Genomic DNA, 144,179 nt, shown 5'->3' on the forward strand with positions numbered 1-144,179 from the left:
TAGCTGGTTCTCTACTACACACCTCTAGCTGGTTCTCTACTACACACCTGTAGCTGGTTCTCTACTACACACCTCTAGCTGGTTCTCTACTACACACCTCTAGCTGGTTCTCTACTACACACCTCTAGCTGGTTCTCTACTACACACCTGTAGCTGGTTCTCTACTACACACCTGTAGCTGGTTCTCTACTACACACCTCTAGCTGGTTCTCTACTACACACCTCTAGCTGGTTCTCTACTACACACCTAGCTGGTTCTCTACTACACACCTGTAGCTGGTTCTCTACTACACACCTGTAGCTGGTTCTCTACTACACACCTCTAGCTGGTTCTCTACTACACACCTGTACACAGCTGGTTCTCTCTACTACTATACACACCTGGTTCTCTACTACATACCCGAAGCTGGTTCTCTACTACACACCTCTAGCTGGTTCTCTAGTACACACCTCTAGCTGGTTCTCTACTACACACCTGTAGCTGGTTCTCTACTACATACCTGAAGCTGGTTCTCTACTACACACCTCTAGCTGGTTCTCTAGTACACACCTCTAGCTGGTTCTCTACTACACACCTCTAGCTGGTTCTCTACTACACACCTCTAGCTGGTTCTACACACCTCTAGCTGGTTCTCTACACACCTGTAGCTGGTTCTCTACTACACACCTACACACCTAGCTGGTTCTCTACTACACACCTCTAGCTGGTTCTCTACTACACACACCTCTAGCTGGTTCTCTACTACACACCTGTAGCTGGTTCTCTACTACACACCTGTAGCTGGTTCTCCTACACACCTAGCTGGTTCTCTACTACACACCTCTAGCTGGTTCTCTACTACACACCTGTAGCTGGTTCTCTACTACACACCTGTAGCTGGTTCTCTACTACACACCCTGGTAGCTGGTTTCTCTACTACACACCTCTAGCTGGTTCTCTACTACACACCTGTAGCTGGTTCTCTACTACACACCTGTAGCTGGTTCTCTACTACACACCTGTAGCTGGTTCTCTACTACACACCTCTAGCTGGTTCTCTACTACACACCTGTAGCTGGTTCTCTACTACACACCTGTATCTGGTTCTCTACTACACACCTCTAGCTGGTTCTCTACTACACACCTCTAGCTGGTTCTCTACTACACACCTGTAGCTGGTTCTCTACTACACACCTGTAGCTGGTTCTCTACTACACACCTGTACCTGGTTCTCTACTACACACCTCTAGCTGGTTCTCTACTACACACCTGTAGCTGGTTCTCTACTACATACCCGAAGCTGGTTCTCTACTACACACCTCTAGCTGGTTCTCTAGTACACACCTCTAGCTGGTTCTCTACTACACACCTGTAGTTGGTTCTCTACTACATACCTGAAGCTGGTTCTCTACTACACACCTCTAGCTGGTTCTCTAGTACACACCTGTAGCTGGTTCTCTACTACACACCTCTAGCTGGTTCTCTACTACACACCTCTAGCTGGTTCTCTACTACACACCACCTACACACCTAGCTGGTTCTCTACTACACACCTGTAGCTGGTTCTCTACTACACACCTCTAGCTGGTTCTCTACACACACCTACACACCTAGCTGGTTCTCTACTACACACCTGTAGCTGGTTCTCTACTACACACCTAGCTGGTTCTCTACTACACACCTGGTAGCTGGTTCTCTACTACACACCTCTAGCTGGTTCTCTACTACACACCTCTAGCTGGTTCTCTACTACACACCTGTAGCTGGTTTCTCTACACACCTAGCTGGTTCTCATACCTGAAGCTGGTTCTCTACTACACACCTCTAGCTGGTTCTCTAGTACACACCTCTAGCTGGTTCTCTACTACACACCTGTAGCTGGTTCTCTACTACACACCTCTAGCTGGTTCTCTACTACACACCTCTAGCTGGTTCTCTACTACACACCTCCAGCTGGTTCTCTACTACACACCTGTAGCTGGTTCTCTACTACACACCTCTAGCTGGTTCTCTACTACACACCTCTAGCTGCTTCTCTACTACACACCTCTAGCTGCTTCTCTACTACACACCTCTAGCTGGTTCTCTACTACACACCTACACACCTAGCTGGTTCTCTACCTCTAGCTGGTTCTCTACACCACTAGCTGTTCTAGCTGCACCTCTAGCTGGTTCTCTACTACACACCACTAGCTGTTCTTGCATATTCAGTTTTTTCCTGTTCTCTGCAATGTTCTTCAAACAAGGTGAGTAGCAGCTCTGCTTTAGTTTCATTCTAGTCAACTCAGAAATGCAATATACAACATGAATTTAAAAACAACACAATATATACATTAAAAGGGCCATTAACATTCCATGTCCAATTCCTGGTTGGTCATAATGGCCAGTCAAGCTTAGATCACGGATCAAGACTAAGGGCTCAATTCAATCCGTATTGCGAAAGATACACATTGAAATTTAAAGGCAATGTTCCTGCATTCACAGAGACTGCATTCACTATAAACGCTGCATATGTCGGCTCAAACAAAAATTACCTTTACATTTGAATGCAGACCTTCCGTGATACTTCTGCAATATGGATTGAATACAGCCCTTAATTGGGACCTGATACATGGTTTTGTCTGTCCGAAAGGTGCGGGAACAACCATTCAACTGGAGAACCAACAAAATCCAGCCTCTCAGCTGTGGTTGTAATTCTCCCTGGTGTTCGGCATCGCGTTGGGACCTTCCAGTTCGATGACCTGCTCCTTGGTGTCATTACAGTCTCTGCCTCTTGCGGAGCTCCAGGATCTGGGGTATGTGGGCTCCAAGACGGGGGACCCCTTGGCGCCTCTTGACCCCAGCGGGGCTGCCCACGTCGAACTGCGCTCCTCGGAAGAGCTGGGCCTGACGTTGACACAGCCCCAAGCGGCTCAGCAGAATCAGGACGTCCCCGTGGAAGGCTCGTGTCAGGATACCGTACAGGAAGGGGTTGGCACATGAGTTCAACGGGTAAAATAGCACCAGCAGCACCTGGAAGAGATGGAGAGATAAAAAGATGAGTCAATAAATGAGGATGATGATGAGCAGATTTATTAAATGTAAATGTATTAAGTTGATGATGAAGATGAGGATGAATGATGAGATGATGATGATAATGAGAGAATGGATAGATGATGATGATGGATGACATTGATCAGAGGATGATGGTAAAGAGAGAATGGATGATGTAAAGTGGCTGTTCCACTGGATGTCATAAGGTGAAAGCACCAATTTGTAAGTCGCTCTGGATAAGAGCGTCTGCTAAATGACTTAAATGTAAATGTAAATGATGAGAGGATGGATGGATGATGATGAGAGGATGGATGATGATGATGATAGGATGAATAAATGGATAAAAAGAGGAGTGATGTGGAGGACCTTGGAGTCGGTGACGGTGATGAGTGGGTGGTGCAGCACAGCAGACAGGCCATAGAAGGATATGGGTGCCAGACACAGGAAATTGGTGAAGATAAGCACGGCCATGCGTTTGGCCATGCTGGCGTCCCCTCTGCTCGACGGGTGCTGTGGGTTGTGCACCATGCAGTAGATGTGTACGTAGCACACGCTCACCAACACGAATGCGAGCACGTTCAGCATTAGCAGGGTGACCACGTAGACCATGGCCGCGGTTGAGTCTGTGTCCATGGGCAAGCAGATGCTAACCCTCTGGTAGCTGCTAACGCCAGCTAGCGGTAGCACGGCTAACACCAGGCAGAGCAGCCATCCGGCTAGCATTAGCACAACTATGTGGCGTAGTCGCACTTTCCTCTCGGGCCTCATGGCGAAGGTGATGGCGTGCCAGCGCTGGAGAGTAATGGCGGTCAGCGTGTAGACCGACAGCTCGCTGGCGAACACTGTGAGCACCCCAGCCAGTTGGCATCCGGCACCAGTCTGCCAGTCAATGGCGTAGTGGTGGTACTGGGAGCGCGTGTAGAGGTCCACAGACGCGATGAGCAAGAGGTACACACCCATGAAGAGATCTGCCATGGCCAGGTTGCACAGGAGGAAGCGGGTGATGGTCAATTTGTAGTGGCTGGTCAGCAGGATGAACAGGAACAAGAGGTTAGCCAGAACGGCTAGCAAGCTAACCAGCCAAACAGACACCCGCAGGAAGCCCAGGCTCATCACGTCCTCACAGGGGTTGAAGGCATCGGGCAGAGGGGTGCAGGGGACCCCCTGGTCCTCCCTGTCGTCATCGCACAGGGTATAGTCAAAGCCTTCGTCTGGGCCCTCCGTAGGGAACACTATGTAGAAGCACTCACCGGAGGGGGGACAGCTGTAGTTATCGTAGTAGTACTGGTAGTCATAGGGGCTGCTGCTGGTGGGATGGAGGTGTTGGGGGTCTCGGGGGAGGGGCTGCTTCTGGTGGGATGATGGTGCTGGGGGTCTCGGTGGGAGAGGTTGCTGCTGGTGGGATGGAGGTGTTGGGGGTCTCGGGGGAGGGGCTGCTTCTGGTGGGATGATGGTGCTGGGGGTCTCGGGGGAGAGGTTGCTGCTGGTGGGATGGAGGTGTTGGGGGTCTCGCGGGGAGGGGCTGCTTCTGGTGGGATGATGGTGCTGGTGGTCTCGGGGGAGAGGTTGCTGCTGGTGGGATGGAGGTGTTGGGGTTCTCGGGGAGAGGCTGCTTCTGGTGGGATGATGGTCCTGGTGGTCTCGGGGGGAGAGGTTGCTGCTGGTGGGATGGAGGTGTTGGGGGTCTCGGGGGGAGGGGCTGCTTCTGGTGGGATGATGGTGCTGGTGGTCTCGGGGGGAGAGGTTGCTGCTGGTGGGATGGAGGTGTTGGGGGTCTCGGGGGGAGAGGTTGCTGCTGGTGGGATGGAGGTGTTGGGGGTCTCGGGGGGAAGGGTTGCTGCTGGTGGGATGAGCGTGTTTGGGGTGCGGCCCCTCGTAGGCCTCAGAGGGGGTTCCAGAGGGCCTAGTTGATTGTTGTCGTCTTGTAGAGCTGGTCAGGTTGCAAATGACGGACTCCACGTGTCTAGAAGATTAAATATCTACATGAGCATGGTCCAATACAATGAGGGAAATAAGTATAGAATTGTTCCACCTCAAAAAGCACAAGAAGGAAGTTTCCGACACCCATCATCTCAGATTGTTCTGAAATTGTTTCTGTGGTTAGAAACAGATAAGATTAACATTCCTGAAACCTTATTTTGTTGAAAGATTATTTGAAGTCTGAGAAATTAAGCGTACTCAATATGGTACCCAACATTGGATTTGGACCAATTTGTACCTTTTGTCCACTAGATGCCACTGCTCTTGCTTTTACTACCACACTCTTTCATCCATTTCTCTGGTCTCTTGTGTTTATTAAATGGATCACACATTTTTTTCCAACTTTGGGAAGATAACCAATGTCTTTTGCTCATGATGAAGACAAATTGTGTGCTCATTCTCAGAAGTGGCGCCGCCATGAAAGCAACTCAGTTTGTACATCTCTTAGCAACCAAAAGCTTTAACAACTCCTCTTGATTAGTCCAACAATGACAGCTCTCTGAGAGGGCTTTTCCTATGGTGCAATTATCACATGAGGACCTTTGCTACAAGCCCAAAAATGTGATGCTAGTAACTAAAATGTTGTGAGAACCCTACTAAATTAATACAGTTACACAGCAGTCTCTAAATGTTGTTTTATTAGTGACATTTAACCTTAAACTCAACCCGATACCATTATCAGCAGCAACACACTATACAGCATTTAGGGCTTTAACCATTGAAGACCCTCAGAGACCATAAGATTTGTGGTGGAAAATTACAAAACTACATGAAGAATTGTCTCTTGTTAAACAGTACCAGTCAAAGGTTTGGACACACCTACTCATTCAAGAGTTTCTTAATTTGTACTATTTTCTACACTATATAATTATAGTGAAGACATCAACAGTATGAAATAAGGCATATGGAATCATGTAGTAACCAAAAAAGTGTTAAACAAATCAGAATATATTTTAGATTCTTCAAGGTAGCCACCCTTTGCCTTGATGACAGCTTTGCACACTTTTCTCTCAACACGAGAGCCACCAAATCTGTCAGGAAATGAGCTGGCAACGAAAGGGATGCTGGTATCAAATCCTAGCTGTCATTGTTTACTGTTGTTCCCTTGAGCAAGGCACTTAACCCCCCACAACAAAACTGCCTGAGTGCCCAGTGGGGCAGCTCCCTGCACCTCTCCAATAACCAGTGTACATTTGATGTTGGAAGTTTACATACACTTAGGTTGGAGTCAGTAAAACTCATTTTTCAACCACTCCTCAAATTTCTTGTTAACAAACCAGTTTTAGCAAATTGGTTAGGACATCTAATTTGTGCATGACACATTTAATTATTCCAACAATTGTTTACAGACAGACTTTATCACTTATAATTCACTGTATCACAATTCCAGTGCGTCAGAAGTTTACATACACTAAGTTGACTGTGCCTCTAAACAGTTTGGAAAAATCATGAAAATGAAATCATGGCTTTAGAAGCTTCTGATAGGCTAATAGGCTAATTGACATAAATTGAGTCAATTGGAGGTGTACCTGTGGACGTATTACCTTCAAACTCAGTGGCTCTTCGCTTGACATCATGGGAAAATCAAAAGAAATCAGCCAAGACCTCAGAAAGTCTGGTTCATTCTTGGGAGCAATTTCCAAACACCTGAAGGTACCACGTTCATCTATACAAACAATAGTATGAATGTATAAACACCATGGGACCATGCAGCCGTCATACCGCTCAGGAAGGAGACGCGTTCTGTCTCTGAGAGATGAACATACTTTGGTGCAAAAAGTGCAAATCAATCTCAGAACAACAGCAAAGAACCTTGTGAAGATGCTGGAGGAAACAGGTACAAAAGTATCTATATCCACAGTAAAACGAGTCCTATATCGACATAACCTGAACGGCCGCTCAGCAAGGAAGAAGCCACTGCTCCAAAACCGCAATAAAGAAGCCAGACTACGGTTTGAAACTGCACATGGGGACAAAGATCGTCCTTATTTCAGAAATGTCCTCTGGTCTGATGAAAAAGAAATAGAACTGTTTGGCCATAAAGATCATCGTTATGTTTGGAGGAAAAAGGGAGAGGCTTGCATGCCGAAGAACACCATCCGAACCGTGAAGCCCAGGGGTGGCAGCATCATGTTGTGGGGGTGCTTTGCTGCAGGAGGGACTGATGCACTTCACAAAATAGATGTCTTCATGAAGACAGAAAATTATGTGGATATATTGAAGCAACATCTCAAGACATCAGCCAGGAAGTTAAAGCTTGGTCGCAAATTAGTCTTCCAAATGGACAATGACCCCAAGCATACTTCCAAAGTTGTGGCAAAATGGCTTAAGGGCAACAATGTCAAGGTATTGGAGTGACCATCACAAAGCCCTAACCTCAATCCTATTGAAGATTTGTGGGCAGAACTGAAAAAGTGTGTGCGAGCAAGGAGGCCTAAAAACCTGACTCAGTTACACCAGCTCTGTCAGGAGGAATGGGCCAAAATTCACCCAACTTATTGTGGGAAGCTTGTGGAAGGCTACCCCAAATGTTTGAACCAAGTTAAACAATTTAAAGGCAATGCTATCAAATACTAATTGAGTGTATGTAAACTTCTAACCCACTGGGAATGTGATGAAAGAAATAAAAGCTGAAATAAATCATTCCCTCTACTATTACTCTGACAGGTCACATTCTAAAAAAAAAAAAGTGGTGATCCTAACTGAACTAAGACAGGGAATTTTTACTAGGACTAAATGTCAGGAATTGTGAAAACTGATTTTAAATGTATCTGGCTAAAGTGTATGTAAACCTCTTGACTTCAACTGTATAATCGAATACTAGAGATTTGATGAAGTAAGGATGGATCTAAATGATTAATAATGTACTAACTTGCGCACCCAGACATAGAAGTACGTCGGGTGGAAAAATAATAAATACACATTTTCTGAGTTCGTCCCCTTTATGGATCATTTGATAAGAGATAAGGTTAACGCGTGTTACGAATCCCTTTTGGCCCGACAGTCTAGGGGGGATGGTAACGAGACTCGTAACATAACTCATGCAAATTATAATAGTGAAAAAGTACGAGTGAGAATGAAATAAGCACAGACAACTAAATTACCGTCAAACAAATACCAAAACAAAACCAATACTCACAGGTGGGGACAAAGTGACATGTAGTAGTGAAAACCAAACAAGAGATCTACAGACAGATGGCATTGACAGAGAGATCTACAGACAGATGGCATTGACAGAGAGATCTACAGACAGGTGGCATTGACAGAGAGATCTACAGACAGATGGCATTGACAGAGAGATCTACAGACAGGTGGCATTGACAGAGAGATCTACAGACAGATGGCATTGACAGAGAGATCTACAGACAGATGGCATTGACAGAGAGATCTACAGACAGATGGCATTGACAGAGAGATCTACAGACAGATGGCATTGACAGAGATCTACAGACAGATGTGGCATTGACAGATCTAGAGATCTGACAGAGAGATCTACAGACAGATGGCATTGACAGAGAGAGATCTACAGACAGATGGCATTGACATTGAGAGATCTACAGACAGGTGGCATTGACAGAGAGATCTACAGACAGATGGCATTGCAGAGAGATCTGACAGAGAGATCTACAGACAGACAGATGGCATTGACAGATCTACAGACAGATCATTGACAGAGAGATCACAGACAGATGGCATTGACAAGAGATCTACAGACAGATGGCATTGACAAGAGATCTACAGACAGATGGCATTGACAGAGAGATCTACAGACAGATGGCAGAGAGATTGACAGAGATCTACAGACAGATGGCATTGACAGAGAGATCTACAGACAGATGGCATTGACAGAGAGATCTACAGACAGATGGCATTGACAGAGAGATCTACAGACAGATGGCATTGACAGAGAGATCTACAGACAGATGGCATTGACAGAGAGATCTACAGACAGATGGCATTGACAGAGAGATCTACAGACAGATGGCATTGACGAGAGATCTACAGACAGATGGCATTGACAGGAGATAAACAGACAGATGGCATTGACAGAGAGATCTACAGACAGATGACATTGACAGAGAGATCTACAGACAGATGGCATTGACAGAGAGATGTACAGACAGATGGCATTGACAGAGAGATGTACAGACAGATGGCATTGACAGAGAGATGTACAGACAGATGGCATTGACAGAGAGATGTACAGACAGATGGCATTGACAGAGAGATGTACAGACAGATGGCATTGACAGAGAGATCTACAGACAGATGGCATTGACAGAGAGATCTACAGACAGATGGCATTGACAAGAGATCTACAGACAGATGGCATTGACAGAGAGATCTACAGACAGATGGCATTGACAGGAGATCTACAGACAGATGGCATTGACAGAGAGATCTACAGACAGATGGCATTGACAGGAGATCTACAGACAGGTGGCATTGACAGAGAGATCTACAGACAGATGGCATTGACAGAGAGATCTACAGACAGATGACATTGACAGAGAGATCTACAGACAGATGGCATTGACAGAGAGATCAACAGACAGATGGCATTGACAGAGAGATTGAGCTCTAGAGCAAACAACAGACAGGTTTTTTTTAAACCAAGGGTAATGGAAACGGGGAGGTGTGTCTTCTGATTAGCGACTGATTTACGACTGATTGGGGAATGATGATTGCCACCTGTGAGGAGGGGATAATGAGAGAAAAGAAATACACACACACACAGGATACACACATAGAATACCTGTATCCGTAACAACGCGTTGTATGACTGTCTAAATGCTTATGGGATTATTTTCCGTCCAGGTATTACATTTAGAAAAAACTGCCCTTAAATTCTAAAGAAAATATTATCTGCTTTTATTACAAGGCGCCAGATCTGGATTTGAGTCAATGGATGTTGATTTAATTTGTTTGACTGCAAATCTATTCCTTTTGCGCATGTGAGAATCTCTGCAGATAAACGCTTGGACCTTTAATTGATTAAAACATCTTGAAACTAGGGGGCAGTATTTAGATTTTTGGATGAAAAACGTACCCAAAATGAAACTGCCTATTTCTCATGCCCAGAATCTAGAACATGCATATAATTGTCAGATTAGGATAGAAAACACTCTAAAGTTTCCAAAACGGTCTAAATATTGTCTGTGAGTATAACAGAACTGATATTGCAGGCGAAAACCTGAGGAAAATCAAACCAGGAAGTGGCTTCTATTTTGAAAGCTCCATGTTCCATAGCCTGCCTTCGCTCCATTTAAAGGGATATCAACCAGATTCCTTTTTCCTATGGCTTCCTCAAGCTGTGGACAGTCTTTAGACATAGTTTCAGGCTTTTATTTTGAAAAATGAGCGAGAAAGAACCCATCCCGTCAGTGGATTGCTGGGTGCCAGCAGAGTTTTTCATGCGCAACAGCCATTTTCTTTCTCTCGCCTATGGAAGAAGTTACATTCCGGTTGACATATTATCGATGATATATTGTAAAAACAACCTGAGGATTGATTATAAAAAACATTTGACATCTTTCGAAGCACTTTACAGATACTATTTGGAATTTTCGTCTGCGATGTCGTGACCGCTTGTTACAGGAATTATATTCCTCTATGTTTTAATACCCAATTAAAATGAAACACTCTGTCAATTCATAAGAATTTGTAAGACTCTTATTTGTATAAAATGGACAGAGACCAGTCTTAAAAATCAACCAGCAGCATTTATTCTCGAGAGTACTGCCCATGATACATTTTACCACAGGTTATAAACTGAAAATGACGTCATTATTTTTCGTACTAGCCCGTCTCATCTCCGCTCCAGTACAATGGCTGTATGGTTCTCAAGCCTTCCCACATCGTCTCTCCCTACTAAGATAATTTACGATCAGAGCCAAGGTCTGCCTGTGTAGATAAGCATTCTAGCCAGTCTAGCGATAAGTTAATTCATTTCTACCAAGGAACAGACAGTCATTGTTCTAATTCTTGATTATATTTACACACATTATATTCAGTACTAGGATTAAAAAGAAAATTCATACATATGCAGTAACATAATAGTATTCTGATTAGTCAGTCCTGATTGAAATGTATACATAATTAGTCTTATTGATAAAAAATTCCCTTAACACCACTTGAGCCTGTGGATTTAACGCGCCAAACAAATGGAGGTATTTTGGATATAAAAATAATCTTTATGGAACAAAAGGAGTGCAAACATCGGAAGATCATCAAAGGTAAGCAATTTAATTGATTGTTTTTCTGACTTCCGTGACCAATCTACTTGGCTGCTAGCTGTTTGTAATATTTTGTCTACTGAGAGAGATGTTCTTACATAAACGCTTGTTATGCTTTCGCTGAAAAGCTTTATTGAAATCTGACACGCCAGGTGGATTAACAACAAACTAAACTGTGTTTTGCTATATTGCACTTGTGATTTCATGAAAATTAAATATTTTTTGTAATTTAATTTGAATTTGGCGCTCTGCAATTCAGCGCCAAAGGGATAGGTTCACCAAGAGGTTTTAAGGCTATTTGTCTGGGAATTGTGTCGTTACAATGTACCTGACGTTACGACTACAGACAATTGTAAATTGGGTTATTTGCGGGATTACTTCATCATTTCAATAGCATTGGGTCTATGGTACTTACTACAATCTGGGTTAAAGATTTTAGTTCAACTACTGTTATGTTTTGCTTGGACAGATGCGGCCACCAGTGTTTGATTTAAGATATAAACTGAACGTTTTAAAAACTTGCTGAGTTCAAATTGAAAGATGAATTTATTCAACATAAATAGAGAGGTGATTTCGATGTAATACGTTGTCTGTTGGCTAAATGGTCTGCTGGAATAACATATTGAGAATGGATTCGTATTTACATAACTGAAACAAAAAAGAGACTAACTAAATCTAGTGAATTCTAATAATAGCGGAGAGGTATTTGCGATTGAGCTGTGTCCACTGAAATGTTTTTATTTTTATTTTGATGAATTGACTGATGGATTGACTGATGGATTGACTGGTGGATTGACTGATGGATTGACTGATGGATTGACTGGTGGATTGACTGGTGGATTGACTGGTGGATTGACTGGTGGATTGACTGGTGGATTGACTGGTGGATTGACTGATGGATTGACTGATGGATTGACTGATGGACTATTTTACAGATTTGGCGCATTACATGTTCTTTTTAAAGTCTTGGACATTTCATAAGTGTGAATTAGTGGTTAGTGATACAAATATAGTCATATTGATAAGGAGGATTGATGTAAACTTAACGAGTGTTGACAGTATGTTAATGGTGATATGTTATTAGTGTTTTTTTATAGCGCTCTAATGATGCGATATTTTAGTCATTTGAAAAGGTGAGGTTTCAATACAAGGTTGAATGATGAGTAGAGGGATTGAGCCTTGAGATTGTAAAAAAGATTAGCTGTGGTTGACAGCGAGCAGGCAGTGGGACGTTTGAACTAGAGTATAAGAAACATTCTTTGACGTTTGCTGACTATTGTTGCTTGGTTTTATAGCTTAGGTAACACCAGTGATTTTGAGCAGGAAGTTAATGTAATCTAACATTATAATCTGTTTCCATTACGTGAAACAATATTCTGTCATTAGGTTGGATTAACTTTGAGTTTATTTGTATTTTTACAGGGACAGTGCACATTAATCACAGTTGTGTGAGTCTGATGGCAGGGTATTCCAGACATGGGAACTTCTCACAGAGAAAGCATATTGACCAAAGGTGCTTTTACAGTCACCTCTCATGGCAGACCTTGTGGACCTGCTCCCCATAGGTTTGGGCTTTCTGTTTAGCAAAACTACTGAGTGGAGGGGGAGACAGGCCATTTAGGATCTTGAATACAAGATATTTGTCAGTGTACTTTCCAACTCAAGACTTCATGCTTTCTGAGAATCTAACAGTGATGATGGCTACAGAGCTTCCTATCAAGCACTTTGAGAGCCTGTTTGCAGACAGACTGAATGGGTTTTAATGTTGTACCACAAGCTTGGACCCAACTCGTCAAGCAGTATGTTAAGTAAGGGAGTATCATAGATTTGAAGTACAGTTTTACTACCTCTGTAGTAAAACAATTTCGTATGTATTAGAAATTATTAGAAACATTTTTCACCTGCTTTTTAAAACAGAGGTTGGAATCAAGTATGATGCCAAGGTACTTAAAATCGGATAATACCTGGAGCTTCTCCCCTGACAAATAGACATCTGGTATCAGTTGTCCTCTTTGTGAGGAACATGCAAACTGTTTTTTTACATTGAGATGCTAACATGAGTCCCTGAGAGCAACTTTAGAACCTGGACCATTACAGTAGTTAGTTATTGTGCAGCTTGTTGTTTGCTCTTTGCATACACATATATCACTGTATCATCTGCATACATTTGAACTTCAGACCCAGTACAGACAGAAGGCAGATCATTAATGTACAGGCTGAACAGTTCATTTTGACTATTACGCTGATGAGACAGCACCAACTTTTTGAAGGTTCTAGATTTGTTAAACAACTGGTTTATATTTTTACTAAATTAATGAAGCAGATTAAAATGATTAGATTACTGGAAAGGGGTTACGGGTGTGTTTAATGTTTATTTTAGGTGCCGATTTCACTTAATGAAACACTGTAGTTTCTGATGTGTTTTGAGTAGGATACTTCCTTCAGGGACTGATGGAAGTCCCCTACACTATGTATGTTAAGGAAGACATAGGCGAGCACGTCTCAAACAACTTTTTATTAAATGCCAGGGATAAAATATCACTGATTCCTTACACTGAGAAATTGACTATATTTGCGACAGAAAAAAAAAAGTATTACATTTAGTAATGGATATTTTTATATGGTTATGGGAAAGAGAGACCAGTCATATGATATGGGAGTGAATTGTTAGACTCGGTGGAGAGATAGCACGTGTCTAAGGATAGCATACGCTAAATTAAGAGCACATAAACATTGGTTAGATTAAAACAAACTATTAATGATTTGAGGGAATACAGTGGATTTATCATTATTGTCAGGTTTTGTTGAAACTTTTGGGTTGCTGAATCGGTGTAGCATAGTGAATGCTAACGAAATGTTTCGTCTTTTTTTTTCACGGGAAGATGGGAGTTTCATTGTCTCTCTTTGAAATGTTTCCCGTGGCTATGGTCTTAGAGAGGGCAGTAAGTGAGACTGAGGCCGTAAACTACCAAATGAAATAAGGCCTGGACATTTTTGTGTGTTTTTACCTTAAGGTTTGCAAATACCCACACACACACAACACACTTGTTATGACTATTTGTTGGTGTTTTTAAAATACTATGTTTGATTTACTGTGTGTTCTATTTCCCTTGGGTTTAATGAGTTTCCATTAGTCTCAGTTCCAAGGTATCTTAAAGGGGCACACACGTGGAATTTTCTGAAGTTTTTATTTTCTGAGTTTTAATTCATTCTTTTCATGAATTCTTTTCATAAAGAAATGTACTGGATACCTGGGATACGAGATGTATGAAATGTATGAAATGTTTTTCTAATATAATAAGAAACACTTCTTTGAAGGGTTTGTATGACCTCTGACCTCTGTCCTGACTTTCCAGTGTTGTTTGATCACCCTCATTGGAAGGCCATTTGGATAATGAGTTGATGGTCATCTGTAATACTGATTTGAAGGTAATTTGTGATATTAATAATTATGATGAAGTTTATAGTTCTTAGCCATATTTGTGATTTGGACCAATGTGAAGAAGGAGAGGGCGTTGCCTTTTACTAAGGGTAGGCTGCCTTAAGTCTATTTTCCTATGACCGTATTGGTACAATTATTTTTCTTTATGGAGTTCTTAAGAGTAGTGATTTTAATTTGGTTTTGTTATTTTAAATTATGTTGTTTTATTTACTGACCAGTAGTAGTGTTTTTTTTTTTACACATTACTCACATGGGGAGTTATGTGTCAAAATGGGGAGGGAACTGTCCTCTGAGGTTTTGGATTGAAGTTTACACGCCATGAGTGATATTTTGGAGTGTATTGAGTGATATGTGAAGAAGTGTTTTTTTGTGTTGTTTGTTCTGTTCTGATACAAATCTCACCAGATTAGGTCTGCCGGATTGTTGGGATTTCTCCCGTTGGGTTATAGGTCTAACATCCTGATCCTGTGGCTCTGCGATGTAGTTGACAGTGTGATGGGGAGTATAAACCAATTTCAAAAAAGACATTTCAATAGAATGTGTTGTTATTCCCTTTGACACATGTTTAGACATTGGTATTAATAATAATTGGTAAATGTAATAATTTATCATATAGTTAATGCTTGTCTGGATTTCCTGAATCAAAATGTAACTGAACTGAACAGTTGTTCTGATCTGTCCTCTCGAGGTTATCATGAGCGGTGACGTCAGTCGGTGTGTTAATGCATGGAAGAGAAAATTGGACCGAAGAGTGTGTGTGGCTCAAAAGAAAACCCTCTAAGTGGCTGAAGAAACGCGTCAAAGGTGTTCAATATGACCCTGTCCACTTCTACCAAGAGACCTGAGTCCTGAACCAGCAACCAGTGGAAAGCATCCGATCGGAGCTATCAACTGCTTTTCTCTCATGTCTTTTCTCAGGAGTGTGACAGAAGTCCACATGGAGTGAGCATGGGGAGAAATCTGTTCCAAACGTCTCTTAAGTTGCTGGTATACTGGTTGACAAATGGACAAGACATAATGGGTGGTGGCGGCCCAGGTGAGACATTGAAATTGGGACATTATCATGGCCATCCACTTTGAACAGTAAAGCTGTCAGAAGAAGACAATGAAGACGCCAGAAGATTGAGTACCTGAAGGGGAGATAGGTTGATTGTAGAGGTCTACACACTACATACAATTATAGTCATTTAGATCAAGAATGCGTTAAGATACTGATCTGTATTATATAATCGTGATAGGAAATGTAATAGTAGAATTATAGGATAATTACACTGGATGTTAATATAAATGTACATTCTGCCAATGTTGATGTGTGTTAATTTGAGGGGTTTTGAGTTTGAGTGATAGGACCAATTTGAATCACTGAGCAATGTCATTCTAAATTTTGGTTGACTAATTAATTGGGTTTTGATTATGATTTGGAAACTGAAGGATTTTTCAAACTGAAGGATTGATTTGAGTTTAGTATCTTAATAACTATATGAGTGAAGCAATTAATGTATTATGATTTGATTGTTTTGAACTAAAGATGTTGACACTATTCTTAGCATCCCCTGGTGAATGGAGAGGGTGAACTCTGATCCCGGAGAGTGAAACTGATCCTAATCTATTTGATCTATAGGCATTGCCTTATGAATAGGGGAATCATGATGCTTATCTTGGGTCATGTTCATTAGGCACCAACGGAATACATTTGACTTAAACCAGGAGGCACAACCTGGACATGTCCAACAAGATATGCTAATCTTAGTTTCTGCTGATCCATTGGAGTGTGATAGATAACTAAGGCTTATTTAATTAAACTCCATTGTTGCATGCACTGCATTATGCATTAAACATGTGCTTTTCACTGTCTATGAAGATATAGCTTAGAATCTCATAAACTGTATGCATCTTTAGTTTTTCTTCGTGGGTTCGTGCAAGTGACTGTGTATCATAACCTCTCCAGACAAATTGGTAGAGTGCTTAGAATAAGTGTTGGAGGATGAAATGGGAGACAGTGCTAAGTTTCTTGGGAGGAAGCTGAGCCAGTGATACAACAGCTGGTCATGTGCAGGAACCCATGAGTTATTGCTTTTATGCTTCTTGGTTTATGTAGAATGTATGCATTTTCTACATGTGAATGAATGTTCTCAAATCTTGAAATGTTCTTTTAAGTTGAGAGGACTCTCAAAACGGGAAAAGTGAGCGCAAAATTGCAAGATTATGTTATAATACTTTTATTGCATCAAATGGTTGTTTTATTGCAACAGAATAAGGGGTTGTTAGAAAGCTCATCTCTGTGTGTGTTCTACTGAGGATGGGCCTCTGGGAGATCTACCACGTCTTTGAGGATACCGCATTCCGGTGCATGAGTGTGTTGTTCTATACGGTAATGTTTATGTTCTATATGGTAATCAGGGAGAGATGGCTCCAGTATGGAGTTGGGTGGGGGGTGACACTGGTCTCTACACAATGAGTTCTCATGTTTTTTACAGCAGATTCTGCTGTGAATTATAAGTATCTTTCATACAAATCTTAAGTGATCACCTCCAGGGATGATTACCGACCAGCTGGTTGAGTTCTCAGTGATCACCTCCAGGGATGATTACCGACCAGCTGGTTGAGTTCTCAGTGAACACCTCCAAGGATGATTACCGACCAGCTGGTTGAGTTCTCAGTGATCACCTCCAGGGATGATTACCGACCAGCTGGTTGAGTTCTCAGTGATCACCTCCAGGGATGATTACCGACCAGCTGGTTGAGTTCTCAGTGAACACCTCCAGGGATGATTACCGACCAGCTGGTTGAGTTCTCAGTGATCACCTCCAGGGGTGATTACCGACCAGCTGGTTGAGTTCTCAGTGAACACCTCCAGGGATGATTACCGACCAGCTGGTTGAGTTCTCAGTGATCACCTCCAGGGATGATTACCGACCAGCTGGTTGAGTTCTCAGTGAACACCTCCAGGGATGATTACCGACCAGCTGGTTGAGTTCTCAGTGAACACCTCCAGGGGTGATTACCGACCAGCTGGTTGAGTTCTCAGTGATCACCTCCAGGGATGATTACCGACCAGCTGGTTGAGTTCTCAGTGAACACCTCCAGGGATGATTACCGACCAGCTGGTTGAGTTCTCAGTGATCACCTCCAGGGATGATTACCGACCAGCTGGTTGAGTTCTCAGTGATCACCTCCAGGGGTGATTACCGACCAGCTGGTTGAGTTCTCAGTGAACACCTCCAGGGATGATTACCGACCAGCTGGTTGAGTTCTCAGTGATCACCTCCAGGGATGATTACCGACCAGCTGGTTGAGTTCTCAGTGAACACCTCCAGGGATGATTACCGACCAGCTGGTTGAGTTCTCAGTGAACACCTCCAGGGGTGATTACCGACCAGCTGGTTGAGTTCTCAGTGATCACCTCCAGGGACGATTACCGACCAGCTGGTTGAGTTCTCAGTGAACACCTCCAGGGGTGATTACCGACCAGCTGGTTGAGTTCTCAGTGATCACCTCCAGGGATGATTACCGACCAGCTGGTTGAGTTCTCAGTGATCACCTCCAGGGGTGATTACCGACCAGCTGGTTGAGTTCTCAGTGAACACCTCCAGGGATGATTACCGACCAGCTGGTTGAGTTCTCAGTGATCACCTCCAGGGATGATTACCGACCAGCTGGTTGAGTTCTCAGTGATCACCTCCAGGGGTGATTACCGACCAGCTCCATTACTGCACTAATTAAATAATACAGTTGAATTGTTTTGAAGAAATTTTAAAAGTCTATCTTTCTTGATTACAATAATTCCACCACAAATGACTCCTCATTCTTAATGTATAGGAAAAGAGGAGAGATATATGGATATGGAGAGGCTGGCTCTATAATAGTCTATTTTTATTTTTTTATTTTACCTTTATTTAACCAGGCAAGTCAGTTTTAAACAAATTCTTATTTTCAATGACGGCCTAGGAACAGTGAGTTAACTGGTCTAGGAACAGTGAGTTAACTGGTCTAGGAACAGTGAGTTAACAGCCTGTTCAGGGGCAGAACGACAGATTACAATGACGGCCTAGGAACAGTGAGTTAACTGCCTGTTCAGGGGCAGAACGACAGATTACAATGACGGCCTAGGAACAGTGAGTTAACTGCCTGTTCAGGGGCAGAACGACAGATTACAATGACGGCCTAGGAATAGTGAGTTAACTGCCTGTTCAGGGGCAGAACGACAGATTACAATGACGGCCTAGGAACAGTGAGTTAACTGCCTGTTCAGGGGCAGAACGACAGATTACAATGACGGCCTAGGAACAGTGAGTTAACTGCCTGTTCAGGGGCAGAACGACAGATTACAATGACGGCCTAGGAACAGTGAGTTAACTGCCTGTTCAGGGGCAGAACGACAGATTTCAATGACGGCCTAGGAACAGTGAGTTAACTGCCTGTTCAGGGGCAGAACGACAGATTTCAATGACGGCCTAGGAACAGTGAGTTAACTGCCTGTTCAGGGGCAGAACGACAGATTTGTACCTTTGTCAGCTCGGGGATTTGAATTTGCAACCTTCCGGTCACTAGTCCAATGCTCTAACCACTAAGCTACCCTGCTGCCCCAATGAGCTGGATACATGTTGCTTGATGACACATTCCGGCATAATGTAAGGCCAGGATAAATAATTCATCCACGGACACTGGGACTTAAATGTTTAATTAGAGCAGGGCTGCCCAACCCTTTTCCTGGAGAGCTACTGTCACCTAGTGTTGTTGTTCCAAACCTTATCTAGCACACCTGGTTCTAATGTTTAACTGGTTGATAAACTGAATCAGGTTAGTTGTTACTGACACTGGTTTGAAAATCTACAGGAGTACAGCTCAGCAGGAAATAGGGTTGGGCAATCCTGAATTAAACTAACAAAATGTGATATCCACACATCCACTGATTTCAAAGGTCAAATAATATGTATGGCAAAAATATAAAAGAGGACTTTTATACACTTTTTCACACATGCTCCCATGTGTATTTTACTAAAAACGTGTTTTGTAACGTTGTTTAAACCAACACTTGACAGCATCTGCAGATTGTAGTGTGTGAAGAGTTATTTTGTTCTCCCTATTCTGAGTACCCAATTCAGCATTCCCCCAACACACATACACACACACACACACACACACACACACACAGACATGTGCACATACACGTGTACACACATCGGTGAAAGAAGAGTGAAACAGGAGCGTGGGAAACCGGTCTGTTGTATAAAAGTTTTTTATTTCTTACCCTCGCCTCCTCTTCACTTTGCTCAGTCCACAGCAGTGACTGGGGTAGGTGAGCTCAGCACTCTGCAGATGCTGGAAGGCCCTCAGGGGGGGTAGTTTCTTGAGGGCCCAAGTGTTTTTAGCTTTCAGTTTCTGAACAGCCTCCAGACCCATTGTGGGTAAGGAGTTCACTCTTGATTCGGAAACGTCTCTGGGGGGGACAGAAGAGGGGAGCGGAATTCACTTTCTATTCTCAGACCCCAAAACAATGATGTGTTTTAGTTGTTTCCAGTTTGAATGTGAAATCTCCTGTGTTTTCCTGCACTTCATTTTTTTCATTTTTTTTTCTATTGTTTTACATTTGACCCCTTTTTGTTCCCCAATTGCATGACATCCAATTGGTAGTTACAGTCTTGTCCCATCGCTGCAACTCCCATTACGGACTTGGGAGAGGCGAAGGTCGAGAGCCTTGCATCCTCCGAAACATGACCCTGACAAGCCGCACTGCTTCTTGACACACTGCTCGCTTAACCCGGAAGCCAGCCGCACCAATTTGTTAGGAAGAAACACTGTACAACTGGCAACCGAAGTCAGCGTGCATGCGTCCGGCTGCCAAAAGGAGTCGCTAGAGCACAATGGGACAAGAACATCCCAGGCGGTCAAACCCTCCCCTAACCGAGACGACGCTGGGCCCGAATGTGTGACGCCTCATGGTTCTCCCTGTCGCGGCCGCCTGCAACACAGCCCGGGATTAAACCCGGATCTGTGGTGATAAGTGTGGCGATCCAGTGCCATAGACTGGGAGGCCACTTGGGAGTCTACTTCCTGCACTTTTGAATGGAAAACTTTTCAGACAAGGTTGAATAAAAAGGCTCCTGAAAGGGATTAGGGGACTTTGGCACAGTTGCATGGCTTGATGTCTTCCCAACATCTTTCCGATTTCTTAAAACCTCTATGGGATCAGTGTCCCCCCTGCGGGACGGTTGAGCTAACGTAGGCAAATGTGATTAGCATGAGGTTGTAAGTAACAAAACAAATTCCCAGGACATAGACATATCTGATATGGGCAGAAAGCATATATTCTTGTTAATCTAACAGCACTGTCCAATTTACAGTAGCTGTTACATTGAAAGAACACCATGATATTGTTTGAAGAGAGTGCACAATTATGAACTTGAAAATGTATTAATAAACCAATTAGGCATATTTGGGCAGTCTTGATACAACATTTTGAACAGATATGCAATGGTTCATTGGATCACTCTAAAACTTTGCACGTACACTGCTGCCATCTAGTGGTCAAAATAGACATTGTGCCTGGGCTGGAATAATACATTATTGCATTTCTCTTGCATTTCAAAGATGATGGTACCAGATCTAATCTGTTATATTCTCCTACATTAATTTCACATTTCCACAAACTTCAAAATATTTCCTTTCAAATGGTATCAAGAATATGCATATTCTTGCTTCAGGCCATTTTAGGCGAAAATTGAAAAAAAAATGGTCGGATCCTTAAGAGGTCAAGAGTAAAAGCCTTTCACTCACAGAAGAGTTGGCCCGCTGATCACGCCATAAAATGTCCTCTCATCCAACCGCACCAGATCCACATTCCTATAGAGGTAACTAAATAGAAAAGGTAGACAGAATGACAAAGAGAGGAGAAGAGTGTAGAATGGAAGAAAGGGTTATTAATGTAACGGAGAGAAGAACAGCTTCTGCTAAGCTAATACTGCTAAACTAATACTGCTAAGCTAATACTGCTAAACTAATACTGCTAAGCTAATACTGCTAAGCTAATACTGCTAAGCTAATACTGCTAGGTTAGCACACTGATGCCGGCTTCACAAAGACAGTGAGAGGAAGGTTGAGTAAACAGATGGGTGGCACTTTACTTAAAGCCTGGAGTTAAAATAATTTTTAACCCCTGCCATTATAATGCTTTATAACTCCTGCAGTTATAATGCTTTATAACACCTGCCGTTATAATGCTTTATAACCCCTGCCATGATAATGCTTTATAACTCCTGCAGTTATAATGCTTTATAACTCCTGCAGTTATAATGCTTTATAACCCCTGCCGTTATAATGCTTTATAACCCCTGCCATTATAATGCTTTATAACCTCTGCCATGATAATGCTTTATAACCCCTGCCATTATAATGCTTTATAACACCTGCCTTTGCACCAATAGTTTTATTTCTGCCAGTAAAATGTTTCGATCAGTAAAATACTCTTGTAGTAATACTCTTGTAGTGTAGGGGTCTTGTTTACAGACCCCCCCCTTCCGTAAATCACATTGTCACTACTCACTTCTTCACCATGCTAGCTGATGTGTGCTGAGCGTTCTGGCACAATAACAGTTGCCATGCATCACCCAGGTGGGTGCCACACATTGATGGTGGATGAGGTGAGATTCCCCGTTACTATTTTCAACAGTTGGTTGAAAGGCGCTATATACATCCATTAGTATTACTACTGTTACTACATACACTTCCTCCAGTCTGGTTCCATTGAAGGCGTAGGGTTGGATGTCTGTCAGACCGTTGCTGTTCAGCATCCTGCCAAACAACACAGCAGCTAATGGGGATCCATAATAAATACAAATACAGGTGTTTACTAGAGTTACAGCATCGTCTTTCATCTTCCTAGTTTCTTCTGTTACATACACAGCCATCTGGCCAGAGAGATAAAGTGTAGCTTGGTTGCACTGACCTGTTAAACCCTGACATGATGTTATAGTAATTCTCTGAGAGAACATTTGTGATACCACCTACTAGGACAGAGCTGTTGAGTTAGTATGTTAACGACCAGAGGAAATGGATCAGGCCAAGCTCCAATCATACACATAGTATGTACAGCAGAACTAGATTAAACAATCCACTGTTCACTTACAGGGTGATTTCATTCTCTGAGATCCCATTGAATGAGTTGGCAGGAATTTCTCTGATGAAGAGGTTATCCACAATTTCCCTGAGAGAGAGAGAGAGAGAGAGAGAGAGAGAATCAATGTCTGTTGGTGAATGTCTGTTCTGATTATTATCTACCAGCCCCAATGGCCAAACTTTATTGAGCTAGTAATGCTACATTGTTATTGATGCAATGGCTGGAAACATTGTTTTATATCGCTGGCTCAACTACAGATCATACTCTTTCACAAAGAGGAGAAATTCTATGGTGGAAGGTGAACAGAGGGAGGATAGAGCTTTGAATTAGAATAGTCGAATGGTCATCAACCTTCTCATGACGGGATAAATGTGGCGGCCGGTTAGCCTAGCTGCTAAGAGCGTTGGGCCAGTAAATGACAGGTCGTTGTCTCGAATCCCCAAGCCGACTAGGTAAAAAATCTCTCCTGTAAGTCGCTCTGGACAGGAACATCTGCTAAATGACTAAAGTCTAAATAAATGTCAGTAATTTTGGTCAACCATGGTTTTTTTCAAATGCACTCTGTTTGTCAGTTAGCTTGCCAAACAGTTTTAGGATCATAACATAACATAACATAACATAACATTTTGCATGTGGGAAAAGAGTAGGCTACCTTCGCTTCAATTAGCTCAAAGTATATGTTCTTATACAGATGTTTCTTTAATAAAACCTGTATAAACTATATTTATATTATATGACAGTATTAAGTTGGCAATAATTATATTATAACATTTCTGATACATCACTTTTATTCTCCTGCATAGTAAAATCAGGATTATGCCTCTACTGCCAATCATTCCAACTTGACCGGTTTGGATTTCTCCCTTACCAATATGAGGGTTTATGACACAGCCCCTCTAGTAATTTAATAGGATCTCTATGAGATAGAGATACTCCTGGGTCTCTGCACCACAGCTTTATTTTTACAGTACCTGTCTACAATTGGCTTAAGTGGCTGGAGTAGCAAGACATCAAGACATCGGGACTAGAGGTTGAAACAAAGGGAGTAAAAATAGAATTCCTGTCCCGTCTTGTCAAAAATAAACCAAGACTGTTCTCAGAGCAGACCTGGTTGTAGCTAGATACATTAAGTTGAAGTGGCGTCCTAGACAATTTTGGTATTTTAGCTAACCTTAACCATAATCCTTTTCTCAACCTTAACCTAATGATCCTAACCTGCTGTATGCTCATCAAAACCAGCAGACCTGCCCTGACAGCATTGTGAGTAACCATAGCAACGGCTCTGTTTGGTTGCTGTTCAGTTCTCACCAGACAGTAGGCTGCCCTGCATACACAGCTAATAGCAACTACATGACCAGATTTTGGCAATGAAGGCAGCCCTCTTCTAATTACTCAGAGTCAGATGAACTCATGATATGGCCTCGTGCAATTGTCTCCGAGTGTTTTTTGAAGGAACAATTAGGCTTGACCGGAAGCGTTGTTGGTACTAGGAAGAGCTAGCTACGCCGCTTCAGGGCGCTTGTCCCGCTCTCCGGTTGGTATTTAATTAAACCGCTGCCGCGTACTCGATTCCTTCATGCCAAAGAAAAACTCTAATACATTTTGTTAAAACATTACTCTTTCTCTTAAATTGCTTTAATGTTGGTGATGGGTCCTTGGCTGCAACAAGACGCTGCAACATTCACTGACGTAAATTAGTGACTGGTTATAAATTGAGTGAAGAGCGAGGGTGGGGGGAAATTACAATATATATATATATACATTTGTATTAAGCCCACTATATTAGGCCTACACAGTTAATTTGTTTCATGAAATGCTCTACACTCCCCATACAGTATTTCTACACTCCCCATACAGTATTTCTACACCGCCCATACATTATTTCTACACTCCCCATACAGTATTTCTACACTCCCCATACAGTATTTCTACACCGCCCATACAGTATTTCCACATCCCCCCATACAGTATTTCTACACCCCCCCATACAGTATTTCTACACCCCCCCATACAGTATTTCTACATCCCCCCACACAGTATTTCTACACCCGTCATACAGTATTTCTACACCCCCCCATACAGTATTTCTACACCCCCATACAGTATTTCAACATCCCCATACAGTATTTCTACACCCCCCATACAGTATTTCTACATCCCCCATACAGTATTTCTACACCCCCATACAGTATTTCTACATCCCCTCCATACAGTATTTCAACATCCCCATACAGTATTTCTACACCCCCCATACAGTATTTCTAGATCCCCCCATACAGTATTTCTACATCCCCATACAGTATTTCTACATCTCCCCATACAGTATTTCTACATCTCCCCATACAGTATTTCTACATCTCCCCCTCCTCAGTTAAAAACTATTCCTGTACTGCAGATTACTGTGGACTGTTGATCCTGCCATCTCCTGTCCCGATCTTGAATCTAAAAACTTCACACGGATGGGGACTATACCGTTAGGTGATGGGGACTATACTGTTAGGTGATGGGGACTATACTGTTAGGTGATGGGGACTATACCGTTAGGTGATGGGGACTGTACTGTTAGGTGATGGGGACCGTACTGTTAGGTGATGGGGATTATACTGTTAGGTGATGGGGACCGTACTGTTAGGTGATGGGGACCGTACTGTTAGGTGATGGGGACTGTACCGTTAGGTGATGGGGACCGTACTGTTAGGTGATGGGGACTATACCATTAGGTGATGGGGACTGTACTGTTAGGTGATGGGGACTGTACTGTTAGGTGATGAGGACTATACTGTTAGGTGATGGGGACCATACTGTTAGGTGATGAGGACCATACTGTTAGGTGATGAGGACCATACTGTTAGGTGATGAGGACCATACTGTTAGGTGATGAGGACCGTACTGTTAGGTGATGAGGACCATAGTGTTAGGTGATGAGGACTATACTGTTAGGTGATGAGGACTATACTGTTAGGTGATGAGGACCATACTGTTAGGTGATGGGGACTATACTGTTAGGTGATGAGGACTATACTGTTAGGTGATGAGGACTATACTGTTAGGTGATGGGGACCATACTGTTAGGTGATGGGGACCATACTGTTAGGTGATGAGAACCATACTGTTAGGTGATGAGGACCATACTGTTGGGTGATGGGGACTGTACTGTTAGGTGATGGGGACCATACTGTTAGGTGATGGGGACCATACTGTTAGGTGATGGGGACCATACTGTTAGGTAATGGGGACTGTACTGTTAGGTAATGGGGACTGTACTGTTAGGTGATGGGGACTGTACTGTTAGGTGATGGGGACTGTACTGTTAGGTGATGGGGACCATACTGTTAGGTGATGGGGACCATACTGTTAGGTGATGAGGACTATACTGTTAGGTGATGGGGACTATACCGTTAGGTGATGAGGACTATACTGTTAGGTGATGGGGACTATACCGTTAGGTGATGGGGACCATACTGTTAGGTGATGAGGACTATACTGTTAGGTGATGGGGACCATACTGTTAGGTGATGAGGACCATACTGTTAGGTGATGGGGACCATACTGTTAGGTGATGAGGACTATACTGTTAGGTGATGGGGACCATACTGTTAGGTGATGAGGACCATACTGTTAGGTAATGGGGACTGTACTGTTAGGTGATGGGGACTATACCGTTAGGTGATGGGGACCATACTGTTAGGTGATGAGGACTATACTGTTAGGTGATGGGGACCATACTGTTAGGTGATGAGGACTATACTGTTAGGTGATGGGGACCATACTGTTAGGTGATGAGGACCATACTGTTAGGTAATGGGGACTGTACTGTTAGGTGATGGGGACTATACCGTTAGGTGATGGGGACCATACTGTTAGGTGATGAGGACTATACTGTTAGGTGATGGGGACCATACTGTTAGGTGATGAGGGCCATACTGTTAGGTGATGAGGACTATACTGTTAGGTGATGGGGACCATACTGGCAGGTGATGAGGACCATACTGTTAGGTGATGAGGACTATATACTTTAATAACAAGATGATACCTTTTTATTCATAATTAATTCCCTATAAATAACCCTTTCATCTGATCCCCATCATTTGTCTCATCGCAGCACTCTATTTCTGTCTGTATGCGGTTCACACACACACACACACACACACACACACACACACACACACACACACACACACACACACACACACACACATTAAGGGAAAAAAGAGGGGCACAAAGGCTGGGCAATTAGATATCCATTATGGGTAATTTTTCTCAATGGAGAAGATTGTCTTGATATTTTTCTCTTTCATGTATTATGTTATCAAGGGGAGAACATTTGAAACATGGTGGTGGTGGTGATGGTAGTGATGGTGTTGATGGTGGTGGTGATGGTGGTGGTGATGATTGTGATGGTGGTCGTGGTGGTGGTGATGGTGGTGCTGTATATGGTGATGGTGGTATTGGGGGTGATGATGGTGGTGGTGGTAGTGGTTGTGATGGTGGAAATGATGGGGGTGGTGATGATGGTGGTGAAGGTGGTGATGATGGTATTGGTGGTGATGGTGGTGGTGGTGATGATGGTGGTGGGGATTATTGTATTGCTGGTGATGGTGGTGGTGGTAGTGGTTGTGATGGTGGAAATGATGGGAGTGGTGGGGTTAATTATGGGGCGGTGATGATGGTGGTGCTGGTGGTGGTGATGGTGATGGTATTGGTGGTAATGATGATGGTGGTGGTGATGGTATTGGTGGTGATGATGGTGGTGGTGATGGTGGTGGTGGTGAGGATGGTGGTGATGGTGATGGTGGTGATAATGGTGATGTTGGTGGTGGGGATGGTGATGATGGTGCTGGTGGTGGATGTGATGGGGCGGTGATGATAGTGGTGATGGTGGTGATGGTGGTGGTGATGGTGCTGCTGATGATGGTGGTGGTGGTGATGATGGTGGTGGTGATGGTATTGGTGGTGATGATGGTGGTGGTGGTGATGATGGTGGTGGTGGTGATGATGACGGTGGTGGTTGTGATTGTGGAAATGATGGGAGTGGTGATAATGGGGGTGGTGGTGGTGATGATGGTATTGGTGGTGACGATGGTGGTGGTTATTGTGGTGGTGTTGCAATTGGTGGTTATGATGGTAGTGGTTGTGATGAGGATGGTGGTGGTGGTGATGATGGTGATGTTGGTGGAAGGGTGGTGATGATGGTGCTGGTGGTGGTTGTGATGGGGATAATGATGTGAGTGGTGATGATGGGGTGGTGATGATGATGGTGGTGGTGATGGTGCTGCTGATGGTGGTGGTGGTGATGGTATTGGTGGTAATGATGATGGTGGTGGTGATGGTATTGGTGGTGATGATGGTAGTTTTGATGGTGGTGCTGGTGATGGTGGTAATGGTGGTGATGGTGATGGTGGTGATAATGGTGATGTTGGTGGTGGTGGTGGTTGTGATGGGGTTAATGATGGGGCGGTGATGATAGTGGTGATGGTGGTGGTGATGGTGCTGCTGATGATGGTGGTGGTGGTGATGATGGTGGTGGTGATGGTATTGGTGGTGATGATGGTGGTGGTGGTGATGATGATGGAGGTGGTTGTGATGGTGGAAATGATGGTGGTGTTGGTGATGATGATGGTGGTGATGGTGGTAGTGGTTGTGATGGTGGTGATGGTGGTGATGGTGGTAGTGGTTGTGATGGTGGTGATGGTATTGGTGATGGTATTGGTGGTGGTGATGGTGGTGGTGATGGTGGTGATGATGGTATTGCTGGTGATGATAGTGGTGGTGTTGATGATGACTGTGGTGGTGGTGGTGGAAATTATGGGACTGGTGATGATGGTGGTGTTTATGATGGTGGTGATGAGGGTGGTGATGATGGTATTGGTGGTGATGATGGTGGTGGTGATGGTGGTGATGATGCTGGTGGTTGTGATGATGGTATTGGTGGTGATGATGGTGGTGGTGATGGTGGTGATTTTGGTAGTGATGATGATGGTATTGGTGGTGAAGATGGTATTGGTAGTGATGGTGGTGATGATGATGGTAGTGGTTGTCATGGTGGTGATGGTGGTGGTGATGGTATGGTGAGGGCGCTGGTATTTGTATAATGGTGGTGGTGGTGGTTGTGATGGTGGAAATGAAGTGGTGGTGATGATGGTGGTGATGGTATTGATGGTGGTGACGGTGGGTGGTGATGGTGGTAGAGATGATGGTGATGGTGGTGGTGGTGGTTGTGATGGTGGAAATAATGAGAGTGGGGATGATGTGGGTGGGGGTGATGGTGGTGGTGATGGTGGTGGTGGAGATGGTGGTGTTGATGGTATTGGTGGTGATGGTTGTTGTGATGGTGGTGATGGTTGTTGTGATGGTGGTGATGGTGGAGATGATGGTGGTGGTTGTGATGGTGGAAATTATGGGAGTGGTGATGATGGGGGTGGTGATGATGGTGGTGATGGTTGTTGTGATGGTGGTGGTGGATATGATGGTGGTGGTTGTGATGGTGGTGATGGTATTGGTGGTGATGATGGTGGTGATGGTTGTTGTGATGGTGGTGATGGTGGATATGATGGTGGTGGTTGTGATGGTGGAAATTATGGGAGTGGTGATGATGGGGATGGCGATGATGGTATTGGTGATGATGGTGGTGGTTGTGATGTTGGAAATGTTGAGAGTGGTGATGATGGTGGTGGTGGTGGTGATGGTATTGGTGATGATGATGGTGGTTATGGTTGTTGTGATGATGATGGTGGTTATGGTTGTTGTGATGGTGGTGGTGATGGTATTGGTGGTGATGGTGGTGGTTGTGATGTTGGAAATGGTGGGAGTGGTGATGATGGGGGTGGTGATGATGGTGGTGGTGGTGATGGTGGTATTGGTGGTGGTGGTGATGGTATTGGTGGTGGTGATGGTATTGGTGGTGATGATGGTGGTGATGGTGATGGTATTTGTGGTGATGGTATGGTTGTGATGGTGGTGGTCATGGTATTGGTGGTGGTATTGGTGGTGGTGCTGGTAGTGGTGGTGGTGGTGGTGATGATAATTGGGGTGGTGGTGTGGGGGCGATATAATAGAAAAGCCCAGCCAGAAGGACCAACAAGCGGACACACTTACAAGATGAAGTCGTCCTGACTGGAACGGATCTGGCCCAGAGCAGGGAAGGAGAGCAGGCCGGTGTTGAAGATGCCCCTGCAGTGGAACAAATACTGCATCAGTCTCCATCAGGGCTAGGCTGACCATAGAGATACAATATTAACCCAGATGGTCGTGGTGTAGTCGCCTGTATGACAATTTCCATTCTAGGGTTTGATCTAGTGTTCTGTGAGTCAACCCTGCAGGTATGACCAACGTCTTGGAATGACACGGCAGGGTTTATTTACAAACCAGCACCATGCACACTTAACTCTGCTAATGACTTACCAACTGAGCTAATTGATCAACATCTGTGATTGGCTAAATTCCACCTAACTGGGCATGCAAGCTCAAGCTAATAACTTCACATTCATTATCTCCAGTACCATATACCCAGTTTCTCTTTGATAAAAAAAAGTGTTTTTCTACATTATGTACAAAAAAAAGAAGAAAAAAAGAAAGAGAAGCGATAAGACTGTGAAACAACTTGTTTTTTAAACACTCTCTTGCACTGACTATGCACACACACTGGTCTCTACCCATACACACACACACTGGTCTCTACCCATACACACACACACACACTGGTCTCTACCCATACACACACACACTGGTCTCTACCCATACACACACACACTGGTCTCTACCCATACACACACACACTGGTCTCTACCCATACACACACACACTGGTCTCTACCCATACACACGCACACTGGTCTCTACCCATACACACACACACTGGTCTGTACCCATACACACACACATTGGTCTCTACCCATACACACACACACTGGTCTCTATCCATACACACACACACACTGGTCTCTACCCATACACACACACACTGGTCTCTACCCATACACAGACACACTGGTCTCTATCCATACACACACACACTGGTCTCTACCCATACACACACACACTGGTCTCTATCCATACACACACACACTGGTCTCTACCCATACACACACACACTGGTCTCTACCCATACACACACACACTGGTCTCTACCCATACACACACACACTGGTCTCTACCCATACACACACACTGGTCTCTACCCATACACACACACACTGGTCTCTACCCATACACACACACACTGGTCTCTACCCATACACACACACACTGGTCTCTCTACACACACACACACTGGTCTCTACCCATACACACACACACTGGTCTCTACCCATACACACACACACTGGTCTCTACCCATACACACATACACTGGTCTCTACCCATACACACACACACTGGTCTCTACCCATACACACACACACTGGTCTCTGCACATACACACACACACTAGTCTCTACCCATACACACACACAATGGTCTCTACCCATACACACACACACTGGTCTCTACCCATACACACACACACTGGTCTCTACCCATACACACACACACTGGTCTCTACCCATACACACACACACTGGTCTCTACCCATACACACACACACTGGTCTCTGCCCATACACACACACACTGGTCTCTGCCCATACACACACACACTGGTCTCTACCCATACACACACACACTGGTCTCTACCCATACACACACACACTGGTCTCTACCCATACACACACACACTGGTCTCTGCCCATACACACACACACTGGTCTGTGCCCATACACACACACACTGGTCTCTACCCATACACACACACACTGGTCTCTGCCCATACACATACACACTAGTCTCTACCCATACACACACACACTGGTCTCTACCCATACACACACACACTGGTCTCTACCCATACACACACACACTGGTCTCTACCCATACACACACACACTGGTCTCTACCCATACACACACACACTGGTCTCTACCCATACACACACACACTGGTCTCTGTCCATACACACACACACTGGTCTCTACCCATACACACACACACTGGTCTCTACCCATACACACACACACTGGTCTCTACCCATACACACACACACTGGTCTCTAGCCATACACACACACACTGGTCTCTACCCACACAAACACACTGGTCTCTACCCACACACACACACTGGTCTCTACCCACACACACACACTGGTCTCTACCCACACACACACACTGGTCTCTACCCACACACACACACACTGGTCTCTACCCACACACACACACTGGTCTCTACCCACACACACACACTGGTCTCTACCCACACACACACACTGGTCTCTACCCACACACACACACACACTGGTCTCTACCCACACACACACACACACTGGTCTCTACCCACACACACACACTGGTCTCTACCCATACACACACACACACACACACACTGGTCTCTACCCATACACACACACACACACACACGCACACACACTGGTCTCTACCCATACACACACACACACACTGGTCTCTACCCACACACACACACTGGTCTCTACCTACACACACACACTGGTCTCTACCCACACACACACACACACACACACACACACACACTGGTCTCTACCTACACACACACACGCACTGGTCTCTACCTACACACACACACACACACACTGGTCTCTACCTACACACACACACACACACACACTGGTCTCTACCTACACACACACACACACACACACACACACACTGGTCTCTACCTACACACACACACACACACACACACACACACTGCTCTCTACCTACACACACACACACACACTGCTCTCTACCTACACACACACACACACACACACACACACTGGTCTCTACCCATACTTTAACACATGTTTACGCTTACACACACACACACACTGGTCTCTACCCATACTTTAACACATGCTTACGCTTACACACACACACACACACACACACACACACACACACACACACACACACACACACACACACACACACACACACTGGTCTCTACCCATACTTTCACACATGCTTACGCTTACACACACACTGGTCTCTACCCATACTTTCACACATGCTTATGTTTACACACACACTGGTCTCTACCCATACTTTCACACATGCTTACGCTTACACACACACACACACTGGTCTCTACCCATACTTTCACACATGCTTACGCTTACACACACACACACACACACACACACACACACACACACACACACACACACCACACACACTGGTCTCTACCCATACTTTAACACATGCTTACGCTTACACACACTGGTCTCTACCCATACTTTCACACATGCTTACGCTTACACACACACTGGTCTCTACCCATACTTTAACACATACTTACGCTTACACACACACACTCACACACACACTGGTCTCTACCCATACTTTCACACATGCTTACGCTTACACATACACACTCACACTGGTCTCTACCCATACTTTCACACATGCTTACACACACACACACACACACACACACACGCACTGGTCTCTACCCATACTTTCACACATGCTTACGCTTATGCTTACACACACACACACACACACACACACACACACACACACACACACACACACACACACACACACACACACACACACACACTGGTCTCTACCCACACTTTCACACACACTGGTCTCTACCTACACACACACACACACTGGTCTCTACCCATACTTACACACACACACACACACTGGTCTCTACCCATACTTACACACACACACACACACACACACTGGTCTCTACCCATACTTTCACACACACACACACACACTGGTCTCTACCCATACTTTCACACACACACACACACACTGGTCTCTACACACACACACACACACACACACTGGTCTCTACCTACACACACACACACACACACACTGGTCTCTACCTACACACACACACACACACTGGTCTCTACCTACACACACACACACACACTGGTCTCTACCTACACACACACACACACACACACTGGTCTCTACCTACACACACACACACTGGTCTCTACCTAAACACACACACACACACACACTGGTGTCTACCCATACTTTAACACATGCTTACGCTTACACACACACACACACTGGTCTCTACCTACACACACACACACTGGTCTCTACACACACACACACACACACACACTGGTCTCTACCTACACACACACACACACACACACTGGTCTCTACCTACACACACACACACACACTGGTCTCTACCTACACACACACACACACACTGGTCTCTACCTACACACACACACACACACACACTGGTCTCTACCTACACACACACACACTGGTCTCTACCTAAACACACACACACACACACACTGGTCTCTACTCATACTTTCACACATGCTTACGCTTACACACACACACACACACACACACTGGTCTCTACCCATACTTTCACACATGCTTACGTTTACACATACACTGGTCTCTACCCATACTTTCACACATGCTTACGCTTACACACACTGGTCTCTACCCATACTTTAACACATGCTTACACACACACACACACTGGTCTCTACCCATACTTTCACACATGCTTACGCTTACACACACACACTCACACACACACTGGTCTCTACCCATACTTTCACACATGCTTACGCTTACACACACACACTCACACACACACTGGTCTCTACCCATACTTTCACACATGCTTACGTTTACACACACACACTCACACACACACTCGTCTCTACCCATACTTTCACACATGCTTACGCTTACACACACACACTCACACACACACACACACACACACACACACACACACACTGGTCTCTACCCATACTTTCACACATGCTTACGCTTATGCTTACACACACACACACACACACACACACACACACACACACACACACACACACACACACACTGGTCTCTACCCATACTTTAACACATGCTTACGCTTACACACACACACACACTGGTCTCTACTCATACTTTCACACATGCTTACGCTTACACACACACACACACACACACACACACACACACACACACACACACACACACTGGTCTCTAGCCATACTTTCACACATGCTTACGTTTACACACACACTGGTCTCTACCCATACTTTCACACATGCTTACGCTTACACACACACTGGTCTCTACCCATACTTTAACACATGCTTACGCTTACACACACACACTCACACACACACTGGTCTCTACCCATACTTTCACACATGCTTACGCACACACACACACTCACACACACACTGGTCTCTACCCATACTTTCACACATGCTTACGTTTACACACACACACTCACACACACACTGGTCTCTACCCATACTTTCACACATGCTTACGCTTATGCTTACACACACACACACACACACACACACACACACACACACACACACACACACACACACTGGTCTCTACCCATACTGTCACACATGCTTACGCTTACACACACACACACACACACACACACACATGCATTCTGATGACAAACACAAACACTCACACATACAGTGGAGCAAAAAAGTATTTAGTCAGCGACCAATTGTGCTAGTTCTCCCACTTAAAAAGATGAGAGAGGCCTGTAATATTCACCATAGGTACACTTCAACTATGACAGACAAAATGAGATTTTTTTTCTCCAGAAAATCACATTGTAGGATTTTTTATGAATTTTATTTGCTAATTATGGTGGAAAATAAGTATTTGTCAATAACAAAAGTTTATCTCAATACTTTGTTATATTCCCTTTGTTGGCAATGACAGAGGTCAAACGTTTTCTGTAAGTCTTCACAAGGTTTTCACACACTGTTGCTGGTATTTTGGCCCATTCCTCCATGTAGATCTCCTCTAGAGCAGTGATGTTTTGGGGCTGTTGCTGGGCAACACAGACTTTCAACTCCCTCTAAAGATTTTCTATGGGGTTGAGATCTGGAGACTGGCTAGGCCACTCCAGGACCTTGAAATGATTCTCACGAAGCCACTCCTTCGTTGCCCGGGCGGTGTGTTTGGGATCATTGTCATGCTGAAAGACCCAGCCACGTTTCATCTTCAATGCCCTTGCTGATGGAAGGAGGTTTTCACTCAAAATCTCACGATACATGGCCCCATTCATTCTTTCCTTTACACGGATCATTCGTCCTGGTCCCTTTGCAGAAAAACAGCCCCAAAGCATGATGTTTCCACCCCCATGCTTCACAGTAGGTATGGTGTTCTTAGGATGCAACTCAGCATTCTTTGTCCTCCAAACACGCGAGTTGAGTTTTTACCAAAAAGTTATATTTTGGTTTCATCTGACCAAATGACATTCTCCCAATCTTCTTCTGGATCATCCAAATGCTCTCTAGCAAACTTCAGATGGGCCTGGACATGTACTGGTTTAAGCAGGGGGACACGTCTGGCACTGCAGGATTTGAGTCCCTGGCGGCGTAGTGTGTTACTGATGGTAGGCTTTGTTACTTTGGTCCCAGCTCTCTGAAGGTCATTCACTAGGTCCCCCCGTGTGGTTCTGGGATTTTTGCTCACCGTTCTTGTGATCATTTTGACCCCACGGGGTGAGATCTTGCGTGGAGCCCGAGATTGAGGGAGATTATCAGTGGTCTTGTATGTCTTCCATTTCCTAATAATTGCTCCCACAGTTGATTTCTTCAAACCAAGCTGCTTACCTATTGCAGATTCAGTCTTCCCAGCCTGGTGCAGGTCTACAATTTTGTTTCTGGTGTCCTTTGACAGCTCTTTGGTCTTGGCCATAGTGGAGTTTGGAGTGTGACTGTTTGAGTTTGTGGACAGGTGTCTTTTATACTGATAACAAGTTCAAACAGGTGCCATTAATACAGGTAACGAGTGGAGGACAGAGGACCCTCTTAAAGAAGAAATTACAGGTCTGTGAGAGCCAGAAATCTTGTTTGTTTGTAGGTGACCAAATACTTATTTTCCACCATAATTTGCAAATAAATTCATTAACAATCCTACAATGTGATTTTCTGGATTTTTTTTCTCATGTTGTCTGTCATAGTTGAAGTGTACCTATGATGAAAATTACAGGCCTCTCTCGTCTTTTTAAGTAAGAGAACTTGCACAATTGGTGACTGACTAAATACTTTTTTGCCCCACTGTATGGGACCAGGTAGCTCATTTGGTAGAGCATGGAGCATGGTGCACACATCACTGTAAGTTGCTCTGGATAAAAGGGTTCTGATAAATGATTAAATTAAATTATTATAAATTAGGTAGTCAAAGTGAAGCCCAAATCTAATGCATCTTCCTGTAAAAGGACAGGAGAATACCAACATGAACAAGACAACACTTCATCGATGAAAGGGCTCCTGGGAGACATACTCATTAAGTGACTGGACCATTGTTTCTTGTAGCCATTTCACAGTTCTCTGCTTCTTCCTTTTCTTGAACACATGTGGAAGGTTTTACTTGACTAATATGGTAGCACCTGAGGTTTTACTTGACTAATATGGTAGCACCTGAGGTTTTACTTAACTAATATGGTAGCACCTGAGTTTTACATTATTTGTGGGTAGCTGATAAACGGTTGGGTCTTTTTAAAAACCATCACATCATGGCTAGTATTTTTTTTTCTGAGTATCCAAATACAAATATGAATCGTTACAGTGTGAAGCGGTTTTTGATCTGCAGGGTTTATGCATGGGAGCATTCTTACCCCATTAAAAATTATGAACATAAAAAAGAAAAGAAAATGTGTGAATAAGGTCTGAAGCTATCATGACAGTTAATTGTTGCATCAAAATAGGTTTTTAGTCAACTTACCTGGTAAAATAAGGGTAAATAAATTAAATTAAATAATTTCCCCCACTTACAGGTACTTTAAGTTTGTTAGGTCCTTGAATGCCTCTGGGTCAATGTAAGACAGGCTCCTGATACCCCGTATCTCTCTGTGACACACATAAACACAAACACACACACAGACACAAAGACACACACACAGTAAATTAATGTAATGCGCACACACTTGAACAACAACCAACACCACAGCACACAGTCCAAAATGTCCATAATGTTACCATGTTCTATAATACCATGTTACCATGTTCTATAATACCATGTTACCATGTTCTATAATACCATGTTACCATGTTCTATAATACCATGTTACCATGTTCTATAATACCATGTTATATGTTCTATAATACCATGTTACCATGTTCTATAATACCATGTTACCATGTTCTATAATACCATGTTCTATAATACCATGTTACCATGTTCTATAATACCATGTTACCATGTTCTATAATACCATGTTACCATGTTCTATAATACCATGTTACCATGTTCTATGTTACCATGTTCTATAATACCTTGTTACCATGTTCTATAATACCATGTTACCATGTTCTATAATACCATGTTCTATAATACCATGTTACCATGTTCTATAATACCATGTTACCATGTTCTATAATAACATGTTACCATGTTCTATAATACCTTGTTACCATGTTCTATGTTACCATGTTCTATAATACCATGTTACCATGTTCTATAATACCATGTTACCATGTTCTATAATACCATGTTCTATAATACTAAGTTACCATGTTCTATAATACCATGTTACCATGTTCTATAATACCATGTTACCATGTTCTATAATACCATGTTCTATGTTCTATGTTACCATGTTACCATGTTCTATAATACCATGTTCTATTTTCTATAATACCATGTTCTATGTTACCATGTTACCATGTTCTATAATACCATGTTCTATGTTCTATAATACCATGTTACCATGTTCTATAATACCATGTTCTATGTTACCATGTTCTATAATACCATGTTATCATGTTCTATAATACCATGTTCTATAATACCATGTTACCATGTTCTATAATACCATGTTACCATGTTCCATGTTACCATGTTAACATGTTCTATAATACCATGTTACCATGTTCTATAATACAATGTTACCATGTTCTATAATACCATGTTACCATGTTCTATAATACCATGTTATATGTTCTATAATACCATGTTCTATAATACCATGTTACCATGCTCTATAATACAATGTTACCATGTTCTATAATACCATGTTATATGTTCTATAATACCATGTTCTATAATACTATGTTATATGTTCTATAATACCATGTTCTATAATACCATGTTACCATGTTCTATAATACCATGTTACCATGTTCTATGTTACCATGTTCTATGTTCTATGTTACCATGTTTCATGTTACCATGTTCTATGTTACCATGTTCTATATTACCATCTTCTATGTTACCATGTTCTATATTACCATCTTCTATGTTACCATGTTACCATGTTCTATATTACCATCTTCTATGTTACCATGCTCTATATTACCATCTTCTATGTTACCATGTTACCATGTTCTATATTACCATCTTCTATGTTACCATGTTACCATGTTCTATATTACCATCTTCTATGTTACCATGTTACCATGTTCTATATTACCATATTCTATGTTACCATGTTACCATGTTCTATGTTACCATGTTACAATGTTCTATGTTACCATGTTACCATGTTCCATGTTACCATGTTACCATGTTACAACGTTCTATGTTACCATGTTACCATGTTCTATGTTACCATGTTACCATGTTCTATGTTACCATGTTACCATGTTCTATGTTACCATGTTACCATGTTATATGTTACCATGTTACAAAGTTCTATGTTACCATGTTCTATGTTCTATGTTACCATGTTCTATGTTACCATCTTCTATGTTAACATGTTTCATGTTACCATGTTCTATGTTACCATGTTCTATGTTACCATGTTATATGTTAAATGTTACCATGTTCTATGTTACCATGTTCTATGTCACAGTGTTATATGTTCTATGTTACCATCTTCTATGTTCCATGTTCCCATGTTGCCATGTTGCCAGTGCCAAACACATTTCTACCATACTGGAATGCAATCATAATCACCCAGGAAGAGAAAAGATAGGGTTGGATCAGTAATCCTCGCCCCTGTTTTGGTAAAAATCTGAGGGATGGGGCTGGAGACATGTAAACACTCTCAAATTCATAGACAGAGCTACGGATACAGGGTTCCATGATATCCAAAGTATAGTTTTAACTATGTTTTGAGGCTACATAGTGTTTGTTTACATTTACTATGTTTACAAACATTAGAGTAAAACAAGCTTATATTTTGGGATCTGATGGGGTACAACAGCTGAACTAAGCTCATGAGACATTTATAAGTTATATTCATTAAGAATCAAAGGGTACATATCATTATCTTATAAGTCAAAAAGGATCTAGCAGCTGAATATTGCCTCTTGAGAAGACACATTTCAGCCGAATGTAGTCAGTTGTGCAACTGAGTAGGTATCCCCTTTCCCTTTCCTTAAGCCACAACCCAGAGTCTGTGCTTGTCTACCGTGGCTGTTTGGGAGACTGCAACCACAACAAAAACAGCATCTGTGCAGGGCCGGACTAACCAAATCTGGGGCCCCGTACTCTTTGTGGTAGAAATACAATTTTGCTGTTTTAAACCTAAATTCCAGCAATTCTACACATTTTGCCTTTGAGAGAAAAGTGTGCTCGTATTTCCTGTAGATTTACACATTTCGACGTGGCTTATGCCTTGTTCTTATGTTGTCTGAGTGACTCAAACAGTATAACAAAACCAGTGGATGTCACCTGGGGCCCCGGGGCATGTGCTCCGGTCGGTAATCCGGGCCCTGCCTCTGTGCCAGTCGTTGAGAATTCATGTAAATGCATGTTATTTTCCAATATTTTTATTCAGTCTCTCGTTTGGTCATGTAATTGATATTTCTCTAAACCTTTTAGGCTAAACGAAGATTCAGGCACCTCCTATTCCAATTCCAAACCACATGGTTGGTCTAAAACAGCCTCCAATTCCAAACCACATACCGTTGGGTTAAAACGCAAACTCTTAATGGTAGATTGGAGGCTCTGTATGCGCTGCAACCCTGAGCTGAGGTAGATAGATATATGAGATAAGAGAGAAAAGCGTTTCCGATGGAAAAAGAGGGACTGTGGCGGGGCCGCCTACCCTCTAGTACTTACATGTGGATAGCCTTGGGCAGCTTGTGAAAAGAATGTCTCTCCAGACTCCTCAGACTTTCATCATCTGATATGTAACTGATTGGGAAAATATAGAATGGAAATGTATAACTTTTTCACTGCAAGAACAGATTGGGTAGAAATACATAGTGTACAGTCCTGAGCTACATCTAAATCCCAGGCTGTTCCCCTGTAGGCCCTATGGAAGTGTATGGAAGTGAGATCATCAATGACGGGCTGTTCAGTTCTATGATATTATACTTTTACCACTACAGATATAACATAGTAGCATATGTTACAAACAAAAACCTACATGTGAGAGATGTTGATCAAGTTGGCGAAGGCATCCTGAGATATGGAGGTCAGTCTTGTCTCCACAAGCCACCTGTTGTGATAATACATGGATAATCCGTTGAATTTTTTTTATAGTGCTTTTCATTTCATTTGTGTTGTTCGTGTAATGGTATCCATTCTAGTTTTCACATCTCTATAATATCCATGCAACACATTATTATACCGCATTAGCTTTTTTTGTTTGTAATTTAGTTATCTGCAAAATACAAAGTAACTATTGCCTGACCTGTTACATCCATAGACATTATATAGTTAATAGAAACATATTTGGGGGCTATGGGGTGATGGTTACTGGTCAGTGTAGATCTGCAGAAAGAGAGAGGGATTGTTCTGTAGACATAGTATCCAATAGAAGCTGATTATTATTAGTAGTATTATTAGATTATACACATTTACAAGATGAGAATACCTACTTTATATGTTGGGTAATGATAAAAACAGACAGCTGTGTTAAACCCATGAGGTAAGAATCAATAGGTAAATATAAACAATTTAAATCACCAGTTGAACAGATTTCTTGAATCCCAGACTGTAGCTTAAAACTGAACCCCACTACTAGGTATTATTCGTCGTATGTCAATTAAGTGAACTTCTCTTTTGCTGAGTTATTCCTTTAAATCAGCATCACTTCGACTGACTGACCGGGCCGGTAAAAAGAAACAGTAGAAAGATACGGAAACGAGAGTACTTACAGCTCTTTAGTGCTGGGATGGAATGCAGGTAGGACGTCAATTTCGAAGCATGACACTGTTTTCGTACTGTCCCATTTGGTGCAGTCGCAAAAAGTTGGGCAAACGTCGATGTTATCAGTTGAATCGACCGGTGAAGCGATGAAAAGTATAAACATACTAATAATTAGATTCATTTTCAGATAGATTACTGAATCGATATCGTCGCTCATTATTTGGTGTTGCGTGAAGCCTATGAACGCATATTCGGCACATTAAAGTTTAATTTCCAATGTCAAGGTATATTACAGTTGTATTCGCCCGTATAGCATCTCATGTAGACATGTACTCCCAAGTTAAGTCGATGTCAAAATTGATAGAGATGCGGTACGGGGGCGTTCCGTTCATCTGAAACTTGCGTGCGTTGAACGTGGCTGAATCACAAGGCATGGGGTGGGGAGTTACTTTTACGTTGCATTCGGACTTTTCAGGATGTTTAAATTAATGCGTTGTACTGTAGGTTATTTATTGGGAATATACAGTTCCAATAATATTTTCATATTGGACAGATTGTAGGATCTGGGGCCAGGAGATTTGTAGATTCATACGAACCATCCATGGCCCGTTTCCCGATGGCGATGCATTGTACAAAATAACGGCCGTAGACGTCACACACGTTTCCCAAAACACCACGTAGGGCACTCGATACAAACGGAAATGTACCTGTGTCGTTACAAGAGCTGTCCAATGCTGACAATTATTCCAGAATAAAGGCTGCAGAGTAAGCTGGAGCCTGTTATGTATTTGTCTGTACTATATGTTTGCCACGTGTTATGTAATCTAAGTATTTTCTCCTGCTATTTTCTATGCGATGTTTGATTGATGTAAACTCTGAATTTCTTCAGTTTTTGTAAACTGTGTGCAAGAATGAATAAAAATCTAAATCGAAAATATCAACTATCAGCTATAACTAGAATATGATGACAACGGTTTTCGTAATTGCGCAACAAATCATTGTAGCCTAATGGCAGGCAGGAATTGAGCCCTATGTAGGACTACAGATATTATACAATTGAGTCATACTAAATGATTAAACATGAAGTAGCAAGTTGCTGTTTTGCCATGAAACCTAATATGTTGACCTTCAAGCTATTGGTTGGGCTACAGTGAAATGAGGGAGCTTTTAGATGATAGTAATATATAAGTCTAATAGACACAAATATTGAAGCAGCTCAGATGTAGCCTTATGACTCAGTAGCCTTATGACTTAATACTAGGTTGGTCTATCGATTGCACATACAATATATAGACAAACGTATGTGGACGTCCTATCAAATTAGTGGATTCGGCTATTTCAGCCACACCCGTTGCTGTCAGATGTATAAAATCGAGTACAGAGCCATGCAATCTCCATAGACAAACATTGGCAGTAGAATGGCCTTACTGAAGAGCTCAGTGAAAGGATGCCACCTTTCCAACAAGTCAGTTGGTCAAATTTCTGCCCTGCTAGAGCTGCTCTGGTCAACTGTAAGTGCTGTTATTGTGAAGTGGAAACGTCTAGGAACAACAACGCCTCAGCCACGAAATTGTAGGTCACACAAGTTAACGGAACGGGACCGCCGACTGCTCAAGAGCATAGGATTTGAAACTCGTCTGTCCTTGGTTGTAATACTAATTTCCGTGTTCCAAACTGTCTCTGAAAGCAATGTCAGAGCAAGAACTGTCCGTCGGGAGCTTCATGAAATGGGTTCCCGCATCGACTGGAATGGTGTAAAGCTAGCCACCATTGGACAATGGAGCAATGGAAACGCGTTCTCTGGAGTGAAGAATCCCGCTTCACCATCTGGCAGTCCAACTGACAAATCTGGGTTTGGCGGATGCCAGGAGAATGCCACCTGCCAGAATGTATAGTGCCAACTGTAAAGTTTGGTGGAGGAGGAATAATGGTCTGGGGCTGTTTTTCATGGTTTGGACTAGGCCCCTTAGATCCAGTGAAGGGGAATCTTAATGCTACAGCATACAATGACATTCTAGATGATTCTGTGCTTCTAACTTTGTGGCAACGGTTTGGAAAAGGCCCTTTCCTGTTTCAGCATGACAATTCCCCCGTGCACAATGCAAGGTCCGTACAGAAATGGTTTGTCGAGATCAATGTGGAAGAACTTGACTGGCCTGTCCAGCATCACATCAAGCACGTTTGGGATGAATTGGACCGCCGCCTGCGAGCCAGGCCTAATTGCCCAACATCAGTGCCCGACCTCACTACAGATCACATTCTGTTGTCTCTGCCTGGCCGGTTCCCCTCTCTCAAAGCTACAGATCACATTCTGTTATCTCTGCCTGGCCTGTTCCCCTCTCTCAAAGCTACAGATCACATTCTGTTGTCTCTGCCTGGCCGGTTCCCCTCTCTCAAAGCTACAGATCACATTATGTTGTCTCTGCCTGGCCGGTTCCCCTCTCTCAAAGCTACAGATCACATTCTGATCATGTTGTCACTGCCTGGCCAGTTCCCCTCTCTCAAAGCTACAGATCACATTCTGTTGTCTCTGCCTGGCCGGTTCCCCTCTCTCAAAGCTACAGATCACATTATGTTGTCTCTGCCTGGCCGGTTCCCCTCTCTCAAAGCTACAGATCACATTCTGATCATGTTGTCACTGCCTGGCCAGTTCCCCTCTCTCAAAGCTACAGATCACATTCTGTTATCTCTGCCTGGCCGGTTCCCCTCTCTCAAAGCTACAGATCACATTCTGTTGTCTCTGCCTGGCCGGTTCCCCTCTCTCAAAGCTACAGATCACATTCTGTTGTCTCTGCCTGGCCGGTTCCCCTCTCTCAAAGCTACAGATCACATTATGTTGTCTCTGCCTGGCCGGTTCCCCTCTCTCAAAGCTACAGATCACATTCTGATCATGTTGTCACTGCCTGGCCAGTTCCCCTCTATCAAAGCTACATATCACATTCTGTTGTCTCTGCCTGGCCAGTTCCCCTCTCTCAAAGCTACAGATCACATTCTGATCATGTTGTCACTGCCTGGCCAGTTCCCCTCTCTCAAAGCTACATATCACATTCTGTTGTCTCTGCCTGGCCAGTTCCCCTCTCTCAAAGCTACAGATCACATTCTGTTGTCTCTGCCTGGCCGGTTCCCCTCTCTCAAAGCCACAGATCACATTCTGTTGTCTCTGCCTGGCCGGTTCCCCTCTCTCAAAGCCACAGATCACATTATGTTGTCACTGCCTCGCCAGTTCCCCTCTCTCAAAGCTACAGATCACATTCTGATCATGTTTTCACTGCCTGGCCAGTTCCCCTATCTCCACTGGGATGCTCTGCCTCAAATCGTAATACAGGGTTTGGCTTACTGGTGCTTCTCCATGCCGTCCCTAGGAGGGGTGCGTCACCTGAGTGGGTTGAGTCACTGACGTGATCTTCCTGTCCGGGTTGGCTCCCCCCTTGGGTTGTGCTGTGGGGGAGATCTTTGTGGCCTATACTTGGCCTTGTCTCAGGGTAGTGAGTTGGGGTTTGAAGATATCCGTCTAGTGGTGTGGGGGCTGTGCTTTGGCAAAGTGGGTGGGGTTATATCCTGCCTGGTTGGCCCTGTCCGGGTGTATGGTCGGAACGTGCCACAGTGTCTCCCGACTCTTCCTGTCTCAGCCTCCAGTATTTATGCTGCAATAGTTTATGTGTCGGGGGGCTAGGGTCAGTCTGTTATATCTGGAGTATTTCTCCCGTCTTATCCCTGGTCCTGTTTGAATTTAAGTATGCTCTCTTTAACTCTTACTTTCTCGGAGGACCTGAGCACTAGGACAATGCCTCAGGACTACCTGGCTTGAGGACTCCTTGCTGTCCCCAGTCCACCTGGTCGTGCTGCTGCTCCAGATTCAACTGTTCTGCCTGTGGCTATGGAACCCAGATCTGTTCACTGGACCTGCTGTTTTCAACTCTATAGAGTCAGCAGGAGCGGTAGAGATACTCTGAATGATCGGCTAGGAAAAGCCAACTGACATTTACTCCTGAGGTGCTTCTACAACCACTGTGATTATTACTATTTTGACCTTACATTGATTCTACCCAGTAGAGTGAGAGGTAAGTCCATTCATTTACAAAGGTCAACCTCCACCTTTTGCAACAAACTGGCCAGATTGAGTTTATAGAGGTTGTTCAGATTACCATCCACCATTATGCCCAAATATGTGAAGCCCATAGGCGACCATCTGAAAGGAAACTTGTGCTTGATGGTATGATGGTCAAAGACAGACAACGGTAAGATTTCGCTTTTATCAAGATTGACCTTATATCCAGAGAAAGAACTATAACACTGTAGTAGGATCTGCAAGTGAGAGAGGGAGTGTTCTGGGTTTGTTAGAAATAAGATAAGGTCGTCCGCAAAGAGTGATAATTTATGGGTATGGGGGCCCACCTCAAAGCCATGTATGTCAGGGCACGTTCTAATAGCCTCAGCCAACGGTTCGATGGCGAGGGCAAAGAGGTGGGGGCTAATTGGGCAACCTTGTCTGTTCCCCCTATAAAGAGGGAAAGAGGAGGAAGTAATCCCATTGGTAGCAATCCTAGCTTTAGGAGATTTGTAGAGTGATTTTATCAAATTTACAAACACGGTACCTAAACCAAACTTTTCCAAGACGCGAAAGAGGTATGGCCATTCAACCCTATCAAAGGCCTTTTCAGCGTCGAGGGAGACTGCGACACCAGGTATTTTGTTTTTGTTAGCAAGGTGAATTATATCAAAGAACCTTCTGAGATTATTGGAGGACAATCTATTAATTATGAAGCCAGTCTGATCTGGGTTGACCAACAGGGGAAGACATGACTCCAGTCTCTTAGATAGCATCTTGGTGACCAGTTTACAATCTGTGTTAAGGAGAGAGATTGGTCTATAGGAGCGCACTTTAGTGGGTTTTCCCTTTCTTGTGGATTACAGTAATCACTGCTTGAGAGAAGGACTCTGGAAAGCAGTTGTCTTCTCTGGCTTTTTTAAGTACCTCCATAAGGTAGGGGACCAACAGCTGCCTAAATTCTTTATAGAACTCTGGAGGGAAGCCATCCTCCCCGGGAGATTTATTAGAAGGTAAGGATTTAATGGCCTCCAACAATTCAGGAACTGAGAAGTGTTCACTCAGGTGCTCGCTGTCTTCCCCTGACAGGCATGGGAGGTTGAGAGAGGAGAGAAAGGAGTCTATCTCTGATAGATCATCGCTTGATTGGGAAGTGTAGAGGTCTTCATAGTATTTCTTAAAAGTATTATTAATTTCAGTAGGGTCGAAAGATATCTCTTTAGTAAGAGTTTCTATGGCATTAATTGTCCTCTTACTTTCCTCTGCTTTCAGTTGCCATGCCAATACTTTGTGGGCTTTCTCTCCAAGCTCATAATAACGCTGTTTTGATTTAGTGATGGCCCTCTCAGCTTGATATGTGTTCAGAATATTATATTTAAGTTTTTTATTTACCAAAAGCCTGTATAGATCTTTAGTCGGGCCTCTTTGGTAGGTTTTCTCTAGCTCTGAGATTTCAGATTCAAGGGCACTCAGTTCCGCACCGTGTTTTTTCTTCAGCCCTTTAGTATAGGAAATAATCTGTTCCCTCAGATAGGCCTTCAATGTGTCCCAAAGAATGAAGCTGTCAGGAGCAGAGGGTTTGTTTGTCAAAGTAAAAATATTGATCTGCTCTTTGATGAATGCACATTTACATTTACATTACATTTAAGTCATTTAGCAGACGCTCTTATCCAGAGCGACTTACAAATTTCAGGTTGCTTTAGAAGTGTAGAATTTAGTCTCCATCTATATGCTCCATTTACCTTGGTAGGAATGGAGATTGATAATACCAGAGGAGAATGGTCACTAAGCAATCTGGGGAGATACTCGACATCTAACACTCTATGAAACAGTTGTGTCGAAAGTAAAAAGTGATCTATGCGTGTGTGTGTCTTGTGTGGGTGTGAATAAAAAGAGTAGTCCCTATCCTGTGGGTGCAACTGTCTCCAGATGTCTAGTAAATTGAGATCTTTCATGAATGACATGGTGAGCTTGCCGGCTTTGGTAAGAAGTGAGGGTTTATCAGAAGACCTATCAAGAACTGTATCTAAGCAAAAATTAAAATCTCCTCCAACCAGTAGCCATCCTGGTGGTGCTTGAGCAACCTGAAGGAAGACATTCTGAATAAACATATGGTCATCGAAGTTAGGAGCATAAATATTCAATAGGGTCCAAGACTCTGAAAACATATGCCCCTGCACCAAAACAAACCTGCCCGAGGGATCAGCGATGGTGTTGTTGACGCAGAAGGGGATGTGTCTACTTATCAAAATTGCAATTCCTCTTGCTTTGGAGTTAAACGAGGATGCAAAAACTTGTCCTACCCATTCCCTCTTCAATTTCTTGTGTTCACTGGCTGTGAAGATGTGTTTCTTGTAAAAACACAATGTCAGCCTTTAATTTCTTAAGGTATGTATAGACTCTTTTCCTTTTAATCGGACCTTTTACGTTGAATGTGACATATTTTAGTGGATTAAGCATAGGTTGGGTTTCAAATATGTAACTGAATAGAAATCTATCATATGCAGATAATTAGGAAATGTTTCAACTTTGGTTTGAGCACAAAAGTGACCTGTGTGTCTCTTTAGGAAGGAAACAATAAACATAGAAAAAAGGAAGAAAAAAAAGAAAAATCCCACCCACCACGATTGTCAGACTAGAACAACAATCCCAACAATCAAACATGAATACACTTGTAGAGATACGTTGTTGCTCGCTTTCCATCTTGCTCTTACTAGCTAAACCTTGGCGTAAACTAAAACCTGCAAGCTCTCTAAATTGAAAACAAACGTTGTGAATAGATATTTATGGCTGAATATTTACTGCCCACGGTAAGGGATGCTTGAGTCTCTTTTCGAAAGATTAACATAAATGAGGGGGAAAGCAGTGGGCCTAAACCCACTTATTGCTTCGCCCAGTGGATATGGACTAAACCAAAATATACTCTCCTGTAAATGTAATAGAACTCACCCCGGGAAGATACGGTTAGTTGAAAATGTACAAATCAATTAAAGTGACCGGGAGATACCAGCAGTTCAATCCGGATAAGAGAAAACAAACAAACTGCATTTTATCCCCCAGAGAGACCGTCCTGGCTCAGACGTTGCTCAGTTCTTTGAGAAAAGTGTGCACTTCTCCCGGTGTGTTGAAGAGATGGCTTCGGCCTTTGTACTGAACTTTCATCCGCGCAGGGTGGATGAGGTATCCGGTGATGTTCTTCTCCTTCAGTGCTTTGGCGGCAGGTCTGAACTGCTTGCGGCGTCTGGCGAGATCCGCGCTCATATCTGGGAAAAGGCTGACCCTCTTTCCATCGATGATGATGTCCCCTTTGGCTCTTGCGAGTTGCAGTATCTTCTCTCTGTCTTGGAAACGGAGGAACCTGATCAGGACGGCTCGTGGGGGCTCATCTGGACGGGTTTTCGGCGCTGATGTTCTGTGGGCGCGTTCGATTTCCAGCGGCTTGGTGAAGTTGATTATGCCTAGGACCTCCGGGATCCATTGAGTGAAGAAACGGACCGGGTCACGGCCCTCGTTGTCCTCTTTCAATCCCACCACACGGATATTACTACGTCTACTCTGGTTCTCCAGAGGCTCGCAAGAGGCTGCTGATAGCAACAGTCTGGAACTGTCGTCTGAGTTATGAGGGTTAATGCTAATCTTGCTAGCTGTAGCGTTATCGTTATCTTGGGAATCAACTACGTTTTGGTCGTCCTTCTTGCCTCTCGGTCGGGGGTCCATGGCTCTTTGGGAAGGTAAGTACTTGACAATTTATCAGCCGATGTTAGAATATTGTTTCAACGTTGTTATTTAGGTAAAAATAGAATCACTTTGAAGAGCTCGGTTTGTCAACGTCTGCTCAGCTCCGCGGCATCACGTGCTCGCCGATTTATTCACTTTTATTCTACAATGTAGAATATAGTAAAAATGAAGAAAGACCCAGGAATAAGTAGGTGTGTCCCAACTTTTGACTGGTACTGTATATATTTAAACAATCTTGGACATGGGACAAGAATAGAGGAACAATGACATTTACAACAACAATAAGCATTCCTAGTTGGTGTTCACAATCTCTGTCCAGAAGGTCCAGAAAGGGACCCACAATCTTGACAAATCTGCCGGAGGAGTTAATATACTGGAGGAGTTAGTCCTGAAGGAGTTAGGAGGTAGTGCTGGAGGAGTTAAACTGCTGGAGGAGTTAGGAGTTAGTGCTGGAGGAGTTAATCTGCTGGATGAGTTAGGAGTTAGTGCTGGAGGAGTTAATCTGCTGGATGAGTTAGTCCTGGAGGAGTTAGGAGTTGGTGCTGGAGGAGTTAATCTACTGGAGGAGTTAGTGATGGATGAGTTAGGAGTTAGTGCTGGAGGATTTAATCTGCTGTAGGAGTTAGTCCTGGAGGAGTTAGGAGTTAGTGCTGGAGAAGTTAATCTGCTGGAGGAGTTAGGCGTTAGTGCTGGAGGAGTTAATCTACTGGAGGAGTTAATCTACTGGAGTGGTTCATCTGCTGGAGGAGTTAGTCCTGGAGGAGTTAGGAGTTGGTGCTGGAGGAGTTAATCTACTGGAGGAGTTAGTGATGGATGAGTTAGGAGTTAGTGCTGGAGGATTTAATCTGCTGTAGGAGTTAGTCCTGGAGGAGTTAGGAGTTAGTGCTGGAGAAGTTAATCTGCTGGAGGAGTTAGGCGTTAGTGCTGGAGGAGTTAATCTACTGGAGGAGTTAATCTACTGGAGTGGTTCATCTGCTGGAGGAGTTAGTCCTGGAGGAGTTAGGAGTTAGGGCTGGAGGAGTTAGGAGTTAGTGCTGGAGGAGTTCATCTACTGGAGGAGTTAATCTACTGGAGGAGTTCATCTGCTGGATGAGGAGTTAGGGGCGGCAGGGTAGCCTAGTGGCTAGAGAGTTGGACTAGTAACCGGAAGGTTGCAAGTTCAAACCCCCGAGCTGACAAGGTACAAATCTGTCGTTCTGCCCCTGAACAGGCAGTTAACCCACTGTTCCCAGGCCGTCATTGAAAATAAGAATGTTCTTAACTGACTTACCTAGTTAAATAAAGGTCAAATTAAAACAAAAAGGGCTGGAGGAGTTAGGAGTTAGGAGTTAGGGCTGGAGGATTTAATCTGCTGGAGGAGTTAGTCCTGGTGGAGATAGGGCTGGTGGAGATAGGAGTTAGGAGTTAGGAGTTAGGGCTGGAGGATTTAATCTGCTGGAGGAGTTAGTCCTGGTGGAGATAGGGCTGGTGGAGATAGGAGTTAGGAGTTAGGGCTGGAGGATTTAATCTGCTGGAGGAGTTAGTCCTGGTGGAGATAGGGCTGGTGGAGATAGGGCTGGACAATTCCAGATAATTTTTTTCAGACACCTTTCAAAACATCAGAGCCTGTTGTTCCTCGTAGGACGATCTTAGAACAGACTCTGAACAGCCAAAAAGAGCAAGTTCTGGGTCAGGTTCAAATGGCCCTCTCATATATCTTTGAATTTCAATAAAAGATGTTCCTCTGAAAAATGATTCATTAGGGGGAGAGCCAAAACACTTCTGAGTTAATGAACCCTCTGAGGGTTTACATCTGTCACACAGTGGGGAGACCTTGGGGGTAAAGTGTATTTCATGTAGTTTTGGAGTGATGAAGTCTATGCATGTCTTTGTGTTCTATCAATTAATATATGTCATTGATGGAACAGGAGTGATTCTAGAGAGGGCTTCTCCCTATAGATCATCGGATATGTCTATATCTAACTATTTACCCCAGGTGCCCTTGAGAAGACCAGTAGAGGTCTCTTTGTAGTTGGAGAAAAAGGAGACAAACTGTGAGATGAGGTGTTTTGAGTTGGGAGAGTGCTGTAGAGATCATTAAACTATTGTTATACAGGGAGGGTATCAACATTTAGAATTTTCCCTTTGATATAGTGTCTGACTTCTAAATAATGGGAAAATGTGAATGGGAGAATTTGAATGTATTATTTAATTGGATGAATGGTGCTAATTGCTTAACTATGTATAAATCTTCAGTTGCGGCCAGTCCTTTCTCCCTCCATTCAACAAACACCCAGACCGAGATGGAACAAAATCATGTTTAAAGCATATCTGGGATTAAATCACATCTGGGATAAAAGCATATCGGGGATTAAAGCATATCGGGGATTAAATCACATCGGGGATTAAATCACATCGGGGATTAAAGCATATTGGGGATTAAAGCATATCGGGGATTAAAGCACATCTGGGATTAAAGAACATCTGGGATTAAAGCACATCTGGGATTAAAGCACATCTGGGATTAAAGCATATTGGTGATTAAAGCATATTGGGGATTAAAGCACATCGGGATTAAATCACTTCGGGGATTAAAGCATTTCTGGGATTTAAGTATATCTGGGATTAAATCACATCTGGGATTAAAGCATATCGGGGATTAAAGCATATTGGGGATTAAAGCATATCGGGGATTAAATCACATCGGGGATTAAATCACATCGGGGATTAAAGTATATCGGGGATTAAAGCATAGCGGGGATTAAAGCATATCTGGGATTAAAGCATATCTGGGATTAAAGCATATCGGGGATTAAAGCATATCGGGGATCGGGTATCAGGCACTTTATAAACATGCTTAATCTGGTTTAAAACACATATATTTTTAAATTATCCAAAGAAACTTGTTGCTCAGTTTCTTTAGGCACTGCTTTGGAGAAAAGCATGGTTGGAAGAGAGGAATTTGTTACAGACCTGACTTCCATATTTAGCCACAGGGGGGCAACCGTGTCCAATTTATCAAGGAAAGCCAGTTGCCAGTATGCTAATGCCCTGGCATTTGCCGTCCCCAGTAATAATGCCTAAAGATGGGTAGGCCTAAACCACCACTTTCCTTGGGCATTTGCTAGTGGGATTTACAAATACGATGGGTTTGAAGATTCTAGCATAGAAAAAGGAACCTGGGAAGATAAACCATTTTTATTATAATAATGCACCCCATCATAGAAAGAAAGAGGGAATACTCTCCAGTTCTCTATGTTTTGTTTTAACTCACTGTAGTTAAACTTGAAGATGAGCTTTGGATTTCTAGGTATTTTTAGTCCCAGGTAAGCACATCTTTAAATGTCATCCTCTCTAGCTCACTCTAAATGGTATCCTCTCTAGCTCACTCTAAATGTCATCCTCTCTAGCTCACTCTAAATGGTATCCTCTCTAGCTCACTCTAAATGGTATCCTCTCTAGCTCACTCTAAATGGTATCCTCTCTAGCTCACTCTAAATGTCATCCTCTCTAGCTCACTCTAAATGTCATCCTCTCTAGCTCACTCTAAATGGTATCCTCTCTAGCTCACTCTAAATGGTATCCTCTCTAGCTCACTCTAAATGGTATCCTCTCTAGCTCACTCTAAATGTCATCCTCTCTAGCTCACTCTAAATGTCATCCTCTCTAGCTCACTCTAAATTGTATCCTCTCTAGCTCACTCTAAATGGTATCCTCTCTAGCTCACTCTAAATGGTATCCTCTCTAGCTCACTCTAAATGTCATCCTCTCTAGCTCACTCTAAATGTCATCCTCTCTAGCTCACTCTAAATGGTATCCTCTCTAGCTCACTCTAAATGGTATCCTCTCTAGCTCACTCTAAATGGTATCCTCTCTAGATGTAATAGTATCTGAGATACACGTCATCACTTTTTCCCCAACTGATTGAATAGCCAGATAGTTTGCCAAATGAATTGATTAAGTCTAGTAGGCTAGGGACAGAGGCTACTGAGCCCGAGAGTTATAGAAGCACATCGTCTGCATATATGTTTCCTACTTTATGGCCTTGGATATGAGGATGATCCCTTATTTATATCTCCAGGGGATGAAGAACGACAGCAAAGAACAGAGGACTGGATAGCTCTGCCGGACAGATCTGTGTAGTTCAAGGGGACTGGATGTGTCGCTGATGGTCAGGATAGAGGATGTTGGACAGGCGTAGAGCATTTTGACCCAGGCGATAAATGAGTCGCCAAATCCAAACCAAGTGAGTGCTTCGAACATGTATGACCATTCTATTTGGTCAAACGCTTTTTTGACCATCTAGCGATGTAATAGCCACCTTGGATCTGTTCCCATGATTTGCATATAGAATGTTAAGCAGCCTGCCAGGGATAAACCCTGTCTGATCCGGATGAATAATGGCTGTTACATGTTTGTTCATCCTATTAGCAAGCACTTTGGGTATTCTTTTAGTATCGAAATTAAGCAATACTATTGGTCTATAATTTGCCGTATCTGTTACTTCTCTGCCTTTTTTATAACATAAAGCAAATATTGGCTTCACACAATGATTTCGGCAAAATATAATTTTCTGTTGAATCAGTGATCATCCCGAGTAAGAGCGGAGCGAGAGCTTCACTGAATGTTTTATAAAATCTGGATCCACAAGCTGTCTTTCTCCAATAGTTTGGGAATACCTTTACTGCTTCGGTCTGCACTTCGGTCTGCAGGTAGTATAACTTTTCATTACATTTCATTACATTTCATTATAGTACAACGGTTTGATTTGTCTAATCTTAGCAATTTCTTCTTAGCTAGCTACATAGCCGTCTATGTATCAAAGATAATTGCGTAATTATCGTATTTCGTCATCCTAACGTAGTCTACACTGCTATCTGCCCAGCAGCTAGCCAGCTAGCTAAAGCCCACCGTCTACATAGCTAGCTACATAGCCGTCTCTGTATCAAAGATAATTGTGTAGATAATTGTGTAGTCTAGAGCGATTTTCTAGGTTACCTAGCCAGCTATTGTCGTTCTTTTAACGCAACGTAACGTAATCAACACTGCTAGCTAGCCAGCTAGCCCCTGAATCAACAACGCAGCCACTGTCAGCTAGCCTACAAAGTCAACAACGCAGCCACTGCCAGCTAGCCTACTTCAGCAGTACTGTATCATTTTTAATCATTTTAGTCAATAAGAATAGCAGCACTGTAGAAACTATTACCCTCAACTGAACGACTTGATTAGTGTAGTATTAGCTAGCTACATAGTTGTCTTTGCTGTCTTCGTATCCAAGATAATTGTGTAGTTTAGAGTGTGTAGTTTTTAGAGTGATTATCTTAATTTACCGAGGTTAGCTAGCCAGCTATTTGTCGTCCTTAACGTAGGAGACACTGCTAGCTAGCCAACAGCTAGCCAACGTCTACCGATTAGAACTCAACAACCCGGTCGCATTCCGCCTCGCTCCACAGGTAGTATCACATTTTCATTTCATTTCATTACAGTACAACGGTTTGATTTGTTTGATCGTAGCTAGCTACATAGCTAGCTACATAGCAGTCTCTGTATCAAAGATAATTGTGTAGTCTAGAGCGATTTTCTAGGTTACCTAGCCAGCTATTGTCGTTCTTTTAAGCAAGCGTAACGTAATCAACACTGCTAGCTAGCCAGCTAGCCCCGAATCAACAACGCAGCCACTGCCAGCTAGCCTACAAAGTCAACAACGCAGCCACTGCCAGCTAGCCTACTTCAGCAGTACTGTATCATTTTTAATAATTTTAGTCAATAAGATTCTTGCTACGTAAGCTCAACTTTCTGAACATTCGAGACGTGTAGTCCACTTGTCATTCCAATCTCCTTTGCATTAGCGTAGCCTCTTCTGTAGCCTGTCAACTATGTGTCTGTCTATCCCTGTTCTCTCCTCTCTGCACAGACCATACAAACGCTCCACACCGCGTGGCCGCGGCCACCCTAATCTGGTGGTCCCAGCGCGCACGACCCACGTGGAGTTCCAGGTCTCCGGTAGCCTCTGGAACTGCCGATCTGCGGCCAACAAGGCAGAGTTCATCTCAGCCTATGCCTCCCTCCAGTCCCTCGACTTCTTGGCACTGACGGAAACATGGATCACCACAGATAACACTGCTACTCCTACTGCTCTCTCTTCGTCCGCCCACGTGTTCTCGCACACCCCGAGAGCTTCTGGGCAGCGGGGTGGTGGCACCGGGATCCTCATCTCTCCCAAGTGGTCATTCTCTCTTTCTAGCCTTACCCATCTGTCTATCGCCTCCTTTGAATTCCATGCTGTCACAGTTACCAGCCCTTTCAAGCTTAACATCCTTATCATTTATCGCCCTCCAGGTTCCCTCGGAGAGTTCATCAATGAGCTTGATGCCTTGATAAGCTCCTTTCCTGAGGACGGCTCACCTCTCACAGTTCTGGGCGACTTTAACCTCCCCACGTCTACCTTTGACTCATTCCTCTCTGCCTCCTTCTTTCCACTCCTCTCCTCTTTTGACCTCTCCTCTCACCTTCCCCCCTACTCACAAGGCAGGCAATACGCTCGACCTCATCTTTACTAGATGCTGTTCTTCCACTAACCTCATTGCAACTCCCCTCCAAGTCTCCGACCACTACCTTGTATCCTTTTCCCTCTCGCTCTCATCCAACACTTCCCACACTGTCCCTACTCGGATGGTATCGCGCCGTCCCAACCTTCGCTCTCTCTCCCCGCTACTCTCTCCTCTTCCATCCTATCATCTCTTCCCTCTGCTCAAACCTTCTCCAACCTATCTCCTGATTCTGCCTCCTCAACCCTCCTCTCCTCCCTTTCTGCATCCTTTGACTCTCTATGTCCCCTATCCTCCAGGCCGGCTCGGTCCTCCCCTCCCGCTCCGTGGCTCGACGACTCATTGCGAGCTCACAGAATAGGGCTCCGGGCAGCCGAGCGGAAATGGAGAAAAACTCGCCTCCCTGCGGACCTGGCATCCTTTCACTCCCTCCTCTCTACATTTTCCTCTTCTGTCGCTGCTGCTAAAGCCACTTTCTACCACTCTAAATTCCAAGCATCTGCCTCTAAACCTAGGAAGCTCTTTGCCACCTTCTCCTCCCTCCTGAATCCTCCTCCCCCTCCCCCCCCTCCTCCCTCTCTGCAGATGACTTCGTCAACCATTTTGAAAAGAAGGTCGACGACATCCGATCCTCGTTTGCTAAGTCAAACGACACCGCTGGTTCTGCTCACACTGCCATACCCTGTGCTCTGACCTCTTTCTCCCCTCTCTCTCCAGATGAAATCTCGCGTCTTGTGACGGCCGGCCGCCCAAAAACCTACACTCGATCCCTCCGATGTCAACAACTGCAGACCAGTATCCCTTCTTTCTTTTCTCTCCAAAACCCTTGAACGTGCCGTCCTTGGCCAGCTCTCCCGCTATCTCTCTCAGAATGACCTTCTTGATCCAAATCAGTCAGGTTTCAAGACTAGTCATTCAACTGAGACTGCTCTTCTCTGTATCACGGAGGCACTCCGCACTGCTAAAGCTAACTCTCTCTCCTCTGCTCTCATCCTTCTAGACCTATCGGCTGCCTTCGATACTGTGAACCATCAGATCCTCCTCTCCACCCTCTCCGAGTTGGGCATCTCCGGCGCGGCCCACGCTTGGATTGCGTCCTACCTGACAGGTCGCTCCTACCAGGTGGCGTGGCGAGAATCCGTCTCCTCACCACGTGCTCTCACCACTGGTGTCCCCCAGGGCTCTGTTCTAGGCCCTCTCCTATTCTCGCTATACACCAAGTCACTTGGCTCTGTCATAACCTCACATGGTCTCTCCTATCATTGCTATGCAGACGACACACAATTAATCTTCTCCTTTCCCCCTTCTGATGACCAGGTGGCGAATCGCATCTCTGCATGTCTGGCAGACATATCAGTGTGGATGACGGATCACCACCTCAAGCTGAACCTCGGCAAGACGGAGCTGCTCTTCCTCCCGGGAAGGACTGCCCGTTCCATGATCTCGCCATCACGGTTGACAACTCCACTGTGTCCTCCTCCCAGAGCGCTAAGAACCTTGGCGTGATCCTGGACAACACCCTGTCGTTCTCAACTAACATCAAGGCGGTGGCCCGTTCCTGTAGGTTCATGCTCTACAACATCCGCAGAGTACGACCCTGCCTCACACAGGAAGCGGCGCAGGTCCTAATCCAGGCACTTGTCATCTCCCGTCTGGATTACTGCAACTCGCTGTTGGCTGGGCTCCCTGCCTGTGCCATTAAACCCCTACAACTCATCCAGAACGCCGCAGCCCGTCTGGTGTTCAACCTTCCCAAGTTCTCTCACGTCACCCCGCTCCTCCGCTCTCTCCACTGGCTTCCAGTTGAAGCTCGCATCCGCTACAAGACCATGGTGCTTGCCTACGGAGCTGTGAGGGGAACGGCACCTCAGTACCTCCAGGCTCTGATCAGGCCCTACACCCAAACAAGGGCACTGCGTTCATCCACCTCTGGCCTGCTCGCCTCCCTACCACTGAGGAAGTACAGTTCCCGCTCAGCCCAGTCAAAACTGTTCGCTGCTCTGGCCCCCCAATGGTGGAACAAACTCCCTCACGACGCCAGGACAGCGGAGTCAATCACCACCTTCCGGAGACACCTGAAACCCCACCTCTTTAAGGAATACCTAGGATAGGATAAAGTAATCCTTCTCACCCCCCTTAAAAGATTTAGATGCACTATTGTAAAGTGGCTGCTCCACTGGATGTCATAAGGTGAATGCACCAATTTGTAAGTCGCTCTGGATAAGAGCGTCTGCTAAATGACTTAAATGTAAATGTAAATGTAAAAACCACAGCTGAAACCATGAGGATCTGCAGCCTTTCCAGGTGGCAAAGCTTTTACTGCCTCAATTATTTCCTCTGTTGTGAAATTTGAAATTCTTTTTTTGGCGCCATCATGAAGTTTTGGCAGGCTGATGGAATCAAAGAAGGCTGATACATCGAAACCCGCAGAAGCATCGGATCAGAACCAGAAGCATCGGATCAGAACCACCAGAAGAATCGGATCAGAACCACCAGAAGCATCGGGTCAGAACCACCAGAAGCATCAAATCAGAACCACCAGAAGCATCAAATCAGAACCACCAGAAACATCGGATCAGAACCACCAGAAGCATCAAATCAGAACCACCAGAAGCATCGGATCAGAACCACCAGAAGCATCGGATCAGAACCACCAGAAGCATTGGATCAGAACCAGAAGCATCGGATCAGAACCAGAACTATTGGATCAGAACCAGAACTATTGGATCAGAACCAGAAGCATCGGATCAGAACCAGAACTATCGGATCAGAACCAGAAGCATCGGATCAGAACCAGAAGCATCGGATCAGAACCAGAAGCATCAGATCAGAACCAGAACTATCGAATCAGAACCAGAAGCATCGGATCAGAACCAGAAGCATCAGATCAGAACCAGAACTATCGGATCAGAACCACCAGAAGCATTGGATCAGAACCACCAGAGGCATCAGATCAGAACCAGAACCATTGGATATGGAAAACTATAACTATGAGTACAATTCTTTGAAGCAGTTGTTCAGGTAGCCTAGTGGTTAGAGTGTTGGACTTGTAACCGAAAGGTAAAAATCTGTTGTTCTACCCCTGAACAAGGCAGTTAACCCACTGTTCCTAGGCTGTCATTGAAAATAAGAGTTTGTTCTTAATTGACTTGTCTAGTTAAATAAAAATAAAAAAGTCTCAGTAGGATCTGTTAGCAAGGTGCCTGCCTTAGACAGGATATTATGGATTGCTCTATTTGCATGCTCCCTTTACTTGTCTAGCCAAAAACCTTCCCAGGTTGTCCCCTAGTTCAAATAGTTTTTGTCTCAGCTTTAATAGGAGGTTACTGACCTGAGAACCAAGAATAGAATTGTATTCATATTTCAATTTCAAAATATTGTTGTAGTCAACCTGAGAGTGTGAAGTTCTGTATGTCTCCTCCGAAGCTGGGAGCTTTTTTTCCTATCTTATCCAGTTGCATGCAATTCCATTTTCTTTTAATGGCAGACTGAAATAATATGACCTCTCATATTTTAAAGTTTCCCATAGTGTAGAATCAGATACCACTCCTGTGTCATTAGTCTCGAGGAACTCATTCCAACTTGGCTGTCATGCAGTCATTCAATGCTTGGTCTGTGACCAAGGAGGGGATGAATCACCAACTGTAGTTCTATTTTGGCAAAGAAAAATATAGGGACAGCATAATTGGACTGTGATCAGTTATTAAGGTGCTATGGTATTTCAAATTGAGCACATTGGGTATCAATTTGGAATCTATTAGGAAGTAGACAGTTCTAGAATAAGACATGTGAACAGGAGAGTAGAATGAGTACTCTTTGTCTGTGGGATGTTGCAGTCTCCAGATGTCCACTAGATTCCTGGATTTGATTAGATTATTCAGAACCTGGACAAGAGCTACTAGTTCCCCTTTGGGAACTCCCTCCACCCCCCCTGAGCTGTAATGTGGCGCAGGGAACGCAATAAATAATCCTAAAAATATTTAACCTCCACAGAATCGCAAGAAAAATGGCTCAAATGAAAGATAAAGAAGTTATTTATCTACCCAGCAAGTCAGATTTCTAAAATGTTTTACGGCGAAAACATAGCACATATTTATGTCCAACCACCACTGCAGACATACCTCATTAGCATAGCCAAGTAGGAAAAAATATGCAATCGACAAACGCAGGATTAAAAGAAAAATCATTTCACTAACCTTTTGAAATCTTCATCAGATGACAGTAATATAACATGTTACACAGTACATTCATTTTTTTTTCAATAATCTGCAATATATATCCATAAATCTCTGTTTACAATTATGCATCGTTCAAAAAATGCTACTGCAATGTCAGGAGAAATAAAATAGCTCCGGCAGATAACGTCAGCTAACAAGGAATACACATCATAAACTTTGACTAAATATGCATGTTTTACATATGTATGGCAAGATAAACTTCTTCTAAATGCAATCGCTGTGTTACAATTATTTTTAACGTTCCATTTTGCGTTCACTAGGCTATAATAGGGAGGCAGCGCTCCCATTTAGCATACTGACTCCTCTATCTTGGAGTCGACAGAAACCCAAAATGAAGACATAAATATTCCCTTACCGTGGCTGTTCTTCCATCAGAAGACCTGGAAGGGTTAATACTCACCAAGTTAGCGTTCAGTTTTCAAGTCTGTGTCTTTCGGTTCTCAAACTAGCCACTTTTCTGTCGAAATGTATGCAAATTTCAAGTGGATGCGCACCAAAACGTCGAAAGTATACATTATATGTCGAGTAAACTTGTCAAACTATGTTTATAATTAAGCCTTAACATGTTATAAAGGTCTACAGCAATCGTGAGGGCGAACAGACACACACACGTTGTTCAATCCATCCTGAGGGAAAGAGAGAGAAATATCCCAGCGCGCATTGGGGAAACTTTTTTTTTGCGTCACCGAGACGTTTGGGCACGCTGAACGTCTCGTGAGCCCGCGATTCTCACAGTTACACGCCTCATCGAAAGCAGGCTTCACGCTGAAGACGTAGAAACTGTTTCCATGGTTATAACTGCTTGGGAAGTGTGTATACGATGACGTCGAAGTGGTGGCAACTTTTTTCATTACAAGAGAGACTTTGGGAGAATGCATGCCCTGACACTTCTGCTTTACATAGAGACAAAATTTAAACGGTTTTAGAAGCTTTAGAGTGTTTCCTATTCGATAATAATTTTTATATGCATATATTAGCAACTTTTGATAAAAATGTATCATGTTTTATATGGGTACCGAATTCCTCCAGAAGGGGCAGTATTCAGGGGTAGCCCCAACAGGTGCTATGGTATTTCAAATTGAGCACATTGGGTATCAATTTGGAATCTATTAGGAAGTAGACAGTTCTAGAATAAGACATGTGAACAGGAGAGTAGAATGAGTACTCTTTGTCTGTGGGATGTTGCAGTCTCCAGATGTCCACTAGATTCCTGGATTTGATTAGATTATTCAGAACCTGGACAGAGGTGATATTTGGTGCATTATGTGTGGACAGTCTGTCAAGATACGGATCATGGTAACAATTAAAACCATTGTATCGATTATTAGATTAGTGCTACTCTGATCTGGGAGTCAATCAAAAACATGATGGAAATGTGGGTCATCAATGTTTGGTTCATAGACGTTCAATAGGGTGATCGGGAAAGAGTTAATGTTCCCTGATACTATGATGTACCTACTGCGTGGGTCCCTGATACTATGATGTACCGCCCCCAACTGCTTCCCCGGAGAAACCCAGCCTCACCCCCCTGCTTCCCCGGAGAAACCTGCCCTCTCCACTACTTCCCCAGAGAAACCCACCCTGCCCCACTACTTCCCCAGAGAAACCCGCCCTCTCCACTACTTCCCCAGAGAAACCCACCCTGCCCCACTACTTCCCCAGAGAAACCCAGCCTCACCCCACTGCTTCCCCAGAGAAACCCAGCCTCACCCCTCTACTTCCCCAGAGAAACCTGCCCTCTCCACTACTTCCCCAGAGAAACCCACCCTGCCCCACTACTTCCCCAGAGAAACCCACCCTCTCCACTACTTCCCCAGAGAAACCCACCCTGCCCCACTACTTCCCCAGAGAAACCCAGCCTCACCCCACTACTTCCCCAGAGAAACCCAGCCTCACCCCACTACTTCCCCAGAGAAACCCACTCTGCCCCACTACTTCCCCAGAGAAACCCAGCCTCACCCACGACTTCCCCAGAGAAACCCAGCCTCACCCCACTGCTTCCCCAGAGAAACCTGCCCTCTCCACTACTTCCCCAGAGAAACCCAGCCTCACCCACGACTTCCCCAGAGAAACCCAGCCTCACCCCACTGCTTCCCCAGAGAAACCTGCCCTCTCCACTACTTCCCCAGAGAAACCCAGCCTCACCCCACTACTTCCCCAGAGAAACCCACCCTGCCCCACTACCTCCCCAGAGAAACCTGCCCTCTCCACTACTTCCCCAGAGAAACCCAGCCTCACCCCACTGCTTCCCCAGAGAAACCCAGCCTCACCCCACTGCTTCCCCAGAGAAACCTGCCCTCTCCACTACTTCCCCAGAGAAACCCAGCCTCACCCCACTGCTTCCCCAGAGAAACCCACCCTGCCCAACTACTTCCCCAGAGAAACCCAGCCTCACCCCACTACTTCTCCAGAGAAACCCAGCCTTACCCCACGGCTTCCCCAGAGAAACCCAGCCTCACCCCACTACTTCCCCAGAGAAACCCAGCCTCACCCCACTGCTTCCCCAGAGAAACCCAGCCTCACCCACTACTTCCCCAGAGAAACCCAGCCTCACCCCAACTGCTTCCCCAGAGAAACCCAGCCTCACCCCAACTGCTTCCCCAGAGAAACCTGCCCTCTCCACTACTTCCCCAGAGAAACCCACCCTGCCCCACTACTTCCCCAGAGAAACCCGCCCTCTCCACTACTTCCCCAGAGAAACCCACCCTGCCCCACTACTTCCCCAGAGAAACCAAGCCTCACCCCACTGCTTCCCCAGAGAAATCCAGCCTCACCCCACTACTTCCCCAGAGAAACCTGCCCTCTCCACTACTTCCCCAGAGAAACCCACCCTGCCCCACTACTTCCCCAGAGAAACCCACCCTCTCCACTACTTCCCCAGAGAAACCCACCCTGCCCCACTACTTCCCCAGAGAAACCCAGCCTCACCCCACTACTTCCCCAGAGAAACCCAGCCTCACCCCACTACTTCCCCAGAGAAACCCACCCTGCCCCACTACTTCCCCAGTGAAACCCAGCCTCACCCACTACTTCCCCAGAGAAACCCAGCCTCACCCCACTACTTCCCCAGAGAAACCCACCCTGCCCCACTACTTCCCCAGAGAAACCCAGCCTCACCCACTACTTCCCCAGGGAAACCCAGCCTCACCCCACTGCTTCCCCAGAGAAACCTGCCCTCTCCACTACTTCCCCAGAGAAACCCAGCCTCACCCCACTACTTCCCCAGAGAAACCCACCCTGCCCCACTACTTCCCCAGAGAAACCCAGCCTCACCCACTACTTCCCCAGAGAAACCCAGCCTCACCCCACTGCTTCCCCAGAGAAACCTGCCCTCTCCACTGCTTCCCCAGAGAAACCCAGCCTCACCCCACTGCTTCCCCAGAGAAACCCAGCCTCACCCCACTACTTCCCCAGAGAAACCCACCCTGCCCCACTACTTCCCCAGAGAAACCCACCCTGCCCCACTGCTTCCCAGAGAAACCCAGCCTCACCCCACTACTTCCCCAGAGAAACCCACCCTGCCCCACTGCTTCCCCAGAGAAACCCAGCCTCACCCCACTACTTCCCCAGAGAAACCCAGCCTCACCCCACTGCTTCCCCAGAGAAACCCAGCCTCACCCCACTACTTCCCCAGAGAAACCTGCCCTCTCCACTGCTTCCCCAGAGAAACCCAGCCTCACCCCACTGCTTCCCCAGAGAAACCCAGCCTCACCCCACTACTTCCCCAGAGAAACCCAGCCTCACCCACTACTTCCCCAGATAAACCCAGCCTCACCCCACTGCTTCCCCAGAGAAACCCAGCCTCACCCACTACTTCCCCAGAGAAACCCAGCCTCACCCTAACTGCTTCCCCAGAGAAACCCAGCCTCACCCCACTACTTCCCCAGAGAAACCTGCCCTCTCCACTGCTTCCCCAGAGAAACCCAGCCTCACCCCACTACTTCCCCAGAGAAACCTGCAATCTCCACTACTTCCCCAGAGAAACCCAGCCTCACCCCACTACTTCCCCAGAGAAACCTGCCCTCTCCACTACTTCCCCAGAGAAACCCACCCTGCCCCACTACTTCCCCAGAGAAACCCGCCCTCTCCACTACTTCCCCAGAGAAACCCACCCTGCCCCACTACTTCCCCAGAGAAACCCAGCCTCACCCCACTGCTTCCCCAGAGAAACCCAGCCTCACCCCACTACTTCCCCAGAGAAACCTGCCCTCTCCACTACTTCCCCAGAGAAACCCACCCTGCCCCACTACTTCCCCAGAGAAACCCACCCTCTCCACTACTTCCCAGAGAAACCCACCCTGCCCCACTACTTCCCCAGAGAAACCCAGCCTCACCCCACTACTTCCCCAGAGAAACCCAGCCTCACCCCACTACTTCCCCAGAGAAACCCACCCTGCCCCACTACTTCCCCAGAGAAACCCAGCCTCACCCACGACTTCCCCAGAGAAACCCAGCCTCACCCCACTGCTTCCCCAGAGAAACCTGCCCTCTCCACTACTTCCCCAGAGAAACCCAGCCTCACCCACGACTTCCCCAGAGAAACCCAGCCTCACCCCACTGCTTCCCAAAGAAACTTGCCCTCTCCACTACTTCCCCAGAGAAACCCAGCCTCACCCCACTACTTCCCCAGAGAAACCCACCCTGCCCCACTACCTCCCCAGAGAAACCCAGCCTCACCCACTACTTCCCCAGAGAAACCCAGCCTCACCCCACTGCTTCCCCAGAGAAACCTGCCCTCTCCACTGCTTCCCCAGAGAAACCCAGCCTCACCCCACTACTTCCCCAGAGAAACCCAGCCTCACCCCACTACTTCCCCAGAGAAACCCAGCCTCACCCCACTGCTTCCCCAGAGAAACCCAGCCTCACCCCACTACTTCCCCAGAGAAACCCAGCCTCACCCCACTACTTCCCCAGAGAAACCTGCCCTCTCCACTACGTCCCCAGAGAAACCCACCCTGCCCCACTACTTCCCCAGAGAAACCCACCCTCTCCACTACTTCCCCAGAGAAACCCACCCTGCCTCACTACTTCCCCAGAGAAACCCAGCCTCACCCCACTACTTCCCCAGAGAAACCCAGCCTCACCCCACTACTTCCCCAGAGAAACCCACCCTGCCCCACTACTTCCCCAGAGAAACCCAGCCTCACCCACTACTTCCCCAGAGAAACCCAGCCTCACCCCACTGCTTCCCCAGAGAAACCTGCCCTCTCCACTACTTCCCCAGAGAAACCCAGCCTCACCCCACTACTTCCCCAGAGAAACCCACCCTGCCCCACTACTTCCCCAGAGAAACCCAGCCTCACCCACTACTTCCCCAGAGAAACCCAGCCTCACCCCACTGCTTCCCCAGAGAAACCCAGCCTCACCCCACTGCTTCCCCAGAGAAACCTGCCATCTCCACTGCTTCCCAGAAACCCAGCCTCACCCCACTACTTCCCCAGAGAAACCCAGCCTCACCCCACTACTTCCCCAGAGAAACCCAGCCTCACCCCACTACTTCCCCAGAGAAACCCAGCCTTCCCCTAGAGAAACCCCACTGCCCCACTGCTTCCCCAGAGAAACCCAGCCTCACCCCACTACTTCCCCAGAGAAACCCACCCTGCCCCACCTTCCCCAGAGAAACCCACCCCTCCACTACTTCCCCAGAGAAACCCACCCTGCCTCACTACTTCCCCAGAGAAACCCAGCCTCACCCCACTACTTCCCCAGAGAAACCCAGCCTCACCCCACTACTTCCCCAGAGAAACCCACCCTGCCCCACTACTTCCCCAGAGAAACCCAGCCTCACCCACTACTTCCCCAGAGAAACCCAACCCCACCTTCCCCAGAGAAACCTGCCCTCTCCACTACTTCCCCAGAGAAACCCAGCCTCACCCCACTACTTCCCCAGAGAAACCCACCCTGCCCCACTACTTCCCCAGAGAAACCCAGCCTCACCCACTACTTCCCCAGAGAAACCCAGCCTCACCCCACTGCTTCCCCAGAGAAACCAGCCTCACCCCACTGCTTCCCCAGAGAAACCTGCCCTCTCCACTGCCCCAGAGAAACCCAGCCTCACCCCACTACTTCCCCAGAGAAACCCAGCCTCACCCCACTACTTCCCCAGAGAAACCCAGCCTCACCCCACTGCTTCCCCAGAGAAACCCAGCCTCACCCCACTACTTCCCCAGAGAAACCCACCCTGCCCACTACTTCCCCTAGAGAAACCCACCCTGCCCCACTGCTTCCCAGAGAAACCCAGCCTCACCCCACTACTTCCCCAGAGAAACCCACCCTGCCCCACTGCTTCCCCAGAGAAACCCAGCCTCACCCACTACTTCCCCAGAGAAACCCAGCCTCACCCCACTGCTTCCCCAGAGAAACCCAGCCTCACCCCACTGCTTCCCCAGAGAAACCTGCCCTCTCCACTACTTCCCCAGAGAAACCCACCCTGCCCCACTACTTCCCCAGAGAAACCCGCCCTCTCCACTACTTCCCCAGAGAAACCCACCCTGCCCCACTACTTCCCCAGAGAAACCCAGCCTCACCCCACTGCTTCCCCAGAGAAACCCAGCCTCACCCCACTACTTCCCCAGAGAAACCCAGAAACCCACCCTGCCCCACTACTTCCCCAGAGAAACCCACCCTCTCCCCTTCCCCAGAGAAACCCACCCTGCCCCACTACTTCCCCAGAGAAACCCAGCCTCACCCCACTACTTCCCAGAGAAACCCAGCCTCACCCCACTACTTCCTTCCCCAGAGAAACCCAGCCTCACCCACTACTTCCCAGAGAAACCCAGCCTCACCCCACTACTTCCCCAGAGAAACCCACCCTGCCCCACTACTTCCCCAGAGAAACCCAGCCTCACCCACTACTTCCCAGAGAAACACAGCCTCACCCCACTGCTTCCCCAGAGAAACCTGCCCTCTCCACTGCTTCCCCAGAGAAACCCAGCCTCACCCCACTGCTTCCCCAGAGAAACCCAGCCTCACCCCACTACTTCCCCAGAGAAACCCACCCTGCCCCACTACTTCCCCAGAGAAACCCACCCTGCCCCACTGCTTCCCCAGAGAAACCCAGCCTCACCCCACTACTTCCCCAGAGAAACCCACCCTGCCCCACTACTTCCCCAGAGAAACCCAGCCTCACCCCACTACTCACCCCCCAGAGAAACCCAGCCTCACCCCACTGCTTCCCCAGAGAAACCCAGCCTCACCCCACTACTTCCCCAGAGAAACCAGCCCTCTCCACTACTTCCCCAGAGAAACCCAGCCTCACCCACTACTTCCCCAGAGAAACCCAGCCTCACCCCACTACTTCCCCAGAGAAACCCAGCCTCACCCACTACTTCCCCAGAGAAACCCAGCCTCACCCCACTGCTTCCCCAGAGAAACCCAGCCTCACCCCACTACTTCCCCAGCTTCCCCAGAAACCAGCCTTCCCCAGAGAAACCCACTCCACTTCCCAGAGAAACCCAGCCTCACCCCACTACTTCCCCAGAGAAACCTGCCCTCTCCACTACTTCCCCAGAGAAACCCAGCCTGCCCCACCCACTACTTCCCCAGAGAAACCCAGCCTGCCCCACTGCTTCCCCAGAGAAACCCAGCCACCCACTACTTCCCCAGAGAAACCTCAGCCTCACCCCACTGCTTCCCCAGAGAAACCCAGCCCTCACCCCACTACTTCCCCAGAGAAACCCACCCTCTTCCCCACTACTTCCCCAGAGAAACCCAGCCCACCCCACTACTTCCCCAGAGAAACCCAGCCTCACCCCACTACTTCCCCAGAGAAAACCCACCCCCTACTTCCCCAGAGAAACCCACTACTTCCCCAGAGAAACCCAGCCTCACCCCACTGCTTCCCAGAGAAACCTGCCCTCTCCACTGCTTCCCCAGAGAAACCCAGCCTCACCCCACTGCTTCCCCAGAGAAACCCAGAGAAACCCTCACCCCACTACTTCCCCAGAGAAAGCCCCCCCTGCTTCCCCAGAGAAACCTACTTCCCCAGAGAAACCTGCCCTCTGCCCCCTGCTTCCCCAGAGAAACCCAGCCTCACCCCACTACTTCCCCAGAGAAACCCAGCCTCACCCACTACTTCCCCAGAGAAACCCAGCCTCACCCACTACTTCCCCAGAGAAACCCAGCCTCACCCCACTGCTTCCCCAGAGAAACCTGCCCTCTCCACTGCTTCCCCAGAGAAACCCAGCCTCCCCTTCCCCAGAGAAACCCACTACTTCCCCAGAGAAACCCAGCCTCACCCCACTGCTTCCCCAGAGAAACCCAGCCTCACCCCACTACTTCCCCAGAGAAACCTGCCCTCTCCACTGCTTCCCCAGAGAAACCCAGCCTCACCCCACTGCTTCCCCAGAGAAACCCAGCCTCACCCCACTCCCCAGAGAAACCCAGCCTTCCCAGAGCCTCAAACCCAGCCTCACCCTACACTGCTTCCCCAGAGAAACCCAGCCTCACCCACTACTTCCCAGAGAAACCCAGCCTCACCCTAACTCCCCAGAGAAACCCTTCCCCAGAGAAACCCAGCCTCACCCCCTCCCCAGAGAAACCCACCCTGCCCCACTGCTTCCCCAGAGAAACCCAGCCTCACCCCACTACTTCCCCAGAGAAACCAGCCTCACCCCACTGCTTCCCCAGAGAAACCCAGCCTCACCCCACTACTTCCCCAGAGAAACCTGCCCTCTCCACTACTTCCCCAGAGAAACCCAGCCTCACCCCACTGCTTCCCCAGAGAAACCCAGCCTCACCCCACTACTTCCCCAGAGAAACCCAGCCTCACCCACTACCCCAGCCTACCCCTTGCTTCCCCAGAGAAACCCAGCCTCTCCACTACTTCCCCCAGAGAAACCCAGCCTCACCCCTCACCCACTACTTCCCCAGAGAAACCCAGCCTGCCCCACTACTTCCCCAGAGAAACCCAGCCTCACCCCACTCCACTTCCCCAGAGAAACCCAGCCTCACCCCACTACTTCCCCAGAGAAAACCTTCCCCAGAGAAACCCACCCTGCCCCACTGCTTCCCCAGAGAAAACTTCCCAGAGAAACCCACCCCCCACTACTTCCCCAGAGAAACCCAGCCTCACCCCACTGCTTCCCCAGAGAAACCCAGCCTCACCCCCTCTTCCCCCCCACTACTTCCCCAGAGAAACCTGCTTCCCCAGAGAAACCCACCCTTCCCCAGAGAAACCCAGCCTCACCCCACTACTTCCCCAGAGAAACCCCCTCTCCACTGCTTCCCCAGAGAAACCCAGCCTCACCCCACTGCTTCCCCAGAGAAACCCAGCCTCACCCCACTACTTCCCCAGAGAAACCCAGCCTCACCCACTACTTCCCCAGAGAAACCCAGCCTCACCCCACTGCTTCCCCAGAGAAACCTGCCCTCTCCACTACTTCCCCAGAGAAACCCAGCCTCACCCCACTGCTTCCCCAGAGAAACCCAGCCTCACCCCACTACTTCCCCAGAGAAACCCAGCCTCACCCACTACTTCCCCAGAGAAACCCAGCCTCACCCCACTGCTTCCCCAGAGAAACCTGCCCTCTCCACTACTTCCCCAGAGAAACCTGCCCTCTCCACTGCTTCCCCAGAGAAACCTGCCCTCTCCACTACATCCCCAGAGAAACCCAGCCTCACCCCACTACTTCCCCAGAGAAACCCAGCCTCACCCACTACTTCCCCAGAGAAACCCAGCCTCACCCCACTGCTTCCCCAGAGAAACCTGCCCTCTCCACTACTTCCCCAGAGAAACCTGCCCTCTCCCTCTTCCACTGCTTCCCCAGAGAAACCTGCCCTCTCCACTACTTCCCCAGAGAAACCTCCCCAGAGAAACCCCCTCTGCCCCACTACTTCCCCAGAGAAACCCAGCCTCACCCCACTGCTTCCCCAGAGAAACCCAGCCTCACCCCACTGCTTCCCCAGAGAAACCCAGCCTCACCCCACTACTTCCCCAGAGAAACCCAGCCTCACCCCACTACTTCCCCAGAGAAACCCAGCCTCACCCACTACTTCCCCAGAGAAACCCAGCCTCACCCCACTGCTTCCCCAGAGAAACCCAGCCTCACCCCACTACTTCCCCAGAGAAACCCAGCCTCATCCCACTGCTTCCCCAGAGAAACCCAGCCTCACCCCACTACTTCCCCAGAGAAACCCAGCCTCACCCACTACTTCCCCAGAGAAACCCAGCCTCACCCCACTGCTTCCCCAGAGAAACCTGCCCTCTCCACTACTCCCCAGAGAAACCCAGCCTCACCCCACTGCTTCCCCAGAGAAACCCAGCCTCACCCCACTGCTTCCCCAGAGAAACCCAGCCTCACCCCACTACTTCCCCAGAGAAACCCGCCGTGCCCCACTACTTCCCCAGAGAAACCCAGCCTCACCCCACTGCTTCCCCAGAGAAACCCAGCCTCACCCCACTACTTCCCCAGAGAAACCCGCCGTGCCCCACTACTTCCCCAGAGAAACCCGCCCTGCCCCACTACTTCCCCAAATGAAGCACTGTTCTACCCATCTCATGTAAATTGAGACTTCTGGGCATGATGCCTAGAACAGACCCAATACTACACTAGCAAGCTAACAACAGTCAGACTTAACAGCCCTATCCATGGTTGATGGAAAACAAATGAATACGTTACTATTTATGAATAAACTTGAAATCCACTGTTTGCTCAGTCAGTGCCTTCGGAAAGTATTCAGACCCCTTGACTTTTTCCACATTCTAAAATTGATTTAATTATATTTTTCCCTCATCAATCTACACACAATCCCCCAAAATGACACGGCGAAAACACATTTTTAGAAATGTTAGAAAATTGATGAAAAATGTAAAACTGAAATACCTTATTTACATACGTTTTCAGACCCTTTGCTATGGGACTTGACATTGAGCTCAGGTGCATCCTGTTTCCATTGATCATCCTTGAGATGTTTCTACAACTTGATTGGAGTGGTAAATTCAATTGATTGGACATGATTTGGAAAGGCACGCACCTGTCTATATAAGGTCCCAGACTTGACAGTGTATGTCAGAGAAAAAAACAAGCTAGGAGGTGGAAGGAATTGTCCATAGAGCTCTGAGACAGGATTGTGCCAAGGCACAGATCTAGGGAAGGGTACCAAAACATGTCTACAGCATTAAAGGTCCCCAAGAACACAGTGGTCTCCATCATTCCTAAATGGAAAAAGTTTGAACCATCAAGACTCTCCCTAGAGCTGGCCGCCCAGCCAAACTGAGCAATTGGTGGAGAAGGGCCTTAGTCAGGGAGGTGACCAAGAACCTGATGATCACTTTGACAGAGCTCTACAGTTCCTCTGTGGAGATGGGAGAACCTTCCAGAAGGATAAACCATCTCTGCAGCACTCCACCAATCAGGCCTTTAGATGGAAGCCACTCCTCAGTAAAAGGCACATGACAGCCCGCTTGGAGTTTGTCAAAAGGCACCTAAAGACTCTCAGACCATGAGAAACAAGATTCTCTGGTCTGATCAAACCAAGATTGAAAGCTTTGGCCTGAATGCCAAGCGTCACATCTGGAGGAAACCTGGCACCATCTCTACGGTGAAGCATGGTGTTGGTAGCATCATGCTGCGGGAATGACTAGTCAGGATTGAGGCGATAATGAAGGAGCAAAGTACTGAGAGATCCTTTATGAAAACCTGCTCCAGAGGACTCAGTACTTTAGACTGGTTGAAAGTTCACCTTCCAACAGGACAATGACCTTAAGCACACGTCCAAGACAACACTGGAGTGGCTTCAGGACAAGTCTCTGAATGACCCTGAGTGGCCCAGCCAGAGCCAAGAGTGTGCAAATCTGTCACAAAGGCTTCTTTGAAGAATCTCAAATATAAAATATATTTTGATTTGTTAATTAAACACTTTTTTTTGGTTAGTACATGATTCCATGTGTTATTTCATAGTATTGATGTCTTCAATGTCTTTTCTACAATGTAGAAAATAGTAGGCCCGGGCCACTAGAGGGAACTGTCAGCAAGCAAATGGTCAGTCCTGTGAGGAACTCACCAAGTCCAGTAGTTCTATTATAAGATCTCTGTATCCTGACCACAGATAAAGTTGTCTATCACCTCCATGTCAGCCAAGGACTTCTTTAGAAACCAAATGCTTTGTTCTCTTTATTAAACCTCCCTGGCCATTTCTAATAGTTCAGTATTATGACAGTACAGCTTTCTCCATTCCAGTGGATTCTAGTTGGGATACATTTACTGTTCCATATTCCCATCATAACCATTGGGTCGAGATGGAGAAACACAAACTGATCTCAGACCACCACTACACTAACACAGACCACCACTACATTAACATAGACCCTCACTACATTAACACACATCCACTACACTAACACAGACCACCACTATACTAACACAGACCACCACTACACAAACACAGACCACCACTACATTAAAATAGACCCTCACTACATTAACACACATCCACTACACTAACACAGACCACCACTACACAAACACAGACCACCACTACATTGACACACATCCACCACAGTAACAGAGACCACCACTACACTAACACAGACCACCACTACATTAACACAGACCACCACTACATTAACACAGACCACCACTACACAAACACAGACCACCACTACATTAACACAGACCACCACTACATTAACACAGACCACCACTACACAAACACAGACCACCACTACATTAACACAGACCCTCACTACATTAACACACATCCACTACACAAACACAGACCACCACTACACAAACACAGACCACCACTACATTAACATAGACCCTCACTACATTGACACACATCCACTACAGTAACACAGACCACCACTACACTAACACAGACCACCACTACATTGACACACATCCACCACAGTAACAGAGACCACCACTACACTAACACAGACCACCACTACATTGACACACATCCACTACAGTAACACAGACCACCACTACACTAACACAGACCACCACTACATTAACACAGACCCTCACTACATTGACACACATCCACTACAGTAACACAGACCTTAATGTTTTTCCCAAATGTTTACACACTGAAACTGACCCACACCTATACCTCATTTAGCAGAACCAGACACCAAATCTGCAATACTACTGGCAAATGTTTTGCTTTACAATCAGATTGCAATTCAATAACAGACATTTGGCAAAACACAACAGCTGAAAAGACGAGCACCAAGTGGTGGTAGAAGGCCTCTATTTACAGACGAACAGGAGGCTGTCATTGTGCAGATGGTAGTTGAAAATCGTGCCGTAAAACAATGGGAATTCCAACAACAGATTATTGAAAACCCTGCCATTTTACACCACATCCGAGTGAGCTCATCAACCACAGCCCGCATCCTTAACAAACACCATCTCCGGATGAAGCAAATCTACAGAGACCCATTTGAAAGGGATTCCCAAAGAGTGAAGGGTAAACAGTATGAATATGTGTAGTAAGCAATGCTGTAATATTACTCTCTTAAAACATTAGAGACTCATTGATGTTGCCATTGAACGTTATTATACAGCAATTACAGTATTTACTGTCATTTCAGAAATTCATGGAGTTGAATGCGAGTCCTATCCCTCCAGGAACTCAAATTCATAGATGAGGCTGGATTCAATTTAGCGAAGATGAGGAGGAGAGGACGGAACATCATTGGTCAACATGCCATCATTGAGATACCTGGCTGTATTGGGGGAAATGTCACCGTAAGCGCAGCTATGATCTACAATGGGGTCCTCTACTGCCATGCCAGCCTTGTACCATACAACACTGCCCATCTCTTTAATTTCCTGAACACCTTACATGACTCTCTTTTTCAGCCAGAGCAGAGAGGGCCAGGTGATCCTGAACAGGAAATGTACAATTGAAGTCGGAAGTTTACATACACTGAGGTTGGAGTCATTAAAACTTGTTTTTGAACCACTCCACAAATGTCTTGTTAACAAACTGTAGTTTTTGCAAGTTGGTTAGGACATCTACTTTGTGCATGACACAAGTCATTTTTCCAACAATTGTTTAGACAGATTATTTCACTTATAATTCACTGTATCACAATTCCAGTGGGTCAGAAGTTTACATACACTAAGTTGACTGTGCCGTTAAACAGCTCAGAAAACTCCAGAAAATGATGTCATGGCTTTAGAAGCTTCTGATAGGCTATTTGACATAATTTGAGTCAATTGGAGGTGTACCTACAGACCTATATCTATCCCACCCTGCCTTTCTAAGGTCTTCGAAAGCCAAGTCAACAAACAGATTACCAACCATTTCGAATCCCACCATACCTTCTCCGCTATGCAATCTGGTTTCAGAGTTGGTCATGGGTGCACCTCAGCCACGCTCAAGGTCCTAAACGATATCTTAACCGCCATCGATAAGAAACAATACTGTGCAGCCGTATTCATTGACCTGGCCAAGGCTTTCGACTCTGTCAATCACCACATCCTCATCGGCAGACTCGACAGCCTTGGTTTCTCAAATGATTGCCTCGCCTGGTTCACCAATTACTTCTCTGATAGAGTTCAGTGTGTCAAATCGGAGGGTCTGTTGTCCGGGCCTCTGGCAGTCTCTATGGGGGTGCCCCAGGGTTAAATTCTTGGACCAACTCTCTTCTCTGTATACATCAATGATGTTGCTCTTGCTGCTGGTGAGTCTCTGATCCACCACTACGCAGACGACACCATTCTGTCTACTTCTGGCCCTTCTTTGGACACTGTGTTAAAAATCCTCCAGACGAGCTTCAATGCCATACAACTCTCCTCCCGTGGCCGCCAATTTTTCTTTAATACAATTAAAACTAAATGCATGCTCTTCAACCAATCATTGCCTGCACCTGCCCGCCTGTCCAACATCACTACTCTGGACGGCTCTGACTTAGAATATGTGGACAACTAGAAATATCTAGGTGTCTGGTTAGACTGTGAACTCTCCTTCCAGACTCACATCAAACATCTCCAATCCAAAGTTAAATCTAGAATTGGTTTCCTATTTCGCAACAAAGCATCCTTCACTCATGCTGCCAAACATACCCTTGTAAAACTGACCATCCTACCAATCCTCGACTTTGGCGATGTCATTTACAAAATAGCCTCCAATACCCTACTCAATAAATTGGATGCAGTCTATCACAGTGCCATCCGTTTTGTCACCAAAGCCCCATATACTACCCACCACTGCGACCTGTACGCTCTCGTTGGCTGGCCCTCGCTTCATACTCGTCGCCAAACCAACTGGTTCCAGGTCACCTACAAGACCATGCTAGGTAAAGCCCCGCCTTATCTCAGCTCGCTGGTCACCATAGCAACACCCACCCGCAGCACGCGCTCCAGCAGGTATATTTCACTGGTCACCCCCAAAGCCAATTCTTCCTTTGGCCACCTCTCCTTCCAGTTCTGGGTTGTCACTAAGTTAGATTAATTTGATGTGTGTCTCATTAGTAAGCAGAGCTTCATTTTGAGCAGGGAGAACATGATTTTGATTGCTGTGTTTCATTTGAAAAGATGTCTGTGTCTTTAGGGGAAATTGCCGAACTGTTTTATGTTTTGTGTTGAGAGTTTTGAGTACCGGCAATGTAGTTTCAGCAAAGGTGTGTTAACAATTGGGAAAAACTGTAACACAGACTACCACTACATTAACACAGATCACCTCTACATTAACACAGACCACCACTACATTAACACAGACCACCACTACATTAACACAGACCACCTCTACATTAACACAGACCACCACTAGATTTCACAGACCACCACTACATTAACACAGACCACCACTACATTAACACAGACCACCACTTGATTTCATAGACCACCACTACATTAACAAAGACCACCACTACATTAACACAGACCACCATTACATTAACACAGACCACCACTAGATTTCACAGACCACTAATACATTAACACAGACCACCACTACATTAACACAGATCACCACTACATTAACACAGACCACCACTACATTAACACAGACCACCATTACATTAACACAGACCACCATTACATTAACACAGACCACCACTAGATTTCACAGACCACTAATACATTAACACAGACCACCACTACATTAACACAGACCACCACTACATTAACACAGACCACCATTACATTAACACAGACCACCACTAGATTTCACAGACCACTAATACATTAACACAGACCACCACTACATTAACACAGACCACCACTACATTAACACAGACCACCACTACATTAACACAGACTACCACTAGATTTCACAGACCACCACTACATTAACACAGACCACCCCTACAGTAACACAGACCACCACTACATTAAGACAGACCACCACTACATTAACACAGACTACCACTAGATTTCACAGACAACCACTACATTAACACAGACCACCACTAGATTTCACAGACCACCACTACATTAACACAGACCACCACTACATTAACACAGACCACCACTACATTAACACAGACTACCACTAGATTTCACAGACCACCACTACATTAACACAGACCACCCCTACAGTAACACAGACCACCACTACATTAAGACAGACCACCACTACATTAACACAGACTACCACTAGATTTCACAGACAACCACTACATTAACACAGACCACCACTAGATTTCACAGACCACCACTACATTAACACAGACCACCACTACATTAACACAGACCACCACTACATTAACACAGTCTACCACTAGATTTCACAGACCACCACTACATTAACACAGACCACCACTACATTAACACAGACCACCACTAGATTTCACAGACCACCACTACATTAACACAGACCAACACTACAGTAACACAGACCACCACTAGATTTCACAGACCACCACTACATTCACACAGACCACCACTACATTAACACAGACTACCACTAGATTTCACAGACCACCACTACATTAACACAGACCACCACTACAGTAACACAGACCACCACTAGATTTCACAGACCACCACTACATTAACACAGACCACCACTAGATTTCACAGACCACCACTACATTCACACAGACCACCACTACATTAACACAGACAACCACTAGATTTCACAGACCACCCCTACATTAACACAGACCACCACTAGATTTCACAGACCACCACTACATTAACACAGACCACCACTAGATTTCACAGACCACCACTAGATTTCACAGACCACCACTAGATTTCACAGACCACCACTACATTAACACAGACCACCACTACATTAACACAGACCACCACTAGATTTCACAGACCACCAGTACATTAACACAGACCACCACTACATTAACACAGACCACCACTAGATTTCACAGACCACCACTACATTAACACAGACCACCACTACATTAACACAGACCACCACTACACAAACACAGACCACCACTACATTAACACAGACCACCAATACATTAACACACATCCACTACACTAACACAGACCACCACTATACTAACACAGACCACCACTACATTAACACAGACCACCACTACACAAACACAGACCACCACTACATTAACACAGACCACCACTACATTAACACACATCCACTACACAAACACAGACCACCACTACACAAACACAGACCACCACTACACAAACACAGACCACCACTACATTAACACAGACCACCACTACATTAACACAGACCACCACTAAGTTAACACACATCCACTACACAAACACAGACCACCACTACATTAACAACCTCCCTTTTATTTGGGTGTCTCATTGACGAGAACATGTGTGTGTTGAGGCATTGATGTACCACTTCACCCTGGCAGTATGACGTGTGTTGAGGTATTGATTTACCACTTCACCCTGGCAGTATGACGTGTGTTGAGGCATTGATTTACTGTAGCGCGTGGGTGGGGAGGAGGGGGGGGGGGTTCAGCAGGTAGTGCCAGGGGAGGCTGGCGTCATTGATCCAACCCTGTGTCATCTGGTCTTGTGTTGGTTGGCAGGCGCACGTTGACTATTAATGTCCCAGACGTCTAGACAGAGAGCCAGGTTCGCTCCAAGTGTGTTCAACTGTCACATGCAGAGAAAATCTGTTTTTTCAAACTGGATGGACCGAATTCGTATTTGTAATGTTTGGCAAATTTCTAAGGTCATCCTCTGTCTGGTGAATAGTGTCACTCTCCTGCTGGTTACTGACCGTCTGCTCAGCTAATCTCTCTCTATAGGACCTGACCCTGGGTCTGTTGTGGCTACGGTACAGGCTTATCTCTCTCTATAGGACCTGACCCTGGGTCTGTTGTGGCTACGCTACAGGCTAATCTCTCTCTATAGAACCTGACCCTAGGTGTGTTGTGGCTACGGTACAGGCTAATCTCTCTCTATAGGACCTGACCCTGGGTCTGTTGTGGCTACGGTGCAGGCTAATCTCTCTCTATATGACCTGACCCTGTGTCTGTTGTGGCTACGGTACAGGCTAATCTCTCTCTATAGGACCTGACCCTGGGTCTGTTTTAGAGACTTCAGCATCACAACAGAGAGAGAGAGATATCCACCCGTCATGTATCCATCTATTGGCAGACCTTCAGGATTTCATCTGACTAGCTCTACAGCAGTGTATGTCTGAAGAGTTTATATGATACAGAATAGCCAGGAATTCTGTCTCAATGTTACACCGCTTTACAGTAGTTGACCTCTGCCTTCATGTTTATAAACGTTCATTCTTCCCCCTGTTTTTGATACAATTCTATAAAGAGCATTCAGCTTTAATCTAATCATCCATGTGCCTGTCAGATGCCGGCCTGACTCACAGCCTGTCTCGTTGTGTACACCGCTGCAATAAAGCCATCTTGACTTCACACAATGTGCCTGTCAGATGCCGGCCTGACTCACAGCCTGTCTCGTTGTGTACACCGCTGCGATAAAGCCATCTTGGCGAGTCACCCCCACCCCTCATGTCATCACCAAACCCCCTTCTGTCCTTTTGTGACCTTTGACCTTTAGAAGACAACAGTCATTTCATCTCCCAGACAAGAAGGTGACCTTGTCTGCTGGCTGAGTGCCGCCAGGTTCCAGCTCTCCATTGTACGCTCAAGCATTTACTCTTTGCTTCAGACGAGACCTTGCAGTCTACTTATCCTCCCCTCCTCCTCCTTTGGTCCCCTTCGGTCCTCCAGGGTCTATTGTGAGTGGAATGATTGGTTTGTTCCCTGTCTCCTGGCTAAGACTTGAACAATAGCTTGGGTGATTGAGTTTCAGGAAGTAGAGAGAAGGTTATCTGAAGAATACCTCCAACCTTTCACTGGAGGTCAGGGGGTTATCTTTGAATAAGAGGGAAATAGAAGGAATGGGAGAAGGGAGGGAGGAAGACGCCGGTGAGGAAGATGCCGGTGTCTCAGTTGGAAGGCATTCTCAAGCTTGTGTATTTTTATTTTCCACCATGTCTCAGTTATGAAAGTCAGAGTTAGTTGTTGATATGAAGAGAATTCCTTTAAAAGAGTGTTGTGATATGAAAGTCAGAGTTAATTGTTGATATGAAGAGACTTCTTATAAAAGAGTGCTGTGATATGAAAGTCAGAGTTAGTTGTTGATATGAAGAGACATAAAAAAAGAAACGTCCTCTCACTGTCAACTTTGTTTATTTTCAGCAAACTTAACATGTGTAAATATTTGTATGAACATAACAAGATTCAACAACTGAGACATAAACTGAACAAGTTCCACAAACATGTGACTAACATAAATTGAATAATGTGTCCCTGAACAAAGAGGGGGTCAAAATCAAAAGTAATAGTCAGTATCTGGTGTGGCCACCAGCTGCATTAAGTACTGCACCTACTGCACCTACTCCTCACGGACTGCACCAGATTTGCCAGTTCTTGCTGTGAGATGTTGCCCCACTCTTCCACCAAGGCACTTGCAAGTTCCAGGACATTTCTCTGGGGAATGTCCCTAGCCCTCACCCTCCGATCCAACAGGTCCCAGACATGCTCAATGGGATTGAGATCCGAGCTCTTCACTGACCATGGCAGAACACTGACATCCCTGTCTTGCAGGAAATCACACACAGAACGAGCAGTATGGCTGGTGGCATTGTCCTGCTGGAGGGTCATGTCAGGATGAGCCTGCAGGAAGGGTACCGCATGAGGAAGCAGGATGTCTTCACTGTAAAGAACAGCGTTGAGAGCTCAGTCCGATGATGCTGTGACTCACCGCCCCAGACCATGACGGACCCTCCACCTCCAAATCGATCCCGCTCTAGAGTACAGGCCTCGGTGTAATGCTCATTCCTTCTATGATAAATGTGAATCCGACCATCACCCCTGGTGAGACAAAACCGTGACTCGTCAGTGAAGAGCACTTTTTGCCAGTCCTGTCTGGTCCAGCGACAGTGGATTTATGCCCATAGAAGATGTTGTTGCCGGTGATGTCTGGTGAGGACGTGCCTTGCAACAGGCCTACAAACCCTCAGTCCAGCTTCTCTCAGCCTTTTGCGGACAGTCTGAGCACTGATGGAGGGATTGTGTGTTCCTGGTGCAACTCGGGCAGTTGCTGTTGCCATCCTGTTCCTTTCCCACAGGTGTGATGTTCGGATGTACCGATCCTGTGCAGGTGTTGTTACACGTGGTCTGCCACTGTGAGAACGATCGGCTGTCCGTCCTGCCTCCCTGTAGCGCTGTCTTAGGCGTCTCACAGTACGGACATTGCAATTTATTGCCCTGGTTACGTCTGCAGTCCTCATGCCTCCTTGCAGCATGCCTAAGGCACGTTCACGTAGATGAACAGGTACCCTGGGCACCTTTCTTCGGGTGTTTTTCAGTCAGTAGAAAGGTCTCTTTAGTGTCCTAAGTTTTCATATCTTAGACCTTAATTGCCTATTGTCTGTAAGATGTTAGAACCTCTTCCCGCTAATGGGATCGATATGACAACAGCCAGTGAAAGTGCAGGACGCCAAATTCAAACAACCGAAATCTCATAGTTAAAATTCCTCAAATATACAAGTATTTTACACCATTTTAAAGATACACTTCTTGTTAATCCCACCACAGTGTCCAATTTCAAAAAGGCTTTACGGCGAATGCACACCAAACGATGATGTTAGGTGTGTGCCTTGTCACAGAAAAACACAGCCATTTTTCCAGCCAAAGAGGAGTCACAAAATACTGAAATGGAGATAAAATGAATCACCAACCTTTGATGATCTTCATCAGATGACACTCATAGGGCTTCATGTTCCACAATACATGTATGTTTTGCTCGATAAAGTTAATATTTATCAAAAAAAAATCTCAGTATACATTGGCGCGTTATGTTCAGTAGTTGTGATTTTGCAGAGAGCCACATCAATTTACAGAAATACTCATAATAAACATTGATAAAAGATACAAGCATTATGCGTGGAACATTAGATAAACTTCTCCTTAATGCAACCGCTGTGTCAGATTTCCAAAAAGCTTTACCGAAAAAGCACACTATGCAATAATCTGAGTACAGCGCTCGGACAACAAAACAACCAAAACAGATATCCACCATGTTGTGTAGTCAACAGAAGTCAGAAATAGCATTATAAATATTAACTTACCTTTGATGAGCTTCATCAGAATGCATTCCCAGGAATCCCAGTTCAACAATAAATCCTTTGTCTGTAGAATTGCGATGGAACTCAAGCTAACTATCACGTGAACGCGCCTGGTCAGCTCATGCCTCTCTGGCAGACCTCTGACTCATTCCCCTCTCATTCACCCCCACTTTACAGAAGCATCCAACAAGGTTCTAAATACTGTTGACATCTAGTGGAGGCCTTAGGAAGTGCAATTTGTGCAATTTGACCCCACAGACACTGTGTATTTGATAGGAAAATAGTTGAAAAACTACAAACCTCAGATTTCACACTTCCTGGTTCAAATCAAATCAAATGTATTTATATAGCCCTTCGTACATCAGCTGATATCTCAAAGTGCTGTACAGAAACACAGCCTAAAACCCCAAACAGCAAGCAACGCAGGTGTAGGTGTAGGTGTAGGTGCAGGTGTAGGTTTTTGCCTGCCCTATGAGTTCTGTTATACTCACAGACATCATTCAAATAGTTTGAGAAACTTCAGAGTGTTTACTAATAATAATATGCATATATTAGCAACTGGGCCTGAGTAGCATACAGTTTACTCTGGGTACCATATTCATCCAAGCCTGCAGTCATAACACGTTTTAAGACATTATTAACAACCGTTCCACAGGTGCATGTATATTAATTAATTGTTTATGGTTCATTGTAGCATGGGAAACAGTGTTTAAACCCTTTAAAATTAAGATCTGTGAAGGTATTTGTATTTTTACGAATTATCTTTGAAAGACAGAGTCCTGAAAAAGGGACATTTCTTTTTTTGCTGAGTTTACTTTAAAAGAGTGCCGTGTTATGAAAGTCAGAGTTAGTTGTTGATATGAAGAGACTTCCTTTAAAAGTGGAGTGCATTGTGATAGTATATGAAGCTGTAAACTTTTTTGAGTCTTTGAGTATTTTTTACTATCATTTTTTATTCACTTTTGTCTATGTTATGCTGCGACCTATTGAGATACTGGAGCTATTTAGATTATCGGATGACTTGTATAACAGCAACGGTTGTTTGGTATTTTATCCTTTTTAATAACCGTTAGTTACAGTATTTATAAAATGTCCGCCCACCATTATTACCCTTATCAAAAGAACACTTTTGTCCAGTAATACTGAAACATCTCAACTGTGAAAGAGATCCCCATTTCTTCCGAAACAACTACAGTGGTTCAACCTTTGTTGGAGAAATATGCAGTTGAAACAATAACTCACTCACCCCCACCTGGGTTTTGGTAAAAAGCTGAGGGATAGTCTTTGATTTTTTTTTTATCACTTTCAAATTCATTGACAGAGCTATGGATTCAAGGACCGACTGTGATATGTGGCTATCTTTTATGATAAATGCACTAACTGTTGGTCGCTCCTGATAGGAGTGTCTGCTGAATGGCTAAATTGTAATGTACAGGCAGTGCTATGTATTGTATATTTATCTATATTATGTATTTTGTTTGTTCAGTTTCTTGTTTGGACACCAGGAAGAGTAGCCGCTTCCTCGGCAGCAGCTAATTGGAGATCCTAATAAATACTAAATACCGTCAATGATGTCATCATAATAGTTTTAACCATGTTTTGAGGCTACACAGTGTTTGTTTACATTTACAGTGTAAAACATGCTTATTTGGGGTTCTGATGGAGTGTGACAGCTGAACATAAACTCATTTCTAAGTTATTTTCTTTAAGAATCAATGGGTATATACTGTATGATTAGTTTATACATAACAAACATTACATTACATTTAAGTCATTTAGCAGATGTCCTGTAGCAACTTTTTTCCTTTAATGAACTAGATAGTTTGTCACAAAATCACAGTTTGTCAGGTTCCCAAGCTCTCTCATTGATTTGAGATTGAGGCATAGACAACACAATTGAATTCAGATTCATATTTTGAACTGAAGTAAACAGGTTGTTTTGGGGGATGATCAGCATGTATACGGGACACAAGCTTGTGCTGAACTAAGCACTACTCATGTCCATAGCATAAAAGCCAGCAATGAGAGAGAGAACAGAAAAGGGAGAAGCCTTAGTTCCATTGACCTCTTGGTTTGCTCTACTTCTTTGCCCTCCAGACAGACAGAGTCCCTCCATCGATTATTGTTACTGTTCTCTGGATGTCCCACCCCCTCCACCCCCGCCCCTGCCCCTTGCCCCCATGTCAGATGTACCCTCGATAAAGGCCTGACTGATAACACACTCAACATCTGCCCAGGTTTAATATTAACTTTATTAATGTCTCATCTAAGCTGGCACTGTTACTGACAACCAGTGCCCCCTGGGTTGGTTGGAAATGAGATGAGGGCGCTCAACCAACATGAGTCAAGGTGCAAACCCAAAATGAGATCATCATTAATAAGGAAAAGGCCAAACGCTCGCTCACCATTCAATGTATTACTTATTTTAAACAACTTTTAAGAGCTTGAATTTCCAGCATTCATTTGGGGTGGCAGGTAGCCTAGTGGTTAGAATAGGTAGCCAAGTGGTTAGAGCAGGTAGCCTAGTGGTTAGCATGTTGGGCCAGTAACCAAAAGGCTACTGGATCAAATCCTTGAGTTGACAAGGTAAAAATCTGTCCCTGAATAAGGCAGTTAACCCAATGTTCCCTGGTAGCTTTCACCATAAATAAGAATGTGTTCTTAACTGACTTGCTTAGTTAAATATATATGTTTTTGTTTTTGGCACATGACCTTTCACAGAGATAGGCCACAGGGCCACAGGGCCACCGGGCCACCAGGCCACAGGGCCACAGGGCCACCGGGCCACCGGGCCACAGGGCCACCGGGCCAAGTTCAGACTGCTTTACCCTCTTCCCTCTACTTTTCTATTTCCCTGTCTTTCTCTAACTCTTCACACACACAAGCTGCTCTCTATTTTTTATGATAAGTATTTGAGTGTAACATCATCTGTTTCTGGCAGAGTCAGGAGGAAAGGGGAGGGGAGAGGAGAGGACAGGACAGAAGAGGACAGGACAGGAGAGGAGAGGAGAGGAGAGGAGAGGAGAGGAGAGGAGAGGAGAGGAGGAGAGGAGAGGAGAGGAGAGGAGAGGAGAGGAGAGGAGAGGAGGGGAGGGAGAGGAGAGGAGAGGAGAGGAGGGGAGAGGAGAGGACAGGACAGAAGAGGGCAGGACAGGACAGGGAGAGGAGAGGAGAGGAGAGGAGAGGAGAGGAGAGGGAGAGGAGAGGGAGAGGAGAGGAGAGGAGGGAGGGGAGGGGAGGGAGGGAGGAGAGGGAGGAGGAGAGGGAGAGGAGAGGAGAGGAGAGGAGAGGAGAGGAGAGGAGAGGAGAGGAGAGGAGAGGAGAGGAGAGGAGAGGAGAGGAGAGGAGAGGAGAGGAGGAGGGAGGGAGAGAGGAGAGGAGGGAGAGGAGAGGACAGGACAGAAGAGGGCAGGACAGGAGAGGAGAGGAGAGGAGAGGGAGAGGAGAGGAGAGGAGAGGAGAGGAGAGGGAGAGGGAGAGGAGAGGAGAGAGGAGAGGAGAGGAGAGAGGAGAGGAGAGGAGAGGAGAGGAGAGGAGGAGAGGAGAGGAGGGGGGAGAGGAGAGGACAGGACAGAAGAGGGCAGGACAGGAGAGGAGAGGGAGAGGAGAGGAGAGGAGAGGAGAGGAGAGGAGAGGAGAGGAGAGGAGAGGAGAGGAGAGGAGTGAAAATAAAAGTGAGGGGAGCCATTCTGGACCGCACGTTATCTCTAAAAATGTCCACCCTACAAAACAGCATTAATTGTATCATGGCTGCACTGTGGGATTTATTTAACCTGGAAAGGAAAGGAAAGGAGAGGAAAGGAAAGGAAAGGAAAGGAGAGGAAAGGAGAGGAGAGGAGAGGAGGGGAGTGAAAATATTTTTTTGAACCTGTTTCAGAACAGTTGACCTGTTCCCTGTCACAGAGTCTCTCAGAGGGTTAGGTTAACCCCATTGACTATAAGCAGTTTGCCGTTAAGATGTGTGTGCGTGTGTGTGTGCGTTTGTGTATACTTGCATGTGTGCATGTTGGAGTCTATGCGAGTGTGTGCGTATGGAGCAATTATAGTGTGTAACTATTTGAAACTCGACTCACTTGTTGAATTCACCTGATGACACCTCCATGGTGGTAAGGAAAAACTATGTTCAGTGTACAGCAGTGGAGTGGACGGGGGATCTGTTCCAGCCTGCACTAAAGCTATACCCATGATTCAGCTAATGATCCTATACATTTCAGTCCATCTCAGTTAATATAAGTCTAAACCATTTAGTTAGCCCAACTTTTAGAATGAACATTTAGTAAGCCTGACTGTTAGAGTCAAATTCTAAACCATTTAGTTAGCCCAACTTTTAGAATGAACATTTAGTAAGCCCAACTGTTAGAATTAACATTTAGTAAGCCCGACTGTGAGATTTAAAATTTAGTAAGCCCGACTGTTATAATTAACATTTAGTAAGCCCGACTGTTAGAATGAACATTTAGTAAGCCCGACTGTTATAATCAACATTTAGTAAGCCTGACTGTTAGAATTAACATTTAGTAAGCCCGACTGTTAGTTGTCCACATATTCCAAGTCAGACCCGGCCAGAGTAGTGATGCTAGTCGGGTGGGGCAGGCAGTAGCCACTCGATTGCAGCTAGCTAGCAGCGATGATCCGGTGTAATGGTCCAGAGCTTGCGGCAGGAATCCGGTGATGTGGTAGAGAAAAAGCAGTCCGATATGCTCTGGGTTGATATCACTCTGTGCAGACTGGCAGGTATTGACCGAGCTGAAGCTGGCTGGTGTCCGAGTTAACGGTGAAGACCGCTAGCAGTGGCTAACTGACTACTACTAGCTAGTTAGCTGGCTAGCTAGTAGTATAAACATAGCAGATATGGACCACATTGGATGAGGCGGGATGCAGGAAAGTATATTCAGTTCATTGATGGAAAGTGAGATTAAAATACATATGAAATGTATACAAAAAGGAAAACGACTATTTACACGGGACAAGACAAACACACGTCCCACTGCTACGCCATCTTTCAATAGATTCACATTTTCCCAAACTGATTGCATTCATAAGACATGGGAACTGTCCTATTGACTGATATCTGGTTGGATCGTCAGGTAGCTTCTCAAGGGAAAGTGATGAGTGTATCTGAGACTATTTGAGATGTTGAGAGATTGTGACATTTTTCTAAATTATCTCGATAGGTACCCCCCTCTCCCCCCCTCTCTCTCTCCCCCACCCCTCCCCCTCTCTCTCTCTCTCTCTCTCTCTCTCCCTCTCTCTCTCTCTCTCTCTCTCTCTCTCTCTCTCTCTCTCTCTCTCTCTCTCTCTCTCTCTCTCTCTCCCCCTCTCCCTCTCTCTCTCTCTCTCTCTCTCTCTCTCTCTCCCTCTCTCTCTCTCTCTCTCTCTCTCTCTCCCTCTCTCTCCCTCTCTCTCTCTCTCTCTCTCTCTCTCTCTCTCTCTCTCTCTCTCCCTCTCTCTCTCTCTCTCTCCCTCTCTCTCTCAATTCAATTCAATTCAATTCAAGGGCTTTATTGGCATGGGAAACATGTGTTAACATTGCCAAAGCAAGTGAGGTAGACAACATACAAAGTGAATATATAAAGTGAAAAACAACAAAAATTACACATACAGAAGTTTCAAAACAGTAAAGACATTACAAATGTCATATTATATATATATATATACAATGTACAAATAGTTAAAGGACACAAGATAAAATGAATAAGCATAAATATGGGTTGTATTTACAATGGTGTTTGTTCTTCACTGGTTGCCCTTTTCTCGTGGCAACAGGTCACAAATCTTGCTGCTGTGATGGCACACTGTGGAATTTCACCCAAAAGATATGGGAGTTTTTCAAAATTGGATTTGTTTTCGAATTCTTTATGGATCTGTGTAATCTGGGGGAAATATGTCTCTCTAATATGGTCATACATTGGGCAGGAGGTTAGGAAGTGCAGCTCAGTTTCCACCTCATTTTGTGGGCAGTGAGCACATAGCCTGTCTTCTCTTGAGAGCCATGTCTGCCTACGGCGGCCTTTCTCAATAGCAAGGCTATGCTCACTGAGTCTGTACATAGTCAAAGCTTTCCTTAATTTTGGGTCAGTCACAGTGGTCAGGTATTCTGCCGCTGTGTACTCTCTGTGTAGGGCCAAATAGCATTCTAGTTTGCTCTGTTTTTTTGTTAATTCTTTCCAATGTGTTAGGTAATTATCTTTTTGTTTTCTCATGATTTGGTTGGGTCTAATTGTGCTGTTGTCCTGGGGCTCTGTAGGGTGTGTTTGTGTTTGTGAACAGAGCCCCAGGACCAGCTTGCTTAGGGGACTCTTCTCCAGATTCATCTCTCTGTAGGTGATGGCTTTGTTATGGAAGGTTTGTGAATCGCTTCCTTTTAGGTGGTTGTAGAATTTAACGGCTCTTTTCTGGATTTTGATAATTAGTGGGTATCGGCCTAATTCTGCTCTGCATGCATTATTTGGTGTTTTACGTTGTACACAGAGGATATTTTTGCAGAATTCTGCGTGCAGAGTCTCAATTTGGTGTTTGTCCCATTTTGTGAAGTCTTGGTTGGTGAGCGGACCCCAGACCTCACAACCATAAAGGGCAATGGGCTCTATGACTGATTCAAGTATTTGTAGCCAGATCTTAATTGGTATGTTGAAATTTATGTTTCTTTTGATGGCATAGAATGCCCTTCTTGCCTTGTCTCTCAGATCGTTCACAGCTTTGTGGAAGTTACCTGTGGCGCTGATGTTTAGGCCAAGGTATGTATAGTTTTTTGTGTGCTCTAGGGCAACAGTGTCTAGATGGAATTTGTATTTGTGGTCCTGGTGACTGGACCTTTTTTGGAACACCATTATTTTGGTCTTACTGAGATTTACTGTCAGGGCCCAGGTCTGACAGAATCTGTGCATAAGATCTAGGTGCTGCTGTAGGCCCTCCTTGGTTGGTGATAGAAGCACCAGATCATCAGCAAACAGCAGACATTTGACTTCGGATTCTAGTAGGGGGAGGCCGGGTGCTGCAGACTTTTCTAGTGCCCGCGCCAATTCGTTGATATATATGTTGAAGAGGGTGGGGCTTAAGCTGCATCCCTGTCTAACCCCATGACCCTGTGTGAAGAAATCTGTGTGTTTTTTGCCAATTTTAACCGCACACTTGTTGTTTGTGTACATGGATTTTATGTCGTATGTTTTACCCCCAACACCACTTTCCATCAGTTTGCATAGCAGACCCTCATGCCAGATTGAGTCGAAGGCTTTTTTTAAATCAACAAAGCATGAGAAGACTTTGCCTTTGTTTTGGTTTGTTTGGTTGTCAATTAGGGTGTGCAGGGTGAATACATGGTCTGTTGTACGGTAATTTGGTAAAAAGCCAATTTGACATTTGCTCAGTACATTGTTTTCATTGAGGAAATGTACGAGTCTGCTGTTAATAATAATGCAGAGGATTTTCCCAAGGTTACTGTTGACACATATTCCACGGTAGTTATTGGGGTCAAATTTGTCTCCACTTTTGTGGATTGGGGTGATCAGTCCTTGGTTCCAAATATTGGGGAAGATGCCAGAGCTAAGTATGATGTTAAAGAGTTTTAGTATAGCCAATTGGAATTTGTTGTCTGTATATTTGATCATTTCATTGAGGATACCATCGACACCACAGGCCTTTTTGGGTTGAAGGGTTTTTATTTTGTCCTGTAACTCATTCAATGTAATTGGAGAATCCAGTGGGTTCTGGTAGTCTTTAATAGTTGATTCTAAGATCTGTATTTGATCATGTATATGTTTTTGCTCTTTGTTCTTTGTTATAGAACCAAAAGATTGGAGAAGTGGTTTACCCATACATCTCCATTTTGGATAGATAATTCTTTGTGTTGTTGTTTGTTTAGTGTTTTCCAATTTTCCCAGAAGTGGTTAGAGTCTATGGATTCTTCAATTGCATTGAGATGATTTCTGACATGCTGTTCCTTCTTTTCCGTAGTGTATTTCTGTATTGTTTTAGTGATTCACCATAGTGAAGGCGTAGACTCAGGTTTTCCGGGTCTCTATGTTTTTGGTTGGACAGGTTTCTCAATTTCTTTCTTAGATTTTTGCATTCTTCATCAAACCATTTGTCATTATTGTTAATTTTCTTCGGTTTTCTATTTGAGATTTTTAGATTTGATAGGGAAGCTGAGAGGTCAAATATACTGTTAAGATTTTCTACTGCCAGGTTTACACCTTCACTATTACAGTGGAACGTTTTACCCATGAAATTGTCTAAAAGGGATTGAATTTGTTGTTGCCTAATTGTTTTTTGGTAGGTTTCCAAACTGCATTCCTTCCATCTATAGCATTTCTTAATGTTACTCAGTTCCTTTGGCTTTGATGCCTCATGATTGAGTATTGCTCTGTTTAAGTAGACTGTGATTTTGCTGTGGTCTGATAGGGGTGTCAGTGGGCTGACTGTGAACGCTCTGAGAGATTCTGGGTTGAGGTCAGTGATAAAGTAGTCTACAGTACTACTGCCAAGAGATGAGCTATAGGTGTACCTACCATAGGAGTCCCCTCGAAGCCTACCGTTGACTATGTACATACCCAGCGTGCGACAGAGCTGCAGGAGTTGTGACCCGTTTTTGTTGGTTATGTTGTCATAGTTGTGCCTAGGGGGGCATATGTGGGAGGGGATGCTGTCACCTCCAGGCAGATGTTTGTCCCCCTGTGTGCTGAGGGTGTCAGGTTCTTGTCCGGTTCTGGCATTTAGGTCGCCACAGACTAGTACATGTCCCTGGGCCTGGAAATGATTGATTTCACCCTCCAGGATGGAGAAGCTGTCTTCATTAAAATATGGGGATTCTAGTGGGGGGGATATAGGTAGCACACAGGAGGACATTTTTCTCTGTTAGGATAATTTCCTTTTGAATTTCTAGCCAAATGTAGAATGTTCCTGTTTTGATTAATTTAACCTCTTAAGTCGACCCTCTACTTTTTTGAACATTCTGTTAAAAATCGCGCAACATTTCAGCGCCCTGCTACTCATGCCAGGAATATAGTATATGCATTTGCTTAGTCTGTGTGGATAGAAAACACTCAGACGTTTATAAAACTGGTTAAATCACTGCTGTGGATTTACCAGAACGGCATTTACATCGAAAAGCACAGGAAAAACTGATCACTGAAAATGGGAAAATATATCCATGCGCTACTTGAACCCATTGATAAAGGTGAACCACAATTAATTGACTGAGGTTGCAGTACCTACAGCTTCCACACGGTGTCTAGAGGCTTGTCATTTCCCTTCGAGTTTTTTCATGGTCAAACACATGCAGGGCACCATATCTCCTATGGTCTAGGACCGGATATTTTCGTTGAGTTTCTAGCCGGACATTTTTCCAGACGGACAGCTAATGATCTTTACATCGCCTCCTGATGAATTTTATCGCTTATTAACGTTTACTAATACCTAAAGTTGCATTACAAACGTATTTCGAAGTGTTTTGTGAAAGTTTATCGTCGACTTTTTGAATTTTAAAAAATGACGTTATGTTTTGAAACGATGTTTTTTTCGTTTATCACACAGTCTACATATAACGATATCTAGGCTTTATATGGACCGATTTAATCGAAATAAAGACCCAAATAGTGTTTATGGGACATCTAGGATTGCCAACAAAGAAGATGGTGAAAGGTAATGAATGTTTTCTATTTTATTGTGCGGTTTGTGTAACGCCGTAATGCTAATTCTTTTGTTTACGTCCCCTGTGGGTCTTTTTGGGTGTTACATGCTATCAGATAATAGCTTCTCATGCTTTCGCCGAAAAGCATTTTAAAAATCTGACTTGTTGCCTGGATTCACAACGAGTGTAGCTTTAATTCGATACCCTGCATGTGTATTTTAATGAACTTTTGAGTTTTAACTAATACTATTAGCATTTAGCGTAGCGCATTTGCATTTCCAGAGCTCTAGTTGGGACGCAAGCGTCCCGAGTAGAAGCAACAGGTTAATGGAGTGAGTTAGGTCTGCTCTATACCAAATTAGCATACCCCCTGAGTCCCTTCCCTGTTTCACACCTGGTAGTTTGGTGGATGGGACTACCAGCTCTCTGTAACCTAGAGGGCAACCAGTGGGTCTGTCTCCTCTATACCAGGTTTCTTGCAGGATGACAATGTCTGTGTTACCGATTTCTTTGGTGAAGTCCGGTTTTCTGCTCTTCAGGCCAAAGGCAGATGACCTCAGGCCTTGGATATTCCAGGATGATATAGTGAATGCTTTTTGTTCCATAGAGTGTCCAATGTTGTTGGTCGTGGTTTGGCCTCAGGCCAGTAAGTGTGAGCAGAGCCTGCTGAGCATCTGGTACATGCCATTGGCTTGGGCGAGTGTGAGAGTGGGGGTTGGGACTGTTTGCCCGCTCACTACCTGGGCGTATGTGTGGCTTCCATGTTGAGGCCCTCTTTGCGGGGGTGGGGTGCATGGGGTGGGCAGGAGTGGCATAGGTCTGATCTGAGGGGGCCTAAATGGGGTGTGGGCATGGTTGACGTGGGGGGGTGTTGATTGGTTGGGGTGGGGGTGTGGATGTGTCTGGGTGTGCGGTGGTCTGGATGTAATTCCTCTTGGCGTGGGTCCTCTATGTGTAGGTCCAGGGGGTCCTGCAGGTCTGGGAGGGTGTCTCGCCCGGTCTGGGTGGGGTGTCTATTGATCTGTTGCTCCTGTGTGAAGTGTTGGGGATACGTTTGAGAGCGATGTCCTTTAGAGTTCGGGCAAAGGTGGGCACTGCTGCCTTGTAGAGGTGGACCTGGTCATAGAGGCTGTTCAAGTCCAGGGTGGAGTGGTGGGCCAGGAAAACATTTGGTTTTGAGGCACAGTCACGGGAAATACTTGCATTTACCCGCTGTATTGTGGCAGGGTGGAAGTCTTTTCGTGGTAGCAGGGTGGAGATAACCACTTGTGCGTTGGGGAAAGTAGAAGAAGCCTTTTCAATCACTCCCTTCAGTGCTGTGGTCACTCTTTCTTGCTGTGCTCTCAGGTCGTTTGTGCCTGTGTGTATTATTATGTGGCTGGGTGACCCTAGTTTGGCCTCAGACAGAAGGTCTAGGGCGCGCTGGGTGTTTGGACACCAGAGTTTAGACACACTGTGTTTGGGAAAAAGTTTTTTTTCTTCTATATATTTCCCATTTGAGTCCATAAGTAGTACAATCTGTGTCTTGTGTTTGTCCTCAGTGGGTGTGGGGGGGTTGTCAGAAGGGCTATCAGGCAGGCTGACAGGGGGTGCTCAGAGGGGGTGAGAGCCGCTGGGCTTGGGGTTCTTCATTTGTCTGTTCTGCTGTGATGTCGACTCTATGGTCAGGGTCTGGTGTGGACTGTTCTGCTGTGGTGTCGAGACTTTTGTTGGGTGCTGAGGTGGGCTGTTCTGCTGGCTTCTCTGTGGGGGTGGCCACCTCTCTAGTGGGTTGTTCTCTGTCGCACGCCGTCCCCCTCAACCTCTCCTCCATCCCCCTCACCCTCTCCTCCATCCCCCTCAACCTCTCCTCCATCCCCCTCAACCTCTCCTCCACCAGCAGTCTGACACTCTCCTCTAGTGCTCTGTTCTGCTCCTCTTTCTCCTGTTGTATTTGTCTCACCACTGTCCAAAGTGCAGATATGTCTCTGTCCACCTCCAGCTCTCCGGGTCTGGTTAAGGGGCTGTTGTTGTGCTGGACTGTTGTCTGGGTCTGTGCTGACTGAAGTGTAATCACCTGCTGTTCCAGCTCCACCTGCCTTATCTCAGCTGGGTGAATTTGTCCTTCATTTCAATGAGGGAGTGGTAATCTGTGCTGGGATGTTGACTCTCTGCTGGGGGTTGCTCGTCTGTGGGGTTACATAATGAAGAGGTCTGGTCTGACCCGCTCGGTGTGGGGGTATCTTTATCAAGGGAGAGCTTCTCCTGCTGGGCTAATTCTTTGTTTAGGTGAAAGTCCAGCTGAAACTGTTTGTGATTACCCTGTGCCATTACTGTTCCGGACTTATAGATATTTATATTACTTGACTCAGAGTCCTCGTTATCAAGTATTCTGAGTTTCCACCCCTCGTTAATCCCCCGCTCTCGTAACAAGGGGGTAGTGTGCTAATATAGCACTGTGCCATGCCAGGGGATGGTTTGTGTGGAAGATAAGGTTGCTGATGTTCCCATTTTTGTAATAGTCAGCAAAAAGTGTCTCTTGATTTTCCATAAGGAGCTTCAATTTGTAATCTTTTCTTGCCTTATTATTCTTTACATGCACAGGGTACTGTATTTTAATTACCTCTGAACAGCAGGAGGGAGCTTCTAAGGCCTCTCCATTTGGTTGGGGTAGACTGTGTGACTCTCCTGCCATTGTTGGGCTAATGGGCTTTGACACCTCTCACTTGACACGTCGGTGCTAGTTGAAGCTGTATCAAGCTTGGCAGAATTATGTTAGAATTCAGTCCTTATAAAGTAATGTTGTGTATTTCTTCTATCTCTCTATAGTGCTGTTTCTTGTATTATGGTCTCTTGTTTCTTTAGAGGTTTCACTTTGTTGTCCTTTTTCTTTTCCTTTTTCTTCTGTCCTTATTTTGTCTTCCTTTCTTCTGTTAACTAGATATTTTTTGTTGTTATTCTTTGTAAGCTAGCTAGCTTCTTCCAGGAGAGTCCCTAGCAACTGCTTAGCAACAAGTAAACAATTCAGCTCGCAATTCAGCTAGCTAAGATAACAGTACAATTTTATGAAAAATAGTTACTTTTTCAAAAGCCTGTCTTTTTGGTTTGTTCCTTGTTTTGTCTTCTATTGAGTCTTGCAGTTTTCTCTTGATTTTTCGATGTACTTCACTCTAAAAAAACATTTAAATCTCAATATATACAGGAGCTCATTTTTCAGCAGCTGCTCAATTTGGAACTCCGGAACACTCTCTCTCTCTCTCTCTCTCTCTCTCTCTCTCTCTCTCTCCCTCCCTCTCTCTCTCTCCCTCTCTCTCTCTCTCTCTCTCTGTCTATCTCTCTCTCTCCCTCTCTCTCCCTCTCTCTCTCTCTCTCTCTTCCTCTCTCTCTCTCTCTATCTCTCTCCCTCTCTCTCTCCCTCTCTCTCTCTCCCTCTATCTCTCTCTCTCTCTCTCCTATCTCTCTCTCTCTCTCTCTCTATCTCTCTCCTCTCTCTCTCTCCCTCTCTCTCTCTCCCTCTCTCTCTCTCCCTCTCTCTCTCTCTCTCCTCTCTCCTCTCTCTCTCTCTCTCTCTCCTCTCTCTCTCTCTCCTCTCTCTCTCTCTCTCTCTCTCTCTCTCTCTCTCTCTCTCTCTCTCTCTCTCCCTCTCTCTCTCTCTCTCCTCTCTCTCTCTCTCTCTCTCTCTCTCTCTCTCTCTCTCTCTCTCCTCTCTCTCTCTCTCTCTCTCCTCTCTCTCTCTCTCTCTCTCTCCCCCCTCTCTCTCCCTCTCTCTCTCTCCCTCTCTCCCTCTCTGTCTCTCCCTCACTCTCTCTCTCTCTCCCTCTCTCCCCCCTCTCTCTCCCCCTCTCTCTCTCTCTCTCCCTCCTCTCTCTCTCTCCCCCTCTCTCTCTCTCTCTCTCTCTCTCTCTCCCTCTCTCTCTCTTAATTCAATTGAAAGGGCTTTATTGGCATGGAAAACATATGTTCACATTGCCAAAGCAAGTCAAATAGATAAACCAAAGTAAAATAAACAATAAAAAGTGAACAGTAAATATTACACTCACAAAAGTTCCAAAAGATTAAAGACATTTCAAATATTATGTCTATATACAGTGTTCTCTCGATGTGCAAATAGTCTTAATTCAATTGAAAGGGGTAAATTATTGGCATGGAAAACATATCTTCACATTGCCAAAGCAAGTCAAATAGATAAACCAAAGTAAAATAAACAATAAAAAGTGAACAGTAAATATTACACTCACAAATGTGTCTCTAATATGGTCATGCATTTGGCAGGAGGTTAGGAAGTGCAGCTCAGTTTCCACCTAATTTTGTGGGCAGTGAGGCCAGGGGTGGTCTCTCGCTCTCTCTCTCTCTGTCTGTCTGTCTGTCTGTCTGTCTGTCTGTCTGTCTGTCTGTCTGTCTGTCTGTCTGTCTGTCTGTCTGTCTGTCTGTCTGTCTGTCTGTCTGTGTCTCAATTCAATTCAATTCAAGGGGCTTTATTGGCATGGGAAACATGTGTTAACATTGCCAAAGCAAGTGAGGTAGATAATATACAGAAGTGAAATAAACAATAAAAATGAACAGTAAACATTACACATACAGAGGTTTCAAAACAATAAAGACATTACAAATGTAATATTATATATATATATATATACAGTGTTGTAACAATGTACAAATGGTTAAAGTACACAAGGTAAAATAAATAAGCATAAATATGGGTTGTATTTACATCGGTGGTTGTAGAATTGAATATCTCTTTTCTGGATTTGGATAATTAGTGGGTATTGGCCTAATTCTGCTCTGCCTGCATTATTTGGTGTTTTACGTTGTACACGGAGGATATTTTTGCAGAATTCTGCATGCAGAGTCTCAATTTGGTGTTTGTCCCATTTTGTGAAATCTTAGTTGGTGAGCGGACCCCAGACCTCACAACCATAAAGGGCAATGGGCTCTATGACTGATTCAAGTATTTTAGCCAGATCCTAATTGGTATGTTGAATTTTATGTTCCTTTTGATGACATAGAATGCCCTTCTTGCCTTGTCTCTCAGATCGTTCGCAGCTTTGTGGAAGTTACCTGTGGCGCTGATGTTTAGGCCAAGGTATGTCTTGTTATTTGTGTGCTCTATTGCAACGGTGTCTAGAAGGAATTTGTATTTGTGGTCCTGGCGACTGGACCTTTTTTAGAACACCATTATTTTGGTCTTACTGAGATTTACTGTCAGGGCCCAGGTCTGTCAGGGCCCAGGTCTGGTAGAATCTGTGCAGAAGATCTCGGTGCTGCTGTAGGCCCTCCTTGGTTGGTGACAGAAACACCAGATCATCAGCAAACAGTAGACATTTGACTTCAGATTCTAGTAAATTCTCTCTCTCTCTCTCTCTCTCTCTCCGCTCACTGACTCACTCTGGATTTCTCTCACACTACTCTCTCCCCTCATATTTCTATGTCCATCCATCTGTCTGTCGGTGGATGTGTTAAGCCCCACCACGGACACATGATCATGTTAATCCCTAACTCTGCACCTGACAGTTCTCAGAACCTCATTGGTTACCGTGAAAAAGCCTAAATCCTCTAAAACCATTCCCAAATCTGTCCTTTACAGGCCCTCCCTTGTAATCTGCTCTTACCCTGCTGCTCACATAGTCCCTGATTTCATTTGTAGACCATACAAAGCGCTGGTTGTACACCTTAGCCTTTCACCTATAGATGTGCATAAGAGAGAGAAGATTAAACTTCCAACAAAATGTCAAATTTGTTCTATTTCTGTATTTTATTTTTTTATTTTTTTATTTCACCTTTATTTAACCAGGTAGGCTAGTTGAGAACAAGTTCTCATTTGCAACTATGGTTGTCAATGGAGTGAACTAGACCGTTCACAGGTGTCTGATTCATTGACTTTAGTGCTTCACACGGAGGGAGGAAGTAGGAGTACTGATACAGTGCAGCACAGTGGTAATGTTTCCTATCTCTCATTGTCACACAGGATCCTATGGTTGAATCTGGAGTATTGTAGACTTAACTGAAAAACAAAACATCTTTTGTGATACTGCAATAACAAAGACACAGATTAAAACATTTCCAAAAATGCATCAATAGATTAAAATGAAATCTTCTTTAATCCAATCAGTACTGTGTTTTCTCTCTACTACAGCTCTCTCTCTGTTTATCTCTCTCTCAATTCAATTCAATTCAATTCAAGGGGCTTTATTGGCATGGGAAACATGTGTTAACATTGCCAAAGCAAGTGAGGTAGATAATATACAATAGTGAAATAAACAATAAAAATTAACAGTAAACATTACACAAACAGAAGTTTCAAAACAATAAAGAGATTTCAAATGTCATATATATACAGTGTTGTAACAATGTACAAATGGTTAAAGTCCACAAGGGAAAATAAATAAGCATAAATATGGGTTGTATTTACAATGGCGTTTGTTCTTCACTGGTTGCCCTTTTCATGTGGCAACAGGTCACAAATCTTGCTGCTGTGATGCACACTGTGGAATTTCACCCAGTAGATATGGGAGCTTATCAAAATTGGATTTGTTTTTGAATTCTTTGTGGATCTGTGTAATCTGAGGGAACTATGTCTCTCTAATTTGGTCATACATTGGGCAGGAGGTTAGGAAGTGCAGCTCAGTTTCCACCTCATTTTTTGGGCATTGTGCACATAGCCTGTTTTCTCTTGAGATCCATGTCTGCCTACGGCGGCCTTTCTCAATAGCAAGGCTATGCTCACTGAGTCTGTACATAGTCAAAGCTTTCCTTAAGTTTGGGTCAGTCACAGTGGTCAGGTATTCTGCCACTGTGTACTCTCTGTTTAGGGCCAGATAGCATTCTAGTGTGCTGTTTTTTTGTTATTTCTTTCCAGTGTGTCAAGTAATTATCTTTTTGTTTTCTCATGACTTGGTTGGGTCTAATTGTGCTGCTGTCCTGGGGCTCTGTTGGGTGTGTTTGTGAACAGAGCCCCAGGACCAGCTTGCTTATGTCACAGTTTTCTAATGGTGAAGGAGAGTCGGACCAAAATGCAGCGTGTATATTACGATCCATGTTTTAATAAACAAACGTAACACGAATCTAAATACAATTACTACAAAAACAATAAACGTAAAGAAAACCGAAACAGCCTATACTGGTGTAACCTAACATAGACAGGAACAAGGACACTAAGGACAATCACCCACAATACAACCAAAGAATATGGCTGCCTAAATATGGTTCCCAATCAGAGACAACGATAACCACCTGCCTCTGATTGAGAACCACTCCAGACAGCCATATACTTTCCTAGAACACCCTACTAAGCTACAATCCCACTAACATACACACCAAAACCCCCAGACAAAACACACCACAATACAAAAACTCCATGCCACACCCTGGCCTGACCCAATACATGAAGAAAAACACAAAATACTTAGACCAGGGCGTGACAGAACCCCCCCCCCCCCTAAGGTGCGGACTCCCGAACGCACCTCAAAACAAATAGGGAGGGTCCGGGTTGGCGTCTGTCCATGGTGGCGGTTCCGGCGCGGGACGTGGACCCCACTCAATAAATGTCTTAGTCCCCTCTCCTCGCGTCCCTGGATAGTCCACCCTCGCCGCCGACCATGGCCTAGTAGTCCTCACCCAGAACCCCACTGGACTGAGGAGCAGATCGGGACTGAAGGACAGCTCGGGACTGAGGCAGCTCGGGAGTGAGAGAAAGCTCGGGAGTGAGAGAAAGCTCGGGAGTGAGAGGAAGCTCGGGAGTGAGAGGAAGCTCGGGAGTGAGAGGAAGCTCGGGAGTGAGAGGAAGCTCAGGCAGGTAGATAGATCTACCAGATCCTGGCTGGCTGGTGGTCTCAGCAGATCCTGGCTGACTGGCAGATCCTGGCTGACTGGTGCTACTGGCAGATCCTGGCCGACTGGCACTTCTGGCAGATCCTGGCTGACTGGCAGATCCTGGCTGACTGGCAGATCCTGGCTGACTGGCAGATCCGGAAGAGTCTGGCTGACTGGCAGATCTGGAAGAGTCTGGCTGACTGGCAGATCTGGAAGAGTCTGGCAGATCTGGAAGAGTCTGGCTGACTGACGGTGCTGGGCAGACTGGCGACGCTGGGCAGACTGGCGGCGCTGGGCAGACTGGCGATGCTGGGCAGACTGGCGGCGCTGGGCAGACTGGCGGCGCTGGGCAGACTGGGAGCACTGGCGACGCTGGGCAGACTGGCGGTGCTGGGCAGACTGGTGGCGCTGACCAGACTGGCGGCGCTGGGCAGACTGGCGGCGCTGGGCAGACTGGCGGCGCTGGGCAGACTGGAGACTCCGGCAGCGCAGGAGAAGAGAAAGGCTCCGACAGCGCTAAACAGGCGGAAGACTCCGGCAGCGCAGGAGAGGAGACAGGCTCTGGCTGCGCTAAACAGGCGGGAGACTCCGGCAGCGCAGGAGAGGAGACAGGCTCTGGCTGCGCTGAACAGGCGGGAGGCTCCGGCAGCGCAGGAGAGGAGACAGGCTCTGGCTGCGCTGAACAGGCGAGGCGCACTGAAGGCCTGGTGCGTGGTGCTGGAACCGGTGGTACTGGATCAAGGAAACGCACAGGAAGCCTGGTGCGGGGAGCTGCTACCGGAGGACTGGGGTGTGGAGGTGGTACTGGATAGACCGGACCGTGCAGGCGCACTGGAGCTCTTGAGCACCGAGCCTGCCCAACCTTACCTGGTTGAAAACTCTCGGTTGCCCTGCCAGTGCGGCGAGGTGGAATAGCCCGCACTAGACTATGTAGGCGAACCGAAGACACTGAGCGCAAGGCTGGTACCATGTACACCGGCCCAAGGAGATGCACTGGAGACCAGATGTGTAGAGCCGGCTTCATGGCATTTGGCTCGACGCTCAATCTAGCCCGGCCGATACGTGGAGCTGGAATATACCGCACCGGGCTATGCACCCGCACTGGGGACACCGTGCGCACCACTGCATAACACGGTGCCTGCCCGGTCTCTCTAGCCCCCCGGTAAGCACAGGGAGTTTGCGCAGGTCTCCTACCTGGCGTAGCCATACTCCCTGTAAGCCCCCCCCAATAATTTTTTGGGGCTGATTCCCAGGCTTCCATCCACGTCGCCGTGCTGCCTCCTCATACCAGCGCCTCTCCGCTTTTCCGCTTCTAGCTCGGCTTTGGGGCGACAATAATCTCCAGGCTGATCCCAGGGTCCTTTACCGTCCAGTTCCTCCTCCCATGTCTTTTTCTCCAGGTGGTGCAGCCTCTCCCACTGTAGCTGCTGCTGCTGCTGCCTCTGTTGCCTCTTCTCCTGCTGCTGCTGCCTCTGTTGCCTCTTCTCCTGTTGCACCTTTGGGCGGCTACACTCCCCTGGTTTAGCCCAGGGTCCTCTCCCGTCGAGGATCTCCTCCCATGTCCAGAAATCCTTCTCACGCATCTCCTCTTTGGGCTGCTCCTGCCTGTTGACACGCTGCTTGGTCCGTTTGTGGTGGGTGATTCTGTCACAGTTTTCTAATGGTGAAGGAGAGTCGGACCAAAATGCAGCGTGTATATTACGATCCATGTTTTAATAAACAAACGTAACACGAATCTAAATACAATTACTACAAAAACAATAAACGTAAAGAAAACCGAAACAGCCTATACTGGTGTAACCTAACATAGACAGGAACAAGGACACTAAGGACAATCACCCACAATACAACCAAAGAATATGGCTGCCTAAATATGGTTCCCAATCAGAGACAACGATAACCACCTGCCTCTGATTGAGAACCACTCCAGACAGCCATAGACTTTCCTAGAACACCCTACTAAGCTACAATCCCACTAACATACACACCAAAACCCCCAGACAAAACACACCACAATACAAAAACTCCATGCCACACCCTGGCCTGACCCAATACATGAAGAAAAACACAAAATACTTAGACCAGGGCGTGACAGCTTAGGAGACTCTTCTCCAGGTTCATCTCTCTGTAGGTGATGGCTTTGTTATGGAAGGTTTGGGAATCGCTTCCTTTTAGGTGGTTGTAGAATTTAACGTCTCTTTTCTGGATTTTGATAATTAGTGGGTATCGGACTAATTCTTCTCTGCATGCATTATTTGGTGTTCTACGTTGTACACGGATGATATTTTTGCAGAATTCTGCATGCAGTCTCAATTTGGTGTTTGTCTCATTTTGTGAAGTCTTGGTTGGTGAGCGGACCCCAGACCTCACAACCATGAAGGGCAATGGGCTCTTACTGATTCAAGTATTTTTAGCCAGATCTTAATTGGTATGTTGAATTTATGTTCCTTTTGATGGCATAGAATGCCCTTCTTGCCTTGTCTCTCAGATCGTTCACAGCTTTGTGGAAGTTACCTGTGGCGCTGATGTTTAGGCCAAGGTATGTATATATTTTTTTTGTGCTCTAGGGCAATGGTGTCTAGATGGAATTTGTATTTGTGGTCCTGGCGACTGGACCTTTTTTGGAACACCATTATTTTGGTCTGGTCTGGCAGAATCTGTGCAGAATATCTAGGTGCTGCTGTAGGCCCTCCTTGGTTGGTGACAGAAGCACCAGATCATCAGCAAACAGTAGACATTTGACTTCAGATTCTAGAAGGGTGAGGCCGGGTGCTGCAGACTTTTCTAGTGCCCGAGCCAATTCGTTGATACATATGTTGAAGAGAGTGGGGCTTAAGCTGCATCCCTGTCTAACCCCACGGCCCTGGGGGAAGACATTTGTGGGGGTTTTTTGCCAATTTTAACCACACACTTGTTGTTTGTGTACATGGATTTTATAATGTCGTATGTTTTACCCCCAACACCACTTTCCATCAATTTATATAGCAGACCCTCATGCCAAATTGAGTCGAAGGCTTTTTTGAAATTGTCACGCCTTGGTCTTTAGTATTTTTTGTTTTCTTTATTATTTGTTCAGGCCAGGGTGTGACATGGGTTTTTTGTATTGTCGTATTGGGGTTCTTGTAGGCATTGGGGATTGTGGCTGAGTAGGGGTGTTTAGAATAGGCTTGGCTGCCTGAGGCAGTTCTCAATCAGAGTCAGGTGATTCTCGTTGTCTCTGATTGGGAACCATATTTAGGTAGCCTGGGTTTCACTGTGTGTTGGTGGGTGATTGTTCCTGTCTCTGTGTAGTGTTCACCAGATAGGCTGTAATTAGGTTTTCACGTTCCGTTTGTTGTTTTGTATTTATTTAGTTATTTCATGTATCACAATTTTTTTCATTAAAGAACACGAGTAACCACCACGCTGCTTTTCGGTCCTCTACTTCGACAGACGAACGTCGTTACAGAATCACCCACCACACCCGGACCGAGTGGCGTGGTAACAGGCAACAGCGACATGAGGAGCAGCGATCAAAGGACTTCTGGACTTGGGAGGAGATATTGGACGGTAAAGGACCCTGGGCACAGCCGGGAGAATATCGCCGCGCCAAAGAAGAACTAGAGGCGGCGAGAGCTGAGAGACACTGGTATGAGGAAAAACAACAGCGGCAGCAGGAGCTACAATATCGGGACTATACGACGTGGGAAGAAATAGACAGGTGGGCGGTCGACCCAGAGAGAGTGCCGGAGCCCGCCTGGGATTCGCTGGAGCAGTGCGAAGAGGGTTATAGGAGAATGGAGTTGGAGAGACAATCACGACGGCGCAGAAGAAAGCCCGTGAGTCAGCCCCAAAAATGCATTGGGAGGGGGCTCAGAGGGAGAGTGGCAGAGTCAGGAGTTAGACCTGAGCCAACTCTCCTTGTTTATCGTGAGGAGCCAAGGAGGAGACCAGAACCAGAGCCGGTGTTAGAGGGGAGCGAAGCAGAGACTGTGAAGGAGTTAATGGGGAAAGTGGAGGAGAGAGTAATGAGAGAGTTGCTAGCTTGGTGCTTTAGGTACAAAATTCGTCCGACGGAGCAAGTCGGGATTTGATGGCACCTGGGTCAGCGCTCCATACTCATCCTGAGGTGCGTGTTAGTCGGCTGGTGAGAATTGTGCCAGCCTCACGCACTAGGCCTCCTGTGTACCTACCTAGCCTTGCACGTCCTGTGCCAGCCCTGCTCTCAGGCTCTCCAGTACACCTTCACGATCCGGTCCATCCTGTGCCACCTTCACACACCAGTCCTGCGGTGGCAGCTCCCCGCACCAGGCTTCCTGTGCGTGTCCTCGATCCAGTACCACCAGTTCCAGCACCACGCACCAGGCCTTCAGTGCGCCTCGCCTGTTCAGCGCAGCCAGAGCCTTCCTCCTCTACAGCGCTGCTGGAGTCTCCCGCCTGTTTAGCGCAGCCAGAGCCTTTCTCCTCTCCTGCGCTGCCGGAGCCTCCCGCCTGTTTAGGGCAGCCGGAGCCTCCTGCCTGTTCAGCACAGCCAGAGCCTTTCTCCTCTCCTGCGCTGCTGGAGTCTCCCGCCTGTTCAGCGCTTCCAGAGCCTTCCTTCTCTACAGCGCTGCCGGAGCCTCCTGCCTGTTCGGAGCAGCCTGAGCTGCCAGACTGCATGGAGCAGCCAGAGCTGCCAGTCTGCATGGAGCAGCCAGAGCTGTCAGCCTGCATGGAGCAACCTGAGCTGTCAGACTGCATGGAGCAGCCAGAGCTGTCAGTCTGCATGGAGCAGCCAGAGCTGCCAGTCTGCATGGAGCAGCCTGAGATGTCAGTCTGCATGGAGCAGCCTGAGCTGCCAGTCTACATGGAGCAGCCAGAGCTGTCAGTCTGCATGGAGCAGCCTGAGCTGCCAGTCTACATAGAGCAGCCAGAGCTGTCAGTCTGCATGGAGCAGCCAGAGCAGCCAGATCTGCCAGTCAACCAGGTTCTTCCAGATCTGCCAGTCAACCAGACTCTTCCAGATCTGCCAGTCAACCAGAATCTTCCAGATCCGCAAGCCAGCCAGGATCTACCGGAACCTACTACCTGCCTGAGCTTCATCTCAGTACTGGGCTTCATCTCAGTACTGGGCTTCATCTCAGTACTGGGCTTCCCCTCAGTCCCGAGCTGCCCCTCAGTCCCGAGCTGCCCCTCAGTCCCGAGCTTCCCCTCAGTCCCGAGCTTCCCCTCAGTCCCGAGCTGCCTCAGTCTCGAGCTTCCCCTCAGTCTCGAGCTGCCCCTCAGTCCCGAGCTGCCCCTCAGTCACGAGCTGCCCCTCAGTCCAGTGGGGTTCTGGGTGAGGACTATTAGGCCATGGTCGGCGGCGAGGGTGGATTATCCCAGGACGTGAGGGGGAGGAACTATGACATTTATGGAGTGGGGTCCACGTCCCGAGCCGGAACCGGAGCCGCCACCATGGACAGACGCCCACCCGGACCCTCCCTATGGTTTTGAGATGTGTCCGGGAGTCCGCACCTTAGGGGGGTGTTCTGTCACGCCTTGGTCTTTAGTATTTTGTGTTTTCTTTATTATTTGTTCAGGCCAGGGTGTGACATGGGTTTTTTGTATTGTCGTATTGGGGTTCTTGTAGGCATTGGGGATTGTGGCTGAGTAGGGGTGTTTAGAATAGGCTTGGCTGCCTGAGGCGGTTCTCAATCAGAGTCAGGTGATTCTCGTTGTCTCTGATTGGGAACCATATTTAGGTAGCCTGGGTTTCACTGTGTGTTGGTGGGTTTCACGTTCCGTTTGTTGTTTTGTGTTTATTTAGTTAGTAACCACCACGCTGCATTTCGGTTCTCTCCTTCGACAGACGAACGTCGTTACAGAAATCAACAAAGCATGAGAACACTTTGCCTTTGTTTTAGTTTGTTTGGTTGTCAATGAGGGTGTGCAGGGTGAATACATGGTCTGTTGTACGATAATTTGGTAAAAAGCCAATTTGACATTTGCTCAATACATTTTCATTGAGGAAATGTACGAGTCTGCTGTTAATGATAATGCAGAGGATTTCCCCAAGGTTACTGTTGACGCATATCCCACGGTAGTTATTGGGGTCAGATTTGTCTCCACTTTTGTGGATTGGGGTGATCAGTCCTGGGTTCCAAATATTAGGGAAGATGCCAGAGCTAAGGATGATGTTAAAGAGTTTTAGTATAGACAATTGGAATTTGTTTTCTGTATATTTGATCATTTCATTAAGGACACCATTAACACCACATGCCTTTTTGGGTTGGAGGGTTTTTATTTTGTCCTGTATGTCATTCAAGGTAATTGGAGAATCTAGTGGGTTCTGGTAGTCTTTAATAGTTGATTCTAAGATTTGTATTTGATCCTGTATATGTTTTTGCTCTTTATTCTTTATTATAGAGCCAAACAGATTGGAGAAGTGGTTTGCCCATACATCTCCATTTTGGATAGATAATTCTTCGTGTTGTTATTTGTTTAGTGTTTTCCAATTTTCCCAGAAGTGGTTAGAGTCTATGGATTCTTCAATTACATTGAGCTGATTTCTGACATGCTGTTCCTTCTTTTTCCGTATTGTATTTCTGTATTGTTTTAGTGATTCACCATAGTGAAGGCGTAGACTCAGGTTTTCCAGGTCTCTTTGTTTTAGGTTGGACAGGTTTCTCAATTTCTTTCTTAGATTTTTGCATTCTTCATCAAACCATTTGTCATTGTTGTTCATTTTTTTCGGTTTTCTATTTGAGATTTTTAGATTTGATAGGGAAGCTGAGAGGTCAAATATACTGTTAAGATTTTCTACTGCCAAGTTTACACCTCCAATATTACAGTGGAACATTTTACCCAGGAAATTGTCTAAAAGGGATTGAATTTGTTGTTGCCTAATTATTTTTTGGTAGGTTTCCAAACTGTATTCCTTCCATCTATAGCATTTCTTAATTACTCAGTTCCTTTGGTTTTATGCCTCATGATTGAGTATTGCTCTGTTCAAGTAGACTGTGATTTTGCTGTGGTCTGATAGGGGTGTCAGTGGGGCTGACTGTGAACGCTCTGAGAGACCCTGGGTTGAGGTCAGTGATAAAGTAGTCTACAGTACTACTGCCAAGAGATGAGCTATAGGTGTACCTACCATAGGAGTCCCCTCGAAGCCTACCATTGACTATGTACATACCCAGCGTGCGACAGAGCTATAGGTGTACCTACCATAGGAGTCCCCTCGAAGCCTACCATTGACTATGTACATACCCAGCGTGTGACAGAGCTGCAGGAGTTGTGACCCGTTTTTGTTGGTTTTGTTGTCATAGTTGTGCCTAGAGGGGCATATGGGGGAGGGAATGCTGTCACCTGCAAGCAGGTGTTTTTCCCCCTGTGTGCTGAGGGGTCAGGTTCTTGTCCCGTTCTGGCATTTGGGTCACCACAGACTAGTACATGTCCCTGGGCCTGGAAATGATTGATTTCCCCCTCCAGGATGGAGAAGCTGTCTTCATTAAAGTATGGGGATTCTAGTGGGGGGATATAGGTAGCACACAGGAGGGCATTTTTCTCTGTTAAGATCATTTCCTTTTTAATTTCTATCCAAATGTAAAATGTTCCTGTTTTGATTAATTTAATGGAGTGAGTTAGGTCTGCTCTATAGCAAATTAGCATACCCCCTGAGTCCCTTCCCTGTTTCACAATTGGTAGTTTGGTGGATGGGACTACCAGCTCTCTGTTACCTAGAGGGCAACCAGTGGGTCCAATGTTGTTGGACGTGTGGCTTTGCCTCTGTCCAGTAAGTGTGAGCAGAGCCTGCTGTGAGCATCTGGTACATGCCATTGGCTTGGGCTAGTGCACGAGTTGGGGTTGGGCCTGTTTGCCCACTCACTACCTGGGCGTATGTGTGACCTCCATGTTGAGGCCCTCTTTGCGGCGGTGGGGTGCATGGGGAGGGCAGGAGGGGCATAGGTCTGATCTGAGGGGGCCTAAATGGGTTGTGGGCATGGTTGACGTAGGGGGGGGGGGTGTTGATTGGTTGGGGTGGGGGTGTGGATGTGGCTGAGGGTGCTGTGGTCTGGATGTAAGTCCTCTTGGCGTGGGTCCAGAAGCTTTTTCAATCACTCCCTTCAGTGCTGTGGCCACCCTTTCCTGCTGTGCTCTCAGGTCGTTTGTGCCTGTGTGTATTATTATGTGGCTGGGTGACTCTAAGTGGTCCTCAGACAGAAAGTCATGGTCACGCTGGGTGTTTGGACACCAGAGTTTAGACACACTGTGTTTGGGAAAAAGTTTTTTTTCTTGTATATAATTCACATGTGAGTCCATAAGGAGAACAATCTGTGTCTTGTGTTTGTCCTCAGTGGGTGTGGGGGGGGGGGTTGTCAGAAGGGCTATTAGGGTGGCTGACAGGGGGGTGCCCAGAGGGGGTGAGAGCCGCTGGGCTTGGGGTTCTTCATTTGTCTGTTCTGCTGTGACGTCGACGCTATGGTCAGGGTCTGGTGTGGACTGTTCTGCTGTGGTGTCGAGACTTTTGTCGGGTGCTGAGGTGGGCTGTTCTGCTGGCTTCTCTGTGGGGTGGCCACCTCTCTAGTGGGTTGTTCTCTGTCACACGGCGTCCCCCTCAACCTCTCCTCCGTCCCTCTCACCCTCTCCTCCATCCCCCTCAACCTCTCCTCCATCCCCCTCAACCTTTCCTCCAGCAGTCTGATCCTCTCCTCTAGTGCTCTGTTCTTCTCCTGATCCTGCTCTTTCTCCTGTTGAAGTTGTCTCACCACTGTCCAGAGTGCAGATATGTCTCTCTCTACCTCCAGCATTCCGTGCCTGGTTAAGGGGGTGTTGTTGTGCTGGACTGTTGTCTGGGTCTATGATGACTGAAGTGTAATCACCTGCTGTTCCAGCTCCACCTGCCTTACCTCCAGATGGGTGAATGTATCCTTCATTTCAATGAGGGAGTAGTAATCTGTGCTGGGAGGTTGACTTTCCACTGGGGGTTGCTCGTCTGTGGGGTTATATATTGAAGAGGTCTGGTCTGACCCGCTCGGGGTGGGAGTATCTTTCTCAAGGGAGAGCTTCTCCTGCTGGGCTAATTCTTTGATTAGGTGAAAGTCCAGCTGAAACTGTTTGGGGTTACCCTGAACCATTACTGTTCCAGACTTATAGAGATTTATATTAGCTGACTCAGAGTCCTCGTTGTCAAGTATCCTGAGTTTCCACCCCTCGTTAACCCCCCCTCTCTTAACAGAGGGGTAGTGTGCTAATATAGCACCCTGCCATGCCAGGGGATGGTTTGTGTGGAAGGTAAGGTTGCTGATGTTCTCATTTTTGTAATAGTCAGCAAAAAGTGTCTATTGATTTCTCTTTCTCTTTTTCTCTTTCCCTCTATATCTTTCTCTCTCTATATATCTTTCTCTCTCTCTCTCCCCCCTCTCTCTATCTTTCCCTCTCTCTCTACCTTTCTATCTCTTTCTCTCTCTCTGTCTCTCTCTCGTTCCATTTACTCCAACACAATGTTCCGTACAGTATGTCCAGTTCTTTAGGTATTTGCTTAGCAATAGATGCATTTGCAAACATTGCCATATACATTGATAAAATATGCCCCCCCCCCAAAGACCTTGAATCATCTCACCTTAGCCATATTTTTACATCTTTACAGTTTGATGAACGACAGTGGTTGTTCCTAACCAAGGGACCAGACCCACCTAATCAACAGATATGTAGGGGACCTCATGACCTGTCCTCATGACCCGACATACAACAGTAGGTATCTCTTACACTTTTTGACAATGATTTTAAATTAAGCCTAATTCACGTGATATTCCTAAATACTAGGCCAATAAATAATCCCATATTTTTGGAATTATTTAATTAAGCTGCGTCATGTCATTTCAAGTTAATTATTTTGGAGCTCAATATCACTTTCTTAAAAAATATCCCTAAATTGGGCATACCTATGTGTTCGGTGATTAATGAACTTTCAAACATTTGATGCAACATTATCGTCAAGTGAATTGATACCTATTGTGCCAAAAGACGTTGAACGGAAGTGACGAGCGTGCTGATATAAAGGTTATGTAACAAGCAAATTATTCAAAAGATATGCATATATAAAAAAAAGAAAGTTATGCATATTCATACAATAATTAAGAGTAGGCAGAGTGATCGTGTCAGGAGAAAATGATATCAAACGTTTTACCAATTGCAACATTTGACGTCCCATTCACTGTGGTTGTCTGAAAGCGTGTTACCTATAGCGTGTTCAGCCGGCAATGCCTCATTGCGATTGGTTCTTACCCATAGCTGCAGGAAGCAGGGGTGCTGAAGGTGCTTCAGCACCTCTTGAAAATCGTAATAAAATAATATGATTTTCATTTATACAGTACCAGTCAAAAGTTTGGACACACCTACTCATTCAAGGGTTTTTTCTTTATTTTTACTATTTTCAACATTGACAATTTCCAGATTGACTGACCTTCATGTCTAAAAGTAATGATGGACTGTTGTTTCTCCTAGCTTTTTTGAGCTGTTCTTGCCACAATAAAGGAAAGAAATTCCACAAATAAAATTTTAACAATGCACACCTGTTAATTAAAATGCATTACAGGTGACTACCTCATGAAGCTGGTGGAGAGAATGCAAAGAGTGTGCCAGAAAAAAAGCTGTCATCAAGGCAAAGGGAGCTACTTTGAAGAATCCCAAATATAAAATATATTTTGATATGTTTAACACTGTTTTGGTTACTACATGATTCCATATGTGTAGGTAGGTTTGTTGTCTTCACTATTATTCAACAATGTAGAACATAGTAAAAATAAAGAAAACCCCTTGGTGTGTCCAAACTTTTGACTGGGACTGTAAATATTTGTATTTTTCTTTTCTCTCACAAATGTAGTGCACTGGGCTTTTAATAGTCCTTCTGCAGCGCCAGCAGGGGCCAAAATATCTGTCCAGAAAATAGAATCGCAGCACCCCCAAACTATTTCCGGCGGCTGTGTTATTACCCACCATTTGCAAAGATGTCAATGAGCGCCATCACCATCTTTGCTTAGCGTTACCTCAAACTGTCATAACCAGCTGAGATCATCTTTTTTTGAGTTTGTCTGAGGAAATGTCCTTAAATCTACACTAACCTAAGATGGGAGTTTTTTGTTTGTTTGTTGGTAACACTTCATTTGACACCCAGCGTCATCACACATTATGACACGGTCATAACCATGTCACAAGATGACCATAACAGCTGACATGACTTGTCATAACCATGTCACAAGATGATCATAACAGCTGACATGACTTGTCATAACCATGTCACACGATGTCATAACAGCTGACATGACTTGTCATAACCATGTCACAAGATGTCATAACAGCTGACATGACTTGTCATAACCATGTCACAAGATGTCATAACAGCTGACATGACTTGTCATAACCATGTCACACGATGTCATAACAGCTGACATGACTTGTCATAACCATGTCACAAGATGACCATAACAGCTGACATGACTTGTCATAACCATGTCACAAATGTCATAACAGCTGACATGACTTGTCATAACCATGTCACAAGATGATCATAACAGCTGACATGACTTGTCTTAACCATGTCACACGATGTCATAACAGCTGACATGACTTGTCATAACCATGTCACAAGATGATCATAACAGCTGACATGACTTGTCTTAACCATGTCACACGATGTCATAACAGCTGACATGACTTGTCATAACCATGTCACAAGATGATCATAACAGCTGACATGACTTGTCATAACCATGTCACAAGATGATCATAACAGCTGACATGACTTGTCATAACCATGTCACACGATGATCATAACAGCTGACATGACTTGTCTTAACCATGTCACACGATGTCATAACAGCTGACATGACTTGTCATAACCATGTCACAAGATGTCATAACAGCTGACATGACTTGTCATAACCATGTCACAAGATGATCATAACAGCTGACATGACTTGTCATAACCATGTCACATGATGATCATAACAGCTGACATGACTTGTCATAACCATGTCACACGATGATCATAACAGCTGACATGACTTGTCATAACCATGTCACACGATGTCATAACAGCTGACATGACTTGTCATAACCATGTCACAAGATGTCATAACAGCTGACATGACTTGTCATAACCATGTCACACGATGTCATAACAGCTGACATGACTTGTCATAACCATGTCACAAGATGTCATAACAGCTGACATGACTTGTCATAACCATGTCACATGATGACCATAACAGCTGACATGACTTGTCATAACCATGTCACAAGATGTCATAACAGCTGACATGACTTGTCATAACCATGTCACAAGATGTCATAACAGCTGACATGACTTGTCATAACCATGTCACACGATGTCATAACAGCTGACATGACTTGTCATAACCATGTCACAAGATGTCATAACAGCTGACATGACTTGTCATAACCATGTCACATGATGACCATAACAGCTGACATGACTTGTCATAACCATGTCACAAGATGTCATAACAGCTGACATGACTTGTCATAACCATGTCACACGATGACCATAACAGCTGACATGACTTGTCATAACCATGTCAAAATATGATCATAACACTTTCATGATCCATATCATTACACCTGTTTTGACATGTACTGTGCCCGGTAAACATATTCATCCCCCTTGGCGTTTTTTCATATTTTGTTGGGTTACAAGCTGTAACTTAAATGTGTTTTTTTATTTGGATTTCATGTAATGGACAAACACGAAATAGTTCAAATTGGTGAAGTGAAAAAAAAAAGACTTATTTCAAAAAATACAAAAATACATGAAAAAACAGAAAGTGGTGCATGCATATGTACTCACCCCTTTGCTATGAAGACCCTAAATAAGATCTGGTGCAACCAATTACCTTCAGAAGTCACATAATTAGTTAAATAAAGTCCACACGTTTGCAATCTAAGTGTCACATGATCTCCATATATATATGGAGCTCTCCAAACAGGTCAGGGACAAAGTTGTGGAGAAGTACAGATCAGGGTTGGGTTATTATTGTTATTTTTTCACCTTTATTTAACCAGGTAGGCTAGTTGAGAACAACTTTATTTAACCAGGTAGGCTAGTTGAGAACACCTTTATTTAACCAGGGAGGCTAGTTGAGAACACCTTTATTTAACCAGGTAGGCTAGTTGAGAACACCTTTATTTAACCAGGTAGGCTAGTTGAGAACACCTTTATTTAACCAGGTAGGCTAGTTGAGAACACCTTTATTTAACCAGGTAGGCTAGTTGAGAACACCTTTATTTAACCAGGTAGGCTAGTTGAGAACACCTTTATTTAACCAGGTAGGCTAGTTGAGAACAAGTTCTCATTTACAACTGAGACCTGGTCAAGATAAAGTAAAGCAGTTCGACACATACAACAACACAGAGTTACACATGGAATAAACAAACATACAATCAATAATACAGTAGAAAAATCTATATACAGCATATGCAAATGAGGTAGGACAATAGAGGTGTAACGGCTCTCTTCTATCTCCTCCTCTAACGAAGAGGTAGAACAAGGATCGGACCAAAATGCAGCGTGATGATGATTCATGATATATTTTAATGAAGGAAAAACTATACATACAGACACTACAAAAAAATAACTAAATGAAATAACGAAAACCGAAACAGCCCTATCTGGTGCAAACACAAAGACAGGAACAATCACCCACGAAACACTCACAGAATATGGCTGCCTAAATATGGTTCCCAATCAGAGACAACGATAATCACCTGACTCTGATTGAGAACCGCCTCAGGCAGCCATAGACTATGTAGACACCCCACAAAACCCCAAGACAAAAACACACCACAATAACCCATGTCACACCCTGGCCTGACCAAATAAAGTAAGAAAACACAAAATACTAAGACCAAGGCGTGACAGAACCCCCCTCCCCTAAGGTGCGGACTCCCGGACGCACCTCAAAACCATAGGGAGGGTCCGGGTGGGCGTCTGTCCATGGTGGCGGCTCCGGCTCGGGACGTGGACCCCACTCCATAAATGTCATAGTTCCTCCCCCTCGCGTCCTGGGATAATCCACCCTCGCCGCCGACCATGGCCTAATAGTCCTCACCCAGAAATCTGGAAGAGTCTGGTTGACTGGCAGATCTGGAAGAGTCTGGTTGACTGGCAGATCTGGAAGAGTCTGGTTGACTGGCAGATCTGGAAGAGTCTGGTTGACTGGCAGATCTGGAAGAGTCTGGCTGACTGGCAGATCTGGAAGAGTCTGGCTGACTGGCAGATCTGGAAGAGTCTGGCTGACTGGCGGATCTAGCTGCTCTGGCTGCTCCACACAGACTGGCAGCTCTGGCTGCTCCATGCAGACTGGCAGCTCCTTGCAGACTGGAAGCTCCGGCTGCTCCATGCAGACTGACAGCTCTGGCTGTTCCATGAAGACTGACAGCTCTGGCTGCTCCATGCAGACTGACAGCTCTGGCTGCTCTATGCAGACTGGCAGCTCCATGCAGACTGGCAGCTCTGGCTGCACTATGCAGACTGGCAGCTCTGGCTGCTCCATGCAGACTGGCATCTCCGGCTGCTCTATGCAGACTGACAGCTCTGGCTGCTCCATGCAGACTGGCAGCTCCATGCAGACTGGCAGCTCTGGCTGCTCTATGCAAACTGGCAGCTCTATGCAGACTGGCAGCTCTATGCAGACTGGCAGCTCTGGCTGCTCTATGCAGACTGGCAGCTCTATGCAGACTGGCAGCTCAGGCTGCGCTGAACAGGCAGGAGACTCCGGCAGCGCTGGAGAGAAGGAAGGCTCTGGCTGCGCTAAACAGGCGGGAGACTCCGGCAGCGCAGTAGAGGAGAAAGGCTCCGACAGCACTGAACAGGCGGGAGACTCCGGCAGCGCTGGAGAGGCGAGGTGCACTGTAGGCCTGATGCGTGGTGCTGGCACTGGTGGAACTGGATAGAGAACACGCACAGGAAGCCTGGTGCGGGGAGCTGCCACCGGAGGACTGGTGTGTAGAGGTGGCTCTGGATAGACCGGACCGTGCAGGCGCACTGGAGCTCTTGAGCACCAAGCCTGCCCAACCTTACCTGGCTCGATGCCCACTCTAGCCCGGCCAATACGAAGAGCTGGTATGAACCGCACCGGGTTATGCACCCGCACTGGAAACACCGTGCGCTCCATAACATAACACGGTGCCTGCCCGGTCTCTCTAGCCCCCCGGTAAGCACAGGGAGTTTGCGCAGGTCTCCTACATGGCATAGCCATACTCCCTGTGAGCCTCCCCCCAATAAATGTTTGGGGCTGACTCTCAGGCTTCCATCCGCGTTGCCGTGCTGCCTCCTCATACCAGCGCCTCTGCGCTTTCGCCGCCTCCAGTTCTTCCTTGGGGCGGCGATATTCTCCAGGCTGAGCCCAAGGTCCTTCACCGTCCAGTTCGTCCTCCCATGTCCAGTCCCTCTCTCGCTGCACCTTGGTGCGGCTACACTCCCCTGGTTTAGCCCAGGGTCCTCTCCCGTCGAGGATTTCCTCCCAAGTCCAGAAATTCTTGTCGCGCTGCTCCTGCTGCCGCTGTTGCCTGTTACCACGCCACTTGGTCCGTGTGTGGTGGGTGATTCTGTAACGGCTTTCTTCTATCTCCTCCTCTGACGAAGAGGTAGAACAAGGATCGGACCAAAATGCAGCGTGATGATGATTCATGATATATTTTAATGAAGGAAAAACTATATATGCAGAAACTACAAAAAATAACAAAATGAAATAACGAAAACTGAAACAGCCCTATCTGGTGCAAACACAAAGACAGGAACAATCACCCACGAAACACTCACAGAATATGGCTGCCTAAATATGGTTCCCAATCAGAGACAACAATAATCACCTGACTGATTGAGAACCGCCTCAGGCAGCCATAGACTACGTAGACACCCCACAAAACCCCAAGACAAAAACACACCACAATAACCCATGTCACACCCTGGCCTGACCAAATAAAGTAAGAAAACACAAAATACTAAGACCAAGGCGTGACAAGAGGTAAGGCAATAAATAGGCCATGGTGGCAAAGTAATTACAATATAGCAATTAAACACTGGAATGTTAGGATGTGCAGAAGATGAATGTGCAAGTTGAGATACTGCGGTGCAAAGGAGCAAGATAACTAAATAAATACAGTATGGGGACGAGGTAGATTTGATGGGCTGTTTACAGATGGGCAATGTACAGGTGCAGTGATCTGTGAGCTGTTCTGACAGCTGGTGCTTAAAGCTAGTGAGGGAGGTAAAAGTCTCCAGCTTCAGAGATTTTTGCAGTTCATTCCAGTCATTGGTAGCAGAGAACTGGAAGGAAAGGCGGCCAAAGGAAGAATTGGCTTTGGGGGTGACCAGTGAGACATACCTGCTGGAGCGTGTGCTGCGGGTGGGTGCTGCTATGGTGACCAGTGAGCTGAGATAAGGTGGGGCTTTACCTAGCAGAGACTTGTAGATGACCTGAAGCCAGTGGGTTTGGCGACGAGAATGAAGCGAGGGCCAGCCAACGAGAGCATACAGGTCGCAGTGGTGGGTAGTGTATGGGGCTTTGGTGACGGATGGCACTTTGATAGACTGCATCCAATTTGTTGAGTAGAGTGTTGGCGGCTATTTTGTAAATGACATCACTGATGTCGAGGATCGGTAGGATTGTCAGTTTTACAAGGGTATGTTTGGCAGCATGAGTGAAGGATGCTTTGTTGCGCAATAGGAAGTCGATTCTATATTTAATTTTGGATTGGAGATGTTTAAAACCACTTAAGCCTACCCCCTACTTTTTCGAACATTCTGTTAAAAATCGCGCAACATTTCAGCGTCCTGCTACTCATGCCAGGAATATAGTATATGCATATGATTAGTATGTGTGGATAGAAAACACTCTGACATTTCTAAAACTGGTTAAATCACGGCTGTGACTATAACATAACGTGTGTTTCATCGAAAAGCGGAAGAAAAACTGATCACCAAAATCTGGAAAATATATCAATGCGCCACTTGCATGTATTGTCTATTGTAAGGGAAGACCCCCCTGTATTGGACAAAAATGAATGGCAAGTCATTGGCAGTGGCCAAACCATATACACATTGTCCAATACCACCCAATTCGGCGTTGATTCATGCAAAGCATATTGCAAATGCCATATGGCAATTGCCAGTTGTAACACTTTAAAAATTCAACAGGTGGCGAATCCGCTCCACTGTGGTTTTTCATATTGGATATGTAACCCAAGTCAACTTCCAAAAGCAACATTTTGAAAAAATGAATTTTTTTGTAAAAAACTTATCACCCCTTAAAAAAGTGCTTTCTGGACCGTTTTTCGAAATTCTTTCGATTTTCTTGTCAATTACATGTGTAAGAAATGTATGAATATACTTTTGTCCAATTTTATTATGATAATTTTTTTTTTTTTTACATGCGCATAAGTAATATGTTTTGTCCAATTTCAATATGATTTCATAGGAAGTCAAAAGTCAAAAGTCAAAAATGTCAAAATTTTGTAAAAAACTTCACACACCCTTAAAAAGTGCTTTCTGGACCGTTTTTCGAAATTCTTTCAAATTTTGTGTCAATTACACACGTATAAGAACTGTATCAACATACTTTAGTTGTATTTTAATATCATATTTTTTTTTTTAATTTTTTTTTACTTGTGCATAAGGAATATGATTTGTCCACTTACAATATGATTTCATAGGAAGTTAAAAGTCAAAGTCAAAAGTCACTTTTTTGGGGCCAAATGCCATATGAAATTTGACATGCTCAAAAATGCAAAATCGACTGGCCTGATGAACACAGGATGGCCGAGCAGTGATAGTTGTACCTTTCCATCACTCGTTGTGTTGATTTCATCATGTCCATTTGGTGATGTTTTTCACTGTTGAATCATATTGCAAGTGCGCGTGCATTTGCAATATGGTTCAATTGGCATTTACCATATGAAATTTGACATGCTCAAAAATCCTGCAGAAATGCAAAATTGACTGGCCAGATGAACTCGGGATGGCCTGGCAGTGATAGTTGCTCCTTTCCATCGCTCGTTGTGTTGACTTCATCATGTCCATTTTGTGATGTTTTTCACTGTTGAATCATATTGCAAGTGCGCGTGCATTTGCAATATGGTTCAATTGGCATTTACCATATGAAATTTGACATGCTCAAAAATGCAAAATTGACTGGCCTGATGAACACAGGATGGCCGAGCAGTGATAGTTGTACCTTTCCATCACTCGTTGTGTTGATTTCATCATGTCCATTTGTTTATGTTTTCTCACTTTTGCAAAGTCACTGTGCATTTGCAATATGGTTCAATGGGCAGGTACCATCACGAATTTGTCATGCTATAAAAATCCTGCAGGAATGTGAAATTGACTGGCCCGATGAACTCGGGATGGCTGGGCAGTGATTCTGGTTCATCTCAATCGCTCGTTAGGGTTGATTTCAGAATGTCCATTAGGTGGTGTTTTTTCACTATATAATCATATTGAAAATGCACGTGCATTGTTGTGCAACTGGTAACCCAAAAATAAAAACAAGGTGATTTCTATATGTCCATTTGTTTATGTTTTCTTACTTTTGCAAAGTCACTGTGCATTTGCAATATGGTTCAATGGGCATGTACCATCACGATTTTGTCATGCTCTAAAAATCCTGCAGGAATGCAAAATTGACTGGCCTGATGAACACAGGATGGCCTGGCAGTGATAGTTGCTCCTTTCCATCGCTCGTTGTGTTGACTTCATCATGTCCATTTTGTGATGTTTTTCACTGTTGAATCATATTGCAAGTGCGCATGCATTTGCAATATGGTTCAATGGGCATTTACCATATGAAATTTGACATGCTCAAAAATCCTGCAGAAATGCAAAATTGACTGGCCAGATGAACTCGGGATGGCCTGGCAGTGATAGTTGCTCCTTTCCATCGCTCGTTGTGTTGACTTCATCATGTCCATTTTGTGATGTTTTTCACTGTTGAATCATATTGCAAGTGCGCGTGCATTTGCAATATGGTTCAATTGGCATTTACCATATGAAATTTGACATGCTCAAAAATGCTAAATTGACTGGCCTGATGAACACAGGATGGCCGAGCAGTGATAGTTGTACCTTTCCATCACTCGTTGTGTTGATTTCATCATGTCCATTTGTTTATATTTTCTCACTTTTGCAAAGTCACTGTGCATTTGCAATATGGTTCAATGGGCAGGTACCATCACGAATTTGTCATGCTATAAAAATCCTGCAGGAATGTGAAATTGACTGGCCCGATGAACTCGGGATGGCTGGGCAGTGATTCTGGTTCATCTCAATGTCTCGTTAGGGTTGATTTCAGAATGTCACTTTTGGTGATGGTACCTCACTGTTTAAACATATTGCAAATGGACAAGAGTCACCAGCAAGTCACCGTCCATCAGTCAATTAGATATCATTCTGACACCAAACTGATACAAACTGACACTAACCCCACTTTTTCCAACTTGTTTAGTAACCAACTATCACATACTTCAGAGCTGGCCCAAAATTCACAACGCCTTCGGTTCAAACCATAAAAAAAAACATAAAACACATAGTTACGTTCTAGCTGCGGGTCCATTTCTTATGTTACGTGTAGGCCTAGCTGAGACGACCCCGAATCCCAAGTTTCGGCTCGATCGGTCATTTGGTGTCCGAGCAAAACCCTAATTGGTGCTGAAAATCAACTTTTTTCTATGACTTGCTACGGGGTCCTTGAATGAGCTATCGGACCGAAACGTTGGGGTCTGTCTATATGGACCGAGGCGGTCGCAATGCACCTAGTCTTGTGTCTCTGAGACATTTCTAAATGTCGCCATTTTCGTAATGGTCAAAATGAATTGAAGTCATTGCAAATGTACGAAGCTGTTTCTCGGTCCGAGAACCGTCTAGAGCCACCCAACTCACCACGCACTATTGACCTGAGGTCTAGAACAGGATTCTAAAGTTTCGGAACTTTAGGTCTGACGGTTCTTTAAAAGTTCCAACAAGATTAACTAATGCAGGCAGTGTATGTCTCTACGGACCCAATGGGTCCCTCCTTCCAAGCTGTGTGTGTGTGTGATTTAGTTTTCCTTTGAAATTTTATGGGAAAAATGACTGATTTACAGTTCATGGGGGTTGCCTAATCACACATATGAAGTTTTGGACAGATCTGACTTTTTTAACCCCTCGAAACAGCCCCTGAGACACCAATTATGGCACTTCCGGTTGGCACAGGAAGCTATAAGTCAACACATATCCTCACTGGGGTATGCTGTTACAGAATCCTGAGTTTTAAGTCCTTACATTAAGAATTGACTGATTTACACAGGGTTGAATGCACTATGTCTATCAAACTGCAGGCAGGGTATGGAAAAACACTTTTAGGGTGATTTTAACCACTTCCGGTTGGTCCAGGAAGATTAGAATCAACACAGGTAGACCTCATACTGCCCTGATGGACTGTTACTAAAGACAGGTTCATACGGCATTCATAACCCATATAGACTTCAGGTTGAATTTAGGGGTGCAGGCAATGTATTCCTATGGGGAGACAAGTCAATGCAAACTCTTTGAAGTAAACACCTTCTTTTAACTATTAAGGGTTAATGCCACACGGTCAAGGTTAGGCTTGCACGGATCGGAAGGACCTTAGGAACTTACGTAAGGTCAATTGTGCTTCTCACCCTAAAGGTTCTCTCACTGTCACCCAAAAGCAAATGACGTGGTGGGGCAGGCTTAATTTTGGGCCTACTTTTCTCATGGTCGCTGCGCTCAGACCGAGCGAGCTACGGTCAAGCGGGATATCTCGTTGAACTCGGCACGGCCTAGAGATTATGTTTATGCCATTGCCTGCTCTCTGTGTCTTTGAGCACCGCACTTTTTAACTCTATCCTTGCTGTGTGTGTGTGTTACAGCTTTTCTTTGACATCTGTTGGGAGAAATGACTGATTTACAGTTCATGAGGTTTGCCTAGTCACACATATGAAGTTTTGGAAAGATGTGACTTTTTTAACCCTTCAAAACCGACAGTGTGACCCAATTAAAGGCACTTCCGGTTGGCACAGGAAGCTATAAGTAAACACATGTCTTGATATACATAGCCACTTACAGAATCCTGAGTTTTAAGTCTTTAAGTTAAGAATTGACTGATCTACACAGGGTTGAATGCACTATCAAACTGCAGGCAGTGTATGGATCAACACTGATAAGGTGATTTCAACCATTTTGGTTCTGCTTTTTTTCAAGGTCACTGCACTCAGAGCGAGCTACGGTCAAGCGGGGCGTCTCGTTGAACTCGGCACAGTCTGGAGACTATGGTGATGCCATTTTTTGTGTTGTTTTCAGAATGCCATTTTGGTGATGGTCCCTCTCCGTTTAAACATATTGCTAATGTACAAAAGTCAACTAGCAAGTCAGTGTCCATCAGTCAATTAGATGTCATTCTGACACAGAACTGATACCAATTGACACCAAACCCACTTTTTAGGCTTTTTGTGTCTTTACGCACCGCACTTTGTCACTCCATCCTTGCTGTGTGTGTGTTTCTGTGTGTGTGTGTGTGTGAGAGAGAGCTTTTCTTTGACATCTGTTGGGAGAAATGACTGACTTACAGTTTATGGGGGTTGCCTAATCACACATATGAAGTTTTGAAAAGATCTGACCTTTTTAACCCTTGGAAACTGCCACTGTGACACCATTTAAGGCACTTCCGGTTGGCACAGGAAGCTATAAATAAACTCATATCATGATTTGGGAAATTTTGACAGAATCCTGAGTTTGAAGTCTTTACGTTAAGAACTGAGTTATTTACGGAGGGTTTAGTGAGTGTGTGTTATTTCAGAAAATCATAGAAAATCACAGAAATCTCGCAGAGCTCCGCAGCACACTTTAAAAAGATTCGTAAGAACACCCTGCAACTGGATCTGTAACTGTTGAAAAAAACAAACACCTATCCGTGAACATCACCTAGGTGTCGTTGTACGATTTCTCTTAAATGACGATAGATAAATGGCTGGTTCTTTTTTTATTGACACTGGAGGCTCATTGACTTTGACATGAAGTGGAAAAATAATTTCTCTATTTTCATTTTGGACCTTTAATCCCAGATAAATGGCCATAACTCAAAAACCGTTGAGGCCTAGACGCCATCTTGTTCGGGGCCAACTGCCCATTATGCCGCCCCTACGCTCACCGAGTTTCGGCTTCTAAATATTTTCAGTTTTCGAGATAAGGCCCCGTCGTGAATCGTGATGTTTTGTCCAATAGCAATATGATTGCTTATGCCCTCTTGTGGGAATTTCCGGGACAGCGGAAAAATTACCTAAATCTTATTATTTTTGTAAAACAGAAACCGAATGTCCGACAAAGTTCATTTGATGACTTCCTGGTAGGTCTGGCCCTGCCGCTCGGCCCGACGCCGTCCGCGAATTTTACAAACGATTTCGGACGTCTAGTAAGGGACCGTACATTTGCAATATGGACTTTCTCACTAACCATACAGGTACTGCCGAAATCTTCCCTTAAGGTATGGAAAGCAAATTACATGGGGCTGAGATTGCAAGTCCTACAGCTTCCACACGATGTCACCAGTCTTGTCAATTGCCTGGGCTTTGTTTCTTGGTCAAACGAGTAAGAGAGAGCCCATTCCTTCCGGTCTCCGACAGGATGTTTTGGAGTAGAAATTTCCGAACATGATTTGAAGACGTGGAGCTATTGAATACACATCGCCCCGTGATCAATTTGATAGATTATTAACGTTTACTAATACCTAAAGTTGGATTACAAAAGTATTTCGAAGTGTTTTGTGAAAGTTTAATGTGAACTTTTTTAATTTAAAAAGATGACGTTGCGTTTTAAAACGCTGTTTTTTCCTGGATCACACCCTTTTCATAAATTGATATTTAGGGTATATATGGACCGATTTAATCGAAAAAAAGACCCAATAGTGATGTTTATGGGACATCTAGGAGTGCCAACAAAGAAGATCATCAAAGGTAATGAATGTTTTATATTTTATTTCTGCGTTTTGTGTAGCACCGGCTATGCTAATTATTTTGTTTTTACGTCCCCTTCAGGTATTTCGGGGTGTTGCATGCTATCAGATAATAGCTTCTCATGCTTTCGCCGAAAAGCATTTAAAAAATCTGACTTGTTGGCTGGATTCACAACGAGTGTAGCTTTAATTCAGTACCCTGCATGTGTGTTTTAATGAACATTTGAGTTTTAACGAGTGCTATTAGCATTTAGCGTAGCGCATTTGCATTTCCAGATGGCTAGATGAGACGCCTGCGTGTCGGGTGGGCTTAACAGGTTAATGTGAGTCTGGAAGGAGAGTTTACAGTCTAGCCAGACACCTAGGAATTTGTAGTTGTCCACATATTCTAAGTCAGAACCGTCCAGAGTCGTGTCATGACGTGTTGTGACGTGTTATGATGTGTTGTGACGTGTGTCGTGTGTCGTGGCGTGTTGTGTGTCGTGACATGTCGTGTGTCGTGACGTGTTGTGACGTGTCGTGTGTTGTTTCATGGCGTGTCGTGTGTCGTGTCGTGACGTGTCGTGTGTCGTGAAGTGTCGTGTTGTGACGTGTCGTGACGTGTCTTGATGTGTCGTGTGTTGTGACGTGTCGTGTTGTGACGTGTCGTGTTGTGACGTGTCGTGATGTGTCTTGACGTGTCGTGACGTGTCGTGACGTATTGTGACGCCGAGTGAAGTTTTTCCTTTTTATCTTTCTTCTTAAAACACGTTTCAACCGGATTACTTAGACTTTTAATGAAATTGCCATGTAGATACGGGCCCAGCACTACTCATATGAGATGCTTTGTGGATACGGGCCCAGCACTCCTCATATGAGATGCTTTGTGGATACGGGCCCAGCACTCCTCATATGAGATGCTTTGTAGATACGGCCCAGCACTCCTCATATGAGATGCTTTGTGGATACGGCCCAGCACTCCTCATATGAGATGCTTTGTAGATACGGCCCAGCACTCCTTCTCTGAGATGCTTTGTGGATACGGCCCAGCACTCCTTCTCTGAGATGCTTTGTAGATACGGCCCAGCACTCCTCATATGAGATGCTTTGTGGATACGGCCCAGCACTCCTTCTCTGAGATGCTTTGTAGATACGGCCCAGCACTCCTCATATGAGATGCTTTGTGGATACGGCCCAGCACTCCTTCTCTGAGATGCTTTGTAGATACGGGCCCAGCACTCCTCATATGAGATGCTTTGTAGATACGGCCCAGCACTCCTCATATGAGATGCTTTGTGGATACGGGCCGAGCACTCCTCATATGAGATGCTTTGTGGATACGGGCCCAGCACTCCTCATATGAGATGCTTTGTGGATACGGCCCAGCACTCCTCATATGAGATGCTTTTTGGATACGGGCCCAGCACTCCTCATATGAGATGCTTTGTGGATACGGCCCAGCACTCCTTCTCTGAGATGCTTTGTGGATACGGGCCCAGCACTCCTCATATGACATGCTTTGTGGATACGGCCCAGCACTACTCATATGAGATGCTTTGTGGATACGGGCCCAGCACTCCTTCTCTGAGATACTTTGTAGATACGGGCCCAGCACTCCTCATATGAGATGCTTTGTGGATACGGGCCCAGCACTCCTTCTCTGAGATGCTTTGTGGATACGGGCCAGCACTCCTCATATGAGATGCTTTGTGGATACGGGCCCAGCACTCCTTCTCTGAGATGCTTTGTGGATACGGCCCAGCACTACTCATATGAGATGCTTTGTGGATACGGGCCCAGCACTCCTTCTCAGAGATGCTTTGTGGATACGGCCCAGCACTACTCATATGAGATGCTTTGTGGATACGGGCCCAGCACTCCTTCTCTGAGATGCTTTGTGGATACGGGCCCAGCACTCCTTCTCTGAGATGCTTTGTGGATACGGGCCCAGCACTACTCATGTCAGATGCTTTGTGGATAGGGGCCCAGCACTCCTTCTCTGAGATGCTTTGTGGATACAGGCCCAGCACTCCTTCTCTGAGATGCTTTGTGGATGAGATGCTTTGTGGATACGGCCCAGCACTCCTTCTCTGAGATGCTTTGTGGATACGGGCCCAGCACTCCTTCTCTGAGATGCTTTGTGGATACGGGCCCAGCACTCCTTCTCTGAGATACTTTGCGGATACGGCCCAGCACTCCTCATATGAGATGCTTTGTGGATACGGCCCAGCACTCCTTCTCTGAGATGCTTTGTGGATACGGGCCCAGCACTACTCATGTGAGATGCTTTGTGGATACGGGCGCAGCACTCCTCATGTGAGATGCTTTGTGGATACGGGCGCAGCACTCCTCATGTGAGATGCTTTGTGGATACGGCCCAGCACTCCTCATATGAGATGCTTTGTGGATACGGCCCAGCACTCCTCATATGAGATGCTTTGTTGATACGGGCCCAGCACTCCTTCTCTGAGATGCTTTGTGGATACGGGCCCAGCACTCCTCATATGAGATGCTTTGTAGATACTGGCCCAGCACTCCTCATATGAGATGCTTTGTGGATACGGCCCAGCACTCCTCATATGAGATGCTTTGTGGATACGGGCCCAGCACTCCTCATATGAGATGCTTTGTGGATACGGGCCCAGCACTCCTTCTCTGAGATGCTTTGTGGATACGGACCCAGCACTCCTTTTCTGAGATGCTTTGTGGATACGGCCCAGCACTCCTCATATGAGATGCTTTGTGGATACGGCTCCAGCACTCCTCATGTGAGATGCTTTGTGGATACGGGCCCAGCACTCCTTCTCTGAGATGCTTTGTGGATACGGCCCAGCACTCCTTCTCTGAGATGCTTTGTGGATACGGCCCAGCACTCCTTCTCTGAGATGCTTTGTGGATACGGGCGCAGCACTACTCATGTGAGATACTTTGTGGATACGGGCGCAGCACTACTCATGTGAGATGCTTTGTGGATACGGGCCCAACACTACTCATGTGAGATGCTTTGTAGATACGGCCCAGCACTCCTTCTCTGAGATGCTTTGTGGATACGGGCGCAGCACTACTCATGTGAGATGCTTTGTGGATACGGGCGCAGCACTACTCATGTGAGATGCTTTTGGTGGATGAGATGCTTTGTAGATACGGGCCCAGCACTCCTTCTCTGAGATGCTTTGTGGATACGGGCCCAGCACTCCTTCTCTGAGATGCTTTGTGCAGCACTCCTTCTCTGAGATGCTTTGTGGATACGGCGCAGCACTCCTCATGTGAGATGCTTTGTGGATACGGGCCCAGCACTCCTTCTCTGAGATGCTTTGTGAGATACGGGCCCAGCTTCTCTGAGATGCTTTGTGGATACGGGCCCAGCACTCCTTCTCTGAGATGCTTTGTAGATACGGGCCCAGCACTCCTTCTCTGAGATGCTTTGTGGATACGGGCCCAGCACTCCTTCTCTGAGATGCTTTGTGGATACGGCCCAGCACTACTCATATGAGATGCTTTGTGGATACGGCCCAGCACTCCTTCTCTGAGATGCTTTGTGGATACGGGCCCAGCACTCCTCATATAAGATGCTTTGTGGATACGGGCCCAGCACTCCTCATATGAGATGCTTTGTGGATACGGGCCCAGCACTCCTCATATGAGATGCTTTGTGGATACGGGCCCAGTACTCCTTCTCTGAGATGCTTTGTGGATACGGCCCAGCACTCCTTCTCTGAGATGCTTTGTGGATACGGGCCCAGCACTCCTTCTCTGAGCTTTGTGGACGGGCCCAGCACTCCTTCTCTGAGATACTTTGTGGATACGGGCCCAGCACTCCTTCTCTGAGATGCTTTGCACTCCTTCTCTGAGATACTTTATGGATACGGTCCAGCACTCCTTCTCTGAGATACAGCAGCACTCCTCATATGAGATGCTTTGTGGATACGGGCCCAGCACTCCTTCTCTGAGATGCTTTGTGGATACGGCCCAGCACTCCTTCTCTGAGATGCTTTGTGGATACGGGCCCAGCACTCCTTCTCTGAGATACTTTGTGGATACGGGCCCAGCACTCCTTCTCTGAGATGCTTTGTGGATACGGCCCAGCACTCCTTCTCTCTTTATGGATGAGATGACATACTTTGTGGATACGGCCCAGCACTCCTTCTCTGAGATGCTTTGTGGATACGGGCCCAGCACTCCTTCTCTGAGATGCTTTGTGGATACGGCCCAGCACTCCTTCTCTGAGATGCTTTGTGGATACGGCCCAGCACTCCTCATATGAGATGCTTTGTAGATACGGGCCCAGCACTCCTTCTCTGAGATGCTTTGTGGATACGGGCCCAGCACTCCTTCTCTGAGATGCTTTGTGGATACGGCACAGCACTCCTTCTCTGAGATGCTTTGTGGATACGGGCGCAGCACTACTCATGTGAGATGCTTTGTGGATACGGGCCCAGCACTCCTTCTCTGAGATGCTTTGTGGATACGGGCCCAGCACTCCTTCTCTGAGATGCTTTGTGGATACGGGCCCAGCACTCCTTCTCTGAGATGCTTTGTAGATACGGGCCCAGCACTCCTTCTCTGAGATGCTTTGTGGATACGGGCCCAGCACTCCTTCTCTGAGATGCTTTGTGGATACGGCCCAGCACTACTCATATGAGATGCTTTGTGGATACGGCCCAGCACTCCTTCTCTGAGATGCTTTGTGGATACGGGCCCAGCACTCCTCATATAAGATGCTTTGTGGATACGGGCCCAGCACTCCTCATATGAGATGCTTTGTGGATACGGGCCCAGCACTCCTCATATGAGATGCTTTGTGGATACGGGCCCAGTACTCCTTCTCTGAGATGCTTTGTGGATACGGCCCAGCACTCCTTCTCTGAGATGCTTTGTGGATACGGGCCCAGCACTCCTTCTCTGAGATACTTTGTGGATACGGGCCCAGCACTCCTTCTCTGAGATACTTTGTGGATACGGGCCCAGCACTCCTTCTCTGAGATGCTTTGTGGATACGGCCCAGCACTCCTCATATGAGATGCTTTGTTGATACGGGCCCAGCACTCCTTCTCTGAGAGATACGGGCCCAGCACTTTATGAGATGCTTTGTAGATACTGGCCCAGCACTCCTCATATGAGATGCTTTGTGGATACGGCCCAGCACTCCTCATATGAGATGCTTTGTGGATACGGGCCCAGCACTCCTCATATGAGATGCTTTGTGGATACGGGCCCAGTACTCCTTCTCTGAGATGCTTTGTGGATACGGCCCAGCACTCCTTCTCTGAGATGCTTTGTGGATGCACTCCTTCTCTGAGATACTTTGTGGATACGGGCCCAGCACTCCTTCTCTGAGATACTTTGTGGATACGGGCCCAGCACTCCTTCTCTGAGATGCTTTGTGGATACGGCCCAGCACTCCTTCTCTGAGATACTTTATGGATACGGTCCAGCACTCCTTCTCTGAGATACTTTGTGGATACGGCCCAGCACTCCTCATATGAGATGCTTTGTGGATACGGGCCCAGCACTCCTTCTCTGAGATGCTTTGTGGATACGGCCCAGCACTCCTTCTCTGAGATGCTTTGTGGATACGGGCCCAGCACTCCTTCTCTACGGGCCCAGCACTCCTTCTCTGAGATGCTTTGTGGATACGGCCCAGCACTCCTTCTCTGAGATACTTTATGGATACGGTCCAGCACTCCTTCTCTGACATACTTTGTGGATACGGCCCAGCACTCCTTCTCTGAGATGCTTTGTGGATACGGGCCCAGCACTCCTTCTCTGAGATGCTTTGTGGATACGGCCCAGCACTCCTTCTCTGAGATGCTTTGTGGATACGGCCCAGCACTCCTCATATGAGATGCTTTGTGGATACGGGCCCAGCACTCCTTCTCTGAGATGCTTTGTGGATACGGGCCCAGCACTCCTTCTCTGAGATGCTTTGTGGATACGGCCCAGCACTCCTTCTCTGAGATGATATTCCACCACGACAAAGGTTACTAAGTTACTAATACTTAATTGAAAGATCTTGACCCACTTTGGAAACCATTAAAAGGAACTAGATATTAGACTTGTTGATGAGGATGTGTTATCAAAAATGAAATGGGGTAACCAAGAGGTTGCAGAGGTTGAACAGTAACTAGAAGGTTGCTAGTTCAAATCTCGGGTAAGGCTGCAGTTTGGTTTTTACTTTTGTTGCAGTTTGGAAAGTAACCAAGCTGCCATGTATTATGGGATCACATCGGCAATGGCAAGCTTATGATAAATCTCTTACTTTGCATTATATTATAAAGCAATTGTACACAAGAGGCCGTGGTAAACGACCTTAGCATCACCTCGTACGTACGACCTCAGCACAGCCATGCTAAGAAAGTAGTTTACCACAACCTTGAGTGTACAATTGCTTTTCTACAACGGGTTACCAACGTTACCAACGACCCTGTTTTTTAGACCAGCTTAGAACAAGACTCAACCAATCAATTGTTTTGACCAACCTGCCATTTAGCAGACAATTTTATCCAACGCAACTTATTATTTTCCAGGAATTGCACACCTCTGGCAGAACTCTGCTGATAGAAATGAGAATGGAATTGACCTTCCAACTCTGCACGATGTCATTCCCTAACAAAGACGTGAGCCGTACCATTCTTTTCTGGGATGCCTTTCCAGGAATTGCACTCCAATGGCCGAAAGGAAACAAAGTGGAATTAGCTCAACAAAAAACTAAATTCCTCACTCCGTACTACATTTTTTGAACCACTTGTACCGTAAGGCGACTTGACAAGTGCTTCGGAAATAGAGTAGAAACCTTCCCCTCCTCCCTTCACCACTTCCCCTCCTCTCCTCCTCCCCCTCACCACTTCCCCTCCTCTCCCTCACCACTTCCCCTCCTCCCCCTCACCACTTCCCCTCCTCCCCTCACCACTTCCCCTCCTCTCCTCCTCCCCCTCACCACTTCCCCTCCTCCCCTCCTCACCTCACCACTCCCCCTCCTCCCCCTCACCACTTCCCCATCCTCCCCCTCACCACTTCCCCTCCTCCCCTCACCACTTCCCCATCCTCCCCCTCACCACTTCCCCATCCTCCCCCTCACCACTTCCCCTCCTCCCCTCACCACTTCCCCATCCTCCCCCTCACCACTTCCCCATCCTCCCCCTCACCACTTCCCCTCCTCCCCCTCACCACTTCCCCTCCACCCCCTCACCACTTCCCCTCCTCCCCTCTCCACTTCCCCTCCTCCCCTCACCACATCCCCTCCTCCCTCACCACTTCCCCATCCTCCCCCTCTCCACTTCCCCATCCTCCCCCTCACCACATCCCCTCCTCCCCTCACCACTTCCCCATCCTCCCCACCACCCCTCTTCCTCTACCCCTCACCACTTCCCCTTCTCCCCTCACCACTCCCCCCCGCCTACCTAAAACAACTCTCATTATAACCTCTAAAACAAAACAGGGACAGAACAAGTGGGTGATTCATGGCTGGAGCGAGGCATTGGCAACGGCTTTCATCATTCGATTCCCATGGCTGAGACAGAGACAAAAGGGTGATTGTAACAATCACTTGTCTCTTCTTGCTCTGACGGACCTCACAGGCCCAGAGTGTTTTGTACTTTAGAGGAAGGATAAATACATATTCAATTCGATGTTGAATAACAAAGATGATGATGATGATGATCCCATCCCATCCTGTCCTCTCTCTTTCATTCTTTATCCTGGACGTGGAGTGAGGGACAGAGATGAGACGGATGGAAGATTAGAGGGGTGTCTTTAAGGTGTGTGTGGTGGGGAGCTAGTAGGTGAGTGAGACAGACAGTTTGTAAAAGTGAGACAACCCACCTTATTTTAGGTGCCATTTGAGAGAGGACAGAAAAGAGATTGAACATGATAAAGACATCCTGGTTCAAGAAGGGTTGAGGCAGAGGTGGTCCTAAAATGTACACCGTACTTTGGCAGTGACCAGTCTGATGGGGGTGATGATGATGATGATGATGGTGATGACAAATATTTTGCAGTGAAATATTTAGGACGAGCATTCCAGGACAGCTTGATAGAGCAGCTTGAATGAGATAAGCTGTTTGATAGAGAGAAGAACACAGAGAGGAGACAGACGGAGCGAGGGAGAGCAAGAGATTTAGAGAGTGCGAGAAAGCAAGAGAGATGGAGGTCTGTCAAAACATTTGAAAGGTCTCATGTTTTACGAGACGCCTCTGGTCTGTGCATGTACTCTCCCGTCCTGCCTTAACTGTGTTCTACAGCTAAAAATAGGAAACATCTCCTCTCATCCCCTCCTCATCTTCCATCACTCTGTCTCATGGCAGATGGATTCCTCAGATTCCTGGAATGATGACAGCTGCAAAGCAGTCCCACTGTGGAACTAGCTATGACTAATGGAATAGGTACTAGTTGTCTCTAACAGAGTTGGGTTCAATTCCATTTAAATTACAGTCAATTGAGAAAGTTAAACAAATTACAATTGCAAATGTTCCTCACTGAAAAACATTGGAACTGAAATTTCAGTCTACTTCCTGATTTGACTGGAATTGAAATATGAATTGAACCCAACCCTGGTATCTGACCAATAAGACCACTGTAATGGTTAAGATTGGGGTATGATTTGGGGTAATCTGGTTCTAGATCAGTGATTGAGGTTAACTTCTGCTTCAAACACACAGTACCTGGCACACATGAAAAGGATTCAGGTCAACTTACGTGGCGGTGAGTTTTATGTAATACACTTCTATATTAGCTCTTGAGATGTTGGTGTTTCAGTAGCAAAGAGAGAGGGAGAGCCTGCAGTCTAGGCTCACCTTGTTCTTCGTTAGACACAAAGCAGACGACCACAACACAAGCACCTCAAGGGATGAAGAAGAGGGACGAAGAAGAGGGATGCAGAAGAGGGATGAAGAAGGGGACGAAGAAGGGGGATGAAGAAGAGGGATGCAGAAGAGGGATGAAGAAGGGGACGAAGAAGAGGGACGCAGAAGAGGGATGAAGAAGGGGACGTAGAAGAGGGACGAAGAAGAGGGACAAAGAAGAGGGATGCAGAAGAGGGATGAAGAAGGGGACGAAGAAGAGGGACGAAGAAGAGGGATGTAGAAGAGGGATGAAGAAGGGGATGAAGAAGAGGGACAAAGAAGAGGGACGCAGAAGAGGGATGAAGAAGGGGATGAAGAAGAGGGACGAAGAAGAGGGATGTAGAAGAGGGATGAAGAAGGGGACGAAGAAGAGGGACGAAGAAGAGGGACGCAGAAGAGGGATGAAGAAGGGGACGAAGAAGAGGGACGAAGAAGAGGGACGCAGAAGAGGGATGAAGAAGGGGACGAAGAGGAGGGACGAAGAAGAGGGACGAAGAAGGGGACGCAGAATCAAATCAAAAATCAAATCAAATTTATTTATATAGCCCTTCGTACATCAGCTGATATCTCAAAGTGCTGTACAGAAGCCCAGCCTAAAACCCCAAACAGCAAGCAATGCAGGTGTAGAAGCACGGTGGCTAGGAAAAACTCACTAGAAAGGCCAAAACCTAGGAAGAAACCTAGAGAGGAACCAGGCTATGTGGGGTGGCCAGTCCTCTTCTGGCTGTGCCGGGTGGAGATTATAACAGAACATGGCCAAGATGTTCAAATGTTCATAAATGACCAACATGGTCGAATAATAATAAGGCAGAACAGTTGAAACTGGAGCAGCAGCACAGTCAGGTGGACTGGGGACAGCAAGGAGTCATCATGTCAGGTAGTCCTGGGGCACGGTCCTAGGGCTCAGGTCCTCCGAGAGAGAGAAAGAAAGAGAGAATTAGAGAGAGCATATGTGGGGTGGCCAGTCCTCTTCTGGCTGTGCCGGGTGGAGATTATAACAGAACATGGCCAAGATGTTCAAATGTTCATAAATGACCAGCATGGTCGAATAATAATAAGGCAGAACAGTTGAAACTGGAGCAGCAGCATGGCCAGGTGGACTGGGGACAGCAAGGAGTCATCATGTCAGGTAGTCCTGGGGCATGGTCCTAGGGCTCAGGTCCTCCGAGAGAGAGAAAGAAAGAGAGAAGGAGAGAATTAGAGAACTCACACTTAGATTCACACAGGACACCGAATAGGACAGGAGAAGTACTCCAGATATAACAAACTGACCCTAGCCCCCCGACACATAAACTACTGCAGCATAAATACTGGAGGCTGAGACAGGAGGGGTCAGGAGACACTGTGGCCCCATCCGAGGACACCCCCGGACAGGGCCAAACAGGAAGGATATAACCCCACCCACTTTGCCAAAGCACAGCCCCACACCACTAGAGGATATCTTCAACCACCAACTTACCATCCTGAGACAAGGCTGAGTATAGCCCACAAAGATCTCCGCCACGGCACAACCCAAGGGGGGGGGCGCCAACCCAGACAGGATGACCACAATAGTGAATCAACCCACTCAGGTGACGCACCCCTTCCAGGGACAGCATGAGAGAGCCCCAGTAAGCCAGTGACTCAGCCCCTGTAATAGGGTTAGAGGCAGAGAATCCCAATGGAAAGAGGGGAACCGGCCAGGCAGAGACAGCAAGGGTGGTTCGTTGCTCCAGAGCCTTTCCGTTCACCTTCCCACTCCTGGGCCAGACTACACTCAATCATATGACCCACTGAAGAGATGAGTCTTCAGTAAAGACTTAAAGGTTGAGACCGAGTTTGCGTCTCTGACATGGGTAGGCAGACCGTTCCATAAAAATGGAGCTCTATAGGAGAAAGCCCTGCCTCCAGCTGTTTGCTTAAAAATTCTAGGGACAATTAGGAGGCCTGCGTCTTGTGACCGTAGCGTACGTGTAGGTATGTACGGCAGGACCAAATCAGAGAGATAAGTAGGAGCAAGCCCATGTAATGCTTTGTAGGTTAGCAGTAAAACCTTGAAATCAGCCCTTGCTTTGACAGGAAGCCAGTGTAGAGAGGCTAGCACTGGAGTAATATGATCAAATATTTTGGTTCTAGTCAGGATTCTAGCAGCCGTATTTAGCACTAACTGAAGTTTATTTAGTGCTTTATCCGGGTAGCCGGAAAGTAGAACATTGCAGTAGTCTAACCTAGAAGTGACAAAAGCATGGATTAATTTTTCTGCATAATTTCTGGCCAGAAAGTTTCTGATTTTTGCAATGTTACGTAGATGGAAAGAAGCTGTCCTCGAAATGGTCTTGATATGTTCTTCAAAAGAGAGATCAGGGTCCAGAGTAATGCCGAGGTCCTTCACAGTTTTATTTGAGACGACTGTACAACCATTAAGATTAATTGTCAGATTCAACAGAAGATCTCTTTGTTTCTTGGGACCTAGAACAAGCATCTCTGTTTTGTCCGAGTTTAATAGTAGAAAGTTTGCAGCCATCCACCTCCTTATGTCTGAAACACATGCTTCTAGCGAGGGCAATTTTGGGGCTTCACCATGTTTCATTGAAATGTACAGCTGTGTGTCATCCGCATAGCAGTGAAAGTTAACATTATGTTTTCGAATAACATCCCCAAGAGGTAAAATATATAGTGAAAACAACAGTGGTCCTAAAACGGAACCTTGAGGAACACCGAAATTTACAGTTGATTTGTCAGAGGACAAACCATTCACAGAGACAAACTGATATCTTTCCGACAGATAAGATATAAACCAGGCCAGAACATGTCCGTGTAGACCAATTTGGGTTTCCAATCTCTCCAAAAGAATATGGTGATCGATGGTATCAAAAGCAGCACTAAGGTCTAGGAGCACGAGGACAGATGCAGAGCCTCGGTCCGATGCCATTAAAATGTCATTTACCACCTTCACAAGTGCCGTCTCAGTGCTATGATGGGGTCTAAAACCAGACTGAAGCATTTCGTATACATTGTTTGTCTTCAGGAAGGCAGTGAGTTGCTGCGCAACAGCCTTCTCTAAAATTTTTGAGAGGAATCGAAGATTCGATATAGGCCGATAGTTTTTTATATTTTCTGGGTCAAGGTTTGGCTTTTTCAAGTGAGGCTTTATTACTGCCACTTTTAGTGAGTTTGATACACATCCGGTGGATAGAGAGCCGTTTATTATGTTCAACATAGGAGGGCCAAGCACAGGAAGCAGCTCTTTCAGTAGTTTAGTTGGAATAGGGTCCAGTATGCAGCTTGAAGGTTTAGAGGCCATGATTATTTTCATCATTGTGTCAAGAGATATAGTACTAAAACACTTGAGCGTCTCTCTTGATCCTAGGTCCTGGCAGAGTTGTGCAGACTCAGGACAACTGAGGTTTGGAAGAATACGCAGATTTAAAGAGGAGTCCGTAATTTGCTTTCTAATAATCATAATCTTTTCCTCAAAGAAGTTCATGAATTTATCACTGCTAAAGTGAAAGTCATCCTCTCTTGGGGAATGCTGCTTTTTAGTTAGCTTTGCGACAGTATCAAAAAGGAATTTCGGATTGTTCTTATTTTCCTCAATTAAGTTAGAAAAATACGATGATCGAGCAGCAGTGAGGGCTCTTTGATACTGCACGGTACCGTCTTTCCAAGCTAGTCGGAAGACTTCCAGTTTGGTGTGGCGCCATTTCCGTTCCAATTTTCTGGAAGCTTGCTTCAGAGCTCGGGTATTTTCTGTGTACCAGGGAGCTAGTTTCTTATGAGAAATGTTTTTAGTTCTTAGGGGTGCAACTGCATCTAGGGTATTGCGCAAGGTTAAATTGAGATCCTCAGTTAGGTGGTTAACTGATTTTTGTCCTCTGGCGTCCTTGGGTAGACAGAGGGAATCTGGAAGGACATCAAGGAATCTTTGTGTTGTCTGTGAATTTATAGCACGACTTTTGATGTTCCTTGGTTGGGGTCTGAGCAGATTATTTGTTGCAATTGCAAACGTAATAAAATGGTGGTCCGATAGAGAAGAGGGATGAAGAAGGGTACGAAGAGGAGGGATGAAGAAGAGGGACGAAGAAGGGGACGAAGAAGAGGGACGAAGAAGAGGGACGAAGAAGAGGGATGCAGAAGAGGAATGAGGAAGAGGGACGAAGAAGAGGGATGCGGTGGCTAGAAAAGGAAACTGCTGAACAGTCCGTTGTAAAACATACACTGTACAGCTAGCTATCAGAACAAAACTATAAACACAACATGTAAAGTGTCTTGAAGCTAAAATTGGGATCGTGTGTGCTGTGCCCTTTTACCACACAAACAATAGTAACAGAGAGCAATGTACAACAGGGCGAACTTAGCAGAACTAGTCATTTGTGGTAAATGCACGGGGGCCAGTGTAGAACAAGAAGGGCACATCGTTAAAGCTCCCATTGCTTTATTACCAACGTTTACATCTGAAACACATCTTCTACACTAGTGTTCTTTATTAGCCCAGCTCCTACCTTTTTAAGGATGTGCATTTGACCACAAACTTTTAAATTAAATTCAGGTGGACCACCATCTTAACGCTCCTCCCATCCAAATATGTTACGAAAGTGGATACATCATTTGTTGACATCAATACAAAAAACAACCACTCATTTCACTGTTTGTATCTATTTGTCTCGTTACTAAGAAGACTGCTGGCCAATAACACATCCCTTTGCACAGTGATGGCGGAGCCACAGCCAGATATGTCTCTGTCTGAAGACTCTCTGATGTTCTCCATCCATACCAGACCTGGGATCAAATACTACACTGAACAAAAATATAAATAAAACATGTAAAGTCTTGGTCCCATGTTTTCATGAACTGAAATGGAAGATCCCTGAAATGTTCCATACGCACAAAAAGCTTGCCAAGAGATTCCGTCCACCTGACAGGTGTGGCGTATCAAGAAGCTGATTAAACAGCATGATCATTACACAGGTGCACCTTGTGCAGGGGACAATAAAAAGCTACTCTAAAATGTGTAGTTTTGTCACAAAACACAATGCCACAGAAGTCTCATGTTTTTGAGGGTTGGCATGCTGACTGCAGGATTGTCCACCAAAGCTGTTGCCAGAGAATTTCATGTTAATTTCTCTACCATAAGCCACCTCCAACGTTGCTTTAGAGAATTTAGCAGTACGTTCAATCGGCCTCAGAACCTCAGACCACGTGTAACCATGCCAGTCAAGGACCTCCAGCCAGTCAAGGACCTCCAGCCAGTCAAAGACCTCCAGCCAGTCAAGGACCTCCAGCCAGCCCAGGACCTCCAGCCAGTCAAGGACCTCCAGCCAGTCAAGGACCTCCAGCCAGCCCAGGACCTCCAGCCAGTCAAGGACCTCCTCATCCGGCTTCTTCACCTGCGGGATCATCTGAGACCAGCCACCTGGACTGGTGATGAAACTGTGGCTTTGCACAACTGAAGAATTTCTGAAAAACTGTCTGAAATCGTCTCAGGGAAGCTCGTCTGCGTGCTCATCCTCACCAGGGTCTTGACCTGACTGCAGTTCAGCGTCCAAAACCCATTTCAGTGTGCAAATGCTCACCTTCGATGGCCACTGGCATGCTGGAGAAGTGTGCTCTTCACGAATGAATCCTGTTTTCAGCTGTCCCGGGCAGATGGCAGACAATGTGTATGGCGTCATGTGGGCGAGCGGTTTGCCATGGAAGACCTGTGACATTTTCAGCTTCCAGCATTCTCCCTCTCCCCTTTCCTCCATACAGAATATTTCCAGATCCTTGATATCCTTTGGTCCTGTGCTGATGGGACTGCCCTCTCCAATTGAAACCACTAGCAAAATGTAGATGTTGCAGTCAGTTAACCATTTCTTTGTGGATTTTGTTGTGTGCTTGGAGTCAATGTCTTGCTGGGAGATCCACTTGTGCCCAAGTTTCAGCCTCCTGACAGAGACATCCAGGTTTTTGGCTAAAATGTCCTTGTACTTGGTAGAGTTCATTATGCCAAATCAAATCAAATCAAATTTTATTTGTCACATACACATGGTTAGCAGATGTTAATGCGAGTGTAGCGAAATGCTTGTGCTTCTAGTTCCGACAATGCAGTAATAACCAACAAGTAATCTAACTAACAATTCCAAAACTACTGTCTTATACACAGTGTAAGGGGATAAAGAATATGTACATAAGGATATATGAATGAGTGATGGTACAGAGCAGCATAGGCAAGATGCTATCGAGTACAGTATATACATATGAGATGAGTATGTAAACAAAGTGGCATAGTTAAAGTGGCTAGTGATACATGTATTACATAAGGATGCAGTCGATGATATAGAGTACAGTATATACGTATGCATATGAGATGAATAATGTAGGGTAAGTAACATTATATAAGGTAGCATTGTTTAAAGTGGCTAGTGATATATTTACATCATTTCCCATCAATTCCCATTATTAAAGTGGCTGGAGTTGAGTCAGTGTCAGTGTGTTGGCAGCAGCCACTCAATGTTAGTGGTGGCTGTTTAACAGTCTGATGGCCTTGAGATAGAAGCTGTTTTTCAGTCTCTCGGTCCCAGCTTTGATGCACCTGTACTGACCTCGCCTTCTGGATGATAGCGGGGTGAACAGGCAGTGGCTCGGGTGGTTGATGTCCTTGATGATCTTTATGGCCTTCCTGTAACATCGGGTGGTGTAGGGTTCCTGGAGGGCAGGTAGTTTGCCCCCGGTGATGCGTTGTGCAGACCTCACTACCCTCTGGAGAGCCTTACGGTTGAGGGCGGAGCAGTTGCCGTACCAGGCGGTGATACAGCCCGCCAGGATGCTCTCGATTGTGCATCTGTAGAAGTTTGTGAGTGCTTTTGGTGACAAGCCGAATTTCTTCAGCCTCCTGAGGTTGAAGAGGCGCTGCTGCGCCTTCTTCACGATGCTGTCTGTGTGAGTGGACCAATTCAGTTTGTCTGTGATGTGTATGCCGAGGAACTTAAAACTTGCTACCCTCTCCACTACTGTTCCATCGATGTGGATAGGGGGGTGTTCCCTCTGCTGTTTCCTGAAGTCCACAATCATCTCCTTAGTTTTGTTGACATTGAGTGTGAGGTTATTTTCCTGACACCACACTCCGAGGGCCCTCACCTCCTCCCTGTAGGCCGTCTCGTCGTTGTTGGTAATCAAGCCTACCACTGTTGTGTCGTCCGCAAACTTGATGATTGAGTTGGAGGCGTGCGTGGCCACGCAGTCGTGGGTGAACAGGGAGTACAGGAGAGGGCTCAGAACGCACCCTTGTGGGACCCCAGTGTTGAGGATCAGCGGGGAGGAGATGTTGTTGCCTACCCTCACCACCTGGGGGCGGCCCGTCAGGAAGTCCAGTACCCAGTTGCACAGGGCGGGGTCGAGACCCAGGGTCTCGAGCTTGATGACGAGCTTGGAGGGTACTATGGTGTTGAATGCCGAGCTGTAGTCGATGAACAGCATTCTCACATAGGTATTCCTCTTGTCCAGATGGGTTAGGGCAGTGTGCAGTGTGGTTGAGATTGCATCGTCTATGGACCTATTTGGGCGGTAAGCAAATTGGAGTGGGTCTAGGGTGTCAGGTAGGGTGGAGGTGATATGGTCCTTGACTAGTCTCTCAAAGCACCTCATGATGACGGAAGTGAGTGCTAGCTTTCTTGGGAACAGGAACAATGGTGGCCCTCTTGAAGCACATGGGAACAGCAGACTGGTATAGGGATTGATTGAATATGTCCGTAAACACACCGGCCAGCTGGTCTGTGCATGCTCTGAGGGCGCGGCTGGGGATGCCGTCTGGGCCTGCAGCCTTGCGAGGGTTAACACGTTTAAATTTTCGTTTCGTTGCAGGCCGTGTCAGTGGCACTGTATTGTCCTCAAAGCGGGCAAAAAAAGTTATTTAGTCTGCCTGGGAGCAAGACAACCTGGTCCGTGACTGGCCTGGATTTCTTCTTGTAGTCCGTGATTGACTGTAGACCCTGCCACATGCCTCTTGTGTCTGAGCCGTTGAATTGAGATTCTACTTTGTCTCTGTACTGACGCTTAGCTTGTTTGATAGCCTTGCGGAGGGAATAGCTGCACTGTTTGTATTCAGTCATGTTACCAGTCACCTTGCCCTGATTAAAAGCAGTGGTTCGCGCTTTCAGTTTCACACGAATGCTGCCATCAATCCACGGTTTCTGGTTAGGGAATGTTTTAATCGTTGCTATGGGAACGACATCTTCAACGCACGTTCTAATGAACTCGCACACCGAATCAGCGTATTCGTCAATATTGTTATCTGACGCAATACGAAACATATCCCAGTCCACGTGATGGAAGCAGTCTTGGAGTGTGGAGTCAGCTTGGTCGGACCAGCGTTGGACAGACCTCAGCGTGGGAGCCTCTTGTTTTAGTTTCTGTCTGTAGGCAGGGATCAACAAAATGGAGTCGTGGTCAGCTTTTCCGAAAGGGGGGCGGGGCAGGGCCTTATATGCGTTGCGGAAGTTAGAGTAACAATGATCCAAGGTTTTTCCACCCCTGGTTGCGCAATCGATTTGCTGATAAAATTTAGGGAGTCTTGTTTTCAGATTAGCCTTGTTAAAATCCCCAGCTACAATGAATGCAGCCTCCGGATAAATGGTTTCCAGTTTGCAAAGAGTCAAATAAAGTTCGTTCAGAGCCATCGATGTGTCTGCTTGGGGGGGGATATATACGGCTGTGATTATAATCGAAGAGAATTCTCTTGGTAGATAATGCGGTCTACATTTGATTGTGAGGAATTCTAAATCAGGTGAACAGAAGGATTTGAGTTCCTATATGTTTCTTTTATCACACCATGTCTTGTTAGCCATAAGGCATACGCCCCCGCCCCTCTTCTTACCAGAAAGATGTTTGTTCCTGTCGGCGCGATGCGTGGAGAAACCCTCTGGCTGCACCGCCTCGGATAGCGTCTCTCCAGTGAGCCATGTTTCCGTGAAGCAAAGAACGTTACAGTCTCTGATGTCCCTCTGGAATGCTACCCTTGCTCGGATTTCATCAACCTTGTTGTCAAGAGACTGGACATTGGCGAGAAGAATGCTAGGGAGTGGTGCACGATGTGCCCGTCTCCGGAGTCTGACCAGAAGACCGCCTCGTTTCCCTCTTTTTCGGAGTCGTTTTTTTGGGTCGCTGCATGGGATCCATTCCGTTGTCCTGTTTGAAAGGCAGAACACAGGATCCGCGTCGCGAAAAACATATTCTTGGTCGTACTGATGGTGAGTTGACGCTGATCTTATATTCAGTAGTTCTTCTCGACTGTATGTAATGAAACCTAAGATGACCTGGGGTGCTAATGTAAGAAATAACACGTAAAAAAACCAAAAAACTGCATAGCTTCCTAGGAACGCGAAGCGAGGCGGCCATCTCTGTCGGCGCCAGAAGAGCAAAACAGCCTCATAGCATATTTTTCTTTAGGAATGTAGTGGTGTAAAAGTCAAAATTGTCAAAAATATAAATAGTAAAGTAAAGTACAGATACACCCCGAAAATGATTTAAGTAGTACTTTGAAGTATTTTTACATTTACGTTCAGAAGGACAATTATATCTTTGATGTGTCTGGGTGGTTTATTACATCCTCTGCAGTATAATTATTAACTTGACCTTAAAAGAGATATTCAATGTCTGATCTGTTATTGTTGGGCTCTCGAGTGGTCCAGTGGTCTAAGGCACTGCATCTCAGTTCTAGAGGCATCACTACAGACCCTGGTTTGATTCCAGGCTGTATCACAATCAGCCTTGATTGAGAGTCCCATAGGGCGGCGTACAATTGGCCCAGGGTCGTCCGGGTTAAGGTTTGGCTGGGGTAGGCCATCATTGTAAAGAATTTGTTATTGGGGACCCACAGTGACTTCAGCTATTCAGTCCCAGTCCTGCGGACCCACAAGGAGCACAGCTATTCAGTCCCAGTCCTGAGTACTCACAAGGAGCACAGCTATTCAGTCCCAGTCATGGGGACTCACAAGGAGCACAGCTATTCAGTCCCAGTCCTGGGGACCCACAAGGAGCTCAGCTATTCAGTCTCAGTCCTGGGGACCCACAAGGAGCACAGCTATTCAGTCCCAGTCTTGGGGACTCACAAGGAGCACAGCTATTCAGTCCCAGTCTTGGGGACTCACAAGGAGCACAGCTATTCAGTCCCAGTCTTGGGGACTCACAAGGAGCACAGCTATTCAGTCCCAGTCATGGGGCCCACACGGAGTAGATTACAGCCTACTGTTCTAGTCCAATCAATGTAAATTCAGGAAATAAAATTGTTCTAGTCCAGCACTAACACACAGTACTGACACAAGTGTCCCTTCAAGCTCGAGATGAATCAAGTGAACAACTGCTGATCTGGGACAGGAATGGAACCCCAGGATCAATACTGAAGGATCCTGTTCTAGACAATAAATTGCTTGACGATCATGTGATCGTTTTAAATGTGTGTTTTTGCTAGTATGCAGGGGCGGACCGTCCATCTGGTATTTCGGGCAAAACGCCAGATGGGCTGGTCCAATTATCTGTCCCATTGTCTAATTGCCAGATGGGCTGGTCCAATTATCTGTCCCATTGTCTAATTTTTTTTTTTTCTGCACAGATTTCTCTCCCCAGTCAGCTGGAATGGGACAGACACGTGTACACCGTGTGGGTCCCCAGGATCAGAGTTGAAGACTACTTCTGTAATCCTGAGGTCTGGCTGAGAGACAATACTGTCAAAGCTGGTTAGGACCAGCTACACTAATCCAATCTGGAGCAGAGCCGAGACCAAGCAGAGACCTGTGTGTGGGGGGAAGACTATAAACATAACTGTGTGTGTGGGGGGAAGACTATAAACAGACCTGTGTGTTTGGGGGCAGACTATAAACAGACCTGTGTGTTTGGGGGCAGACTATAAACAGACCTGTGTGTGTGGGGGCAGACTATAAACAGACCTGTGTGTTTGGGGGCAGACTATAAACAGACCTGTGTGTTTGGGGGCAGACTATAAACAGACCTGTGTGTTTGGGGGCAGACTATAAACAGACCTGTGTGTGTGGGGGGCAGACTATAAACAAACCTGTGTGTGTGGGGGCAGACTAGAAACAGACCTGTGTGTTTGGGGGCAGACTATAAACAGACCTGTGTGTTTGGGGGCAGACTAGAAACAGACCTGTGTGTGGGGGCAGACTAGAAACAGACATGTGTGTGGGGGCAGACTAGAAACAGACATGTGTGTGGGGGCAGACTAGAAACAGAAATGTGTTTGGGGGCAGACTAGAAACAGACCTGTGTGTGGGGGCAGACTAGAAACAGACCTGTGTGTGTGTGGGGGGCAGACTAGAAACATACCTGTGTGGGGGGGGGCAGACTAGAAACAGACCTGTGTGTGGGGGCAGACTAGAAACAGACCTGTGTGTGTGGGGGTCAGACTAGAAACAGACCTGTGTGTGTGGGGGAGTGGTCAGACTAGAAACAGACCTTTGTGTGTGTGGGGGGGTCAGATTAGAAACAGACCTGTGTGTGTGTGTGTGGGGGGCAGGCTAGAAACAGACCTGTGTGTGTGGGGGGGCAGACTAGAAACAGACCTGTGTGTGTGGGGGGTCAGATTAGAAACAGACCTGTATGTGTGGGGGATCAGACTAGAAACAGACCTGTGTGTGTGTGTGTGGGGGGCAGGCTAGAAACAGACCTGTGTGTGCGGGGGGTCAGATTAGAAACAGACCTGTGTGTGTGGGGGTCAGACTAGAAACAGACCTGTGTGTGTGGGGGGGCAGGCTAGAAACAGACCTGTGTGTGTGTGTGTGTGGGGGGGGCAGACTAGAAACAGACCTGTGTGTTTGGGGGCAGACTATAAACAGACCTGTGTGTTTGGGGGCAGACTAGAAACAGACCTGTGTGTGGGGGCAGACTAGAATTAGACATGTGTGTGGGGGCAGACTAGAAACAGACATGTGTGTGGGGGGGTAGACTAGAAACAGACATGTGTTTGGGGGCAGACTAGAAACAGACCTGTGTGTGGGGGCAGACTAGAAACAGACCTGTGTGTGGGGGCAGACTAGAAACAGACCTGTGTGTGTGGGGGGGTCAGACTAGAAACAGACCTGTGTGTGGGGGGCAGATTAGAAACATACATGTGTGTGTGGGGGGGCAGACTATAAACAGACCTGTGTGTTTGGGGGCAGACTAGAAACAGACCTGTGTGTTTGGGGGCAGACTATAAACAGACCTGTGTGTTTGGGGGCAGACTAGAAACAGACCTGTGTGTGGGGGGGGGGCAGACTAGAAACACACCTGTGTGGGGGGGCAGACTATAAACAGACCTGTGTGTGTGTGGGGGGGGGCAGGCTAGAAACAGACCTGTGTGTGTGGGGGGGGGGGTCAGATTAGAAACAGACCTGTGTGTGGGGGGGTCAGACTAGAAACAGACCTGTGTGTGTGTGGGGGGCAGGCTAGAAACAGACCTGTGTGTGTGTGTGTGTGTGTGTGGGGGGGCAGACTAGAAACAGACCTGTGTGTTTGGGGGCAGACTATAAACAGACCTGTGTGTTTGGGGGCAGACTAGAAACAGACCTGTGTGTGGGGGGCAGACTAGAATTAGACATGTGTGTGGGGGGCAAACTAGAAACAGACATGTGTGTGGGGGGGAAACAGACTAGAAACAGACATGTGTTTGGGGGCAGACTAGAAACAGACCTGTGTGTGGGGGCAGACTAGAAACAGACCTGTGTGTGTGGGGGGGGCAGACTAGAAACAGACCTGTGTGTTTGGGGGCAGACTATAAACACACCTGTGTGGGGGGGGCAGACTAGAAACATACCTGTGTGTGGGGGGGCAGACTAGAAACATACCTGTGTGTGGGGGCAGACTAGAAACAGACCTGTGTGTGTGGGTGGGGCAGACTAGAAACATACCTGTGTTTGTGGGGGGCAGACTAGAAACAGACCTGTGTGTGAGTGGGGGGCAGACTAGAAACAGACCTGTGTTTGGGGGCAGACTAGAAACAGACCTGTGTGTGTGAGGGGTGGGGTCAGACTAGAAACAGACCTGTGTGTGTGTGAGGGGGCAGAAACAGACCTGTGTGTGTGGGGGGCAGA

General features: G+C 45.8%; 2 protein-coding genes across 2 annotated transcripts; one reads left to right on the plus strand and one right to left on the minus strand.

Moving 5' to 3' along the window:
- Positions 1-2,737: 2,737 nt before the first annotated feature.
- Positions 2,738-42,123, minus strand: LOC135574140 (thyrotropin receptor-like). Its single transcript, XM_065025025.1, has 12 exons — positions 41,888-42,123; positions 41,155-41,226; positions 40,845-40,919; positions 37,613-37,687; positions 29,883-29,957; positions 22,797-22,874; positions 22,394-22,462; positions 21,449-21,526; positions 19,923-20,111; positions 4,667-4,976; positions 3,380-4,357; positions 2,738-2,992 (listed from the first exon to the last, which is right to left on the minus strand). The coding sequence occupies exons 1-12, from the start codon at positions 42,094-42,096 to the stop codon at positions 2,738-2,740; spliced, it is 2,463 nt and encodes an 820-aa protein (XP_064881097.1). The 5' UTR covers positions 42,097-42,123.
- Positions 42,124-49,642: 7,519 nt separating this feature from the next.
- Positions 49,643-68,913, plus strand: LOC135574141 (uncharacterized). Its single transcript, XM_065025026.1, has 2 exons — positions 49,643-49,658; positions 67,976-68,913. Exons 1-2 carry the CDS (start codon positions 49,643-49,645, stop codon positions 68,911-68,913), a joined length of 954 nt encoding a protein of 317 aa, XP_064881098.1.
- Positions 68,914-144,179: the final 75,266 nt, after the last annotated feature.

This window comes from Oncorhynchus nerka, linkage group LG12 (assembly GCF_034236695.1).
Source record: "Oncorhynchus nerka isolate Pitt River linkage group LG12, Oner_Uvic_2.0, whole genome shotgun sequence".
NCBI lineage: Eukaryota > Metazoa > Chordata > Actinopteri > Salmoniformes > Salmonidae > Oncorhynchus > Oncorhynchus nerka.

Bases quoted from the DNA above. Each gene is read 5' to 3' on its own strand.
- LOC135574140 (XM_065025025.1), bottom strand. From the start codon at position 42,096: ATGAGCGACGATATCGATTCAGTAATCTATCTGAAAATGAATCTAATT. The intron at 22,875-29,882 runs GTAAGTGTGTCC...TCTCTCTCTCAG, and splicing joins AGTCAGGACGACTTCATCTT to GGAAATTGTGGATAACCTCT. The intron at 20,112-21,448 runs GTGAGTGAAAGG...TGTCCCCCCCAG, and splicing joins ATCAGCGGGCCAACTCTTCT to AGACGTTTCCGAATCAAGAG.